Here is a 144,179-nt window from a genome sequence, read left to right on the forward strand (position 1 = left end):
CACCACCATCAGAACATATCTTCAAAGCTATCAGCACAAAGAAAAAAAGCGCCACACCATCATCGGGTGGGCTCGAACCTCCAACCTTTCGGTTAACAACCGATCGCGCAAGCCAATTGCGCCACGGAGACAGTCCTGCTCCACACTCACCACCGTCAAAACATTTCTTCAGAGCTATCACCCCAAAGAAAAAAAAGCGCCGCAACACCACCGGGTGGGCTCGAACCTCCAACCTTTCGGTTAACAGCCGATCGCGCTAGCCAATTGCCCCACGGAGACAGTCCTGCTTCACTCTCACCACCATCAGAACATATATTCAAAGCTATCAGCGCAAAGAAAAAAAAGCGCCGCACCACCACCGGGTGGGCTAGAACCTCCAACCTTTCGGTTAACAGCCGATTGCGCTAGCCCATTGCGCCACGGAGACAGTCTTGCTCCCTTCTCACCACCATCAGAACATATCTTCAAAGCTATCAGCCCAAAGAAAAAAAAGCGCCGCACCACCACAGGGTGGGCTCGAACCTCCAACCTTTCGGTTAACAGCCGATCGCACTAGCCAATTGCGCCACGGAGACAGTCGTGCTCCACTCTTACCACCATCAGAACATATCTTCAAAGCTATCAGCGCAAAGAAAAAAGCAACACACCACTCCCGGGAGGGCTCGAACCTCCAACTTTTGGGTTAACAGCCGATCGCGCTGGCCTATTGCGCCACGGAGACAGTCCTGCTGCACTCTCACCACCATTAGAACATATCTTTCAATCTATCAGCCCAAGGAATAAAAAGCGCCGACACCACCGGGTGGGCTCGAACCTCCAACCTTTTGGTTAACGGCCGATCGCGCTAGCCCATTGCGCCACGGAGACAGTCTTGCTCCACTCTCACCACCATCAGAACATATCTTCAAAGCTATCAGCGCAAAGAAAAAAAAGTGCCGCACCACCACCGGGTGGGCTCGAACCTCCAGCCTTTCGGTTAATGGCCGATCGCGCAAGCCAATGGCGCCACGGAGACAGACATGCTCCACTCTCACCACCATCAGAACATATCTTCAAACCTATCAGCCCCCAAAAAAAGCACCGCACCACCACCGGGTGGGCTGGAACCTCCAACCTTTCGGTTAACAGCCGATCGTGCTAGCCAATTGCGCCATGGAGACAGTCCTGCTCCACTCTCACCACCATCAGAACATATCTTCAAAGCTATTACCACAAAGAAAAAAGCAACACACCACTCCTGGGAGGGCTCGAAACTCCAACCTTTCGGTTAACAGCCGATCGCGCTAGCCCATTGCGCCACATAGACAGCCTTGCTCCACTCTCAACACCATCAGAACATATCTTCAAAGCTATTAGCGCAAAGAAAAAAAGCGCCGCACCACCACCGGGTGGGCTTGAACTTCCAACCTTTCGGTTAACAGCCGATCGCGCTAGCCAATTGCGCCACGGAAACAGTCCTGCTCCACTCTCACCACCATCAGAACATATCTTCAAAGCTATTAGTGCAAAGAAAAAAGCAGCACACCACTCCCGGGAGGACTCGAAACTCCAACCTTTCGGTTAACAACCGATCGCGCTAGCCCATTGCGCCACGGGGACAGTCTTGCTCCACTCTCGCCACCATCAGTACATATCTTCAAAGCTATCAGCACAAAGAAAAAAAACGCCGCACCACAACCGGGTGGGCTCGAACCTCCAACCGTTCAGTTAACAGCCGATCGCGCTAGCCCATTGCGCCACAGGGACAGTCTTGCTCCACTCTCACCACCATCAGAACATATCTTCAAAGCTATCAGCACAAAGAGAAAAAAGCGCCGCACCACCACCGGGTGGGCTCGAAACTCCAACCTTTCGGTTAACAGCCGATCGCGCTAGCCAATTGCGCCATGGAGACAGTCCTGCTCCACTCTCACCACCACCAGAACATATCTTCAAAGCTATTACCACAAAGAAAAAAGCAACACACCACTCCTGGGAGGGCTCGAAACTCCAACCTTTCGGTTAACAGCCGATCGCGCTAGCCCATTGCGCCACGGAGACAGCCTTGCTCCACTCTCACCACCATTAGAACATATCTTTCAAGAAATCAGCCCAAAGAATAGAAAGCGCCGCGCCACCACCGGGTGGGCTCGAACCTCCAACCTTTCGGTTAACAGCCGATCGCGCTAGCCAATTGCGCCACGGAGACAGTCCTGCTCCATTTTCACCACCATCAGAACATATCTTCAAAGCTAATAGTGCAAAGAAAAAAGCGCCACACCATCACCGGGTGGGCTCGAACCTCCAACATTTCGGTTAACAGCCGATCGCGCAAGCCAATTGCGCCACGGAGACAGTCCTGCTCCACTCTCACCACCGTCAAAACATTTATTCAGAGCTATCACCCCAAAGAAAAAAAAGCGCCGCACCACCACCGGGAGGGCTCGAAACTCCAACCCTTCGGTTTACAGCCGATCGCGCTAGCCCATTGCGCCTCGAGGACAGTCTTGCTCCACTCTCACCACCATCAGAACATATCTACAAAGCTATCAGCACAAAGAAAAAAAAAGCGCCGCACCACCACCGGGTGGGCTCGAACCTCCAACCTTTCGGTTAACAGCCGATTGCGCAAGCCAATTGCGCCACGGAGACAGTCCTGCTCCACTCTCACCACCATCAGAACATATCTTCAAAGCTATCAGCCCAAAGAAAAAAAGCACCGCACCACCACCGGGTGGGCTCGAACTTCCAACCTTTCGGTTAACAGCCAATCGCGCTAGCCAATTGCGCCACGGAGACAGTCCTGCTTCACTCTCACCACCATCAGAACATATCTTCAAAGCTATCAGCGCAAAGAAAAATAAAGCGCCGCACCACCACCGGGTGGGCTCGAACCTCCAACCTTTCGGTTAACAGCCGATCGCGCAAGCCAATTGCGCCACGGAGACAGTCCTGCTTCACTCTCACCACCATCAGAACATATATTCAAAGCTATCAGCCCAAAGAATAGAAAGTGCCGCGCCACCACCGGGTGGGCTCGAACCTCCAACCTTTCGGTTAACAGCCGATCGCGCTAGCCCATTGCGCCACGGAGACAGCCTTGCTCCACTCTCAACACCATCAGAACATATCTTCAAAGCTATTAGCGCAAAGAAAAAAAGCGCCGCGCCACCACCGGGTGGGCTGGAACCTCCAACCTTTCGGTTAACAGCCAATCGCGCTAGCCAATTGCGCCACGGAGACAGTCCTGCTCTATTTTCACCACCATCAGAACATATCTTCAAAGCTAATAGTGCAAAGAAAAAAGCGCCACACCATCACCGGGTGGGCTCGAACCTCCAACCTTTCGGTTAACAGCCGATCGCGCAAGCCAATTGCGCCACGGAGACAGTCCTGCTCCACTCTCACCACCGTCAAAACATTTATTCAGAGCTATCACCCCAAAGAAAAAAAAGCGCCGCACCACCACCGGGAGGGCTTGAAACTCCAACCTTTCGGTTAACAGCCGATCGCGCTAGTCCATTGCGCCACGGACACAGTCTTGCTCCACTCTCACCACCATCAGAACATATCTTCAAAGCTATCAGCGCAAAGAAAAAAAAGCGCGGCACCACCACCGGGTGGGCTCGAACCTCCAACCTTTCGGTTAACAGCCGATTGCGCTAGCCCATTGCGCCACGGAGACAGTCTTGCTCCCTTCTCACCACCATCAGAACATATCTTCAAAGCTATCAGCCCAAAGAAAAAAAAGCGCCGCACCACCACCGGGTGGGCTCGAACCTCCAACCTTTCGGTTAACAGCCGATCGCACTAGCCAATTGCGCCACGGAGACAGTCGTGCTCCACTCTTACCACCATCAGAAGATATCTTCAAAGCTATCAGTGCAAAGAAAAAAGCAACACACCACTCCCGGGAGGGCTCGAAACTCCAACCTTTCGGTTAACAGCCCATCGCGCTAGCCCATTGCGCCAAGGAGACAGTCTTACTCCACTCTCACCACCATCAGAACATATCTTCAAAGCTATCAGCGCAAAGAAAAAAAAGCGCCGCACCACCACCGGGTGGGCTCGAACCTCCAGCCTTTCGGTTAATGGCCGATCGCGCAAGCCAATTGCGCCACGGAGACAGTCATGCTCCACTCTCACCACCATCAGAACATATCTTCAAAGCTATCAGCCCCCCCCAAAAAAGCACCGCACCACCACCGGGTGGGCTGGAACCTCCAACCTTTCGGTTAACAGCCAATCGCGTTAGCCAATTGCGCCACGGAGACAGTCCTGCTCCACTCTCACCACCATCAGAACATATCTTCAAAGCTATCAGCACAAAGAGAAAAAAGCGCCGCACCACCACCGGGTGGGCTCGAAACTCCAACCTTTCGGTTAACAGCCGATCGTGCTAGCCAATTGCGCCATGGATACAGTCCTGCTCCACTCTCACCACCATCAGAACATATCTTCAAAGCTAATAGTGCAAAGAAAAAAGCGCCACACCATCACCGGGTGGGCTCGAACCTCCAACCTTTCGGTTAACAGCCGATCGCGCAAGCCAATTGCGCCACGAAGACAGTCCTGCTCCACTCTCACCACCGTCAAAACATTTATTCAGAGCTATCACCCCAAAGAAAAAAAAGCGCCGCACCACCACCGGGAGGGCTCGAAACTCCAACCCTTCGGTTTACAGCCGATCGCGCTAGCCCATTGCGCCACGAGGACAGTCTTGCTCCACTCTCACCACCATCAGAACATATCTACAAAGCTATCAGCACAAAGAAAAAAAAAGCGCCGCACCACCACCGGGTGGGCTCGAACCTCCAACCTTTCGGTTAACAGCCGATCGCGCAAGCCAATTGCGCCACGGAGACAGTCCTGCTCCACTCTCACCACCATCAGAACATATCTTCAAAGCTATCAGCCCAAAAAAAAAGCACCGCACCACCACCGGGTGGGCTCGAACTTCCAACCTTTCGGTTAACAGCCAATCGCGCTAGCCAATTGCGCCACGGAGACAGTCCTGCTTCACTCTCACCACCATCAGAACATATCTTCAAAGCTATCAGCGCAAAGAAAAAAAAAGCGCCGCACCACCACCGGGTGGGCTCGAACCTCCAACCTTTCGGTTAACAGCCGATCGCGCAAGCCAATTGCGCCACGGAGACAGTCCTGCTTCACTCTCACCACCATCAGAACATATATTCAAAGCTATCAGCCCAAAGAATAGAAAGCGCCGCGCCACCACCGGGTGGGCTCGAACCTCCAACCTTTCGGTTAACAGCCGATCGCGCTAGCCCATTGCGCCACGGAGACAGCCTTGCTCCACTCTCAACACCATCAGAACATATCTTCAAAGCTATTAGCGCAAAGAAAAAAAGCGCCGCGCCACCACTGGGTGGGCTGGAACCTCCAACTTTTCGGTTAACAGCCAATCGCGCTAGCCAATTGCGCCACGGAGACAGTCCTGCTCTATTTTCACCACCATCAGAACATATCTTCAAAGCTAATAGTGCAAAGAAAAAAGCGCCACACCATCACCGGGTGGGCTCGAACCTCCAACCTTTCGGTTAACAGCCGATCGCGCAAGCCAATTGCGCCACGGAGACAGTCCTGCTCCACTGTCACCACCGTCAAAACATTTATTCAGAGCTATCACCCCAAAGAAAAAAAAGCGCCGCACCACCACCGGGAGGGCTTGAAACTCCAACCTTTCGGTCAACAGCCGATCGCGCTAGTCCATTGCGCCACGGACACAGTCTTGCTCCACTCTCACCACCATCAGAACATCAGCGCAAAGAAAAAAAAGCGCGGCACCACCACCGGGTGGGCTCGAACCTCCAACCTTTCGGTTAACAGCCGATTGCGCTAGCCCATTGCGCCACGGAGACAGTCTTGCTCCCTTCTCACCACCATCAGAACATATCTTCAAAGCTATCAGCCCAAAGAAAAAAAAGCGCCGCACCACCACCGGGTGGGCTCGAACCTCCAACCTTTCGGTTAACAGCCGATCGCACTAGCCAATTGCGCCACGGAGACAGTCGTGCTCCACTCTTACCACCATCAGAACATATCTTCAAAGCTATCAGTGCAAAGAAAAAAGCAACACACCACTCCCGGGAGGGCTCGAAACTCCAACCTTTCGGTTAACAGCCCATCGCTGGCCCATTGCGCCACGGAGACAGTCTTACTCCACTCTCACCACCATCAGAACATATCTTCAAAGCTATCAGCGCAAAGAAAAAAAAGCGCCGCACCACCACCGGGTGGGCTCGAACCTCCAGCCTTTCGGTTAATGGCCGATCGCGCAAGCCAATTGCGCCACGGAGACAGTCATGCTCCACTCTCACCACCATCAGAACATATCTTCAAAGCTATCAGCCCCCCCAAAAAAGCACCGCACCACCACCGGGTGGGCTGGAACCTCCAACCTTTCGGTTAACAGCCAATCGCGTTAGCCAATTGCGCCACGGAGACAGTCCTGCTCCACTCTCACCACCATCAGAACATATCTTCAAAGCTATCAGCACAAAGAGAAAAAAGCGCCGCACCACCACCGGGTGGGCTCGAAACTCCAACCTTTCGGTTAACAGCCGATCGTGCTAGCCAATTGCGCCATGGATACAGTCCTGCTCCACTCTCACCACCATCAGAACCAATCTTCAAAGCTATTACCACAAAGAAAAAAGCAACACACCACTCCTGGGAGGGCTCGAAACTCCAACCTTTCGGTTAACAGCCGATCGCGCTAGCCCATTGCGCCACATAGACAGCCTTGCTCCACTCTCAACACCATCAGAACTTATCTTCAAAGCTATTAGCGCAAAGAAAAAAAGCGCCGCACCACCACCGGGTGGGCTCGAACCTCCAACCTTTCGGTTAACAGCCGATCGCGCTAGCCAATTGCGCCACGGAGACAGTCCTGCTCCACTCTCACCACCATCAGAACATATCTTCAAAGCTATTAGTGCAAAGAAAAAAGCAGCACACCACTCCCGGGAGGACTCGAAACTCCAACTTTTCGGTTAACAGCCGATAGCGCTAGCCCATTGCGCCACGGGGACAGTCTTGCTCCACTCTCACCACCATCAGTACATATCTTCAAAGCTATCAGCACAAAGAAAAAAAACGCCGCACCACCACCGGGTGGGCTCGAACCTCCAACCTTTCGGTTAACAGCCGATCGCGCAAGCCAATTGCGCCACGGAGACAGTCCTGCTCCACTCTCACCACCATCAGAACATATCTTCAAAGCTATCGGCCCAAAGAAAAAAAGCACCGCACCACCACCGGGTGGGCTCGAACCTCCAACCTTCTGGTTAACAGGTAATAGCGCTAGCCAATTGCGCCACGGAGACAGTCCTGCTCCACTCTCACCACCATCAGAACATATCTTCAAAGCTATCAGCACAAAGAGAAAAAAGCGCCGCACCACCACCGGGTGGGCTCGAAACTCCAACCTTTCGGTTAACAGCCGATCGCGCTAGCCAATTGCGCCATGGAGACAGTCCTGCTCCACTCTCACCACCATCAGAACATATCTTCAAAGCTATTACCACAAAGAAAAAAGCAACACACCACTCCTGGGAGGGCTCGAAACTCCAACCTTTCGGTTAACAGCCGATCGCGCTAGCCCATTGCGCCACGGAGACAGCCTTGCTCCACTCTCACCACCATTAGAAGATATCTTTCAAGCTATCAGCCCAAAGAATAGAAAGCGCCGCGCCACCACCGTGTGGGCTCGAACCTCCAACCTTTCGGTTAACAGCCGATCGCGCTAGCCAATTGCGCCACGGAGACAGTCCTGCTCCATTTTCACCACCATCAGAACATATCTTCAAAGCTAATAGTGCAAAGAAAAAAGCGCCACACCATCACCGGGTGGGCTCGAACCTCCAACCTTTCGGTTAACAGCCGATCGCGCAAGCCAATTGCGCCACGGAGACAGTCCTGCTCCATTCTCACCGCCGTCAAAACATTTATTCAGAGCTATCACCCCGAAGAAAAAAAAGCGCCGCACCACCACCGGGAGGGCTCGAAACTCCAACCTTTCGGTTAACAGCCGATCGCGCTAGTCCATTGCGCCACGGACACAGTCTTGCTCCACTCTCACCACCATCAGAACATATCTTCAAAGCTATCAGCGCAAAGAAAAAAAAGCGCCGCACCACCACCGAGTGGGCTCGAACCTCCAACCTTTCGTTTAACAGCCGATTGCGCTAGCCCATTGCGCCACGGAGACAGTCTTGCTCCCTTCTCACCACCATCAGAACATATCTTCAAAGCTATCAGCCCAAAGAAAAAAAAGCGCCGCACCACCACCGGGTGGGCTCGAACCTCCAACCTTTCGGTTAACAGCCGATCGCGCAAGCCAATTGCGCCACGGAGACAGTCCTGCTCCACTCTCACCACCATCAGAACATATCTTCAAAGCTATCGGCCCAAAGAAAAAAAGCACCGCACCACCACCGGGTGGGCTCTAACCTCCAACCTTCTGGTTAACAGGTAATAGCGCTAGCCAATTGCGCCACGGAGACAGTCCTGCTCCACTCTCACCACCATCAGAACATATCTTCAAAGCTATCAGCACAAAGAGAAAAAAGCGCCGCACCACCACCGGGTGGGCTCGAAACTCCAACCTTTCGGTTAACAGCCGATCGCGCTAGCCAATTGCGCCATGGAGACAGTCCTGCTCCACTCTCACCACCATCAGAACATATCTTCAAAGCTATTACCACAAAGAAAAAAGCAACACACCACTCCTGGGAGGGCTCGAAACTCCAACCTTTCGGTTAACAGCCGATCGCGCTAGCCCATTGCGCCACGGAGACAGCCTTGCTCCACTCTCACCACCATTAGAACATATCTTTCAAGCTATCAGCCCAAAGAATAGAAAGCGCCGCGCCACCACCGGGTGGGCTCGAACCTCCAAACTTTCGGTTAACAGCCGATCGCGCTAGCCAATTGCGCCACGGAGACAGTCCTGCTCCATTTTCACCACCATCAGAACATATCTTCAAAGCTAATAGTGCAAAGAAAAAAGCGCCACACCATCACCGGGTGGGCTCGAACCTCCAACCTTTCGGTTAACAGCCGATCGCGCAAGCCAATTGCGCCACGGAGACAGTCCTGCTCCACTCTCACCGCCGTCAAAACATTTATTCAGAGCTATCACCCCAAAGAAAAAAAAGCGCCGCACCACCACCGGGAGGGCTCGAAACTCCAACCTTTCGGTTAACAGCCGATCGCGCTAGTCCATTGCGCCACGGAGACAGTCTTGCTCCCTTCTCACCACCATCAGAACATATCTTCAAAGCTATCAGCCCAAAGAAAAAAAAGCGCCGCACCACCACCGGGTGGGCTCGAACCTCCAACCTTTCGGTTAACAGCCGATCGCACTAGCCAATTGCGCTACGGAGACAGTCGTGCTCCACTCTTACCACCATCAGAACATATCTTCAAAGCTATCAGCGCAAAGAAAAAAGCAACACACCACTCCCGGGAGGGCTCGAACCTCCAACTTTTGGGTTAACAGCCGATCGCGCTGGCCAATTGCGCCACGGAGACAGTCCTGCTGCACTCTCACCACCATTAGAACATATCTTTCAAGCTATCAGCCCAAGGATTAAAAAGCGCCGACACCACCGGGTGGGCTCGAACCTCCAACCTTTTGGTTAACGGCCGATCGCGCTAGCCAATTGCGCCACGGAGACAATCGTGCTCCACGCTCACCACCATCAGAACATATCTTCAAAGCTATCAGTGCAAAGAAAAAAGCAACACACCACTCCCGGGAGGGCTCGAAACTCCAACCTTTCGGTTAACAGCCCATCGCGCTAGCCCATTGCGCCACGGAGACAGTCTTGCTCCACTCTCACCACCATAAGAACATATCTTCAAAGCTATCAGCGCAAAGAAAAAAAAGCGCCGCACCACCACCGGGTGGGCTCGAACCTCCAGCCTTTCGGTTAATGGCTGATCGCGCAAGCCGATTGCGCCACGGAGACAGTCATGCTCCATTCTCACCACCATCAGAACATATCTTCAGAGCTATCAGCCCAAAAAAAAAGCACAGCACCACCACCGGGTGGGCTGGAACCTCCAACCTTTCGGTTAACAGCCAATCGCGTTAGCCAATTGCGCCACGGAGACAGTCCTGCTCCACTCTCACCACCATCAGAACATATCTTCAAAGCTATCAGCACAAAGAGAAAAAAGCGCCGCACCACCACCTGGTGGGCTCGAAACTCCAACCTTTCGATTAACAGCCGATCGTGCTAGCCAATTGCGCCATGGAGACAGTCCTGCTCCACTCTCACCACCATCAGAACATATCTTCAAAGCTATTACCACAAAGAAAAAAGCAACACACCACTCCTGGGAGGGCTCGAAACTCCAACCTTTCGGTTAACAGCCGATCGCGCTAGCCCATTGCGCCACATAGACAGCCTTGCTCCACTCTCAACACCATCAGAACATATCTTCAAAGCTATTAGCGCAAAGAAAAAAAGCGCCGCACCACCACCGGGTGGGCTCGAACCTCCAACCTTTCGGTTAACAGCCGATCGCGCTAGCCAATTGCGCCACGGAGACAGTCCTGCTCCACTCTCACCACCATCAGAACATATCTTCAAAGCTATTAGTGCAAAGAAAAAAGCAGCACACCACTCCCGGGAGGACTCGAAACTCCAACCTTTCGGTTAACAGCCGATCGCGCTAGCCCATTGCGCCACGGGGACAGTCTTGCTCCACTCTCACCACCATCAGTACATATCTTCAAAGCTATCAGCACAAAGAAAAAAAACGCCGCACCACCACCGGGTGGGCTCGAACCTCCAACCTTTCGGTTAACAGCCGATCGCGCAAGCCAATTGCGCCACGGAGACAGTCCTGCTCCACTCTCACCACCATCGGAACATATCTTCAAAGCTATCGGCCCAAAGAAAAAAAGCACCGCACCACCACCGGGTGGGCTCGAACCTCCAACCTTCTGGTTAACACGTAATCGCGCTAGCCAATTGCGCCACGGAGACAGTCCTGCTCCACTCTCACCACCATCAGAACATATCTTCAAAGCTATCAGCACAAAGAGAAAAAAGCGCCGCACCACCACCGGGTGGGCTCGAAACTCCAACCTTTCGGTTAACAGCCGATCGCGCTAGCCAATTGCGCCATGGAGACAGTCCTGCTCCACTCTCACCACCATCAGAACATATCTTCAAAGCTATCAGCACAAAGAAAAAAAGCGCCACACCAACACCGGGTGGGCTCGAACCTCCAACCTTTCGGATAACAGCCGATCGTGCTAGCCAACTGCGCCACGGAGACAGTCGTGCTCCACTCTCACCAGCATCAGAACATATCTTCAAAGCTATCAGCCCAAAGAAAAAAAAGCGCCGCACCACCACCGGGTGGGCTCGAACCTTCAACCTTTCGGTTAACAGCCGATCGCACTAGCCAATTGCGCCACGGAGGCAGTCGTGCTCCACTCTTACCACCATCAGAACATATCTTCAAAGCTATCAGCCCAAAGAAAAAAAGCGCCGCACCACCACCGGGTGGGCTCGAACCTCCAACCTTTCGGTTAACAGCCGATCGCACTAGCCAATTGCGCCACGGAGACAGTCGTGCTCCACTCTTACCACCATCAGAACATATCTTCAAAGCTATCAGCGCAAAGAAAAAAGCAACACACCACTCCCGGGAGGGCTCGAACCTCCATCTTTTGGGTTAACAGCCGATCGCGCTGGCCAATTGCGCCACGGAGACAGTCCTGCTGCACTCTCACCACCATTAGAACATATCTTTCAAGCTATCAGCCCAAGGAATAAAAAGCGCCGACACCACCGGGTGGGCTCGAACCTCCAACCATTTGGTTAACGGCCGTTCGCGCTAGCCAATTGCGCCACGGAGACAATCGTGCTCCATGCTCACCACCATCAGAACATATCTTCAAAGCTATCAGTGCAAAGAAAAAAGCAACACACCACTCCCGGGAGGGCTCGAAACTCCAACCTTTCGGTTAACAGCCCATCGCGCTAGCCCAATGCGCCACGGAGACAGTCTTGCTCCACTCTCACCACCATCAGAACATATCTTCAAAGCTATCAGCGCAAAGAAAAAAAAGCGCCGCACCACCACCGGGTGGGCTCGAACCTCCAGCCTTTCGGTTAATGGCCGATCGCGCAAGCCAATTGCGCCACGGAGACAGTCATGCTCCACTCTCACCACCATCAGAACATATCTTCAAAGCTATCAGCACAAAGAGAAAAAAGCGCCGCACCACCACCGGGTGAGCTCGAAACTCCAACCTTTCGGTTAACAGCCGATCGTGCTAGCCAATTGCGCCATGGAGACAGTCCTGCTCCACTCTCACCACCATCAGAACATATCTTCAAAGCTATTACCACAAAGAAAAAAGCAACACACCACTCCTGGGAGGGCTCGAAACTCCAACCTTTCGGTTAACAGCCGATCGCGCTAGCCCATTGCGCCACATAGACAGCCTTGCTCCACTCTCAACACCATCAGAACATATCTTCAAAGCTATTAGCGCAAAGAAAAAAACCGCCGCACCACCACCGGGTGGGCTCGAACCTCCAACCTTTCGGTTAACAGCCAATCGCGCTAGCCAATTGCGCCACGGAGACAGTCCTGCTCCACTCTCACCACCATCAGAACATATCTTCAAAGCTATTAGTGCAAAGAAAAAAGCAGCACACCACTCCCGGGAGGACTCGAAACTCCAACATCTCGGTTAACAGCCGATCGCGCTAGCCCATTGCGCCACGGGGACAGTCTTGCTCCACTCTCACCACCATCAGTACATAACTTCAAAGCTATCAGCACAAAGAAAAAAAACGCCGCACCACCACCGGGTGGGCTCGAACCTCCAACCTTTCGGTTAACAGCCGATCGCGCAAGCCAATTGCGCCACGGAGACAGTCCTGCTGCACTCTCACCACCATTAGAGCATATATTTCAAGCTATCAGCCCAAGGAATAAAAAGCGCCGACACCACCGGGTGGGCTCGAACCTCCAACCTTTTGGTTAACGGCCGCTCGCGCTAGCCAATTGCGCCACGGAGACAATCGTGCTCCACGCTCACCACCATCATAACATATCTTCAAAGCTATCAGTGCAAAGAAAAAAGCAACACACCACTCCCGGGAGGGCTCGAAACTCCAACCTTTCGGTTAACAGCCCATCGCGCTAGCCCATTGCGCCACGGAGACAGTCTTGCTCAACTCTCACCACCATCAGAACATATCTTCAGAGCTATCAGCACAAAGAGAAAAAAGCGCCGCACCACCACCGGGTGGGCTCGAAACTCCAACCTTTCGGTTAACAGCCGATCGCGCTAGCCAATTGCGCCATGGAGACAGTCCTGCTCCACTCTCACCACCATCAGAACATATCTTCGAAGCTATCAGCACAAAGAAAAAAAGCGCCACACCAACACCGGGTGGGCTCGAACCTCCAACCTTTCGGATAACAGCCGATCGTGCTAGCCAACTGCGCCACGGAGACAGTCGTGCTCCACTCTCACCAGCATCAGAACATATCTTCAAAGCTATCAGCCCAAAGAAAAAAAAGCGCCGCACCACCCCCGGGTGGGCTCGAACCTCCAACCTTTCGGTTAACAGCCGATCGCGCTAGCCTATTGCCCCACTGAGACAGTCGTGCTCCACTCTCACCACCGTCAGAACATTTCTTCAGAGCTATCACCCCAAAGAAAAAAAAGCGCCGCACCACCACCGGGTGGGCTCGAACCTCCAACCTTTCGGTTAACAGCCGATCACGCTAGCCAATTGCGCCACGAAGACAGTCCTGCTGCACTCTCACCACCATCAGAACATATCTTCAAAGCTATTACCGCAAAGAAAAAAGCAACACACCACTCCCGGGAGGGCTCGAATATCCAACCTTTCGGCTAACAGCCGATCGCGCTAGCCCATTGCGCCACGGAGACAGTCTTGCTCCACTCTCACCACCATCAGAACATATCTTCAGAGCTATCAGCCCAAAGAAAAAAAAGCGCCGCACCACCACCGGGTGGGCTCGAACCTTCAACCTTTCGGTTAACAGCCGATCGCACTAGCCAATTGCGCCACGGAGGCAGTCGTGCTCCACTCTTACCACCATCAGAACATATCTTCAAAGCTATCAGCCCAAAGAAAAAAAGCGCCGCACCACCACCGGGTGGGCTCGAACCTCCATCTTTTGGGTTAACAGCCGATCGCGCTGGCCAATTGCGCCACGGAGACAGTCCTGCTGCACTCTCACCACCATTAGAACATATCTTTCAAGCTATCAGCCCAAGGAATAAAAAGCGCCGACACCACCGGGTGGGCTCGAACCTCCAACCTTTTGGTTAACGGCCGTTCGCGCTAGCCAATTGCGCCACGGAGACAATCGTGCTCCATGCTCACCACCATCAGAACATATCTTCAAAGCTATCAGTGCAAAGAAAAAAGCAACACACCACTCCCGGGAGGGCTCGAAACTCCAACCTTTCGGTTAACAGCCCATCGCGCTAGCCCATTGCGCCACGGAGACAGTCTTGCTCCACTCTCACCACCATCAGAACATATCTTCAAAGCTATCAGCGCAAAGAAAAAAAAGCGCCGCACCACCACCGGGTGGGCTCGAACCTCCAGCCTTTCGGTTAATGGCCGATCGCGCAAGCCAATTGCGCCACGGAGACAGTCATGCTCCACTCTCACCACCATCAGAACATATCTTCAAAGCTATCAGCACAAAGAGAAAAAAGCGCCGCACCACCACCGGGTGGGCTCGAAACTCCAACCTTTCGGTTAACAGCCGATCGTGCTAGCCAATTGCGCCATGGAGACAGTCCTGCTCCACTCTCACCACCATCAGAACATATCTTCAAAGCTATTACCACAAAGAAAAAAGCAACACAACACTCCTGGGAGGGCTCGAAACTCCAACCTTTCGGTTAACAGCCGATCGCGCTAGCCCATTGCGCCACATAGACAGCCTTGCTCCACTCTCAACACCATCAGAACATATCTTCAAAGCTATTAGCGCAAAGAAAAAAAGCGCCGCACCACCACCGGGTGGGCTCGAACCTCCAACCTTTCGGTTAACAGTCAATCGCGCTAGCCAATTGCGCCACGGAGACAGTCCTGCTCCACTCTCACCACCATCAGAACATATCTTCAAAGCTATTAGTGCAAAGAAAAAAGCAGCACACCACTCCCGGGAGGACTCGAAACTCCAACCTTTCGGTTAACAGCCGATCGCGCTAGCCCATTGCGCCACGGGGACAGTCTTGCTCCACTCTCACCACCATCAGTACATAACTTCAAAGCTATCAGCACAAAGAAAAAAAACGCCGCACCACCACCGGGTGGGCTCGAACCTCCAACCTTTCGGTTAACAGCCGATCGCGCAAGCCAATTGCGCCACGGAGACAGTCCTGCTGCACTCTCACCACCATTAGAGCATATATTTCAAGCTATCAGCCCAAGGAATAAAAAGCGCCGACACCACCGGGTGGGCTCGAACCTCCAACCTTTTGGTTAACGGCCGATCGCGCTAGCCAATTGCGCCACGGAGACAATCGTGCTCCACGCTCACCACCATCATAACATATCTTCAAAGCTATCAGTGCAAAGAAAAAAGCAACACACCACTCCCGGGAGGGCTCGAAACTCCAACCTTTCGGTTAACAGCCCATCGCGCTAGCCCATTGCGCCACGGAGACAGTCTTGCTCCACTCTCACCACCATCAGAACATATCTTCAAAGCTATCAGCGCAAAGAAAAAAAGCGCCGCACCACCACCGGGTGGGCTCGAACCTCCAGCCTTTCGGTTAATGGCCGATCGCGCAAGCCAATTGCGCCACGGAGACAGTCATGCTCCACTCTCACCACCATCAGAACATATCTTCAAAGCTATCAGCCCCCAAAAAAAGCACCGCACCACCACCGGGTGGGCTGGAACCTCCAACCTTTCGGTTAACAGCCAATCGCGTTAGCCAATTGCGCCACGGAAACAGTCCTGCTCCACTCTCACCACCATCAGAACATATCTTCAAAGCTATCAGCACAAAGAGAAAAAAGCGCCGCACCACCACCGGTTGGGCTCGAAACTCCAACCTTTCGGTTAACAGCCGATCGTGCTAGCCAATTGCGCCATGGAAACAGTCCTGCTCCACTCTCACCACCATCAGAACATATCTTCAAAGCTATTACCACAAAGAAAAAAGCAACACACCACTCCTGGGAGGGCTCGAAACTCCAACCTTTCGGTTAACAGCCGATCGCGCTAGCCCATTGCGCCACATAGACAGCCTTGCTCCACTCTCAACACCATCAGAACATATCTTCAAAGCTATTAGCACAAAGAAAAAAAGCGCCGCACCACCACCGGGTGGGCTCGAACCTCCAACCTTTCGGTTAACAGCCGATCGCGCTAGCCAATTGCGCCACGGAGACAGTCCTGCTCCACTCTCACCACCATCAGAACATATCTTCAAAGCTATTAGTGCAAAGAAAAAAGCAGCACACCACTCCTGGGAGGACTCGAAATTCCAACCTTTCGGTTAACAGCCGATCGCGCTAGCCCATTGCGCCACGGGGACAGTCTTGCTCCACTCTCACCACCATCAGTACATATCTTCAAAGCTATCAGCACAAAGAAAAAAAACGCCGCACCACCACCGGGTGGGCTCGAACCTCCAACCTTTCGGTTAACAGCCGATCGCGCAAGCCAATTGCGCCACGGAGACAGTCCTGCTCCACTCTCACCACCATCAGAACATATCTTCAAAGCTATCGGCCCAAAGAAAAAAAGCACCGCACCACCACCGGGTTGGCTCGAACCTCCAACCTTCTGGTTAACAGGTAATCGCGCTAGCCAATTGCGCCACGGAGACAGTCCTGCTCCACTCTCACCACCATCAGAACATATCTTCAAAGCTATCAGCACAAAGAGAAAAAAGCGCCGCACCACCACCGGGTGGGCTCGAAACTCCAACCTTTCGGTTAACAGCCGATCGCGCTAGCCAATTGCGCCATGGAGACAGTCCTGCTCCACTCTCACCACCATCAGAACATATCTTCAAAGCTATTACCACAAAGAAAAAAGCAACACACCACTCCTGGGAGGGCTCGAAACTCCAACCTTTCGGTTAACAGCCGATCGCGCTAGCCCGTTGCGCCACGGAGATAGCCTTGGTCCACTCTCAACACCATCAGAACATATCTTCAAAGCTATTAGCGCAAAGAAAAAAAGCGCCGCACCACCACCGGGTTGGCTCGAACCTCCAACCTTTCGGTTAACAGCCGATCGCGCTAGCCAATTGCGCCACGGAGACAGTCCTGCTCCCCTCTCACCACCATCAGAACATATTTTCAAAGCTATCAGCACAAAGAAAAAAAGCGCCACACCAACACCGGGTGGGCTCGAACCTCCAACCTTTCGGATAACAGCCGATCGTGCTAGCCAACTGCGCCACGGAGACAGTCGTGCTCCACTCTCACCAGCATCAGAACATATCTTCAAAGCTATCAGCCCAAAGAAAAAAAAGCGCCGCACCACCCCCGGGTGGGCTCGAACCTCCAACCTTTCGGTTAACAGCCGATCGCGCTAGCCTATTGCCCCACGGAGACAGTCGTGCTCCACTCTCACCACCGTGAGAACATTTCTTCAGAGCTATCACCCCAAAGAAAAAAAAGCGCCGCACCACCACCGGGTGGGCTCGAACCTCCAACCTTTCGGTTAAGAGCCGATCACGCTAGCCAATTGCGCCACGAAGACAGTCCTGCTGCACTCTCACCACCATCAGAACATATCTTCAAAGCTATTACCGCAAAGAAAAAAGCAACACACCACTCCCGGGAGGGCTCGAAATTCCAACCTTTCGGCTAACAGCCGATCGCGCTAGCCCATTGCGCCACGGAGACAGTCTTGCTCCACTCTCACCACCATCAGAACATATCTTCAAAGCTATCAGCCCAAAGAAAAAAAAGCGCCGCACCACCACCGGGTGGGCTCGAACCTCCAACCTTTCGGTTAACAGCCGATCGCACTAGCCAATTGCGCCACGGAGACAGTCGTGCTCCACTCTTACCACCATCAGAACATATCTTCAAAGCTATCAGCGCAAAGAAAAAAGCAACACACCACTCCCGGGAGGGCTCGAACCTCCAACGTTTGGGTTAACAGCCGATCGCGCTGGCCAATTGCGCCACGGAGACAGTCCTGCTGCACTCTCACCACCATTAGAACATATCTTTCAAGCTATCAGCCCAAGGAATAAAAAGCGCCGACACCACCGGGTGGGCTCGAACCTCCAACCTTTTGGTTAACGGCCGATCGCGCTAGCCAATTGCGCCACGGAGACAATCGTGCTCCATGCTCACCACCATCAGAACATATCTTCAAAGCTATCAGTGCAAAGAAAAAAGCAACACACCACTCCCGGGAGGGCTCGAAACTCCAACCTTTCGGTTAACAGCCCATCGCGCTAGCCCATTGCGCCACGGAGACAGTCTTGCTCCACTCTCACCACCATCAGAACATATCTTCAAAGCTATCAGCGCAAAGAAAAAAAAGCGCCGCACCACCACCGGGTGGGCTCGAACCTCCAGCCTTTCGGTTAATGGCCGATCGCGCAAGCCAATTGCGCCACGGAGACAGTCATGCTCCACTCTCACCACCATCAGAACATATCTTCAAAGCTATCAGCCCCCAAAAAAAGCACCGCACCACCACCGGGTAGGCTGGAACCTCCAACCTTTCGGTTAACAGCCAATCGCGTTAGCCAATTGCGCCACGGAGACAGTCCTGCTCCACTCTCACCACCATCAGAACATATCTTCAAAGCTATCAGCACAAAGAGAAAAAAGCGCCGCACCACCACCGGGTGGGCTCGAAACTCCAACCTTTCGGTTAACAGCCGATCGTGCTAGCCAATTGCGCCATGGAAACAGTCCTGCTCCACTCTCACCACCATCAGAACATATCTTCAAAGCTATTACCACAAAGAAAAAAGCAACACACCACTCCTGGGAGGGCTCGAAACTCCAACCTTTCGGTTAACAGCCGATCGCGCTAGCCCATTGCGCCACATAGACAGCCTTGCTCCACTCTCAACACCATCAGAACATATCTTCAAAGCTATTAGCACAAAGAAAAAAAGCGCCGCACCACCACCGGGTGGGCTCGAACCTCCAACCTTTCGGTTAACAGCCGATCGCGCTAGCCAATTGCGCCACGGAGACAGTCCTGCTCCACTCTCACCACCATCAGAACATATCTTCAAAGCTATTAGTGCAAAGAAAAAAGCAGCACACCACTCCTGGGAGGACTCGAAACTCCAACCTTTCGGTTAACAGCCGATCGCGCTAGCCCATTGCGCCACGGGGACAGTCTTGCTCCACTCTCACCACCATCAGTACATATCTTCAAAGCTATCAGCACAAAGAAAAAAAACGCCGCACCACCACCGGGTGGGCTCGAACCTCCAACCTTTCGGTTAACAGCCGATCGCGCAAGCCAATTGCGCCACGGAGACAGTCCTGCTCCACTCTCACCACCATCAGAACATATCTTCAAAGCTATCGGCCCAAAGAAAAAAAGCACCGCACCACCACCGGGTGGGCTCGAACCTCCAACCTTCTGGTTAACAGGTAATCGCGCTAGCCAATTGCGCCACGGAGACAGTCCTGCTCCACTCTCACCACCATCAGAACATATCTTCAAAGCTATCAGCACAAAGAGAAAAAAGCGCCGCACCACCACCGGGTGGGCTCGAAACTCCAACCTTTCGGTTAACAGCTGATCGCGCTAGCCAATTGCGCCATGGAGACAGTCCTGCTCCACTCTCACCACCATCAGAACATATCTTCAAAGCTATTACCACAAAGAAAAAAGCAACACACCACTCCTGGGAGGGCTCGAAACTCCAACCTTTCGGTTAACAGCCGATCGCGCTAGCCCATTGCGCCACGGAGACAGCCTTGCTCCACTCTCAACACCATCAGAACATATCTTCAAAGCTATTAGCGCAAAGAAAAAAAGCGCCGCACCACCACCGGGTTGGCTCGAACCTCCAACCTTTCGGTTAACAGCCGATCGCGCTAGCCAATTGCGCCACGGAGACAGTCCTGCTCCCCTCTCACCACCATCAGAACATATTTTCAAAGCTATCAGCACAAAGAAAAAAAGCGCCACACCAACACCGGGTGGGCTCGAACCTCCAACCTTTCGGATAACAGCCGATCGTGCTAGCCAACTGCGCCACGGAGACAGTCGTGCTCCACTCTCACCAGCATCAGAACATATCTTCAAAGCTATCAGCCCAAAGAAAAAAAAGCGCCGCACCACCCCCGGGTGGGCTCGAAGCTCCAACCTTTCGGTTAAAAGCCGATCGCGCTAGCCTATTGCCCCACGGAGACAGTCGTGCTCCACTCTCACCACCGTGAGAACATTTCTTCAGAGCTATCACCCCAAAGAAAAAAAAGCGCCGCACCACCACCGGGTGGGCTCGAACCTCCAACCTTTCGGTTAAGAGCCGATCACGCTAGCCAATTGCGCCACGAAGACAGTCCTGCTGCACTCTCACCACCATCAGAACATATCTTCAAAGCTATTACCGCAAAGAAAAAAGCAACACACCACTCCCGGGTGGGCTCGAAATTCCAACCTTTAGGCTAACAGCCGATCGCGCTAGCCCATTGCGCCACGGAGACAGTCTTGCTCCACTCTCACCACCATCAGAACATATCTTCGGAGCTATCAGCCCAAAGAAAAAAAGCGCCGCACCACCACCGGGTGAGCTCGAACCTTCAACCTTTCGGTTAACAGCCAATCGCACTAGCCAATTGCGCCACGGAGGCAGTCGTGCTCCACTCTTACCACCATCAGAACATATCTTCAAAGCTATCAGCCCAAAGAAAAAAAAGCGCCGCACCACCACCGGGTGGGCTCGAACCTCCAACCTTTCGGTTAACAGCCGATCGCACTAGCCAATTGCGCCACGGAGACAGTCGTGCTCCACTCTTACCACCATCAGAACATATCTTCAAAGCTATCAGCGCAAAGAAAAAAGCAACACACCACTCCCGGGAGGGCTCGAACCTCCAACCTTTCGGTTAACAGCCGATCGCACTAGCCAATTGCGCCACGGAGACAGTCGTGCTCCACTCTTACCACCATCAGAACATATCTTCAAAGCTATCAGCGCAAAGAAAAAAGCAACACACCACTCCCGGGAGGGCTCGAACCTCCAACTTTTGGGTTAACAGCCGATCGCGCTGGCCAATTGCGCCACGGAGACAGTCCTGCTGCACTCTCACCACCATTAGAACATATCTTTCAAGCTATCAGCCCAAGGAATAAAAAGCGCCGACACCACCGGGTGGGCTCGAACCTCCAACCTTTCGGTTAACAGCCAATCGCGCTAGCCAATTGCGCCACGGAAACAGTCCTGCTCCACTCTCACCACCATCAGAACATATCTTCAAAGCTATTAGTGCAAAGAAAGACGCAGCACACCACTCCCGGGAGGACTCGAAACTCCAACCTTTCGGTTAACAGCCGATCGCGCTAGCCCATTGCGCCACGGGGACAGTCTTGCTCCACTCTCACCACCATCAGTACATAACTTCAAAGCTATCAGCACAAAGAAAAAAAACGCCGCACCACCACCGGGTGGGCTCGAACCTCCAACCTTTCGGTTAACAGCCGATCGCGCAAGCCAATTGCGCCACGGAGACAGTCCTGCTGCACTCTCACCACCATTAGAACATATCTTTCAAGCTATCAGCCCAAGGAATAAAAAGCGCCGACACCACCGGGTGGGCTCGAACCTCCAACCTTTTGGTTAACGGCCGATCGCGCTAGCCAATTGCGCCACGGAGACAATCGTGCTCCACGCTCACCACCATCAGAACATATCTTTAAAGCTATCAGTGCAAAGAAAAAAGCAACACACCACTCCCGGGAGGGCTCGAAACTCCAACCTTTCGGTTAACAGCCGATCGCACTAGCCAATTGCGCCACGGAGACAGTCGTGCTCCACTCTTACCACCATCAGAACATATCTTCAAAGCTATCAGCGCAAAGAAAAAAGCAACACACCACCACCGGGTGGGCTCGAAACTCCAACCTTTCGGTTAACAGCCGATCGTGCTAGCCAATTGCGCCATGGAGACAGTCCTGCTCCACTCTCACCACCATCAGAACATATCTTCAAAGCTATTACCACAAAGAAAAAAGCAACACACCACTCCTGGGAGGGCTCGAAACTCCAACCTTTCGGTTAACAGCCGATCGCGCTAGCCCATTGCGCCACATAGACAGCCTTGCTCCACTCTCAACACCATCAGAACATATCTTCAAAGCTATTAGCGCAAAGAAAAAAAGCGCCGCACCACCACCGGGTGGGCTCGAACCTCCAACCTTTCGGTTAACAGCCGATCGCGCTAGCCAATTGCGCCACGGAGACAGTCCTGCTCCACTCTCACCACCATCAGAACATATCTTCAAAGCTATTAGTGCAAAGAAAAAAGCAGCACACCACTCCCGGGAGGACTCGAAACTCCAACCTTTCGGTTAACAGCCGATCGCGCTAGCCCATTGCGCCACGGGGACAGTCTTGCTCCACTCTCACCACCATCGGTACATATCTTCAAAGCTATCAGCACAAAGAAACAAAAACGCCGCACCACCACCGGGTTGGCTCGAACCTCCAACCTTTCGGTTAACAGCCGATCGCGCATGCCAATTGCGCCACGGAGACAGTCCTGCTCCACTCTCACCACCATCAGAACATATCTTCAAAGCTATCGGCCCAAAGAAAAAAAGCACCGCACCACCACCGGGTGGGCTGGAACCTCCAACCTTCTGGTTAACAGGTAATCGCGCTAGCCAATTGCGCCACGGAGACAGTCCTGCTCCACTCTCACCACCATCAGAACATATCTTCAAAGCTATCAGCACAAAGAGAAAAGCAACACACCACTCCTGGGAGGGCTCGAAACTCCAACCTTTCGGTTAACAGCCGATCGCGCTAGCCCATTGCGCCACGGAGACAGCCTTGCTCCACTCTCAACACCATCAGAACATATCTTCAAAGCTATTAGCGCAAAGAAAAAAAGCGCCGCACCACCACCGGGTGGGCTCGAACCTCCAACCTTTCGGTTAACAGCCGATCGCGCTAGCCCATTGCGCCACGGAGACAGCCTTGCTCCACTCTCAACACCATCAGAACATATCTTCAAAGCTATTAGCGCAAAGAAAAAAAGCGCCGCACCACCACCGGGTTGGCTCGAACCTCCAACCTTTCGGTTAACAGCCGATCGCGCTAGCCAATTGCGCCACGGAGACAGTCCTGCTCCCCTCTCACCACCATCAGAACATATTTTCAAAGCTATCAGCACAAAGAAAAAAAGCGCAACACCAACACCGGGTGGGCTCGAACCTCCAACCTTTCGGATAACAGCCGATCGTGCTAGCCAACTGCGCCACGGAGACAGTCGTGCTCCACTCTCACCAGCATCAGAACATATCTTCAAAGCTATCAGCCCAAAGAAAAAAAAGCGCCGCACCACCCCCGGGTGGGCTCGAACCTCCAACCTTTCGGTTAACAGCCGATCGCGCTAGCCTATTGCCCCACGGAGACAGTCGTGCTCCACTCTCACCACCGTGAGAACATTTCTTCAGAGCTATCACCCCAAAGAAAAAAAAGCGCCGCACCACCACCGGGTGGGCTCGAACCTCCAACCTTTCGGTTAAGAGCCGATCACGCTAGCCAATTGCGCCACGAAGACAGTCCTGCTGCACTCTCACCACCATCAGAACATATCTTCAAAGCTATTACCGCAAAGAAAAAAGCAACACACCACTCCCGGGAGGGCTCGAAATTCCAACCTTTCGGCTAACAGCCGATCGCGCTAGCCCATTGCGCCACGGAGACAGTCTTGCTCCACTCTCACCACCATCAGAACATATCTTCGGAGCTATCAGCCCAAAGAAAAAAAGCGCCGCACCACCACCGGGTGAGCTCGAACCTTCAACCTTTCGGTTAACAGCCAATCGCACTAGCCAATTGCGCCACGAAGGCAGTCGTGCTCCACTCTTACCACCATCAGAAAATATCTTCAAAGCTATCAGCCCAAAGAAAAAAAAGCGCCGCACCACCACCGGGTGGGCTCGAACCTCCAACCTTTCGGTTAACAGCCGATCGCACTAGCCAATTGCGCCACGGAGACAGTCGTGCTCCACTCTTACCACCATCAGAACATATCTTCAAAGCTATCAGCGCAAAGAAAAAAGCAACACACCACTCCCGGGAGGGCTCGAACCTCCAACCTTTCGGTTAACAGCCGATCGCACTAGCCAATTGCGCCACGGAGACAGTCGTGCTCCACTCTTACCACCATCAGAACATATCTTCAAAGCTATCAGCGCAAAGAAAAAAGCAACACACCACTCCCGGGAGGGCTCGAACCTCCAACTTTTGGGTTAACAGCCGATCGCGCTGGCCAATTGCGCCACGGAGACAGTCCTGCTGCACTCTCACCACCATTAGAACATATCTTTCAAGCTATCAGCCCAAGGAATAAAAAGCGCCGACACCACCGGGTGGGCTCGAACCTCCAACCTTTCGGTTAACAGCCAATCGCGCTAGCCAATTGCGCCACGGAGACAGTCCTGCTCCACTCTCACCACCATCAGAACATATCTTCAAAGCTATTAGTGCAAAGAAAAACGCAGCACACCACTCCCGGGAGGACTCGAAACTCCAACCTTTCGGTTAACAGCCGATCGCGCTAGCCCATTGCGCCACGGGGACAGTCTTGCTCCACTCTCACCACCATCAGTACATAACTTCAAAGCTATCAGCACAAAGAAAAAAAACGCCGCACCACCACCGGGTGGGCTCGAACCTCCAACCTTTCGGTTAACAGCCGATCGCGCAAGCCAATTGCGCCACGGAGACAGTCCTGCTGCACTCTCACCACCATTAGAACATATCTTTCAAGCTATCAGCCCAAGGAATAAAAAGCGCCGACACCACCGGGTGGGCTCGAACCTCCAACCTTTTGGTTAACGGCCGATCGCGCTAGCCAATTGCGCCACGGAGACAATCGTGCTCCACGCTCACCACCATCAGAACATATCTTTAAAGCTATCAGTGCAAAGAAAAAAGCAACACACCACTCCCGGGAGGGCTCGAAACTCCAACCTTTCGGTTAACAGCCGATCGCACTAGCCAATTGCGCCACGGAGACAGTCGTGCTCCACTCTTACCACCATCAGAACATATCTTCAAAGCTATCAGCGCAAAGAAAAAAGCAACACACTACCACCGGGTGGGCTCGAAACTCCAACCTTTCGGTTAACAGCCGATCGTGCTAGCCAATTGCGCCATGGAGACAGTCCTGCTCCACTCTCACCACCATCAGAACATATCTTCAAAGCTATTACCACAAAGAAAAAAGCAACACACCACTCCTGGGAGGGCTCGAAACTCCAACCTTTCGGTTAACAGCCGATCGCGCTAGCCCATTGCGCCACATAGACAGCCTTGCTCCACTCTCAACACCATCAGAACATATCTTCAAAGCTATTAGCGCAAAGAAAAAAAGCGCCGCACCACCACCGGGTGGGCTCGAACCTCCAACCTTTCGGTTAACAGCCGATCGCGCTAGCCAATTGCGCCACGGAGACAGTCCTGCTCCACTCTCACCACCATCAGAACATATCTTCAAAGCTATTAGTGCAAAGAAAAAAGCAGCACACCACTCCCGGGAGGACTCGAAACTCCAACCTTTCGGTTAACAGCCGATCGCGCTAGCCCATTGCGCCACGGGGACAGTCTTGCTCCACTCTCACCACCATCGGTACATATCTTCAAAGCTATCAGCACAAAGAAACAAAAACGCCGCACCACCACCGGGTTGGCTCGAACCTCCAACCTTTCGGTTAACAGCCGATCGCGCATGCCAATTGCGCCACGGAGACAGTCCTGCTCCACTCTCACCACCATCAGAACATATCTTCAAAGCTATCGGCCCAAAGAAAAAAAGCACCGCACCACCACCGGGTGGGCTCGAACCTCCAACCTTCTGGTTAACAGGTAATCGCGCTAGCCAATTGCGCCACGGAGACAGTCCTGCTCCACTCTCACCACCATCAGAACATATCTTCAAAGCTATCAGCACAAAGAGAAAAGCAACACACCACTCCTGGGAGGGCTCGAAACTCCAACCTTTCGGTTAACAGCCGATCGCGCTAGCCCATTGCGCCACGGAGACAGCCTTGCTCCACTCTCAACACCATCAGAACATATCTTCAAAGCTATTAGCGCAAAGAAAAAAAGCGCCGCACCACCACCGGGTGGGCTCGAACCTCCAACCTTTCGGTTAACAGCCGATCGCGCTAGCCAATTGCGCCACGGAGACAGTCCTGCTCCACTGTCACCACCATCAGAACATATCTTCAAAGCTATCAGCACAAAGAAAAAAAGCGCCACACCAACACCGGGTGGGCTCGAACCTCCAACCTTTCGGATAACAGCCGATCGTGCTAGCCAACTGCGCCACGGAGACAGTCGTGCTCCACTCTCACCACCATCGGTACATATCTTCAAAGCTATCAGCACAAAGAAACAAAAACGCCGCACCACCACCGGGTGGGCTCGAACCTCCAACCTTTCGGTTAACAGCCGATCGCGCATGCCAATTGCGCCACGGAGACAGTCCTGCTCCACTCTCACCACCATCAGAACATATCTTCAAAGCTATCGGCCCAAAGAAAAAAAGCACCGCACCACCACCGGGTGGGCTCGAACCTCCAACCTTCTGGTTAACAGGTAATCGCGCTAGCCAATTGCGCCACGGAGACAGTCCTGCTCCACTCTCACCACCATCAGAACATATCTTCAAAGCTATCAGCACAAAGAGAAAAAAGCGCCGCACCACCACCGGGTGGGCTCGAAACTCCAACCTTTCGGTTAACAGCCGATCGCGCTAGCCAATTGCGCCATGGAGACAGTCCTGCTCCACTCTCGCCACCATCAGAACATATCTTCAAAGCTATTACCACAAAGAAAAAAGCAACACACCACTCCTGGGAGGGCTCGAAACTCCAACCTTTCGGTTAACAGCCGATCGCGCTAGCCCATTGTGCCACGGAGACAGCCTTGCTCCACTCTCAACACCATCAGAACATATCTTCAAAGCTATTAGCGCAAAGAAAAAAAGCGCCGCACCACCACCGGGTGGGCTCGAACCTCCAACCTTTCGGTTAACAGCCGATCGCGCTAGCCAATTGCGCCACGGAGACAGTCCTGCTCCACTGTCACCACCATCAGAACATATTTTCAAAGCTATTAGTGCAAAGAAAAAAGCAGCACACCACTCCCGGGAGGGCTCGAAGCTCCAACCTTTCGGTTAACAGCCGATCGCGCTAGCGCATTGCGCCACGGGGACAGTCTTGCTCCACTCTCACCACCATCAGTACATATCTTCAAAGCTATCAGCACAAAGAAAAAAAACGCTCCACCACCTTTGGGTGGCCTCGAACCTCCAACTTTTCGGTTAACAGCCGATCGCGCAAGCCAATTGCGCCACGGAGACAGTCCTGCTCCACTCTCACCACCATCAGAACATATCTTCAAAGCTATCAGCCCAAAGAAAAAAAAGCACCGCACCACCACCGGGTGGGCTCGAACCTCCAACCTCTCTGTTAACAGGTGATCGCGCTAGCCAATTCCGCCACGGAGACAGTCCTGCTCCACTCTGACCACCATCAGAACATATCTTCAAAGCTATCAGCACAAAGAGAAAAAAGCGCCGCACCACCACCGGGTGGGCTCGAAACTCCAACCTTTCGGTTAACAGCCGATCGCGCTAGCCAATTGCGCCATGGAGACAGTCCTGCTCCACTCTCACCACCATCAGAACATATCTTCAAAGCTATTACCACAAAGAAAAAAGCAACACACCACTCCTGGGAGGGCTCGAAACTCCAACCTTTCGGTTAACAGCCGATCGCGCTAGCCCATTGCGCCACGGAGACAGCCTTGCTCCACTCTCAACACCATCAGGACATATCTTCAAAGCTATTAGCGCAAAGAAATAAAGCGCCGCACCACCACCGGGTGGGCTCGAACCTCCAACCTTTCGGTTAACAGCCGATCGCGCTAGCCAATTGCGCCACGGAGACAGTCCTGTTCCACTCTCACCACCATCAGAACATATTTCCAAAGCTATTAGTGCAAAGAAAAAAGCAGCACACCACTCCCGGGAGGGCTCGAAACTCCAACCTTTCGGTTAACAGCCGATCGCGCTAGCCCATTGCGCCACGGGGACAGTCTTGCTCCACTCTCACCACCATCAGTACATATCTTCAAAGCTATCAGCACAAAGAAAAAAAACGCTGCACCACCACTGGGTGGCCTCGAACCTCCAACTTTTCGGTTAACAGCCGATCGCGCAAGCCAATTGCGCCACGGAGACAGTCCTGATCCACTCTCACCACCATCAGAACATATCTTCAAAGCTATCGGCCCAAAGAAAAAAAGCACCGCACCACCACCGGGTGGGCTCGAACCTCCAACCTTTCGGTTAACAGGTGATCACGCTAGCCAATTCCGCCACGGAGACAGTCCTGCTCCACTCTCACCACCATCAGAACATATCTTTCAAGCTATCAGCCCAAGGAATAAAAAGCGCCGACACCACCGGGTGGGCTCGAACCTCCAACCTTTTGGTTAACGGCCGATCGCGCTAGCCAATTGCGCCACGGAGACAATCGTGCTCCACGCTCACCACCATCAGAACATATCTTTAAAGCTATCAGTGCAAAGAAAAAAGCAACACACCACTCCCGGGAGGGCTCGAAACTCCAACCTTTCGGTTAACAGCCGATCGCACTAGCCAATTGCGCCACGGAGACAGTCGTGCTCCACTCTTACCACCATCAGAACATATCTTCAAAGCTATCAGCGCAAAGAAAAAAGCAACACACCACCACCGGGTGGGCTCGAAACTCCAACCTTTCAGTTAACAGCCGATCGTGCTAGCCAATTGCGCCATGGAGACAGTCCTGCTCCACTCTCACCACCATCAGAACATATCTTCAAAGCTATTACCACAAAGAAAAAAGCAACACACCACTCCTGGGAGGGCTCGAAACTCCAACCTTTCGGTTAACAGCCGATCGCGCTAGCCCATTGCGCCACATAGACAGCCTTGCTCCACTCTCAACACCATCAGAACATATCTTCAAAGCTATTAGCGCAAAGAAAAAAAGCGCCGCACCACCACCGGGTGGGCTCGAACCTCCAACCTTTCGGTTAACAGCCGATCGCGCTAGCCAATTGCGCCACGGAGACAGTCCTGCTCCACTCTCACCACCATCAGAACATATCTTCAAAGCTATTAGTGCAAAGAAAAAAGCAGCACACCACTCCCGGGAGGACTCGAAACTCCAACCTTTCGGTTAACAGCCGATCGCGCTAGCCCATTGCGCCACGGGGACAGTCTTGCTCCACTCTCACCACCATCGGTACATATCTTCAAAGCTATCAGCACAAAGAAACAAAAACGCCGCACCACCACCGGGTTGGCTCGAACCTCCAACCTTTCGGTTAACAGCCGATCGCGCATGCCAATTGCGCCACGGAGACAGTCCTGCTCCACTCTCACCACCATCAGAACATATCTTCAAAGCTATCGGCCCAAAGAAAAAAAAGCACCGCACCACCACCGGGTGGGCTCGAACCTCCAACCTTCTGGTTAACAGGTAATCGCGCTAGCCAATTGCGCCACGGAGACAGTCCTGCTCCACTCTCACCACCATCAGAACATATCTTCAAAGCTATCAGCACAAAGAGAAAAGCAACACACCACTCCTGGGAGGGCTCGAAACTCCAACCTTTCGGTTAACAGCCGATCGCGCTAGCCCATTGCGCCACGGAGACAGCCTTGCTCCACTCTCAACACCATCAGAACATATCTTCAAAGCTATTAGCGCAAAGAAAAAAAGCGCCGCACCACCACCGGGTGGGCTCGAACCTCCAACCTTTCGGTTAACAGCCGATCGCGCTAGCCAATTGCGCCACGGAGACAGTCCTGCTCCACTGTCACCACCATCAGAACATATCTTCAAAGCTATCAGCACAAAGAAAAAAAGCGCCACACCAACACCGTGTGGGCTCGAACCTCCAACCTTTCGGATAACAGCCGATCGTGCTAGCCAACTGCGCCACGGAGACAGTCGTGCTCCACTCTCACCACCATCGGTACATATCTTCAAAGCTATCAGCACAAAGAAACAAAAACGCCGCACCACCACCGGGTGGGCTCGAACCTCCAACCTTTCGGTTAACAGCCGATCGCGCATGCCAATTGCGCCACGGAGACAGTCCTGCTCCACTCTCACCACCATCAGAACATATCTTCAAAGCTATCGGCCCAAAGAAAAAAAGCACCGCACCACCACCGGGTGGGCTCGAACCTCCAACCTTCTGGTTAACAGGTAATCGCGCTAGCCAATTGCGCCACGGAGACAGTCCTGCTCCACTCTCACCACCATCAGAACATATCTTCAAAGCTATCAGCACAAAGAGAAAAAAGCGCCGCACCACCACCGGGTGGGCTCGAAACTCCAACCTTTCGGTTAACAGCCGATCGCGCTAGCCAATTGCGCCATGGAGACAGTCCTGCTCCACTCTCGCCACCATCAGAACATATCTTCAAAGCTATTACCACATAGAAAAAAGCAACACACCACTCCTGGGAGGGCTCGAAACTCCAACCTTTCGGTTAACAGCCGATCGCGCTAGCCCATTGCGCCACGGAGACAGCCTTGCTCCACTCTCAACACCATCAGAACATATCTTCAAAGCTATTAGCGCAAAGAAAAAAAGCGCCGCACCACCACCGGGTGGGCTCGAACCTCCAACCTTTCGGTTAACAGCCGATCGCGCTAGCCAATTGCGCCACGGAGACAGTCCTGCTCCACTGTCACCACCATCAGAACATATTTTCAAAGCTATTAGTGCAAAGAAAAAAGCAGCACACCACTCCCGGGAGGGCTCGAAGCTCCAACCTTTCGGTTAACAGCCGATCGCGCTAGCGCATTGCGCCACGGGGACAGTCTTGCTCCACTCTCACCACCATCAGTACATATCTTCAAAGCTATCAGCACAAAGAAAAAAAAACGCTCCACCACCTTTGGGTGGCCTCGAACCTCCAACTTTTCGGTTAACAGCCGATCGCGCAAGCCAATTGCGCCACGGAGACAGTCCTGCTCCACTCTCACCACCATCAGAACATATCTTCAAAGCTATCAGCCCAAAGAAAAAAAAGCACCGCACCACCACCGGGTGGGCTCGAACCTCCAACCTCTCTGTTAACAGGTGATCGCGCTAGCCAATTCCGCCACGGAGACAGTCCTGCTCCACTCTGACCACCATCAGAACATATCTTCAAAGCTATCAGCACAAAGAGAAAAAAGCGCCGCACCACCACCGGGTGGGCTCGAAACTCCAACCTTTCGGTTAACAGCCGATCGCGCTAGCCAATTTCGCCATGGAGACAGTCCTGCTCCACTCTCACCACCATCAGAACATATCTTCAAAGCTATTACCACAAAGAAAAAAGCAACACACCACTCCTGGGAGGGCGCGAAACTCCAACCTTTCGGTTAACAGCCGATCGCGCTAGCCCATTGCGCCACGGAGACAGCCTTGCTCCACTCTCAACACCATCAGGACATATCTTCAAAGCTATTAGCGCAAAGAAATAAAGCGCCGCACCACCACCGGGTGGGCTCGAACCTCCAACCTTTCGGTTAACAGCCGATCGCGCTAGCCAATTGCGCCACGGAGACAGTCCTGTTCCACTCTCACCACCATCAGAACATATTTCCAAAGCTATTAGTGCAAAGAAAAAAGCAGCACACCACTCCCGGGAGGGCTCGAAACTCCAACCTTTCGGTTAACAGCCGATCGTGCTAGCCCATTGCGCCACGGAGACAGTCCTGATCCACTCTCACCACCATCAGAACATATCTTCAAAGCTATCGGCCCAAAGAAAAAAAGCACCGCACCACCACCGGGTGGGCTCGAACCTCCAACCTTTCGGTTAACAGGTGATCGCGCTAGCCAATTCCGCCACGGAGACAGTCCTGCTCCACTCTCACCACCATCAGAACATATCTTCAAAGCTATCAGCCCAAAGAAAAAAAAGCGCCGCACCACCCCCGGGTGGGCTCGAACCTCCAACCTTTCGGTTAACAGCCGATCGCGCTAGCCTATTGCCCCACGGAGACAGTCGTGCTCCACTCTCACCACCATCAGAACATTTCTTCAGAGCTATCACCCCAAAGAAAAAAAAGCGCCGCACCACCACCGGGTGGGCTCGAACCTCCAACCTTTCGGTTAACAGCCGATCACGCTAGCCAATTGCGCCACTAAGACAGTCCTGCTGCACTCTCACCACCATCAGAACATATCTTCAAAGCTATTAGTGCAAAGAAAAAAGCAGCACACCACTCCCGGGAGGACTCGAAACTCCAACCTTTCGGTTAACAGCCGATCGCGCTAGCCCATTGCGCCACGGGGACAGTCTTGCTCCACTCTCACCACCATCAGTACATAACTTCAAAGCTATCAGCACAAAGAAAAAAAACGCCGCACCACCACCGGGTGGGCTCGAACCTCCAACTTTTCGGTTAACAGCCGATCGCGCAAGCCAATTGCGCCACGGAGACAGTCCTGCTGCACTCTCACCACCATTAGAACATATCTTTCAAGCTATCAGCCCAAGGAATAAAAAGCGCCGACACCACCGGGTGGGCTCGAACCTCCAACCTTTTGGTTAACGGCCGATCGCGCTAGCCAATTGCGCCACGGAGACAATCGTGCTGCACGCTCACCACCATCAGAACATATCTTCAAAGCTATCAGTGCAAAGAAAAAAGCAACACACCACTCCCGGGAGGGCTCGAAACTCCAACCTTTCGGTTAACAGCCCATCGCGCTAGCCCATTGCGCCACGGAGACAGTCTTGCTCCACTCTCACCACCATCAGAACATATCTTCAAAGCTATCAGCGCAAAGAAAAAAAAGCGCCGCACCACCACCGGGTGGGCTCGAACCTCCAGCCTTTCGGTTAATGGCCGATCGCGCAAGCCAATTGCGCCACGGAGACAGTCATGCTCCACTCTCACCACCATCAGAACATATCTTCAAAGCTATCAGCCCCAAAAAAAAGCACCGCACCACCACCGGGTGGGCTGGAACCTTCAACCTTTCGGTTAACAGCCAATCGCGTTAGCCAATTGCGCCACGGAGACAGTCCTGCTCCACTCTCACCACCATCAGAACATATCTTCAAAGCTATCAGCACAAAGAGAAAAAAGCGCCGCACCACCACCGGGTGGGCTCGAAACTCCAACCTTTCGGTTAACAGCCGATCGTGCTAACCAATTGCGCCATGGAGACAGTCCTGCTCCACTCTCACCACCATCAGAACATATCTTCAAAGCTATTACCACAAAAAAAAGCAACACACCACTCCTGGGAGGGCTCGAAACTCCAACCTTTCGGTTAACAGCCGATCGCGCTAGCCCATTGCGCCACATAGACAGCCTTGCTCCACTCTCAACACCATCAGAACATATCTTCAAAGCTATTAGCGCAAAGAAAAAAAGCGCCGCACCACCACCGGGTGGGCTCGAACCTCCAACCTTTCGGTTAACAGCCGATCGCGCTAGCCAATTGCGCCACGGAGACAGTCCTGCTCCACTCTCACCACCATCAGAACATATCTTCAAAGCTATTAGTGCAAAGAAAAAAGCAGCACACCACTCCCGGGAGGACTCGAAACTCCAACCTTTCGGTTAACAGCCGATCGCGCTAGCCCATTGCGCCACGGGGACAGTCTTGCTCCACTCTCACCACCATCGGTACATATCTTCAAAGCTATCAGCACAAAGAAACAAAAACGCCGCACCACCACCGGGTGGGCTCGAACCTCCAACCTTTCGGTTAACAGCCGATCGCGCATGCCAATTGCGCCACGGAGACAGTCCTGCTCCACTCTCACCACCATCAGAACATATCTTCAAAGCTATCGGCCCAAAGAAAAAAAGCACCGCACCACCACCGGGTGGGCTCGAACCTCCAACCTTCTGGTTAACAGGTAATCGCGCTAGCCAATTGCGCCACGGAGACAGTCCTGCTCCACTCTCACCACCATCAGAACATATCTTCAAAGCTATCAGCACATAGAGAAAAAAGCGCCGCACCACCACCGGGTGGGCTCGAAACTCCAACCTTTCGGTTAACAGCCGATCGCGCTAGCCAATTGCGCCACGGAGACAGTCCTGCTCCACTGTCACCACCATCAGAACATATTTTCAAAGCTATTAGTGCAAAGAAAAAAGCAGCACACCACTCCCGGGAGGGCTCGAAACTCCAACCTTTCGGTTAACAGCCGCTCGCGCTAGCGCATTGCGCCACGGGGACAGTCTTGCTCCACTCTCACCACCATCAGTACATATCTTCAAAGCTATCAGCACAAAGAAAAAAAAACGCTCCACCACCTTTGGGTGGCCTCGAACCTCCAACTTTTCGGTTAACAGCCGATCGCGCAAGCCAATTGCGCCACGGAGACAGTCCTGCTCCACTCTCACCACCATCAGAACATATCTTCAAAGCTATCAGCCCAAAGAAAAAAAAGCACCGCACCACCACCGGGTGGGCTCGAACCTCCAACCTCTCTGTTAACAGGTGATCGCGCTAGCCAATTCCGCCACGGAGACAGTCCTGCTCCACTCTGACCACCATCAGAACATATCTTCAAAGCTATCAGCACAAAGAGAAAAAAGCGCCGCACCACCACCGGGTGGGCTCGAAACTCCAACCTTTCGGTTAACAGCCGATCGCGCTAGCCAATTGCGCCATGGAGACAGTCCTGCTCCACTCTCACCACCATCAGAACATATCTTCAAAGCTATTACCACAAAGAAAAAAGCAACACACCACTCCTGGGAGGGCTCGAAACTCCAACCTTTCGGTTAACAGCCGATCGCGCTAGCCCATTGCGCCACGGAGACAGCCTTGCTCCACTCTCAACACCATCAGGACATATCTTCAAAGCTATTAGCGCAAAGAAATAAAGCGCCGCACCACCACCGGGTGGGCTCGAACCTCCAACCTTTCGGTTAACAGCCGATCGCGCTAGCCAATTGCGCCACGGAGACAGTCCTGTTCCACTCTCACCACCATCAGAACATATTTCCAAAGCTATTAGTGCAAAGAAAAAAGCAGCACACCACTCCCGGGAGGGCTCGAAACTCCAACCTTTCGGTTAACAGCCGATCGCGCTAGCCCATTGCGCCACGGGGACAGTCTTGCTCCACTCTCACCACCATCAGTACATATCTTCAAAGCTATCAGCACAAAGAAAAAAAAAACGCTGCACCACCACTGGGTGGCCTCGAACCTCCAACTTTTCGGTTAACAGCCGATCGCGCAAGCCAATTGCGCCACGGAGACAGTCCTGATCCACTCTCACCACCATCAGAACATATCTTCAAAGCTATCGGCCCAAAGAAAAAAAGCACCGCACCACCACCGGGTGGGCTCGAACCTCCAACCTTTCGGTTAACAGGTGATCGCGCTAGCCAATTCCGCCACGGAGACAGTCCTGCTCCACTCTCACCACCATCAGAACATATCTTCAAAGCTATCAGCACAAAGAAAAAAAGCGCCACACCAACACCGGGTGGGCTCGAACCTCCAACCTTTCGGATAACAGCCGATCGTGCTAGCCAACTGCGCCACGGAGACAGTCGTGCTCCACTCTCACCAGCATCAGAACATATCTTCAAAGCTATCAGCCCAAAGAAAAAGAAGCGCCGCACCACCCCCGGGTGGGCTCGAACCTCCAACCTTTCGGTTAACAGCCGATCGCGCTAGCCTATTGCCCCACGGAGACAGTCGTGCTCCACTCTCACCACCGTCAGAACATTTCTTCAGAGCTATCACCCCAAAGAAAAAAAAGCGCCGCACCACCACCGGGTGGGCTCGAACCTCCAACCTTTCGGTTAACAGCCGATCACGCTAGCCAATTGCGCCACTAAGACAGTCCTGATCCACTCTCACCACCATCAGAACATATCTTCAAAGCTATCGGCCCAAAGAAAAAAAGCACCGCACCACCACCGGGTGGGCTCGAACCTCCAACCTTTCGGTTAACAGGTGATCGCGCTAGCCAATTCCGCCACGGAGACAGTCCTGCTCCACTCTCACCACCATCAGAACATATCTTCAAAGCTATCAGCCCAAAGAAAAAAAAGCGCCGCACCACCCCCGGGTGGGCTCGAACCTCCAACCTTTCGGTTAACAGCCGATCGCGCTAGCCTATTGCCCCACGGAGACAGTCGTGCTCCACTCTCACCACCGTCAGAACATTTCTTCAGAGCTATCACCCCAAAGAAAAAAAAGCGCCGCACCACCACCGGGTGGGCTCGAACCTCCAACCTTTCGGTTAACAGCCGATCACGCTAGCCAATTGCGCCACTAAGACAGTCCTGCTGCACTCTCACCACCATCAGAACATATCTTCAAAGCTATTAGTGCAAAGAAAAAAGCAGCACACCACTCCCGGGAGGACTCGAAACTCCAACCTTTCGGTTAACAGCCGATCGCGCTAGCCCATTGCGCCACGGGGACAGTCTTGCTCCACTCTCACCACCATCAGTACATAACTTCAAAGCTATCAGCACAAAGAAAAAAAACGCCGCACCACCACCGGGTGGGCTCGAACCTCCAACTTTTCGGTTAACAGCCGATCGCGCAAGCCAATTGCGCCACGGAGACAGTCCTGCTGCACTCTCACCACCATTAGAACATATCTTTCAAGCTATCAGCCCAAGGAATAAAAAGCGCCGACACCACCGGGTGGGCTCGAACCTCCAACCTTTTGGTTAACGGCCGATCGCGCTAGCCAATTGCGCCACGGAGACAATCGTGCTGCACGCTCACCACCATCAGAACATATCTTCAAAGCTATCAGTGCAAAGAAAAAAGCAACACACCACTCCCGGGAGGGCTCGAAACTCCAACCTTTCGGTTAACAGCCCATCGCGCTAGCCCATTGCGCCACGGAGACAGTCTTGCTCCACTCTCACCACCAACAGAACATATCTTCAAAGCTATCAGCGCAAAGAAAAAAAAGCGCCGCACCACCACCGGGTGGGCTCGAACCTCCAGCCTTTCGGTTAATGGCCGATCGCGCAAGCCAATTGCGCCACGGAGACAGTCATGCTCCACTCTCACCACCATCAGAACATATCTTCAAAGCTATCAGCCCCAAAAAAAAGCACCGCACCACCACCGGGTGGGCTGGAACCTTCAACCTTTCGGTTAACAGCCAATCGCGTTAGCCAATTGCGCCACGGAGACAGTCCTGCTCCACTCTCACCACCATCAGAACATATCTTCAAAGCTATCAGCACAAAGAGAAAAAAGCGCCGCACCACCACCGGGTGGGCTCGAAACTCCAACCTTTCGGTTAACAGCCGATCGTGCTAACCAATTGCGCCATGGAGACAGTCCTGCTCCACTCTCACCACCATCAGAACATATCTTCAAAGCTATTACCACAAAAAAAAAGCAACACACCACTCCTGGGAGGGCTCGAAACTCCAACCTTTCGGTTAACAGCCGATCGCGCTAGCCCATTGCGCCACATAGACAGCCTTGCTCCACTCTCAACACCATCAGAACATATCTTCAAAGCTATTAGCGCAAAGAAAAAAAGCGCCGCACCACCACCGGGTGGGCTCGAACCTCCAACCTTTCGGTTAACAGCCGATCGCGCTAGCCAATTGCGCCACGGAGACAGTCCTGCTCCACTCTCACCACCATCAGAACATATCTTCAAAGCTATTAGTGCAAAGAAAAAAGCAGCACACCACTCCCGGGAGGACTCGAAACTCCAACCTTTCGGTTAACAGCCGATCGCGCTAGCCCATTGCGCCACGGGGACAGTCTTGCTCCACTCTCACCACCATCGGTACATATCTTCAAAGCTATCAGCACAAAGAAACAAAAACGCCGCACCACCACCGGGTGGGCTCGAACCTCCAACCTTTCGGTTAACAGCCGATCGCGCATGCCAATTGCGCCACGGAGACAGTCCTGCTCCACTCTCACCACCATCAGAACATATCTTCAAAGCTATCGGCCCAAAGAAAAAAAGCACCGCACCACCACCGGGTGGGCTCGAACCTCCAACCTTCTGGTTAACAGGTAATCGCGCTAGCCAATTGCGCCACGGAGACAGTCCTGCTCCACTCTCACCACCATCAGAACATATCTTCAAAGCTATCAGCACATAGAGAAAAAAGCGCCGCACCACCACCGGGTGGGCTCGAAACTCCAACCTTTCGGTTAACAGCCGATCGCGCTAGCCAATTGCGCCACGGAGACAGTCCTGCTCCACTGTCACCACCATCAGAACATATTTTCAAAGCTATTAGTGCAAAGAAAAAAGCAGCACACCACTCCCGGGAGGGCTCGAAACTCCAACCTTTCGGTTAACAGCCGATCGCGCTAGCGCATTGCGCCACGGGGACAGTCTTGCTCCACTCTCACCACCATCAGTACATATCTTCAAAGCTATCAGCACAAAGAAAAATAAACGCTCCACCACCTTTGGGTGGCCTCGAACCTCCAACTTTTCGGTTAACAGCCGATCGCGCAAGCCAATTGCGCCACGGAGACAGTCCTGCTCCACTCTCACCACCATCAGAACATATCTTCAAAGCTATCAGCCCAAAGAAAAAAAAGCACCGCACCACCACCGGGTGGGCTCGAACCTTCAACCTCTCTGTTAACAGGTGATCGCGCTAGCCAATTCCGCCACGGAGACAGTCCTGCTCCACTCTGACCACCATCAGAACATATCTTCAAAGCTATCAGCACAAAGAGAAAAAAGCGCCGCACCACCACCGGGTGGGCTCGAAACTCCAACCTTTCGGTTAACAGCCGATCGCGCTAGCCAATTGCGCCATGGAGACAGTCCTGCTCCACTCTCACAACCATCAGAACATATCTTCAAAGCTATTACCACACAGAAAAAAGCAACACACCACTCCTGGGAGGGCTCGAAACTCCAACCTTTCGGTTAACAGCCGATCGCGCTAGCCCATTGCGCCACGGAGACAGCCTTGCTCCACTCTCAACACCATCAGGACATATCTTCAAAGCTATTAGCGCAAAGAAATAAAGCGCCGCACCACCACCGGGTGGGCTCGAACCTCCAACCTTTCGGTTAACAGCCGATCGCGCTAGCCAATTGCGCCACGGAGACAGTCCTGTTCCACTCTCACCACCATCAGAACATATTTCCAAAGCTATTAGTGCAAAGAAAAAAGCAGCACACCACTCCCGGGAGGGCTCGAAACTCCAACCTTTCGGTTAACAGCCGATCGCGCTAGCCCATTGCGCCACGGGGACAGTCTTGCTCCACTCTCACCACCATCAGTACATATCTTCAAAGCTATCAGCACAAAGAAAAAAAAACGCTGCACCACCACTGGGTGGCCTCGAACCTCCAACTTTTCGGTTAACAGCCGATCGCGCAAGCCAATTGCGCCACGGAGACAGTCCTGATCCACTCTCACCACCATCAGAACATATCTTCAAAGCTATCGGCCCAAAGAAAAAAAGCACCGCACCACCACCGGGTGGGCTCGAACCTCCAACCTTTCGGTTAACAGGTGATCGCGCTAGCCAATTCCGCCACGGAGACAGTCCTGCTCCACTCTCACCACCATCAGAACATATCTTCAAAGCTATCAGCACAAAGAAAAAAAGCGTAACACCAACACCGGGTGGGCTCGAACCTCCAACCTTTCGGATAACAGCCGATCGTGCTAGCCAACTGCGCCACGGAGACAGTCGTGCTCCACTCTCACCAGCATCAGAACATATCTTCAAAGCTATCAGCCCAAAGAAAAAGAAGCGCCGCACCACCCCCGGGTGGGCTCGAACCTCCAACCTTTCGGTTAACAGCCGATCGCGCTAGCCTATTGCCCCACGGAGACAGTCGTGCTCCACTCTCACCACCGTCAGAACATTTCTTCAGAGCTATCACCCCAAAGAAAAAAAAGCGCCGCACCACCACCGGGTGGGCTCGAACCTCCAACCTTTCGGTTAACAGCCGATCACGCTAGCCAATTGCGCCACTAAGACAGTCCTGCTGCACTCTCACCACCATCAGAACATATCTTCAAAGCTATTAGTGCAAAGAAAAAAGCAGCACACCACTCCCGGGAGGACTCGAAACTCCAACCTTTCGGTTAACAGCCGATCGCGCTAGCCCATTGCGCCACGGGGACAGTCTTGCTCCACTCTCACCACCATCAGTACATAACTTCAAAGCTATCAGCACAAAGAAAAAAAACGCCGCACCACCACCGGGTGGGCTCGAACCTCCAACTTTTCGGTTAACAGCCGATCGCGCAAGCCAATTGCGCCACGGAGACAGTCCTGCTGCACTCTCACCACCATTAGAACATATCTTTCAAGCTATCAGCCCAAGGAATAAAAAGCGCCGACACCACCGGGTGGGCTCGAACCTCCAACCTTTTGGTTAACGGCCGATCGCGCTAGCCAATTGCGCCACGGAGACAATCGTGCTCCACGCTCACCACCATCAGAACATATCTTCAAAGCTATCAGTGCAAAGAAAAAAGCAACACACCACTCCCGGGAGGGCTCGAAACTCCAACCTTTCGGTTAACAGCCCATCGCGCTAGCCCATTGCGCCACGGAGACAGTCTTGCTCCACTCTCACCACCATCAGAACATATCTTCAAAGCTATCAGCGCAAAGAAAAAAAAGCGCCGCACCACCACCGGGTGGGCTCGAACCTCCAGCCTTTCGGTTAATGGCCGATCGCGCAAGCCAATTGCGCCACGGAGACAGTCATGCTCCACTCTCACCACCATCAGAACATATCTTCAAAGCTATCAGCCCCAAAAAAAAGCACCGCACCACCACCGGGTGGGCTGGAACCTTCAACCTTTCGGTTAACAGCCAATCGCGTTAGCCAATTGCGCCACGGAGACAGTCCTGCTCCACTCTCACCACCATCAGAACATATCTTCAAAGCTATCAGCACAAAGAGAAAAAAGCGCCGCACCACCACCGGGTGGGCTCGAAACTCCAACCTTTCGGTTAACAGCCGATCGTGCTAACCAATTGCGCCATGGAGACAGTCCTGCTCCACTCTCACCACCATCAGAACATATCTTCAAAGCTATTACCACAAAAAAAAGCAACACACCACTCCTGGGAGGGCTCGAAACTCCAACCTTTCGGTTAACAGCCGATCGCGCTAGCCCATTGCGCCACATAGACAGCCTTGCTCCACTCTCAACACCATCAGAACATATCTTCAAAGCTATTAGCGCAAAGAAAAAAAGCGCCGCACCACCACCGGGTGGGCTCGAACCTCCAACCTTTCGGTTAACAGCCGATCGCGCTAGCCAATTGCGCCACGGAGACAGTCCTGCTCCACTCTCACCACCATCAGAACATATCTTCAAAGCTATTAGTGCAAAGAAAAAAGCAGCACACCACTCCCGGGAGGACTCGAAACTCCAACCTTTCGGTTAACAGCTGATCGCGCTAGCCCATTGCGCCACGGGGACAGTCTTGCTCCACTCTCACCACCATCGGTACATATCTTCAAAGCTATCAGCACAAAGAAACAAAAACGCCGCACCACCACCGGGTGGGCTCGAACCTCCAACCTTTCGGTTAACAGCCGATCGCGCATGCCAATTGCGCCACGGAGACAGTCCTGCTCCACTCTCACCACCATCAGAACATATCTTCAAAGCTATCGGCCCAAAGAAAAAAAGCACCGCACCACCACCGGGTGGGCTCGAACCTCCATTCTTCTGGTTAACAGGTAATCGCGCTAGTCAATTGCGCCACGGAGACAGTCCTGCTCCACTCTCACCACCATCAGAACATATCTTCAAAGCTATCAGCACATAGAGAAAAAAGCGCCGCACCACCACCGGGTGGGCTCGAAACTCCAACCTTTCGGTTAACAGCCGATCGCGCTAGCCAATTGCGCCATGGAGACAGTCCTGCTCCACTCTCGCCACCATCAGAACATATCTTCAAAGCTATTACCACAAAGAAAAAAGCAACACACCACTCCTGGGAGGGCTCGAAACTCCAACCTTTCGGTTAACAGCCGATCGCGCTAGCCCATTGCGCCACGGAGACAGCCTTGCTCCACTCTCAACACCATGAGAACATATCTTCAAAGCTATTAGCGCAAAGAAAAAAAGCGCCGCACCACCACCGGGTGGGCTCGAACCTCCAACCTTTCGGTTAACAGCCGATCGCGCTAGCCGATTGCGCCACGGAGACAGTCCTGCTCCACTGTCACCACCATCAGAACATATCTTCAAAGCTATCAGCACAAAGAAAAAAAGCGCCACACCAACACCGGGTGGGCTCGAACCTCCAACCTTTCGGATAACAGCCGATCGTGCTAGCCAACTGCGCCACGGAGACAGTCGTGCTCCACTCTCACCACCATCGGTACATATCTTCAAAGCTATCAGCACAAAGAAACAAAAACGCCGCACCACCACCGGGTGGGCTCGAAACTCCAACCTTTCGGTTAACAGCCGATCGCGCTAGCCAATTGCGCCATGGAGACAGTCCTGCTCCACTCTCACCACCATCAGAACATATCTTCAAAGCTATTACCACAAAGAAAAAAGCAACACACCACTCCTGGGAGGGCTCGAAACTCCAACCTTTCGGTTAACAGCCGATCGCGCTAGCCCATTGCGCCACGGAGACAGCCTTGCTCCACTCTCAACACCATCAGGACATATCTTCAAAGCTATTAGCGCAAAGAAATAAAGCGCCGCACCACCACCGGGTGGGCTCGAACCTCCAACCTTTCGGTTAACAGCCGATCGCGCTAGCCAATTGCGCCACGGAGACAGTCCTGTTCCACTCTCACCACCATCAGAACATATTTCCAAAGCTATTAGTGCAAAGAAAAAAGCAGCACACCACTCCCGGGAGGGCTCGAAACTCCAACCTTTCGGTTAACAGCCGATCGCGCTAGCCCATTGCGCCACGGGGACAGTCTTGCTCCACTCTCACCACCATCAGTACATATCTTCAAAGCTATCAGCACAAAGAAAAAAAAACGCTGCACCACCACTGGGTGGCCTCGAACCTCCAACTTTTCGGTTAACAGCCGATCGCGCAAGCCAATTGCGCCACGGAGACAGTCCTGATCCACTCTCACCACCATCAGAACATATCTTCAAAGCTATCGGCCCAAAGAAAAAAAGCACCGCACCACCACCGGGTGGGCTCGAACCTCCAACCTTTCGGTTAACAGGTGATCGCGCTAGCCAATTCCGCCACGGAGACAGTCCTGCTCCACTCTCACCACCATCAGAACATATCTTCAAAGCTATCAGCACAAAGAAAAAAAGCGCCACACCAACACCGGGTGGGCTCGAACCTCCAACCTTTCGGATAACAGCCGATCGTGCTAGCCAACTGCGCCACGGAGACAGTCGTGCTCCACTCTCACCAGCATCAGAACATATCTTCAAAGCTATCAGCCCAAAGAAAAAAAAGCGCCGCACCACCCCCGGGTGGGCTCGAACCTCCAACCTTTCGGTTAACAGCCGATCGCGCTAGCCTATTGCCCCACGGAGACAGTCGTGCTCCACTCTCACCACCGTCAGAACATTTCTTCAGAGCTATCACCCCAAAGAAAAAAAAGCGCCGCACCACCACCGGGTGGGCTCGAACCTCCAACCTTTCGGTTAACAGCCGATCACGCTAGCCAATTGCGCCACGAAGACAGTCCTGCTGCACTCTCACCACCATCAGAACATATCTTCAAAGCTATTACCGCAAAGAAAAAAGCAACACACCACTCCCGGGAGGGCTCGAAATTCCAACCTTTCGGCTAACAGCCGATCGCACTATCCCATTGCGCCACGGAGACAGTCTTGCTCCACTCTCACCACCATCAGAACATATCTTCAGAGCTATCAGCCCAAAGAAAAAAAAGCGCCGCACCACCACCGGGTGGGCTCGAACCTTCAACATTTCGGTTAACAGCCGATCGCACTAGCCAATTGCGCCACGGAGGCAGTCGTGCTCCACTCTTACCACCATCAGAACATATCTTCAAAGCTATGACCGCAAAGAAAAAAGCAACACACCACTCCTGGGAGGTCTCGAAATTCCAACCTTTTGGTTAACGGCCGATCGCGCTAGCCAATTGCGCCACGGAGACAATCGTGCTCCACGCTCACCACCATCAGAACATATCTTCAAAGCTATTACCGCAAAGAAAAAAGCAACACACCACTCCCGGGAGGGCTCGAAATTCCAACCTTTTGGTTAACGGCCGATCGCGCTAGCCAATTGCGCCACGGAGACAATCGTGCTCCACGCTCACCACCATCAGAACATATCTTCAAAGCTATCAGCGCAAAGAAAAAAGCAACACACACCCACCCGGGAAGGCTCGAACCTCCAACCTTTCGGTTAACAGCCAATCGCGCTAGCCAATTGCGCCACGGAGACAGTCCTGCTTCATTCTCACCACCATCAGAACATACCTTCAAAGCTATCAGCACAAAGAAAAAAAGCGCCACACCATCATCGGGTGGGCTCGAACCTCCAACTTTTCGGTTAACAGCCGATCGCGCAAGCCAATTGCGCTACGGAGACAGTCCTGCTCCACACTCACCACCGTCAAAACATTTATTCAGAGCTATCACCCCAAAGAAAAAAAAGCGCCGCAACACCACCGGGTGGGCTCGAACCTCCAACCTTTCAGTTAACAGCCGATCGCGCTAGCCGATTGCGCCACGGAGACAGTTCGCTCCACTCTCACCACCATCAGAATATATCTTTAAAGCTATCAGCGCAAAGAAAAAAGAGCGCCGCACCACCACCGGGTGGGCTCGAACCTCCAACCTTTCGGTTAACAGCCGATCGCGCAAGCCAATTGCGCCACGGAGACAGTCCTGCTTCACTCCCACCACCATCAGAATATATATTCAAATCTATCAGCCCAAAGAAAAAAAAGCGCCGCACCACCACCGGGTGGGCTCGAACCTCCAACCTTTCGGTTAACAGCCGATCGCGCTAGCCTATTGCGCCACGGAGATAGCCTTGCTCCACTCGCAACACCAACAGAACATATCTTCAAAGCTATTAGTGCAAAGAAAAAAAGCGCCGCACCATCACCGGGTGGGCTCGAACCTCCAACCTTTCGGTTAAAAGCCGATCGCGCTAGCCAATCGCGCCATGGAGACAGTCCTGCTCCATTTTCACCACCATCAGAACATATCTTCAAAGCTAATAGTGCAAAGAAAAAAGCAACACACCACTCCCGGGAGGGCTCGAAACTCCAAACTTTCGGTTAACAGCCGATCGCGCAAGCCTATTGCGCCACGGAGACAGTCCTGCTCCACTCTCACCACCGTCAAAACATTTATTCAGAGCTATCACCCCAAAGAAAAAAAAGCGCCGCACCACCACCGGGAGGGCTCGAAACTCCAACCTTTCGGTTAACAGGCGATCGCGCTAGTCCATTGCGCCACGGAAACAGTCTTGCTCCACTCTCACCACCATCAGAACATATCTTCAAAGCTATTAGTGCAAAGAAAAAAGCAACACACCATTCCCGGGAGGGCTCGAAACTCCAACCCTTTGGTTTACAGCCGATTGCGCTAGCCCATTGCGCCACGAGGACAGTCTTGCTCCACTCTCACCACCATCAGAACATATCTTCAAAGCTATAGCACAAAGAAAAAAAAGCGCCGCACCACCACCGGGTGGGCTCGAACCTCCAACCTTTCGGTTAACAGCCGATTGCGCAAGCCAATTGCGCCAGGGAGACAGTCCTGCTCCATTCTCACCACCATCAGAACATATCTTCAAAGCTATCAGCCCAAAGAAAAAAAGCACCGCACCACCACCGGGTGGGCTCGAACTTCCAACCTTTCGGTTAACAGCCAATCGCGCTAGCAAATTGCGCCACGGAGACAGTCCTGCTTCACTCTCACCACCATCAGAACATATCTTCAAATCTATCAGCACAAAGAAAAAAAAGCGCCACACCATCACCGGGTGGGCTCGAACCTCCAACCTTTCGGTTAACAGCCGATCGCGCAAGACAATTGCGCCACGGAGACAGTCCTGCTCCACACTCACCACCGTCAAAACATTTATTCAGAGCTATCACCCCAAAGAAAAAAAAGCGCCGCACCACTACCGGGTGGGCTCGAACCTCCAACCTATCAGTTAACAGCCGATCGCGCTAGCCGATTGCGCCACGGAGACACTTCGCTCCACTCTCACCACCATCAGAATATATTTTTAAAGCTATCAGCGCAAAGAAAAAAAAGCGCCGCACCACCACCGGGTGGGCTCGAACCTCCAACCTTTCGGTTAACAGCTGATCGCACTCGCCAATTGCGCCACGGAGGCAGTCGTGCTCCACTCTTACCACCATCAGAACATATCTTCAAAGCTATCAGCACAAAGAACAAAAAGCGCCGCACCACCACCGGGTGGGCTCGAACCTCCCACCTTTCGGTTAACAGCCGATCGCGCTAGCCCATTGCGCCACGGAGATAGCCTTGCTCCACTCTCAACACCATCAGAGCATATCTTCAAAGCTATTAGCGCAAAGAAAAAAAGCGCCGCACCATCACCGGGTGGGCACGAACCTCCAACCTTTCGGTTAAAAGCCGATCGCGCTAGCCAATCGCGCCACGGAGACAGTCCTGCTCCACTTTCACCACCATCAGAACATATCTTCAAAGCTATTAGTGCAAAGAAAAAAGCAACACACCATGCCCGGGAGGGCTCGAAACTCCAACCCTTCGGTTTACAGCCGATCGCGCTAGCCCATTGCGCCACGAGGACAGTCTTGCTACACTCTCACCACCATCAGAACATATCTTCAAAGCTATCAGCACAAGGAAAAAAAAAGCGCCGCACCACCACCGGGTGGGCTGGAACCTCCAACCTTTCGGTTAACAGCCGATTGCGCAAGCCAATTGCGCCATGGAGACAGTCCTGCTCCACTCTCACCACCATCAGAACATATCTTCAAAGCTATAAGCCCAAAGAAAAAAAGCACCGCACCACCACCGGGTGGGCTCGAACTTCCAACCTTTCGGTTAACAGCCAATCTCGCTAGCCAATTGCGCCACGGAGACAGTCCTGCTTCATTCTCACCACCATCAGAACATATCTTCAAAGCTATCAGCACAAAGAAAAAAAGCGCCACACCATCATCGGGTGGGCTCGAACCTCCAACCTTTCGGTTAACAGCCGATCGCGCAAGCCAATTGCGCCACGGAGACAGTCCTGCTCCACACTCACTACCGTCAAAACATTTATTCAGAGCTATCACCCCAAAGAAAAAAAAGCGCCGCACCACCACCGGGTGGGCTCGAACCTCCAACCTTTCAGTTAACAGCCGATCGCGCTAGCCGATTGCGCCACGGAGACAGTTCGCTCCACTCTCACCACCATCAGAACATATCTTCAAAGCTATCAGCGCAAAGAAAAAAAGCGCCGCACCACCACCGGGTGGGCTCGAACCTCCAACCTTTCGGTTAACAGCCGATCGCGCAAGCCAATTGCGCCACGGAGACAGTCCTGCTTCACTCCCACCACCATCAGAACATATATTCAAAGCTATCAGCCCAAAGAAAAAAAAAAAAAGAACCGCACCACCACCGGGTGGGCTCGAACCTCCAACCTTTTGGTTAACAGCCAATCGCGCTAGCCAATTGCGCCACGGAGACAGTCCTGCTCCACTCTCGACCATCAGAACATATCTTCAAAGCTATCAGCACAAAGAAAAAAAAGCGCCGCACCCCCACCGGGTGGGCTCGAAACTCCAACCTTTCGGTTAACAGCCGATCGCGCTAGCCGCCAATTGCGCCACGGAGACAGTCCTGCTTCATTTTCACCACCATCAGAACATATCTTCAAAGCTAATAGTGCAAAGAAAAAAGCCACAGACCACTCCCGGGAGGGCTCGAAACTCCAAACTTTCGGTTAACAGCCGATCGCGCTAGCCCAATGCGCCACGGGGACAGTCTTGCTCCACTCTCACCACCATCAGAACATATCTTCAAAGCTATCAGCACAAAAAAAAAGCGCCGCACCACCACCGGGTGGGCTCGAACCTCCAAGCTTTCGGTTAACAGCTGATCGCGCAAGCCAATTGCGCCACGGAGAGAGTCCTGCTTCACTGTCACCACCATCAGAACATATCTTCAAAGCTATCAGCCCAAAGAAAAAAAGCACAGCACCACAACCGGGTGGGCTCGAAACTCCAACCTCTCGGTTAACAGCCAATCGCGCTAGCCAATTGCGCCACGGAGACAGTCCTGCTCCACTCTCACCACCCTCATAACATATCTTCAAATCTATCAGCACAAAGAAAAAAAAACGCCACACCATCACCGGGTGGGCTCGAACCTCCAACCTTTCGGTTAACAGCCGATCGCGCGAGCCAATTGCGCCACGGAGACAGTCCTGCTCCACTCTCACCACCGTCAAATCATTTATTCAGAGCTATCACCCCAAAGAAAAAAAAGCGCCGCACCACCACCGGGAGGGCTCGAAACTCCAACCTTTCGGTTAACAGCCGATCGCGCTAGTCCATTGCGCCACGGACACAGTCTTGCTCCACTCTCACCACCATCAGAACATATCTTCAAAGCTATCAGCGCAAAGAAAAAAAAGCGCCGCACCACCACCGGGTGGGCTCGAACCTCCAACCTTTCGGTTAACAGCCGATCGCGCTAGCCGATTGCGCCACGGGGACAGTCTTGCTCCACTCTCACCACCATCAGAACATATCTTCAAAGCTATCAGCGCAAAGAAAAAAAAGCGCCGCACCACCACCGGGTGGGCTCGAACCTCCAACCTTTCGGTTAACAGCCGATCGCGCTAGCAAATTGCGCCACGGAGACAGTCTTGCTCCACTCTCAACACCATCAGAACATATCTTCAAAGCTACAAGCGCAAAGAAAAAAAAGCGCCACACCATCACTGGGTGGGCTCGAACCTCCAACCTTTCGGTTAACAGCCGATCGCGCAAGCCAATTGCGCCACGGAGACAGTCCTGCTCCACTCTCACCACCGTCAAAACATTTATTCAGAGCTATCACCCCAAAGAAAAAAAAAGCGCCGCACCACCACCGGGTGGGCTCGAAACTCCAACCTTTTGGTTAACAGCCGATCGCGCTTGCCCATTGCGCCACGGGGACGGTCTTGCTCCACTCTCACCACCATCAGAACATATCTTCAAAGCTATCAGCCCAAAGAAAAAAAAGCGCCGCACCACCACCGGGTGGGCTCGAACTTTCAACCTTTCGGTTAACAGCTGATCGCACTCGCCAATTGCGCCACGGAGGCAGTCGTGCTCCACTCTTACCACCATCAGAACATATCTTCAAAGCTATCAGCACAAAGAAAAAAAGCGCCACACCATCATCGGGGGGGCTCGAACCTCCAACCTTTCGGTTAACAGCCGATCGCGCAAGCCAATTGCGCTACGGAGACAGTCCTGCTCCACACTCACCACCGTCAAAACATTTATTCAGAGCTATCACCACAAAGAAAAAAAAGGGCCGCACCACCACCGGGTGGGCTCGAACCTCCAACCTTTCAGTTAACAGCCGATCGCGCTAGCCGATTGCGCCACGGAGACAGTTCGCTCCACTCTCACCACCATCAGAACATATCTTCAAAGCTATCAGCGCAAAGAAAAAAAGCGCCGCACCACCACCGGGTGGGCTCGAACCTCCAACCTTTCGGTTAACAGCCGATCACGCAAGCCAATTGCGCCACGGAGACAGTCCTTCTTCACTCCCACCACCATCAGAACATATATTCAAAGCTATCAGCCCAAAGAAAAAAAAGAGCCGCACCACCACCGGGTGGGCTCGAACCTTCAACCTTTCGGTTAACAGCCAATCGCGCTAGCCAATTGCGCCACGGAGACAGACCTGCTCCACTCTCGACCATCAGAACATATCTTCAAAGCTATCAGCACAAAGAAAAAAAAGCGCCGCACCCCCACCGGGTGGGCTCGAAACTCCAACCTTTCGGTTAACAGCCGATCGCGCTAGCCAATTGAGCCATGGAGATAGTCCTGCTCCACTCTCACCACCATCAGAACATATCCTCAAAGCTATTACCACAAAAAAAGCAACACACCACTCCTGGGAGGGCTCGAAACTCCAACCTTTCGGTTAACAGCCGATCGCGCTAGCCCATTGCGCCACGGAGACAGCCTTGCTCCACTCTCAACACCATCAGAACATATCTTCAAAGCTATTAGCGCAAAGAAAAAAAGCGCCGCGCCACCACCGGGTGGGCTCGAACCTCCAACCTTTCGGTTAACAGCCGATCGCGCTAGCCGCCAATTGCGCCACGGAGACAGTCCTGCTTCATTTTCACCACCATCAGAACATATCCTCAAAGCTATTACCACAAAAAAAAGCAACACACCACTCCTGGGAGGGCTCGAAACTCCAACCTTTCGGTTAACAGCCGATCGCGCTAGCCCAATGCGCCACGGGGACAGTCTTGCTGCACTCTCACCATCATCAGAACATATCTTCAAAGCTATCAGCACAAAAAAAAAGCGCCGCACCACCACCGGGTGGGCTCGAACCTCCAACCTTTCGGTTAACAGCCGATCGCACTAGCAAATTGCGCCACGGAGACAGTCTTGCTCCACTCTCAACACCATCAGAACATATCTTCAAAGCTACAAGCGCAAAGAAAAAAAAGCGCCACACCATCACCGGGTGTGCTCGAACCTCCAACCTTTCGGTTAACAGCCGATCGCGCAAGCCAATTGCGCCACGGAGACAGTCCTGCTCCACTCTCACCACCGTCAAAACATTTATTCAGAGCTATCACCCCAAAGAAAAAAAAAGCGCCGCACCACCACCGGGAGGGCTCGAAACTCCAACCTTTCGGTTAACAGCTGATCGCACTCGCCAATTGCGGCACGGAGGCAGTCATGCTCCACTTTCACCACCATCAGAACATATCTTCAAAGCTATTAGTGCAAAGAAAAAAGCAACACACCATTCCCGGGAGGGCTCGAAACTCCAAACCTTCGGTTTACAGCCGATCGCGCTAGCCCATTGCGCCACGAGGACAGTCTTGCTCCACTCTCACCACCATCAGAACATATCCTCAAAGCTATTACCACAAAAAAAGCAAAACACCACTCCTGGAAGGGCTCGAAACTCCAACCGTTCGGTTAACAGCCGATCGCGCTAGCCCATTGCGCCACGGAGACAGCCTTGCTCCACTCTCAACACCATCAGAACATATCTTCAAAGCTATTAGCGCAAAGAAAAAAAGCGCCGCGCCACCAGCGGGTGGGCTCGAACCTCCAACCTTTCGGTTAACAGCCGATCGCGCTAGCCGCCAATTGCGCCACGGAGACAGTCCTGCTTCATTTTCACCACCATCAGAACATATCTTCAAAGCTAATAGTGCAAAGAAAAAAGCAACAGACCACTCCCGGGAGGGCTCGAAACTCCAAACTTTCGGTTAACAGCCGATCGCGCTAGCCCAATGCGCCACGGGGACAGTCTTGCTCCACTCTCACCACCATCAGAACATATCTTCAAAGCTATCAGCACAAAAAAAAGCGCCGCACCACCACCGGGTGGGCTCGAACCTCCAAGCTTTCGGTTAACAGCTGATCGCGCAAGCCAATTGCGCCACGGAGAGAGTCCTGCTCCACTGTCACCACCATCAGAACATATCTTCAAAGCTATCAGCCCAAAGAAAAAAAGCACCGCACCACAACCGGGTGGGCTCGAAACTCCAACCTCTCGGTTAACAGCCAATCGCGCTAGCCAATTGCGCCACGGAGACAGTCCTGCTCCACTCTCACCACCCTCATAACATATCTTCAAATCTATCAGCACAAAGAAAAAAAACGCCACACCATCACCGGGTGGGCTCGAACCTCCAACCTTTCGGTTAACAGCCGATCGCGCGAGCCAATTGCGCCACGGAGACAGTCCTGCTCCACTCTCACCACCGTCAAATCATTTATTCAGAGCTATCACCCCAAAGAAAAAAAAGCGCCGCACCACCACCGGGAGGGCTCGAAACTCCAACCTTTCGGTTAACAGCCGATCGCGCTAGTCCATTGCGCCACGGACACAGTCTTGCTCCACTCTCACCACCATCAGAACATATCTTCAAAGCTATCAGCGCAAAGAAAAAAAAGCGCCGCACCACCACCGGGTGGGCTCGAACCTCCAACCTTTCGGTTAACAGCCGATCGCGCTAGCCTATTGCGCCACGGGGACAGTCTTGCTCCACTCTCACCACCATCAGAACATATCTTCAAAGCTATCAGCGCAAAGAAAAAAAAGCGCCGCACCACCACCGGGTGGGCTCGAACCTCCAACCTTTCGGTTAACAGCCGATCGCGCTAGCAAATTGCGCCACGGAGACAGTCTTGCTCCACTCTCAACACCATCAGAACATATCTTCAAAGCTACAAGCGCAAAGAAAAAAAAGCGCCACACCATCACTGGGTGGGCTCGAACCTCCAACCTTTCGGTTAACAGCCGATCGCGCAAGCCAATTGCGCCACGGAGACAGTCCTGCTCCACTCTCACCACCGTCAAAACATTTATTCAGAGCTATCACCCCAAAGAAAAAAAAAAGCGCCGCACCACCACCGGGTGGGCTCGAAACTCCAACCTTTTGGTTAACAGCCGATCGCGCTTGCCCATTGCGCCACGGGGACGGTCTTGCTCCACTCTCACCACCATCAGAACATATCTTCAAAGCTATCAGCCCAAAGAAAAAAAAGCGCCGCACCACCACCGGGTGGGCTCGAACTTTCAACCTTTCGGTTAACAGCTGATCGCACTCGCCAATTGCGCCACGGAGGCAGTCGTGCTCCACTCTTACCACCATCAGAACATATCTTCAAAGCTATCAGCACAAAGAAAAAAAGCGCCACACCATCATCGGGGGGGCTCGAACCTCCAACCTTTCGGTTATCAGCCGATCGCGCAAGCCAATTGCGCTACGGAGACAGTCCTGCTCCACACTCACCACCGTCAAAACATTTATTCAGAGCTATCACCACAAAGAAAAAAAAGGGCCGCACCACCACCGGGTGGGCTCGAACCTCCAACCTTTCAGTTAACAGCCGATCGCGCTAGCCGATTGCGCCACGGAGACAGTTCGCTCCACTCGCACCACCATCAGAACATATCTTCAAAGCTATCAGCGCAAAGAAAAAAAGCGCCGCACCACCACCGGGTGGGCTCGAACCTCCAACCTTTCGGTTAACAGCCGAACACGCAAGCCAATTGCGCCACGGAGACAGTCCTTCTTCACTCCCACCACCATCAGAACATATATTCAAAGCTATCAGCCCAAAGAAAAAAAAGAGCCGCACCACCACCGGGTGGGCTCGAACCTTCAACCTTTCGGTTAACAGCCAATCGCGCTAGCCAATTGCGCCACGGAGACAGTCCTGCTCCACTCTCGACCATCAGAACATATCTTCAAAGCTATCAGCACAAAGAAAAAAAAGCGCCGCACCCCCACCGGGTGGGCTCGAAACTCCAACCTTTCGGTTAACAGCCGATCGCGCTAGCCAATTGAGCCATGGAGACAGTCCTGCTCCACTCTCACCACCATCAGAACATATCCTCAAAGCTATTACCACAAAAAAAGCAACACACCACTCCTGGGAGGGCTCGAAACTCCAACCTTTCGGTTAACAGCCGATCGCGCTAGCCCATTGCGCCACGGAGACAGCCTTGCTCCACTCTCAACACCATCAGAACATATCTTCAAAGCTATTAGCGCAAAGAAAAAAAGCGCCGCGCCACCACCGGGTGGGCTCGAACCTCCAACCTTTCGGTTAACAGCCGATCGCGCTAGCCGCCAATTGCGCCACGGAGACAGTCCTGCTTCATTTTCACCACCATCAGAACATATCCTCAAAGCTATTACCACAAAAAAAAGCAACACACCACTCCTGGGAGGGCTCGAAACTCCAACCTTTCGGTTAACAGCCGATCGCGCTAGCCCAATGCGCCACGGGGACAGTCTTGCTGCACTCTCACCATCATCAGAACATATCTTCAAAGCTATCAGCACAAAAAAAAGCGCCGCACCACCACCGGGTGGGCTCGAACCTCCAACCTTTCGGTTAACAGCCGATCGCACTAGCAAATTGCGCCACGGAGACAGTCTTGCTCCACTCTCAACACCATCAGAACATATCTTCAAAGCTACAAGCGCAAAGAAAAAAAAGCGCCACACCATCACCGGGTGTGCTCGAACCTCCAACCTTTCGGTTAACAGCCGATCGCGCAAGCCAATTGCGCCACGGAGACAGTCCTGCTCCACTCTCACCACCGTCAAAACATTTATTCAGAGCTATCACCCCAAAGAAAAAAAAAGCGCCGCACCACCACCGGGAGGGCTCGAAACTCCAACCTTTCGGTTAACAGCTGATCGCACTCGCCAATTGCGCCACGGAGGCAGTCATGCTCCACTTTCACCACCATCAGAACATATCTTCAAAGCTATTAGTGCAAAGAAAAAAGCAACACACCATTCCCGGGAGGGCTCGAAACTCCAAACCTTCGGTTTACAGCCGATCGCGCTAGCCCATTGCGCCACGAGGACAGTCTTGCTCCACTCTCACCACCATCAGAACATATCTTCAAAGCTATCAGCACAAAGAAAAAAAAAGCGCCGCACCACCACCGGGTGGGCTCGAACCTCCAACCTTTCGGTTAACAGCCGATTGCGCAAGCCAATTGCGCCACGGAGACAGTCCTGCTCCACTCTCACCACAATCAGAACATATCTTCAAAGCTATCAGCCCAAAGAAAAAAAGCACCGCACCACCACCGGGTGGGCTCGAACTTCCAACCTTTCGGTTAACAGCCAATCGCGCTAGCCAATTGCGCCACGGAAACAGTCCTGCTTCACTCTCACCACCATCAGAACATATCTTCAAAGCTATCAGCACAAAGAAAAAAAGCGCCACACCATCATCGGGTGGGCTCGAACCTCCAACCTTTCGGTTAACAGCCGATCGCTCATGCCGATTGCGCCACGGAGACAGTCCTGCTCCACACTCACCACCGTCAAAACATTTATTCAGAGCTATCACCCCAAAGAAAAAAAAGCGCCGCATCACCACCGGGTGGGCTCGAACCTCCAACCTTTCAGTTAACAGCCGATCGCGCTGGCCAATTGCGCCACGGAGACAGTTCGCTCCACTCTCACCACCATCAGAACATATCTTCAAAGCTATCAGCGCAAAGAAAAAAAAGCGCCGCACCACCACCGGGTGGGCTCGAACCTCCAACCTTTCGGTTAACAGCCGATCGCGCAAGCCAATTGCGCCACGGAGACAGTCCTGCTTCACTCCCACCACCATCAGAACATATATTCAAAGCTATCAGCCCAAAGAAAAAAAAGAACCGCACCACCACCGGGTGGGCTCGAACCTCCAACTTTTCGGTTAACAGCCATACGTGCTAGCCAATTGCGCCACGGAGACAGTCCTGCTCCACTCTCGACCATCAGAACATATCTTCAAAGCTATCAGCACAAAGAAAAAAAAGCGCCGCACCACCACCGGGTGGGCTCGAAACTCCAACCTTTCGGTTAACAGCCGATCGCGCTAGCCAATTGCGCCATGGAGACAGTCCTGCTCCACTCTCACCACCATCAGAACATATCCTCAAAGCTATTACCACAAAAAAAAGCAACACACCACTCCTGGGAGGGCTCGAAACTCCAACCTTTCGGTTAACAGCCGATCGCGCTAGCCCATTGCGCCACAGAGACAGCCTTGCTCCACTCTCAACACCATCAGAACATATCTTCAAAGCTATTAGCGCAAAGAAAAAAAGCGCCGCGCCAACACCGGGTGGGCTCGAACCTCCAACCTTTCGGTTGACAGCCGATCGCGCTAGCCAATTGCGCCACGGAGACAGTCCTGCTTCATTTTCACCACCATCAGAACATATCTTCAAAGCTAATAGTGCAAAGAAAAAAGGAACACACCACTCCCGGGAGGGCTCGAAACTCCAAACTTTCGGTTGACAGCCGATCGCGCTAGCTCAATGCGCCACGGGGACAGTCTTGCTCCACTCTCACCACCATCAGAACATATCTTCAAAGCTATCAGCGCAAAAAAAAGCGCCGCACCACCACCGGGTGGGCTCGAACCTCCAAACTTTCGGTTAACAGCCGATCGCGCAAGCCAATTGCGCCACGGAGACAGTCCTGCTCCACTGTCACCACCATCAGAACATATCTTCAAAGCTATCAACCCAAAGAAAAAAAGCACCGCACCACCACCGGGTGGGCTCGAACCTCCAACCTCTCGGTTAACAGTCAATCGCGCTAGCCAATTGCGCCACGGAGACAGCCCTGCTCCACTCTCACCACCCTCATAACATATCTTCAAATCTATCAGCACAAAGAAAAAAAAGCGCCACACCATCACCGGGTGGGCTCGAACCTCCAACCTTTCGGTTAACAGCCGATCGCGCAAGCCAATTGCGCCACGGAGACAGTCCTCCTCCACTCTCACCACCGTCAAAACATTTATTCAGAGCTATCACCCCAAAGAAAAAAAAGCGCCGCACCACCACCGGGAGGGCTCGAAACTCCAACCTTTCGGTTAACAGCCGATCGCGCTAGTCCATTGCGCCACGGACACAGTCTTGCTCCACTCTCACCACCATCAGAACATATCTTCAAAGCTATCAGCGCAAAGAAAAAAAAGCGCCGCACCACCACCGGGTGGGCTCGAACCTCCAACCTTTTGGTTAACAGCCGATCGCGCTAGCCCATTGCGCCACGGAGACAGTCTTGCTCCCTTCTCACCACCATCAGAACATATCTTCAAAGCTATCAGCCCAAAGAAAAAAAGCGCCGCACCACCACCGGGTGGGCTCGAACCTCCAACCTTTCGGTTAACAGCCGATCGCACTAGCCAATTGCGCCACGGAGACGGTCATGCTCCACTCTTACCACCATCAGAACATATCTTCAAAGCTATCAGCGCAAAGAAAAAAGCAACACACCACTCCCGGGAGGGCTCGAACCTCCAACTTTTGGGTTAACAGCCGATCGCGCTGGCCAATTGCGCCACGGAGGCAGTCCTGCTGCACTCTCACCACCAATAGAACATACCTTTCAAGCTATCAGCCCAAAGAATAAAAAGCGCCGACACCACCAGGTGGGCTCGAACCTCCAACCTTTTGGTTAACGGCCGATCGCGCTAGCCAATTGCGCCACGGAGACAATCGTGTTCCACGCTCACCACCATCAGAACATATCTTCAAAGCTATCAGCGCAAAGAAAAAAGCAACACACACCCACCCGGGAAGGCTCGAACCTCCAACTTTTTGGTTAACAGCCGATCGCGCTAACCAATGGCGCCACGGGGACAGTCCTGCTCCACTCTCACCACCGTCAGAACATTTCTTCAGAGCTATCAGCCCAAAGAAAAAAAAGCGCCGCACCACCACCGGGTGGGCTCGAACCTCCAACCTTTCGGTTAACAGCCGATCGCGCTAGCCCACTGCGCCACAGAGACAGTCGTGCTCCACTCTAACCACCGTCAGACCATTTCTTCAGAGCTATCGCCCCAAAGAAAAAAAAAGCGCCGCACCACCACCGGGTGGGCTCGAACCTCCAACCTTTCGGTTAACAGCCGATCGCACTAGCCAATTGCGCCACGGAGACAGTCCCGCTCAACTCTCACCGCCGTCAGAACATTTCTTCAGAGCTATCAGCCCAAAAAAAAAGCGCCACACCACCACCGGGTGGGCTCGAAACTCCAACCTTTCGGTTAACAGCCGATCGCGCTAGCCAATCGCGCCACGGAGACAGTTCTGCTCCACTCTCACTACCACAAGAACATATCTTCAAAGCTATCAGTGCAAAGAAACAAGCAATACACCACTCCCGGGAGGGCTCGAAACTCCAACCTTTCGGTTAACAGCCCATCGCGCTAGCCCTATGCGCCACGGGGACAGTCTTGCTCCACACTCACCACTATCAGAACATATCTTCAAAGCTATCAGCGCAAAGAAAAAAAAAGCGCCGCACCACCACCGGGTGGGCTCGAACCTCCAGCCTTTCGGTTAATAGCCGATCGCGCAAGCCAATTTCGCCACGGAGACAGTCCTGCTCCACTCTCACCACCGTCAAAACATTTATTCAGAGCTATCACCCCAAAGAAAAAAAAAAGCGCCGCACCCACACCGGGAGGGCTCGAAACTCCAACCTTTCGGTTAACAGCTGATCGCACTCGCCAATTGCGCCACGGAGGCAGTCGTGCTCCACTTTCACCACCATCAGAACATATCTTCAAAGCTATTAGTGCAAAGAAAAAAGCAACACACCATTCCCGGGAGGGCTCGAAACTCCAACCCTTCGGTTTACAGCCGATCGCGCTAGCCCATTGCGCCTCAAGGACAGTCTTGCTCCACTCTCACCACCATCAGAACATATCTTCAAAGCTATCAGCACAAAGAAAAAAAAAGCGCCGCACCACCTCCGGGTGGGCTCGAACTTCCAACCTTTCGGTTAACAGCCAATCGCGCCAGCCAATTGCGCCACGGAAACAGTCCTGCTTCACTCTCACCACCATCAGAACATATCTTCAAAGCTATCAGCACAAAGAAAAAAAGCGCCGCACCATCATCGGGTGGGCTCGAACCTCCAACCTTTCGGTTAACAGCCGATCGCGCATGCCGATTGCGCCACGGAGACAGTCCTGCTCCACACTCACCACCGTCAAAACATTTATTCAGAGCTATCACCCCAAAGAAAAAAAAGCGCCGCACCACCACCGGGTGGGCTCGAACCTCCAACCTTTCAGTTAACAGCCGATTGCGCTAGCCAATTGCGCCACGGAGACAGTTCGCTCCACTCTCACCACCATCAGAACATATCTTCAAAGCTATCAGCGCAAACAAAAAAAAGCGCCGCACCACCACCGGGTGGGCTCGAACCTCCAACCTTTCGGTTAACAGCCGATCGCGCAAGCCAATTGCGCCACGGAGACAGTCCTGCTTCACTCCCACCACCATCAGAACATATATTCAAAGCTATCACCCCAAAGAAAAAAAAAACCGCACCACCACCGGGTGGGCTCGAACCTCCAACTTTTCGGTTAACAGCCAATCGCGCTAGCCAATTGCGCCACGGAGACAGTCCTGCTCCACTCTCACCACCATCAGAACATATCTTCAAAGCTATCAGCACAAAGAAAAAAAAGCGCCACACCACCACCGGGTGGGCTCTAATTTCCAACCTTTCGGTTAACAGCCGATAGCGCTAGCCAATTGCGCCATGGAGACAGTCCTGCTCCACTCTCACCACCATCAGAACATATCTTCAAAGCTATTACCACAAAGAAAAAAGCAACACACCACTCCTGGGAGGGCTCGAACCTCCAACCTTTTGGTTAACAGCCGATCGCGCAAGCCAATTGCGCCACGGAGACAGTCCTGCTCCACTCTTACCACCATCAGAACATATCTTCAAAGCTATCAGCCCAAAGAAAAAAAAGCACCGCACCACCACCGGGTGGGCTCGAACCTCCAACCTTTCGGTTAACAGCCAATCGCGCTAGCCAATTGCGCCACGGAGACAGTCCTGCTCCACTCTCACCACCATCATAACATATCTTCAAAGCTATCAGCACAAAGAAAAAAAAGCGCCGCACCACCACCGGGTGGGCTCGAAACTCCAACCTTTCGGTTAACAGCCGATCGCGCTAGCCAATTGCGCCATGGAGACAGTCCTGCTCCACTCTCACCACCATCAGAACATAATTCAAAGCTATTACCACAAAGAAAAAAGCAACACACCACTCCTGGGAGGGCTCGACACTCCAACGTTTCCGTTAACAGCTGATCGCGCTAGCCCATTGCGCCACGGAGATAGCCGTGCTCCACTCTCAACACCATCAGAACATATCTTCAAAGCTATTAGCGCAAAGAAAAAAAGCGCCGCACCACCACCGGGTGGGCTCGAACCTCCAACCTTTCGGTTAAAAGCCGATCGCGCTAGCCAATCGCGCCACGGAGACAGTCCTGCTCCACTTTCACCACCATCAGAACATATCTTCAAAGCTATTAGTGCAAAGAAAAAAGCAGCACACCATTCCCGGGAGGGCTCAAAACTCCAACCCTTCGGTTTACAGCCGATCGCGCTAGCCCATTGCGCCACGAGGACAGTCTTGCTCCACTCTCACCACCATCAGAACATATCTTCAAAGCTATCAGCACAAAGAAAAAAAATGCGCCGCACCACCACCAGGTGGGCTCGAACCTTTCGGTTAGCAGCCGATTGCGCAAGCCAATCGCGCCACGGAGGCAGTCCTGCTCCACTCTCATCACCATCAGAACATATCTTCAAAGCTATCAGCCCAAAGAAAAAAAGCACCGCACCACCACCGGGTGGGCTCGAACCTCCAACCTTTCGCTTAACAGCCAATCGCGCTAGCCAATTGCGCCACGGAGACAGTCCTGCTTCACTCTCACCACCATCAGAACATATCTTCAAAGCTATCAGCACAAAGAAAAAAAAGCGCCACACCATCACCGGGTGGGCTCGAACCTCCAACCTTTCGGTTAACAGCCGATCACGCAAGCCAATTGCGCCACGGAGACAGTCCTGCTCCACTCTCACCACCGTCAAAACATTTATTCAGAGCTATCACCCCAAAGAAAAAAAAGCGCCGCACCACCACCGGGTGGGCTCAAACCTCCAACCTTTCGGTTAACAGCCGATCGCGCTAGCCGATTGCGCCCAGGAGACAGTCCTGCTCGACTCTCACCACCATGAGAACATATCTTCAAAGCTATCAGCGCAAAGAAAAAAAAGCGCCGCACCACCACCGGGTGGGCTCGAACCTCCAACCTTTCGGTTAACAGCCGATCGCACAAGCCCATTGCGCCACGGAGACAGTCCTGCTTCACTCTCACCACCATCAGAACATATCTTCAAAGCTATCAGCCCAAAGAAAAAAAAGAACCGCACCACCACCGGGTGGGCTCGAACCTCCAACCTTTCGGTTAACAGCCGATCGCGCTAGCCAATGGCGCCACGGAGACAGTCCTGCTCCACTCTCACCACCGTCAAAACATTTATTCAGAGCTATCACCCCAAAGAAAAAAAGCGCTGCACCACCACCGGGTGGGCTCAAACCTCCAACCTTTCGGTTAACAGCCGATCGCGCTAGCCAATTGCGCCATGGAGACAGTCCTGCTCCACTTTCACCACCATCAGAACATATCTTCAAAGCTATTACCACAAAAAAAAGCAACATACCACTCCTGGGAGGGCTCGAAACTCCAACCTTTCGGTTAACAGCCGATCGCGCTAGCCCATTGCCCCACGGAGACAGTCCTGCTCCACTCTCACCACCATTAGAACATATCTTTCAAGCTATCAGCCCAAAGAAAAAAAAAGCGCCGCACCACCACCGGGTGGGCTCGAACCTCCAACCTTTTGGTTAACGGCGGATCGCGCTAGCCAATTGCGCCACGGAGACAAACGTGCTCCACGCTCACCACCACCAGAAAATATCTTCAGAGGTATCATCGCAAAGAAAAAAGCAACACACGCCACCCGGGAGGGCTCGAAACTCCAACTTTTTGGTTAACAGCCGTTCACGCTAGCCAATGGCGCCACGGGGACAGTCCTGCTCCACTCTCACCACCGTCAGAACATTTCTTCAGAGCTATCAGCCTAAAGAAAAAAAAGCGCCGCACCACCACCGGGTGGGCTCGGACCTCCAACCTTTCGGTTAACAGCCGATCGCGCTAGCCAATTGCGCCACAGAGACAGTCGTGCTTCACTCTCACCACCGTCAGACCATTTCTTCAGTGCTATCGCCCCAAAGAAAAAAAAAGCGCCGCACCACCACCGGGTGGGCTCGAACCTCCAACCTTTCGGTTAACAGTTGATGGCGCTAGCCAATTGCGCCACGGAGACAGTCCTGCTCCACTCTCACCACCGTCAGAACATTTCTTCAGAGCTATCAGCCCAAAGAAGAAAAAGCGCCGCACCACCACCGGGTGGGCTCGAAACTCCAACCTTTCGGTTATCAGCCGATCGCGCTAGCCAATTGCGCCATGGAGACAGTCCTGCTCCACTCTCACCACCATCAGAACATATCTTCAAAGCTATTAGCGCAAAGAAAAAAAGCGCCGCGCCACCACCGGGTGGGCTCGAACCTCCAACCTTTCGGTTAACAGCCGATCGCGCTAACCCATTGCGCCACGGGGACAGTCTTGCTCCACTCTCACCACCATCAGAACATATCTTCAAAGCTATCAGCGCAAACAAAAAAAAAGCGCCGCACCACCACCGGGTGGGCTCGAACCTCCAACCTTTCGGTTAACAGCCGATCGCGCTAGCCAATTGCGCCACGGAGACAGTCTCGCTCCACTCTCAACACCATCAGAACATATCTTCAAAGCTACAAGCGCAAAGAAAAAAAAGCGCCGCACCACCACCGGGTGGGCTTGAACCTCCAACCTTTCGGTTAACAGCCGATCGCGCTAGCCAATTGCGCCACGGGGACAGTCTTGCTCCACTCTCACCACCATCAGAACATATCTTCAAAGCTATCAGCGCAAAGAAAAAAGAGCGCCGCACCACCACCGGGTTGGCTCGAACCTCCAACTTTTCGGTTAACAGCCGATCGCGCTAGCCAATGGCGCCAGGGAAACAGTTCTGCTCCACTCTCACCACCATCAGAACATATCTTCAAAGCTATCAGCCCAAAGAAAAAAAAGCACCGCACCACCACCGGGTGGGTTCGAACCTCCAACCTTTCGTTTAACAGCCAATCGCGCTAGCCAATTGCGCCACGGAGACAGTCCTGCTCCACTCTCCACCATCAGAACATATCTTCAAAGCTATCAGCACAAAGAAAAAAAAGCGCCGCACCACTACTCGATGGGCTCGAAACTCCAAACTTTCGGTTAACAGCCGATCGCGCTAGCCAATTGCGCCATGGAGACAGTCCTGCTCCACTCTCACCACCATCAGAACATATCTTCAAAGCTATTACCACAAAGAAAAAAGCAACACACCACTCCTGGGAGGGCTCGAACCTCCAACGTTTTGGTTAACAACCGATCGCGCAAGCCAATTGCGCCACGGAGACAGTCCTGTTCCACTCTCACCACCATCAGAACATATCTTCAAAGCTATCAGCCCAAAGAAAAAAAGCACCGCACCACCACCGGGTGGGCTCGAACCTCCAACCTTTCGGTTAACAGCCAATCGCGCTAGCCAATTGCGCCACGGAGACAGTCCTGCTCCACACTCACCACCATCAGAACATATCTTCAAAGCTATCAGCACAAAGAAAAAAAAGTGCCGCACCACCTCCGGGTGGGCTCAAAACTCCAACCTTTCGGTTAAAAGTCGATCGCGCTAGCCAATCGCGCCACGGAGACAGTCCTGCTCCACTTTCATCACCATCAGAACATATCTTCAAAGCTATTAGTGCAAAGAAAAAAGCAACACACCATTCCCGGGAGGGCTCAAAACTCCAACCCTTCGGTTTACAGCCGATCGCGCTAGCCCATTGTGCCAAGAGGACAGTCTTGCTCCACTCTCACCACCATCAGAACATATCTTCAAAGCTATCAGCACAAAGAAAAAAATTGCGCCGCACCACCACCAGGTGGGCTCGAACCTTCAACCTTTCGGTTAACAGCCGATTGCGCAAGCCAATTGCGCCACGGAGGCAGTCCTGCTCCACTCTCACCACCATCAGAACATATCTTCAAAGCTATCTGCCCAAAGAAAAAAAGCACCGCACCACCACCGGGTGGGCTCGAACCTCCAACCTTTCGGTTAACAGCCAATCGCGCTAGCCAATTGCGCCACGGAGACAGTCCTGCTTCACTCTCACCACCATCAGAACATATCTTCAAAGCTATCAGCGCAAAGAAAAAAAGCGCCGCACCACCACCGGGTGGGCTCGAACCTCCAACCTTTCGGTTAACAGCCGATCGCACAAGCCAATTGCGCCACGGAGACAGTCCTGCTTCACTCTCACCACCATCAGAACATATCTTCAAAACTATCAGCCCAAAGAAAAAAAAGCGCCGCACCACCACTGGGTGGGCTCGAAACTCCAACCTTTCGGTTAACAGCCGATCGCGCTAGCCCATTGCGCCATGGAGACAGTCCTGCTCCACTTTCACCACCATCAGAACATATCTTCAAAGCTATTACCACAAAAAAAAACAACACACCACTCCTGGGAGGGCTCGAAACTCCAACCTTTCGGTTAACAGCCGATCGCGCTAGCCCATTGCGCCACGGAGACATTCCTGCTCCACTCTCACCACCATTACAACATATCTTTCAAGCTATCAGCCCAAAGAAAAAAAAAGCGCCGCACCACCACCGGGTGGGCTCGAACCTCCAACCTTTTGGTTAACGGCCGATGGCGCTAGCCAATTGCGCCACGGAGACAATCGTGCTCCACACTCACCACCATCAGAAATTATCTTCAAAGCTATCATCGAGAAGAAAAAAGCAACACACCCCACCCGGGAGCGCTCGAACCTCCACCTTTTTGTTAACAGCCGATCGCGCTAGCCAATGGCGCCACGGGGACAGTCCTGCTCCACTCTCACCACCGTCAGAACATTTCTTCAGAGCTATCGCCCCAAAGAAAAAAAAAGCGCCGCACCACCACCGGGTGGGCTCGAACCTCCAACCTTTCGGTTAACAGTTGATCGCGCTAGCCAATTGCGCCACGGAGACAGTCCTGCTCCACTCTCACCACCGTCAGAACATTTCTTCAGAGCTATCAGCCCAAAGAAGAAAAAGCGCCGCACCACCACCGGGTGGGCTCGAAACTCCAACCTTTCGGTTATCAGCCGATCGCGCTAGCCAATTGCGCCATGGAGACAGTCCTGTTCCACTCTCACCACCATCAGAACTTATCTTCAAAGCTATTAGCGCAAAGAAAAAAAGCGCCGCGCCACCACCGGGTGGGCTCGAACCTCAACCTTTCGGTTAACAGCCGATCGCGCTAACCCATTGCGCCACGGGGACAGTCTTGCTCCACTCTCACCACCATCAGAACATATCTTCAAAGCTATCAGCGCAAACAAAAAAAAAGCGCCGCACCACCACCGGGTGGGCTCGAACCTCCAACCTTTCGGTTAACAGCCGATCGCGCTAGCCAATTGCGCCACGGAGACAGTCTTGCTCCACTCTCAACACCATCAGAACATATCTTCAAAGCTACAAGCGCAAAGAAAAAAAAGCGCCGCACCACCACCGGGTGGGCTCGAACCTCCAACCTTTCGGTTAACAGCCGATTGCGCTATCCAATTGCCCCACGGGGACAGTCTTGCTCCACTCTCACCACCATCAGAACATATCTTCAAAGCTATCAGCGCAAAGAAAAAAAGCGCCGCACCACCACCGGGTGGGCTCGAACCTCCAACCTTTCGGTTAACAGCCGATCGCGCTAGCCAATGGCGCCAGGGAGACAGTCCTGCTCCACTCTCACCACCATCAGAACATATCTTCAAAGCTATCAGCCCAAAGAAAAAAAAGCACCGCACCACCACCGGGTGGGCTCGAACCTCCAACCTTTCGTTTACCAGCCAATCGCGCTAGCCAATTGCGCCACGGAGACAGTCCTGCTCCACTCTCCACCATCAGAACATATCTTCAAAGCTATCAGCACAAAGAAAAAAAAGCGCCGCACCACTACTGGGTGGGCTCGAAACTCCAACCTTTCGGTTAACAGCCGATCGCGCTAGCCAATTGCGCCATGGAGACAGTCCTGCTCCACTCTCACCACCATCAGAACATATCTTCAAAGCTATTACCACAAAGAAAAAAGCAACACACCACTCCTGGGAGGGCTCGACACTCCAACCTTTCGGTTAACAGCCGATCGCGCTAGCCCATTGCGCCACGGAGATAGCCTTGCTCCACTCTCAACACCATCAGATCATATCTTCAAAGCTATTAGCGCAAAGAAAAAAAGCGCCGCACCACCACCGGGTGGGCTCGAACCTCCAACCTTTCGGTTAAAAGCCGATCGCGCTAGCCAATCGTGCCACGGAGACAGTCCTGCTCCACTTTCACCACCATCAGAAAATATCTTCAAAGCTATCAGCCCAAAGAAAAAAAAGAACCGCACCACCACCGGGTGGGCTCGAACCTCCAATCTTTCGGTTAACAGCCAATCGCGCTAGCCAATTGCGCCACGGAGACAGTCTTGCTCCACTCTCATCACCATCAAAACATATCTTCAAAGCTATCAGCCCAAAGGAAAAAAGCACCGCACCACCACCGGGTGGGCTCGAACCTCCAACCTTTCGGTTAACAGCCAATCGCGCTAGCCAATTGCGCCACGGAGACAGTCCTGCTTTACTCTCACCACCATCAGAACATATCTTCAAAGCTATCAGCACAAAGAAAAAAAAAGCGCCACACCATCACCGGGTGGGCTCGAACCTCCAACCTTTCGGTTAACAGCCGATCGCGCAAGCAAATTGCGCCACGGAGACAGTCCTGCTCCACTCTCACCACCGTCAAAACATTTATTCAGAGCTATCACCCCAAAGAATAAAAAGCGCCGCACCACCACCGGGTGGGCTCAAACCTCCAACCTTTTAGTTAACAGCCGATCGCGCTAGCCGATTGCGCCCCGGAGACAGTCCTGCTTCACTCTCACCACCATCAGAACATATCTTCAAAGCTATCAGCGCAAAGAAAAACAAGCGCCGCACCACCACCGGGTGGGCTCGAACCTCCAACCTTTCGGTTAACAGCATATCGCACAAGCCAATTGCGCCACGGAGACAGTCCTGCTCCACTCTCACCACCATCACAACATATCTTCAAAGCTATCAGCCCAAAGAAAAAAAAGAACCGCACCACCACCGGGTGGGCTCGAACCTCCAATCTTTCGGTTAACAGCCAATCGCGCTAGCCAATTGCGCCACGGAGACAGTCTTGCTCCACTCTCACCACCATCAGAACATATCTTCAAAGCTATCAGCGCAAAGAAAAAAAAGCGCCGCACCACCACCGGGTGGGCTCGAGCCTCCAACCTTTCGGTTAACAGCCGATCGCGCTAGCCAATGGCGCCAGGGAGACAGTCCTGCTCCACTCTCACCACCATCAGAACATATCTTCACAGCTATCAGCCCAAAGAATAGAAAGCGCCGCAACACCACCGGGTGGGCCCGAACCTCCAACCTTTTGGTTAACGGCCGATCGCGCTAGCCAATTGCGCCACGGAGACAATCGTGCTGCACGCTCACCACCATCAGAACATACCTTCAAAGCTATCAGCGCAAAGAAAAAAGCAAGACACCCCACCCGGGAGAGCTCGAACCTCCAACTTTTCGGTTAACAGCCGATCGCGCTAACCAATGGCGCCACGGGGACAGTCCTGCTCCACTCTCACCACCGTCAGAACATTTCTTCAGAGCTATCAACCCAAAGAAAAAAAGCGCCGCACCACCACCGGGTGGGCGCGAACCTCCAACCTTTCGGTTAACAGCCGATCGCGCTAGCCCATTGCGCCACAGAGACAGTCGTGCTGCACTCTCACCACCGTCAGACCATTTCTTCAGAGCTATCGCCCCAAAGAAAAAAAAGCACCGCACCACCACCGGGTGGGCTCGAACCTCCAACCTTTCGGTTAACAGCCGATCGCGCTAGCCAATTGCGCCACGGAGACAGTCCTGCTCCACTCTCACCGCCGTCAGAACATTTCTTCAGAGCTATCACCCCAAAGAAAAAAAAGCGCCGCACCACCACCGGGTGGGCTCGAAACTCCAACATTTCGGTTAACAGCCGATCGCGCTAGCCAATCGAGCCATGGAGACAGTCCTGCTCCACTCTCACCACCATCAGAACATATCTTCAAAGCTATTACCACAAAGAAAAAAGCAACACACCACTCCCGGGAGGGCTCGAAACTCCAACCTTTCGGTGAACAGCCGATCGCACTAGCACAATGCGCCACGGACACAGTCTTGCTCCACTCTCAACACCATCAGAACATATATTCAAAGCTATCAGCGCAAAGAAGAAATAGCGCCGCACCACCACCGGGTGGGCTCGAACCTCCAACCTTTCGGTTAACAGCCGATCGCGCTAGCCAATTGCGCCACGGAGACAGTCCTTCTCCACTCTCACCACCACCAGAACATATCTTCAAAGCTATCAGTGCAAAGAAAAAAAAGCGCCGCACCACCACCGGGTGGGCTCGAACCTCCAGCCTTTCGGTTAATGGCCGATCGCGCAAGCCAATTGCGCCACGGAGACAGTCATGCTCCACTCTCACCACCATCACAACATATCTTCAAAGCTATCAGCCCCCAAAAAAAAGCACCGCACCACCACCGGGTGGGCTGGAACCTCCAACCTTTCGGTTAACAGCCAATCGCGTTAGCCAATTGCGCCACGGAGACAGTCCTGCTCGACACTCACCACCATCAGAACATATCTTCAAAGCTATCAGCACAAAGAGAAAAAAGCGCCGCACCACCACCGGGTGGGCTCGAAACTCCAACCTTTCGGTTAACAGCCGATCGTGCTAGCCAATCGCGCCATGGAGGCAGTCCTGCTCCACTCTCACCACCATCAGAACATATCTTCAAAGCTATTACCACAAAGAAAAAAGCAACACACCACTCCTGGGAGGGCTCGAAACTCCAACCTTTCGGTTAACAGCCGATCGCGCTAGCCCATTGCGCCACATAGACAGCCTTGTTCCACTCTCAACACCATCAGAACATATCTTCAAAGCTATTAGCGCAAAGAAAAAAAGCGCCGCACCACCACCGGGTGGGCTCGAACCTCCAACCTTTCGGTTAACAGCCGATCGCGCTAGCCAATTGCGCCACGGAGACAGTCCTGCTCCACTCTCACATCCTTCAGAACATATCTTCAAAGCTATTAGTACAAAGAAAAAAGCAGCACACCACTCCCGGGAGGACTCGAAACTCCAACCTTTCGGTTAACAGCCGATCGCGCTAGCCCATTGCGCCACGGGGACAGTCTTGCTCCACTCTCACCACCATCAGTACATATCTTCAAAGCTATCAGCACAAAGAAAAAAAACGCCGCACCACCACCGGGTGGGCTCGAACCTCCAACCTTTCGGTTAACAGCCGATCGCGCAAGCCAATTGCGCCACGGAGACAGTCCTGCTCCACTCTCACCACCATCAGAACATATCTTCAAAGCTATCGGCCCAAAGAAAAAAAGCACCGCACCACCATCGGGTGGGCTCGAACCTCCAACCTTTCGGTTAACAGGTAATCGCACTAGCCAATCGCGCCACGGAGACAGTCCTGCTCCACTCTCACCACCATCAGAACATATCTTCAAAGCTATCAGCACAAAGAAAAAAAAGCGCCGCACCACCACCGGGTGGGCTCGAAACTCCAACATTTCTGTTAACAGCCGATCGCGCTAGCCAATTGCGCCATGGAGACAGTCCTGCTCCACTCTCACCACCATCAGAACATATCTTCAAAGCTATTACCACAAAGAAAAAAGCAACACACCAATCCTGGGAGGGCTCGAAACTCCAACCTTTCGGTTAACAGCCGATCGCGCTAGCCCATTGCGCCACGGAGACAGCCTTGCTCCACTCTCAACACCATCAGAACATATCTTCAAAGCTATTAGCGCAAAGAAAAAAAGCGCCGCACCACCACCGGGTGGGCTCGAACCTCCAACCTTTCGGTTAACAGCCGATCGCGCAAGCCAATTCCGCCACGGAGACAGTCCTGCTCCACTCTCACCACCATCAGAACATATTTTCAAAGCTATTAGTGCAAAGAAAAAAGCAGCACACCACTCCCGGGAGGGCTCGAAACTCCAACCTTTCGGTTAACAGCCGACCGCGCTAGCCCATTGCGCCACGGAGACAGTCGTGCTTCACTCTCACCAGCATCAGAACATATCTTCAAAGCTATCAGCCCAAAGAAAAAAAAGCGCCGCACCACCCCCGGGTGGGCTCGAAACTCCAACCTTTCGGTTAACAGCCGATCGCGCTAGCCCATGGCGCCATGGAGACAGTCCTGTTCCACTCTCACCACCATCAGAACTTATCTTCAAAGCTATTAGCGCAAAGAAAAAAAGCGCCGCGCCACCACCGGGTGGGCTCGAACCTCAACCTTTCGGTTAACAGCCGATCGCGCTAACCCATTGCGCCACGGGGACAGTCTTCCTCCACTCTCACCACCATCAGAACATATCTTCAAAGCTATCAGCGCAAACAAAAAAAAAGCGCCGCACCACCACCGGGTGGGCTCGAACCTCCAACCTTTCGGTTAACAGCCGATCGCGCTAGCCAATTGCGCCACGGAGACAGTCTTGCTCCACTCTCAACACCATCAGAACATATCTTCAAAGCTACAAGCGCAAAGAAAAAAAAGCGCCGCACCACCACCGGGTGGGCTCGAACCTCCAACCTTTCGGTTAACAGCCGATTGCGCTATCCAATTGCCCCACGGGGACAGTCTTGCTCCACTCTCACCACCATCAGAACATATCTTCAAAGCTATCAGCGCAAAGAAAAAAAGCGCCGCACCACCACCGGGTGGGCTCGAACCTCCAACCTTTCGGTTAACAGCCGATCGCGCTAGCCAATGGCGCCAGGGAGACAGTCCTGCTCCACTCTCACCACCATCAGAACATATCTTCAAAGCTATCAGCCCAAAGAAAAAAAAGCACCGCACCACCACCGGGTGGGCTCGAACCTCCAACCTTTCGTTTACCAGCCAATCGCGCTAGCCAATTGCGCCACGGAGACAGTCCTGCTCCACTCTCCACCATCAGAACATATCTTCAAAGCTATCAGCACAAAGAAAAAAAAGCGCCGCACCACTACTGGGTGGGCTCGAAACTCCAACCTTTCGGTTAACAGCCGATCGCGCTAGCCAATTGCGCCATGGAGACAGTCCTGCTCCACTCTCACCACCATCAGAACATATCTTCAAAGCTATTACCACAAAGAAAAAAGCAACACACCACTCCTGGGAGGGCTCGACACTCCAACCTTTCGGTTAACAGCCGATCGCGCTAGCCCATTGCGCCACGGAGATAGCCTTGCTCCACTCTCAACACCATCAGATCATATCTTCAAAGCTATTAGCGCAAAGAAAAAAAGCGCCGCACCACCACCGGGTGGGCTCGAACCTCCAACCTTTCGGTTAAAAGCCGATCGCGCTAGCCAATCGTGCCACGGAGACAGTCCTGCTCCACTTTCACCACCATCAGAAAATATCTTCAAAGCTATCAGCCCAAAGAAAAAAAAGAACCGCACCACCACCGGGTGGGCTCGAACCTCCAATCTTTCGGTTAACAGCCAATCGCGCTAGCCAATTGCGCCACGGAGACAGTCTTGCTCCACTCTCATCACCATCAAAACATATCTTCAAAGCTATCAGCCCAAAGGAAAAAAGCACCGCACCACCACCGGGTGGGCTCGAACCTCCAACCTTTCGGTTAACAGCCAATCGCGCTAGCCAATTGCGCCACGGAGACAGTCCTGCTTTACTCTCACCACCATCAGAACATATCTTCAAAGCTATCAGCACAAAGAAAAAAAAAGCGCCACACCATCACCGGGTGGGCTCGAACCTCCAACCTTTCGGTTAACAGCCGATCGCGCAAGCAAATTGCGCCACGGAGACAGTCCTGCTCCACTCTCACCACCGTCAAAACATTTATTCAGAGCTATCACCCCAAAGAATAAAAAGCGCCGCACCACCACAGGGTGGGCTCAAACCTCCAACCTTTTAGTTAACAGCCGATCGCGCTAGCCGATTGCGCCCCGGAGACAGTCCTGCTTCACTCTCACCACCATCAGAACATATCTTCAAAGCTATCAGCGCAAAGAAAAACAAGCGCCGCACCACCACCGGGTGGGCTCGAACCTCCAACCTTTCGGTTAACAGCATATCGCACAAGCCAATTGCGCCACGGAGACAGTCCTGCTCCACTCTCACCACCATCACAACATATCTTCAAAGCTATCAGCCCAAAGAAAAAAAAGAACCGCACCACCACCGGGTGGGCTCGAACCTCCAATCTTTCGGTTAACAGCCAATCGCGCTAGCCAATTGCGCCACGGAGACAGTCTTGCTCCACTCTCACCACCATCAGAACATATCTTCAAAGCTATCAGCGCAAAGAAAAAAAAGCGCCGCACCACCACCGGGTGGGCTCGAGCCTCCAACCTTTCGGTTAACAGCCGATCGCGCTAGCCAATGGCGCCAGGGAGACAGTCCTGCTCCACTCTCACCACCATCAGAACATATCTTCACAGCTATCAGCCCAAAGAATAGAAAGCGCCGCAACACCACCGGGTGGGCCCGAACCTCCAACCTTTTGGTTAACGGCCGATCGCGCTAGCCAATTGCGCCACGGAGACAATCGTGCTGCACGCTCACCACCATCAGAACATACCTTCAAAGCTATCAGCGCAAAGAAAAAAGCAAGACACCCCACCCGGGAGAGCTCGAACCTCCAACTTTTCGGTTAACAGCCGATCGCGCTAACCAATGGCGCCACGGGGACAGTCCTGCTCCACTCTCACCACCGTCAGAACATTTCTTCAGAGCTATCAACCCAAAGAAAAAAAGCGCCGCACCACCACCGGGTGGGCGCGAACCTCCAACCTTTCGGTTAACAGCCGATCGCGCTAGCCCATTGCGCCACAGAGACAGTCGTGCTGCACTCTCACCACCGTCAGACCATTTCTTCAGAGCTATCGCCCCAAAGAAAAAAAAGCACCGCACCACCACCGGGTGGGCTCGAACCTCCAACCTTTCGGTTAACAGCCGATCGCGCTAGCCAATTGCGCCACGGAGACAGTCCTGCTCCACTCTCACCGCCGTCAGAACATTTCTTCAGAGCTATCACCCCAAAGAAAAAAAAGCGCCGCACCACCACCGGGTGGGCTCGAAACTCCAACATTTCGGTTAACAGCCGATCGCGCTAGCCAATCGAGCCATGGAGACAGTCCTGCTCCACTCTCACCACCATCAGAACATATCTTCAAAGCTATTACCACAAAGAAAAAAGCAACACACCACTCCCGGGAGGGCTCGAAACTCCAACCTTTCGGTGAACAGCCGATCGCACTAGCACAATGCGCCACGGACACAGTCTTGCTCCACTCTCAACACCATCAGAACATATATTCAAAGCTATCAGCGCAAAGAAGAAATAGCGCCGCACCACCACCGGGTGGGCTCGAACCTCCAACCTTTCGGTTAACAGCCGATCGCGCTAGCCAATTGCGCCACGGAGACAGTCCTTCTCCACTCTCACCACCACCAGAACATATCTTCAAAGCTATCAGTGCAAAGAAAAAAAAGCGCCGCACCACCACCGGGTGGGCTCGAACCTCCAGCCTTTCGGTTAATGGCCGATCGCGCAAGCCAATTGCGCCACGGAGACAGTCATGCTCCACTCTCACCACCATCACAACATATCTTCAAAGCTATCAGCCCCCAAAAAAAAGCACCGCACCACCACCGGGTGGGCTGGAACCTCCAACCTTTCGGTTAACAGCCAATCGCGTTAGCCAATTGCGCCACGGAGACAGTCCTGCTCGACACTCACCACCATCAGAACATATCTTCAAAGCTATCAGCACAAAGAGAAAAAAGCGCCGCACCACCACCGGGTGGGCTCGAAACTCCAACCTTTCGGTTAACAGCCGATCGTGCTAGCCAATCGCGCCATGGAGGCAGTCCTGCTCCACTCTCACCACCATCAGAACATATCTTCAAAGCTATTACCACAAAGAAAAAAGCAACACACCACTCCTGGGAGGGCTCGAAACTCCAACCTTTCGGTTAACAGCCGATCGCGCTAGCCCATTGCGCCACATAGACAGCCTTGTTCCACTCTCAACACCATCAGAACATATCTTCAAAGCTATTAGCGCAAAGAAAAAAAGCGCCGCACCACCACCGGGTGGGCTCGAACCTCCAACCTTTCGGTTAACAGCCGATCGCGCTAGCCAATTGCGCCACGGAGACAGTCCTGCTCCACTCTCACATCCTTCAGAACATATCTTCAAAGCTATTAGTACAAAGAAAAAAGCAGCACACCACTCCCGGGAGGACTCGAAACTCCAACCTTTCGGTTAACAGCCGATCGCGCTAGCCCATTGCGCCACGGGGACAGTCTTGCTCCACTCTCACCACCATCAGTACATATCTTCAAAGCTATCAGCACAAAGAAAAAAAACGCCGCACCACCACCGGGTGGGCTCGAACCTCCAACCTTTCGGTTAACAGCCGATCGCGCAAGCCAATTGCGCCACGGAGACAGTCCTGCTCCACTCTCACCACCATCAGAACATATCTTCAAAGCTATCGGCCCAAAGAAAAAAAGCACCGCACCACCATCGGGTGGGCTCGAACCTCCAACCTTTCGGTTAACAGGTAATCGCGCTAGCCAATCGCGCCACGGAGACAGTCCTGCTCCACTCTCACCACCATCAGAACATATCTTCAAAGCTATCAGCACAAAGAAAAAAAAGCGCCGCACCACCACCGGGTGGGCTCGAAACTCCAACATTTCTGTTAACAGCCGATCGCGCTAGCCAATTGCGCCATGGAGACAGTCCTGCTCCACTCTCACCACCATCAGAACATATCTTCAAAGCTATTACCACAAAGAAAAAAGCAACACACCAATCCTGGGAGGGCTCGAAACTCCAACCTTTCGGTTAACAGCCGATCGCGCTAGCCCATTGCGCCACGGAGACAGCCTTGCTCCACTCTCAACACCATCAGAACATATCTTCAAAGCTATTAGCGCAAAGAAAAAAAGCGCCGCACCACCACCGGGTGGGCTCGAACCTCCAACCTTTCGGTTAACAGCCGATCGCGCAAGCCAATTCCGCCACGGAGACAGTCCTGCTCCACTCTCACCACCATCAGAACATATTTTCAAAGCTATTAGTGCAAAGAAAAAAGCAGCACACCACTCCCGGGAGGGCTCGAAACTCCAACCTTTCGGTTAACAGCCGACCGCGCTAGCCCATTGCGCCACGGAGACAGTCGTGCTTCACTCTCACCAGCATCAGAACATATCTTCAAAGCTATCAGCCCAAAGAAAAAAAAGCGCCGCACCACCCCCGGGTGGGCTCGAAACTCCAACCTTTCGGTTAACAGCCGATCGCGCTAGCCCATGGCGCCACGGAGACAGCCTTGCTCCACTCTCAACACCGTCAGAACATATCTTCAAAGCTATTAGCGCAAAGAAAAAAAGCGCCGCACCACCACCGGGTGGGCTCGAACCTCCAACCTTTCGGTTAACAGCCGATCGCGCAAGCCAATTGCGCCACGGAGACAGTCCTGCTCCACTCTCACCACCATCAGAACATATTTTCAAAGCTATTAGTGCAAAGAAAAAAGCAGCACACCACTCCCGGGAGGGCTCGAAACTCCAACCTTTCGGTTAACAGCCGATCGCGCTAGCCCATTGCGCCACGGAGACAGTCGTGCTTCACTCTCACCAGCATCAGAACATATCTTCAAAGCTATCAGCCCAAAGAAAAAAAAGCGCCGCACCACCCCCGGGTGGGCTCGAAACTCCAACCTTTCGGTTAACAGCCGATCGCGCTAGCCCATTGTGCCACGGGGACTGTCTTGCTCCACTCTCACTACCATCAGTACATATCTTCAAAGCTATCAGCACAAAGAAAAAAAACGCCGCACCACCACCGGGTGGGCTCGAACCTCCAACCTTTCGGTTAACAGCCGATCGCGCAAGCCAATTGCGCCACGGAGACAGCCCTGCTCCATTCTCACCACCATCAGAACATATCTTCAAAGCTATCGGCCCAAAGAAAAAAAGCACCGCACCACCACCGGGTGGGCTCGAACCTCCAACCTTTCGGTTAGCAGGTAATCGCGCTAGCCAATTGCGCCACGGAGACAGTCCTGCTCTACTCTCACCACCATCAGAACATATCTTCAAAGCTATCAGCACGAAGAGAAAAAAGCGCCGCACCACCACCGGGTGGGCTCGAAACTCCAACATTTCGGTTAACAGCCGATCGCGCCAGCCAATTGCGCCACGGAGACAGCCCTGCTCCACTCTCACCACACTCAGAACATATCTTCAAAGCTATTACCACAAAGAAAAAAGCAACACACCACTCCCGGGAGGGCTCCAAACTCCAACCTTTCGGTGAACAGCCGATCGCGCTAGCACAATGCGCCACGGAGACAGTCTTGCTCCACTCTCAACACCATCAGAACATATATTCAAAGCTATCAGCGCAAAGAAGAAATAGCGCCGCACCACCACCGGGTGGGCTCGAACCTCCAACCTTTCGGTTAACAGCCGATCGCGCTAGCCAATTGCGCCACGGAGACAGTCCTTCTCCACTCTCACCACCACCAGAACATATCTTCAAAGCTATCAGTGCAAAGAAAAAAAAGCGCCGCACCACCACCGGGTGGGCTCGAACCTCCAGCCTTTCGGTTAATGGCCGATCGCGCAAGCCAATTGCGCCACGGAGACAGTCATGCTCCACTCTCACCACCATCACAACATATCTTCAAAGCTATCAGCCCCAAAAAAAAAGCACCGCACCACCACCGGGTGGGCTGGAACCTCCAACCTTTCGGTTAACAGCCAATCGCGTTAGCCAATTGCGCCACGGAGACAGTCCTGCTCGACACTCACCACCATCAGAACATATCTTCAAAGCTATCAGCACAAAGAGAAAAAAGCGCCGCACCACCACCGGGTGGGCTCGAAACTCCAACCTTTCGGTTAACAGCCGATCGTGCTAGCCAATCGCGCCATGGAGACAGTCCTGCTCCACTCTCACCACCATCAGAACATATCTTCAAAGCTATTACCACAAAGAAAAAAGCAACACACCACTCCTGGGAGGGCTCGAAACTCCAACCTTTCGGTTAACAGCCGATCGCGCTAGCCCATTGCGCCACATAGACAGCCTTGTTCCACTCTCAACACCATCAGAACATATCTTCAAAGCTATTAGCGCAAAGAAAAAAAGCGCCGCACCACCACCGGGTGGGCTCGAACCTCCAACCTTTCGGTTAACAGCCGATCGCGCTAGCCAATTGCGCCACGGAGACAGTCCTGCTCCACTCTCACATCCTTCAGAACATATCTTCAAAGCTATTAGTACAAAGAAAAAAGCAGCACACCACTCCCGGGAGGACTCGAAACTCCAACCTTTCGGTTAACAGCCGATCGCGCTAGCCCATTGCGCCACGGGGACAGTCTTGCTCCACTCTCACCACCATCAGTACATATCTTCAAAGCTATCAGCACAAAGAAAAAAAACGCCGCACCACCACCGGGTGGGCTCGAACCTCCAACCTTTCGGTTAACAGCCGATCGCGCAAGCCAATTGCGCCACGGAGACAGTCCTGCTCCACTCTCACCACCATCAGAACATATCTTCAAAGCTATCGGCCCAAAGAAAAAAAGCACCGCACCACCATCGGGTGGGCTCGAACCTCCAACCTTTCGGTTAACAGGTAATCGCGCTAGCCAATTGCGCCACGGAGACAGTCCTGCTCCACTCTCACCACCATCAGAACATATCTTCAAAGCTATCAGCACAAAGAAAAAAAAGCGCCGCACCACCACCGGGTGGGCTCGAAACTCCAACATTTCTGTTAACAGCCGATCGCGCTAGCCAATTGCGCCATGGAGACAGTCCTGCTCCACTCTCACCACCATCAGAACATATCTTCAAAGCTATTACCACAAAGAAAAAAGCAACACACCAATCCTGGGAGGGCTCGAAACTCCAACCTTTCGGTTAACAGCCGATCGCGCTAGCCCATTGCGCCACGGAGACAGCCTTGCTCCACTCTCAACACCATCAGAACATATCTTCAAAGCTATTAGCGCAAAGAAAAAAAGCGCCGCACCACCACCGGGTGGGCTCGAACCTCCAACCTTTCGGTTAACAGCCGATCGCGCAAGCCAATTGCGCCACGGAGACAGTCCTGCTCCACTCTCACCACCATCAGAACATATTTTCAAAGCTATTAGTGCAAAGAAAAAAGCAGCACACCACTCTCGGGAGGGCTCGAAACTCCAACCTTTCGGTTAACAGCCGACCGCGCTAGCCCATTGCGCCACGGAGACAGTCGTGCTTCACTCTCACCAGCATCAGAACATATCTTCAAAGCTATCAGCCCAAAGAAAAAAAGCGCCGCACCACCCCCGGGTGGGCTCGAAACTCCAACCTTTCGGTTAACAGCCGATCGCGCTAGCCCATGGCGCCACGGAGACAGCCTTGCTCCACTCTCAACACCGTCAGAACATATCTTCAAAGCTATTAGCGCAAAGAAAAAAAGCGCCGCACCACCACCGGGTGGGCTCGAACCTCCAACCTTTCGGTTAACAGCCGATCGCGCAAGCCAATTGCGCCACGGAGACAGTCCTGCTCCACTCTCACCACCATCAGAACATATTTTCAAAGCTATTAGTGCAAAGAAAAAAGCAGCACACCACTCCCGGGAGGGCTCGAAACTCCAACCTTTCGGTTAACAGCCGATCGCGCTAGCCCATTGCGCCACGGAGACAGTCGTGCTTCACTCTCACCAGCATCAGAACATATCTTCAAAGCTATCAGCCCAAAGAAAAAAAAGCGCCGCACCACCCCCGGGTGGGCTCGAAACTCCAACCTTTCGGTTAACAGCCGATCGCGCTAGCCCATTGTGCCACGGGGACTGTCTTGCTCCACTCTCACTACCATCAGTACATATCTTCAAAGCTATCAGCACAAAGAAAAAAAACGCCGCACCACCACCGGGTGGGCTCGAACCTCCAACCTTTCGGTTAACAGCCGATCGCGCAAGCCAATTGCGCCACGGAGACAGCCCTGCTCCATTCTCACCACCATCAGAACATATCTTCAAAGCTATCGGCCCAAAGAAAAAAAGCACCGCACCACCACCGGGTGGGCTCGAACCTCCAACCTTTCGGTTAGCAGGTAATCGCGCTACCCAATTGCGCCACGGAGACAGTCCTGCTCTACTCTCACCACCATCAGAACATATCTTCAAAGCTATCAGCACAAAGAGAAAAAAGCGCCGCACCACCACCGGGTGGGCTCGAAACTCCAACATTTCGGTTAACAGCCGATCGCGCTAGCCAATTGCGCCACGGAGACAGCCCTGCTCCACTCTCACCACACTCAGAACATATCTTCAAAGCTATCAGCCCAAAGAAAAAAAAGCGCCGCACCACACCCCGGGTGGGCTCGAACCTCCAACCTTTCGGTTAACAGCCGATCGCACTAGCCTATTGCCCCACGGAGACAGTCGTGCTCCACTCTCACCACCGTCAGAACATTTCTTCAGAGCTATCACCCCAAAGAAAAAAAGCGCCGCACCACCACCGGGTGGGCTCGAACCTCCAACCTTTCGGTTAACAGGTAATCGCGCTAGCCAATTCCGCCACGGATACAGTCCTGCTCCACTCTCACCACCATCAGAACACATCTTCAAAGCTATCAGCCCAAAGAAAAAAAAGCGCCGCACCACCCCCGGGTGGGCTCGAACCTCCAACCTTTCGGTTAACAGCCGATCGCGCTAGCCAATTGCCCCACGGAGACAGTCGTGCTCCACTCTCACCACCGTCAGAACATTTCTTCAAAGATATCAGCCCAAAGAAAAAAAAGCGCCGCACCACCACCGGGTGGACTCGAACCTTCAACCTTTCGGTTAACAGCCGATCGCACTAGCCAATTGCGCCACGGAGGCAGTCGTGCTCCACTCTTACCACCATCAGAACATATCTTCAAAGCTATCAGCACAAAGAAAAAAGCAACACACCACTTCTGGGAGGGCTCGAACCTCCAACTTTTCGGTCAACAGCCGATCGCGCTGGCCAATTGCGCCACGGAGACAGTCCTGCTTCACTCTCACCACCATTTGAACATATCTTTCAAGCTATCAGCCCAAAGAAAAAAAAAGCGCCGCACCACCACCGGGTGGGCTCGAACCTCCAACCTTTCGGTTAACGGCCGATCGCGCTAGCCAATTGCGCCACGGAGACAGTCTTGCTCCACTCTCACCACCGTCAGTACATAACTTCAAAGCTATCAGCACGAAGAAAAAAAACGCCGCACCACCACCGGGTGGGCTCGAACCTCCAACCTTTCGGTCAACAGCCGATCGCGCAAGCCAATTGCGCCACGGAGACAGTCCTGCTCCACTCTCACCACCATCAGAACATATCTTCAAAGCTATCGGCCCAAAGAAAAAAAGCACCGCACCACCACCGGGTGGGCTCGAACCTCCAACCTTTCGGTTAACAGGTAATCGCGCTAGCCAATTGCGCCATGAAGACAGTCCTGCTCCACTCTCACCACCATCAGAACATATCTTCAAAGCTAATACCACAAAGAAAAAAGCAACACAACACTCCTGGGAGGGCTCGAAACTCCAAATTTTCGGTTAACAGCCGATCGCGCTAGCCCATTGCGCCACGGAGACAGCCTTGCTCCACTCTCAACACCATCAGAACATATCTTCAAAGCTATTAGCGCAAAGAAAAAAAGCGCCGCACCACTCCCGGGAGGGCTCGAAACTCCAACCTTTCGGTTAACAGCCGATCGCGCTAGCCAATTGCGCCACGGAGACAGTCTCGCTCCACTCTCACCACCATCAGTACATATCTTCAAAGCTATCAGCACAAAGAAAAAAAAAACGCTGCACCACCACTGGGGGGCTCGAACCTCCAACCGTTCGGTTAACAGCCGATCGCGCAAGCCGATTGCGCCACGGACACAGTCCTGCTCCACTCTCACCACCATCAGAACATATCTTCAAAGCTATCGGCCATGTGAAAAAAAGCACCGCACCACCACTGGGTGGGCTCGAACCTCCAACCTTTCGGTTAACAGGTAATTGCGCTAGCCAATTGCGCCACGGAGACAGTCCTGCTCCACCCTCACCACCATCAGAACATATCTTCAAAGCTATCAGCACAAAATAAAAAAGCGCCACACCACCACCGGGTGGGCTCGAACCTCCAACCTTTCGGTTAACAGCCGATCGCGCAAGCCAATTGCGCCACGGAGACAGCCCTGCTCCATTCTCACCACCATCAGAACATATCTTCAAAGCTATCGGCCCAAAGAAAAAAAGCACCGCACCACCACCGGGTGGGCTCGAACCTCCAACCTTTCGGTTAGCAGGTAATCGCGCTAGCCAATTGCGCCACGGAGACAGTCCTGCTCTACTCTCACCACCATCAGAACATTTCTTCAGAGCTATCAGCCCAAAGAAAAAAAAGCGCCGCACCACCACTCGGGTGGGCTCGAACCTCCAACCTTTCGGTTAACAGCCGATCGCGCTAGCCAATTGCCCCACGGAGACAGTCGTGCTCCACTCTCACCACCGTCAGAACATTTCTTCAGAGCTCTCACCCCAAAGAAAAAAAAGCGCTGCACCACCACTGGTTGGGCTCGAACCTCCAACCTTTCGGTTAACAGCCGATCGCGCTAGCCAATTGCGCCACGAAGACAGTCCTGCTCCACTCTCACCACCATCAGAACATATCTTCAAAGCTATTACCGCAAAGAAAAAAGCAACACACCACTCCCGGGAGGGCTCGAAACTCCAAGCTTTCGGTTAACAGCCGATGGCGCTAGCCCATTGCGCCACGGAGGCAGTCTTGCTCCACTCTAAGCATCATCAGAACATATCTTCAAAGCTATCAGCGCAAAGAAAAAAAAGCGCCGCACCACCACCGGGTGGGCTCGAACCTCCAACCTTTCGGTAGACAGCCGATCGCGCTAGCCAATTGCGCCACGGAGACAGTCCTGCTCCACTCTCACAACCAGCAGAACATATCTTCAAAGCTATCAGCGTAAAGAAAAAAGCAACACATCACTCCCGGGAGGGCTCGAAACTCCAACCTTTCAGTTAACAGCCAATCGCGCCAGCCAATTGCGCCACGGAGACAGTCCTGCCCCACTCTCACCACCATCAGAACATATCTTCAAAGCTATCAGCACAAAGAAAAAAAAGCGCCCCACCATCACCGGGTGGGCTCGAACTTCCTACCTTTCGGTTAACAGCCGATTGCGCTAGCTAACTGCGCCACGGAAACAGTCGTGCTCCACTCTCACCACCATCAAAACATATCTTCAAAGCTATCAGCGCAAAGAAAAAAGCAAGACACCACTCCAGGGAGGGCTCGAAACTCCAACCTTTCTGTTAACAGCCGATCGCGCTAGCCCATTGCGCCACGGAGACAGTCCTGCTCTACTCTCACAACCATCAGAACATATCTTCAAAGCTATCAGCCCAAAGAAAAAAAAGCGCCATACCACCACCGGGTGGGATCTAACCTCCGACCTTTTGGTTAACAGCCGATCGCGCTAGCCGATTGCGCCATGAAGACAGTCCTGCTCCACTCTCACCACCATCAGAACATATCTTAAAAGCTATCAGCCCAAAGAAAAAAAAGCGCCGCACCACCGGGTGGGCTCAAACTACCAACTTTTCGGTTAACAGCCGATCACGCTAGCCAATTGCGCCACGGAGACAGTCCTGCTCCACTCTCACCACCATCAGAACATATCTTCAAAGCTATCAGCCCAAAGAAAAAAAGCGCCGCACCACCACCGGGTGGGCTTGAACTACCAACTTTTCGGTTAACAGCCGATCACGCTAGCCAATTGCGCCACGGAGACAGTCCTGCTCCACTCTCACCACCATCAGAACATATCTTCAAAGCTATCAGCCCAAAGAAAAAAAAGCGCCGCACAACCACCGGGTGGGCTCGAACCTCCAACTTTTCGGTTAACAGCCGATCACGCTAGCCAATTGCGCCACGGAGACAGTCCTGCTTCACTCTCACCACTATCAGAACATATCTTCAAAGCTATCAGCACAAAGAAAAAAAAGCGCCCCACCATCACCGGGTGGGCTCGAACTTCCTACCTTTCGGTTAACAGCCGATTGCGCTAGCTAACTGCGCCACGGAAACAGTCGTGCTCCACTCTCACCACCATCAGAACATATCTTCAAAGCTATCAGCGCAAAGAAAAAAGCAAGACACCACTCCAGGGAGGGCTCGAAACTCCAACCTTTCTGTTAACAGCCGATCGCGCTAGCCCATTGCGCCACGGAGACAGTCCTGCTCTACTCTCACAACCATCAGAACATATCTTCAAAGCTATCAGCCCAAAGAAAAAAAAGCGCCATACCACCACCGGGTGGGATCTAACCTCCGACCTTTTGGTTAACAGCCGATCGCGCTAGCCGATTGCGCCATGAAGACAGTCCTGCTCCACTCTCACCACCATCAGAACATATCTTCAAAGCTATCAGCCCAAAGAAAAAAAAGCGCCGCACCACCGGGTGGGCTCAAACTACCAACGTTTCGGTTAACAGCCGATCACGCTAGCCAATTGCGCCACGGAGACAGTCCTGCTCCACTCTCACCACCATCAGAACATATCTTCAAAGCTATCAGCCCAAAGAAAAAAAGCGCCGCACCACCACCGGGTGGGCTTGAACTACCAACTTTTCGGTTAACAGCCGATCACGCTAGCCAATTGCGCCACGGAGACAGTCCTGCTCCACTCTCACCACCATCAGAACATATCTTCAAAGCTATCAGCCCAAAGAAAAAAAAGCGCCGCACAACCACCGGGTGGGCTCGAACCTCCAACTTTTCGGTTAACAGCCGATCACGCTAGCCAATTGCGCCACGGAGACAGTCCTGCTTCACTCTCACCACTATCAGAACATATCTTCAAAGCTATCAGTGCAAAGAAAAAAAGCGCCGCACCACCACCGGGTGGGCTCGAACCTCCAACTTTTCGGTTAACAGCCGATCACGCTAGCCAATTGCGCCACGGAGACAGTCCTGCTTCACTCACACCACCATCATAACATATCTTCAAAGCTATTAGCCCAAAGAAAAAAAAGCGCCGCACCACCACCGGGTGGGCTCGAAACTCCAACCTTTCGGTTAACAGCCGATCGCGCTAGCCAATTGCGCCACGGAGACAGTCCTGCTCCACTCTCACCACCATCAGAACATATCTTCAAAGCTATTAGTGCAAAGAAAAAAGCAGCACACCACTCCCGGGAGGGCTCGAAACTCCAACCTTTCGGTTAACAGCCGATCGCTCTAGCCCATTGCGCCACGGGGACAGTCTTGCTCCACTCTCACCACCATCAGTACATATCTTCAAAGCTATCAGCACAAAGAAAAAAAAACGCTGCACCACCACTGGGGGGCTCGAACCTCCAACCGTTCGGTTAACAGCCGATCGCGCAAGCCGATTGCGCCACGGACCCAGTCCTGCTCCACTCTCACCACCATCAGAACATATCTTCAAAGCTATCGGCCATGTGAAAAAAAGCACCGCACCACCACTGGGTGGGCTCGAACCTCCAACCTTTCGGTTAACAGGTAATTGCGCTAGCCAATTGCGCCACGGAGACAGTCCTGCTCCACCCTCACCACCATCAGAACATATCTTCAAAGCTATCAGCACAAAATAAAAAAGCGCCACACCACCACCGGGTGGGCTCGAACCTCCGAACTTTCGGTTAACAGGTAATTGCGCTAGCCAATTGCGCCACGGAGACAGTCCTGCTCCACTCTCACCACCATCAAAACATATCTTCAAAGCTATCAGCACAAAGAAAAAAACGCCACACCAACACCGGGTGGGCTCGAACCTCCAACCTTTCGGATAACAGCCGATCGCGCTAGCCAACTGCGCCACGGAGACAGTCCTGCTCCACTCTCACCACCGTCAGAACATTTCTTCAGAGCTATCAGCCCAAAGAAAAAAAAGCGCCGCACCACCACTCGGGTGGGCTCGAACCTCCAACCTTTCGGTTAACAGCCGATCGCGCTAGCCAATTGCCCCACGGAGACAGTCGTGCTCCACTCTCACCACCGTCAGAACATTTCTTCAGAGCTCTCACCCCAAAGAAAAAAAAGCGCTGCACCACCACTGGTTGGGCTCGAACCTCCAACCTTTTGGTTAACAGCCGATCGCGCTAGCCAATTGCGCCACGAAGACAGTCCTGCTCCACTCTCACCACCATCAGAACATATCTTCAAAGCTATTACCGCAAAGAAAAAAGCAACACACCACGCCCGGGAGGGCTCGAAACTCCAAGCTTTCGGTTAACAGCCGATGGCGCTAGCCCATTGCGCCACGGAGGCAGTCTTGCTCCACTCTCAGCATCATCAGAACATATCTTCAAAGCTATCAGCGCAAAGAAAAAAAAGCGCCGCACCACCACCGGGTGGGCTCGAACCTCCAACCTTTCGGTAGACAGCCGATCGCGCTAGCCAATTGCGCCACGGAGACAGTCCTGCTCCACTCTCACCACCATCAGAACATATCTTCAAAGCTATCAGCGTAAAGAAAAAAGCAACACATCACTCCCGGGAGGGCTCGAAACTCCAACCTTTCAGTTAACAGCCAATCGCGCCAGCCAATTGCGCCACGGAGACAGTCCTGCCCCACTCTCACCACCATCAGAACATATCTTCAAAGCTATCAGAACAAAGAAAAAAAAGCGCCCCACCATCACCGGGTGGGCTCGAACTTCCTACCTTTCGGTTAACAGCCGATTGCGCTAGCTAACTGCGCCACGGAAACAGTCGTGCTCCACTCTCACCACCATCAGAACATATCTTCAAAGCTATCAGCGCAAAGAAAAAAGCAAGACACCACTCCAGGGAGGGCTCGAAACTCCAAGCTTTCTGTTAACAGCCGATCGCGCTAGCCCATTGCGCCACGGAGACAGTCCTGCTCTACTCTCACAACCATCAGAACATATCTTCAAAGCTATCAGCCCAAAGAAAAAAAAGCGCCATACCACCACCGGGTGGGATCTAACCTCCGACCTTTTGGTTAACAGCCGATCGCGCTAGCCGATTGCGCCATGAAGACAGTCCTGCTCCACTCTCACCACCATCAGAACATATCTTCAAAGCTATCAGCCCAAAGAAAAAAAAGCGCCGCACCACCGGGTGGGCTCAAACTACCAACTTTTCGGTTAACAGCCGATCACGCTAGCCAATTGCGCCACGGAGACAGTCCTGCTCCACTCTCACCACCATCAGAACATATCTTCAAAGCTATCAGCCCAAAGAAAAAAAGCGCCGCACCACCACCGGGTGGGCTTGAACTACCAACTTTTCGGTTAACAGCCGATCACGCTAGCCAATTGCGCCACGGAGACAGTCCTGCTCCACTCTCACCACCATCAGAACATATCTTCAAAGCTATCAGCCCAAAGAAAAAAAAGCGCCGCACAACCACCGGGTGGGCTCGAACCTCCAACTTTTCGGTTAACAGCCGATCACGCTAGCCAATTGCGCCACGGAGACAGTCCTGCTTCACTCTCACCACTATCAGAACATATCTTCAAAGCTATCAGTGCAAAGAAAAAAAGCGCCGCACCACCACCGGGTGGGCTCGAACCTCCAACTTTTCGGTTAACAGCCGTTCACGCTAGCCAATTGCGCCACGGAGACAGTCCTGCTTCACTCTCACCACCATCATAACATATCTTCAAAGCTATCAGCCCAAAGAAAAAAAAGCGCCGCACCACCACCGGGTGGGCTCGAAACTCCAACCTTTCGGTTAACTGCCGATCGCGCTTGCCAATGGCGCCACGGAGACAGTCCTGCTCCACTCTTACCACCATTAGAACATATCTTGAAAGCTATCAGCCCAAAGAAAAAAAAGCGCCGCACCACCAACGCGTGGGCTCCAGCCTCCAACTTTCCGGTTAACAGCCGATCACGCTAGCCAATTGCGCCACGGAGACAGTCCTGCTCCTCTCTCACCACCGTCAGAACATTTCTTCAGAGCTATCAGCCCAAAGAAAAAGAAGCGCCGCACCACCACTCGGGTGGGCTCGAACCTCCAACCTTTCGCTTAACAGCCAATCGCGCTAGCCAATTGCCCCACGGAGACAGTCGTGCTCCACTCTCACCAACGTCAGAACATTTCTTCAGAGCTATCACCCCAAAGAAAAAAAAGCGCTGCACCACCATCGGATGGGCTCGAACCTCCAACCTTTCGGTTAACAGCCAATCGCGCTAGCCAATTGCGCCACGAAGACAGTCCTGCTCCACTCTCACCACATCAGAACATATCTTCAAAGCTGTTACCGCAAAGAAAAAAGCAACATACCACTTCGGGAGGGCTCGAAACTCCAAGCTTTCGGTTAATAGCCGATCGCGCTAGCCCATTGCGCCACGGAGGCAGTCTTGCTCCACTCTCAGCATCATCAGAACATATCTTCGAAGCTATCAGCGCAAAGAAAAAAAAGCGCTGCACCACAACGGGTGGGCTGGAACCTCTATCCTTTCGGTTAACAGCCGATCGCACTAGCCCATTGCGCCACGGAGACAGTCTTGCTCCACTCTCACCACTATCAGAACATATCTTCAAAGCTATCAGCGCAAAGAAAAAAGCAACACACCACTCCCGGGAGGGCTCGAAACTCCAACTTTTCGGTTAACAGCCGATCGCGCTGGCCAGTTGCGCCATGGAGACAGTCCTGCGCCACTCTCACCACAATTAGAACATATCTTTAAAGCTATCAGCCCAAAGAAAAAAAAGCGCCGCACCACCACCGGGTGGGCTCGAACCTCCAACCTTTCGGTTAACAGCAGATCGCGCTAGCCAATTGCGCCACGGAGAATATCGTGCTCCACTCTCACCACCATCAGAACATATCTTCAAAGCTATCAGCGCAAAGAAAAAAGCAACACACCCCACCCGGGAGGGCTCGAACCTCCAACTTTTCGGTTAACAGCCGATCGCGCTAGCCAATTGCGCCACGGGGACAGTCCTGCTCCACTCTCACCACCATCAGACCATTTCTTCAGAGCTATCACCCCAAAGAAAAAAAAAAGCGCCGCACCACCACCGGTTTGGCTCGAACCTCCAACCTTTCGGTTAACAGCCGATCGCGCTAGCCAATTGCCCCACGGAGACAGTCCTGCCCCACTCTCACCACCATCAGAACATATCTTCAAAGCTATCAGCACAAAGAAAAAAAAGCGCCCCACCATCACCGCGTGGGCTCGAACTTCCAACCTTTCGGTTAACAGCCGATCGCGCTAGCTAACTGCGCCACGGAAACAGTCGTGCTCCACTCTCACCACCATCAGAACATATCTTCAAAGCTATCAGCGCAAAGAAAAAAGCAAGACACCACTCCAGGGAGGGCTCGAAACTCCAACTTTTCGGTTAACAGCCGATCGCGCTGGCCAGTTGCGCCATGGAGACAGTCCTGCGCCACTCTCACCACAATTAGAACATATCTTCAAAGCTATCAGCCCAAAGAAAAAAAAGCGCCGCACCACCACCGGGTGGGCTCGAACCTCCAACCTTTCGGTTAACAGCAGATCGCGCTAGCCAATTGCGCCACGGAGAATATCGTGCTCCACTCTCACCACCATCAGAACATATCTTCAAAGCTATCAGCGCAAAGAAAAAAGCAACACACCCCACCCGGGAGGGCTCGAACCTCCAACTTTTCGGTTAAAAGCCGATCGCGCTAGCCCATTGCGCCACGGTGACAGTCCTGCTCTACTCTCACAACCATCGGAACATATCTTCAAAGCTATCAGCCCAAAGAAAAAAAAGCGCCGCACCACCACCGGGTGGGCTCGAACTACCAACTTTTCAGTTAACAGCCGATCACGCTAGCCAATTGCGCCACGGAGACAGTCCTGCTCCACTCTCACCACCATCAGAACATATCTTCAAAGCTATCAGCCCAAAGAAAAAAAAGCGCCGCACCACCACCGGGTGGGCTTGAACTACAAACTTTTCGGTTAACAGCCGATCACGCTAGCCAAGTGCGCCACGGAGACAGTCCTGCTCCACTCTCACCACCATCAGAACATATCTTCAAAGCTATCAGCCCAAAGAAAAAAAAGCGCCGCACCACCACCGGGTGGGCTCGAAACTCCAACCTTTCGGTTAACTGCCGATCGAACTAGCCAATGGCGCCACGGAGACAGTCCTGCTCCACTCTTACCACCATTAGAACATATCTTGAAAGCTATCAGCCCAAAGAAAAAAAAGCGCCGCACCACCAACGCGTGGGCTCCAACCTCCAACTTTCCGGTTAACAGCCGATCACGCTAGCCAATTGCGCCACGGAGACAGTCCTGCTCCATTCTCACCACCATCAGAACATATCTTAAAGCTATCAGTCCACAGAAAAAAAGCGCCGCACCACCACCGGGTGGGCTCGAACCTCCAACCTTTCGGTTAACAGCCGATCGCGCTAGCCAATTGCGCCACGGAGACAGTCGTGCTCCACTCTCACCACCATCAGAACATATCTTCAAAGCTATCAGCGCAAAGAAAAAAGCAAAACACCACTCCCGGGAGGGCTCGAACCTCCAACTTTTCGGTTAACAGCCGATCGGGCTGGCCAATTGCGCCACGGAGACAGTCCTGCGCCACTCTCACCACAATTAGAACATATCTTCAAAGCTATCAGCCCAAAGAAAAAAAAGCGCCGCACCACCACCGGGTGGGCTCGAACCTCCAACCTTTCGGTTAAAAGCAGATCGCGCTAGCCAATTGCGCCACGGAGAATATCGTGCTCCACTCTCACCACCATCAGAACATATCTTCAAAGCTATCAGCGCAAAAAAAAAAGCAACACACCACTCCCGGAAGGGCTCGAAACTCCAAGCTTTCGGTTAACAGCCGATCGCGCTAGCCCATTGCGCCACGGAGGCAGTCTTGCTCCACTCTCAGCATCATCAGAACATATCTTCAAAGCTATCAGCGCAAAGAAAAAAAAGCGCTGCACCACAACGGGTGGGCTCGAACCTCCAACCTTTCGGTTAACAGCCGATCGCATTAGCCCATTGCGCCACGGAGACAGGCTTGCTCCACTCTCACCACCATCAGAACATATCTTCAAAGCTATCAGCGCAAAGAAAAAAGCAACACACCACTCCCGGGAGGGCTCGAAACTCCAACCTTTCGGTCAACAGCCGATCGCGCTAGCGCATTGCGCCACGGAGACAGTCTTGCTCCCCTATCACCACCATCACAACATATCTTCAAAGCTATCAGCCCAAAGAAAAAAAAGCACCGCACCACCACCGGGTGGGCTCGAACCTCCAACCTTTCGGTAAACAGCCGATCGCGCTAGCCAATTGCGCCACGGAGACAGTCGTGCTCCCCTCTCACCATCATCAGAACATATCTTCAAAGCTATCAGTGCAAAGCAAAAAGCAAAACACCATTCCCGGGAAGGCTCGAACCTCCAACTTTTAGGTTAACAGCCGATCGCGCTGGCCAATTGCGCCACGGAGACAGTCCTGCGCCACTCTAACCACAATTAGAACATATCATCAAAGCTATAAGCCCAAAGAAAAGAAGCGCCGCACCACCACCGGGTGGGCTCGAACCTCCAACCTTTCGGTTAACAGCAGATCGCGCTAGCCAATTGCGCCACGCAGAATATCGTGCTCCACTCTCACCACCATCAGAACATATCTTCAAAGCTATCAGCGCAAAGAAAAAAGCAACACACCCCACCCGGGAGGGCTCGAACCTCCAACTTTTCGGTTAACAGCCGATCGCGCTAGCCAATTGCGCCACGGGGACAGTCCTGCTCCACTCTCACCACCGTCAGACCATTTCTTCAGAGCTATCACCCCAAAGAAAAAAAAGCGCCGCACCACCACCGGGTGGGCTCGAACCTCCAACCTTTCGGTTAACAGCCGATCGCGCTAGCCAATTGCCCCACGGAGACAGTCGTGCTCCACTCTCACCACCGTAAGAACATTTCTTCAGAGCTATCACCCGAAAGAAAAAAAGCACCGCACCACCACCGGTTGGGCTCGAACTTCCAGCCTTTCGGTTAACAGCCGATCGCGCTAGCCAATTGCGCCACGAAGACAGTCCTGCTCCACTCTCACCACCATCAGAACATATCTTCAAAGCTATCAGCGTAAAGAAAAAAGCAACACACCCCACCCGGGAAGGCTCGAACCTTCAACTTTTCGGTTAACAGCCGATCGCGCTAGCCAATGGAGCCACGGGGACAGTCCTGCTCCACTCTGACCACCGTCAGAACATTTCTTCAGAGCTATCAGCCCAAAGAAAAAAAGCGCCGCACCACCACCGGGTGGGCTCGAACCTCCAACCTTTCGGTTAACAGCCGATCGCGCAAGCGCATTGCGCCACGGAGACAGTCTTGCTCCCCTCTCACCACCATCAGAACATATCTTCAAAGCTATCAGCCAAAAGAAAAAAAAGCACCGCACCACCACCGGGTGGGCTCGAAACTCCAAACTTTCGGTTAACAGCCGATCGCGCTAGCCAATTGCACCACGGAGACAGTCGTGCTCCACTCTCACCACCGTCAGAACATTTCTTCTGAGCTATCACCCGAAAGAAAAAAAGCGCCGCACCACCACCGGTTTGGCTCGAACTTCTAGCCTTTCGGTTAACAGCCGATCGCGCTAGCCAATTGCGCCACGGAGACAGTCCTGCTCCACTCTCACCACAATTAGAACATATCTTCAAAGCTATCAGCCAAAGAAAAAAAAAGCACCGCACCACCACCGGGTGGGCTCGAACCTCCAACCTTTCGGTTAACAGCAGATCGCGCTAGCCAATTGCGCCACGGAGACAATCGTGCTCCACTCTCACCACCATCAGAACATATCTTCAAAGCTATCAGCGCAAAGAAAAAAGCAACACACCCCACCCGGGAGGGCTCGAACCTCCAACTTTTCGGTTAACAGCCGATCGCGCTAGCCAATTGCGCCACGAGGACAGTCCTGCTCCACTCTCACCATCGTCAGAACATTTCTTCAGAGCTATCACCCCAAAGAAAAAAAAAAGCGCCACACCACCACCGGTTGGGCTCGAACCTCCAACCTTTCGGTTAACAGCCGATCGCGCTAGCTCCTTGCGCCACGGAGACAGTCTTGCTCCACTCTCACCACCATCAGAACATATCTTGAAAGCTATCAGCGCAAAGAAAAAAGCAACACACCACTCCCGGGAGGGCTCGAAACTCCAACCTGTCGGTCAACAGCTGATCGCGCTAGCCCATTGCGCCACGAAGACAGTCCTGCTCCACTCTCACCACCATAAGAACATATCTTCAAAGCTATCAGCCCAAAGAAAAAAAGCGCCCTACCACCACCGGGTGGGCTCGAACCTCCGACCTTTTGGTTAACAGCAGATCGCGCTAGCCGATTGCGCCATGAAGACAGTCCTGCTCCACTCTCACCACCATCAGAACATATCTTCAAAGCTATCAGCCCAAAGAAAAAAAAGCGCCGCACCACCACCGGGTGGGCTCGAACTACCAACTTTTCAGTTAACAGCCGATCACGCTAGCCAATTGCGCCACGGAGACAGTCCTGCTCCACTCTCACCACCATCAGAACATATCTTCAAAGCTATCAGCCCAAAGGAAAAAAAGCGCCGCACCAGCACCGGGTGGGCTTGAACTACCAACTTTTCGGTTAACAGCCGATCACGCTAGCCAAGTGCGCCACGGAGACACTCCTGCTCCACTCTCACCACCATCAGAACATATCTTCAAAGCTATCAGCCCAAAGAAAAAAAAGCGCCGCACCACCACCGGGTGGGCTCGAACCTCCAACTTTTCGGTTAACAGCCGATCACGCTAGCCAATTGCGCCACGGAGACAGTCCTGCTTCACTCTCACCACCATCATAACATATCTTCAAAGCTATTAGCCCAAAAAAAAGCGCCGCACCACCACCGGGTGGGCTCGAAACTCCAACCTTTCGGTTAACTGCCGATCGGGCTAGCCAATGGCGCCACAGAGACAGTCCTGCTCCACTCTTACCACCATTAGAACATATCTTGAAAGCTATCAGCCCAAAGAAAAAAAAGCGCCGCACCACCAACGCGTGGGCTCCAACCTCCAACTTTCCGGTTAACAGCCGATCACGCTAGCCAATTGCGCCACGGAGACAGTCCTGCTCCACTCTCACCACCATCAGAACATATCTTAAAGCTATCAGTCCACAGAAAAAAAGCGCCACACCACCACCGGGAGAGCTCGAAGCTCCAACTTTTCGGTTAACAACCGATCGCGCTAGCTAATTGCGCCACGGAGGCAGTCCTGCTCCACTCTCACCACCGTCATAACATTTCTTCAGAGCTATCAGCCCAAAGAAAAAAAAGCGCCGCACCACCACTGGGGTGGGCTCGAACCTCCAACCTTTCGGTTAACAGCCGATCGCGCTAGCCAATTGCCCCACGGAGACAGTCGTGCTCCACTCTCACCACCGTCAGAACATTTCTTCAGAGCTATCACCCCAAAGAAAAAAAAGCGCTGCACCACCACCGGTTGGCCTCGAACCTCCAACCTTTCGGTTAACAGCCGATCACGCTAGCCAATTGCGCCACGAAGACAGTCCTGCTCCACTCTCACCACCATCAGAACATATCTTCAAAGCTATTACCGCAAAGAAAAAAGCAACACACCACTCCCGGGAGGGCTCGAAACTCCAAGCTTTCGGTTAACAGCCGATCGCGCTAGCCCATTGCGCCACGGAGGCAGTCTTGCTCCACTCTCAGCATCATCAGAACATATCTTCAAAGCTATCAGCGCAAAGAAAAAAAAAGCGCTGCACCACAACGGGTGGGCTCGAACCTCCAACCTTTCGGTTAACAGCCGATCGCACTAGCCCATTGCTCCATGGAGACAGTCCTGCTCCACTCTCACCACCATCAGAACATATCTTCAAAGCTATCAGCGCAAAGAAAAAAGCAACACACCACTCCCGGGAGGGCTCGAAACTCCAACCTTTCGGTAAACAGCCGATCGTGCTAGCGCATTGCGCCACGGAGACAGTCTTGCTCCCCTCTCACCACCATCACAACATATCTTCAAAGCTATCAGCCCAAAGAAAAAAAAGCACCGCACCACCACCGGGTGGGCTCGAACCTCCAACCTTTCGGTAAACAGCCGATCGCGCTAGCCAATTGCGCCACGGAGACAGTCGTGCTCCACTCTCACCACCATCAGAACATATCTTCAAAGCTATCAGCGCAAAGAAAAAAGCAAAACACCACTTCCGAAAGGGCTCGAACCTCCAACTTTTCGGTTAACAGCCGATCGCGCTGGCCAATTGCGCCACGGAGACAGTCCTGCGCCACTCTCACCACAATTAGAACATATCTTCAAAGCTATCAGCCCAAAGAAAAAAAAGCGCCGCACCACCACCGGGTGGGCTCGAACCTCCAACCTTTCGGTTAACAGCAGATCGCGCTAGCCAATTGCGCCACGGAGAATATCGTGCTCCACTCTCACCACCATCAGAACATATCTTCAAAGCTATCAGCGCAAAGAAAAAAGCAACACACCCCACCCGGGAGGGCTCGAACCTCCAACTTTTCGGTTAACAGCCGATCGCGCTAGCCAATTGCGCCACGGGGACAGTCCTGCTCCACTCTCACCACCGTCAGACCATTTCTTCAGAGCTATCACCCAAAAAAAAAGCGCCGCACCACCACCTGGTGGGCTCGAACCTCCAACCTTTCGGTTAACAGCCGATCGCGCTAGCCAATTGCCCCACGGAGACAGTCGTGCTCCACTCTCACCACCGTCAGAACATTTCTTCAGAGCTATCACCCAAAAGAAAAAAAAGCGCCGCACCACCACCGGTTGGGCTCGAACCTCCAGCCTTTCGGTTAACAGCCGATCGCGCTAGCCAATTGCGCCACGAAGACAGTCCTGCTCCACTCTCACCACCATCAGAACATATCTTCAAAGCTATTACCGCAAAGAAAAAAGCAACACACCACTCCCGGGAGGGCTCAAAACTTTAACCTTTCGGTTAACAGCCGATCGCACTAGCCAATTGCGCCACGGAGGCAGTCTTGCTCCACTCTCAGCATGATCAGAACATATCTTCAAAGCTATCAGCGCAAAGAAGAAAAAGCGCTGCACCACAACGGGTGGGCTCGAACCTCCAACCTTTCGGTTAACAGCCGATCGCACTAGCCCATTGCGCCACGGAGACAGTCTTGCTTCACTCTCACCACCATCAGAACATATCTTCAAAGCTATCAGCGCAAAGAAAAAAGCAACACACCACTCCCGGGAGGGCTCGAAACTCCAACCTTTCGGTCAACAGCCGATCGCGCTAGCGCATTGCGCCACGGAGACAGTCTTGCTCCCCTCTAACTACCATCACAACATATCTTCAAAGCTATCAGCCCAAAGAAAAAAAAGCACCGCAACACCACCGGGTGGGTTCGAACCTCCAACCTTTCGGTAAACAGCCGATCGCGCTAGCCAATTGCGCCACGGAGACAGTCGTGCTCCACTCTCACCACCATCAGAACATATCTTCAAAGCTATTAGCGCAAAGAAAAAAGCAAAACACCACTCTCGGGAGGGCTCGAACCTCCAACTTTTCGGTTAACAGCCGATCGCGCTGGCCAATTGCGCCACGGAGACAGTCCTGCGCCACTCTCACCGAAATTAGAACATATCTTCAAAGCTATCAGCCCAAAGAAAAAAAAGCGCCGCACCACCACCGGGTGGGCTCGAACCTCCAACCTTTCGGTTAACAGCAGATCGCGCTAGCCAATTGCGCCACGGAGAATATCGTGCTCCACTCTCACCACCATCAGAACATATCTTCAAAGCTATCAGCGCAAAGAAAAAAGCAACACACCCCACCCGGGAGGGCTCGAACCTCCAACTTTTCGGTTAACAGCCGATCGCGCTAGCCAATTGCGCCACGGGGACAGTCCTGCTCCACTCTCACCACCGTCAGACCATTTCTTCAGAGCTATCACCCCAAAGAAAAAAAAAGCGCCGCACCACCACCGGGTGGGCTCGAACCTCCAACCTTTCGGTTAACAGCCGATCGCGCTAGCCAATTGCCCCACGGAGACAGTCGTGCTCCACTTTCACCACCGTCAGAACATTTCCTCAGAGCTATCACCCGAAAGAAAAAAAGCGCCGCACCACCACCGGTTGGGCTCGAACTTCCAGCCTTTCGGTTAACAGCCGATTGCGCTAGCCAATTGCGCCAGGAAGACAGTCCTGCTCCACTCTCACCACCATCAGAACATATCTTCAAAGCTATTACCGCAAAGAAAAAGCAACACACCACTCCCGGGAGGGCTCAAAACTTTAACCTTTCGGTTAACAGCCGATCGCACTATCCTATTGCGCCACGGAGGCAGTCTTGCTCCACTCTCACCATCATCAGAACATATCTTCAAAGCTATGAGCGCACAGAAAAAGAAGCGCTGCACCACCACCGGGTGGGCTCGAACCTCCAACCGTTCGGTTAACAGCCGATCGCGCTAGCTCCTTGCGCGACGGAGACAGTCTTGCTCCACTCTCACCACCATCAGAACATATCTTGAAAGCTATCAGCGCAAAGAAAAAAGCAACACACCACTCCCGGGAGGGCTCGAAACTCCAACCTTCCGGTCAACAGCTGATCGCGCTAGCCCATTGCGCCACGGAGACAGTCCTGCTCCACTCTCACCACCATTAGAACATATCTTCAAAGCTATCAGCCCAGAGAAAAAAAAGGCGCCGCACCACCACCGGGTGGGCTCGAACGTCCAACCTTTCGGTTAACGGCCGATCGCGCTAGCCAATTGCGCCACAGAGACAATAGTGCTTCACGCTCACCACCATCAGAACATATCTTCAAAGCTATCAGCGTAAAGAAAAAAGCAACACACCCAACCCGGGAAGGCTCGAACCTTCAACTTTTCGGTTAACAGCCGATCGCGCTAGCCAATGGCGCCACGGGGACAGTCCTGCTCCACTCTGACCACCGTCAGAACATTTCTTCAGAGCTATCAGCCCGAAGAAAAAAAAGCGCCGCACCACCACCGGGTGGGCTCGACCCTCCAACCTTTCGGTTAACAGCCGATCGCGCTAGCGCATTGCGCCACTTAGACAGTCTTGCTCACCTCTCACCACCATCAGAACATATCTTCAAAGCTATCAGCCCAAAGAAAAAAAAGCACCGCACCACCCCGGGTGGGCTCGAACCTCCAACCTTTCGGTTAACAGCCGATCGCGCTAGCCAATTGCGCCATGGAGACAGTCGTGCTCCACTCTCACCACCATCAGAACATATCTTCAAAGCTATCAGCGCAAAGAAAAAAGCAAAACACCACTCCCGGGAGGGCTCGAACCTCCAACTTTTCGGTCAACAGCCGATCGCGCTGGCCAATTGCGCCACGGAGACAGTCCTGCTCCACTCTCACCACAATTAGAACATATCTTCAAAGCTATCAGCCCAAAGAAAAAAAAGCGCCGCACCACCACCGGGTGGGCTCGAACCTCCAACCTTTCGGTTAACAGCAGATCGCGCTAGCCAATTGCGCCACGGAGACAATCGTGCTCCACTCTCACCACCATCAGAACATATCTTCAAAGCTATCAGCGCAAAGAAAAAAGCTACACACCCCACCCGGGAGGGCTCGAACCTCCAACTTTTCGGTTAACAGCCAATCGCGCTAGCCAATTGCGCCACGGAGACGGTCCTGCTCCACTCTCACCACCGTTAGAACATTTCTTCAGAGCTATCAGCCCAAAGAAAAAAAAGCGTCGCACCACCACTCGGGTGGGCTCGAACCTCCAACCTTTCGGTTAACAGCCGATCGCGCTCGCCAATTGCCCCACGGAGACAGTCGTGCTCCACTCTCACCACCGTCAGAACATTTCTTATGAGCTATCACCCCAAAGAAAAAAAAGCGCTGCACCACCACCGGTTGGGCTCGAACCTCCAACCTTTCGGTTAACAGCCGATCGCGCTAGCCAATTGCGCCACGAAGACAGTCCTGCTCCACTCTCACCACCATCAGAACATATCTTCAAAGCTATTACCGTAAAGAAAAAAGCAACACACCACTCCCGGGAGGGCTCGAAACTCCAAGCTTTCGGTTAACAGCCGATCGCGCTAGCCCATTGCGCCACGGCGGCAGTCTTGCTCCACTCTCAGCATCATCAGAACATATCTTCAAAGCTATCAGCGCAAAGAAAAAAAAGCGCTGCACCACAACGGGTGGGCTCGAACCTCCAACCTTTCGGTTAACAGCCGATCGCACTAGCCCATTTCGCCACGGAGACAGTCTTGCTCCACTCTCACCACCATCAGAACATATCTTCAAAGCTATCAGCGCATAGAAAAAAGCAACAGACCACTCCCGGGAGGGCTCGAAACTCCAACCTTTCGGTCAAAAGCCGATCGCGCTAGCGCATTGCGCCACGGAGACAGTCTTGCTCCCCTCTCACCACCATCAGAACATATCTTCAAAGCTATCAGCCCAAAGAAAAAAAAGCACCGCACCACCACCGGGTGGGCTCGAACCTCCAACTTTCGGTTAACAGCCGATCGCGCTAGCCAATTGCGCCACGGAGACAGTCGTGCTCCACTCTCACCACCATCGGAACATATCTTCAAAGCTATCAGCGCAAAAAAAGCAAAACACCACTCCCGGGAGGGCTCGAACCTCACACTTTTCGGTTAACAGCCGATCGCGCTGGCCAATTGCGCCACGGAGACAGTCCTGCGCCACTCTCACCACAATTAGAACATATCTTCAAAGCTATCAGCCCAAAGAAAAAAAAGCGCTGCACCACCACCGGGTGGGCTCGAACCTCCAACCTTTCGGTTAACAGCAGATCGCGCTAGCCAATTACGCCACGGAGACAATCGTGCTCCACTCTCACTACCATCAGAACATATCTTCAAAGCTATCAGCGCAAAGAAAAAAGCAACACACCCCACCCTGGAAGGCTTGAACCTCCAACTTTTCGGTTAACAGCCGATCGCGCTAGCCAATTGCGCCACGGGGACAGTCCCGCTCCACTCTCACCACCGTCAGACCATTTCTTCAGAGCTATCACCCCAAAGAAAAAAAAAGCGCTGCACCACCACCGGGTGGACTCGAACCTCCAACCTTTCGGTTAACAGCCGATCGCGCTAGCCAATTGCCCCACGGAGACAGTCGTGCTCCACTCTCACCACCGTCAGAACATTTCTTTAGAGCTATCACCCCAAAGAAAAAAAAGCGCCGCACCACCACCGGTTGGGCTCGAACTTCCAGCCTTTCGGTTAACAGCCGATCGCGCTAGCCAATTGCGCCACGAAGACAGTCTTGCTCCACTCTCACCACCATCAGAACATATCTTGAAAGCTATCAGCGCAAAGAAAAAAGCAACACACCACTCCCGGGAGGGCTCGAAACTCCAACCTTTCGGTCAACAGCTGATCGCGCTAGCCCATTGCGCCACGGAGACAGTCCTGCTCCACTCTCACCACCATTAGAACATATCTTCAAAGCTATCAGCCCAGAGAAAAAAAAAAGCGCCGCACCACCACCGGGTGGGCTCGAACCTCCAACCTTTCGGTTAACGGCCGATCGCGCTAGCCAATTGCGCCACGGAGACAATAGTGCTCCACGCTCACCACCATCAGAACATATCTTCAAAGCTATCAGCGTAAAGAAAAAAGCAACACACCCCACCCGGGAAGGCTCGAACCTTCAACTTTTCGGTTAACAGCCGATCGCGCTAGCCAATGGCGCCACGGGGACAGCCCTGCTCCACTCTGACCACCGTCAGAACATTTCTTCAGAGCTATCAGCCCGAAGAAAAAAAAAGCGCCGCACCACCACCGGGTGGGCTCGAACCTCCAACCTTTCGGTTAACAGCCGATCGCGCTAGCGCATTGCGCCACGGAGACAGTCTTGCTCCCCTCTCACCACCATCAGAACATATCTTCAAAGCTATCAGCCCAAAGAAAAAAAAAGCACCGCACCACCACCGGATGGGCTCGAACCTCCAACCTTTCGGTTAACAGCCGATCGCGCTAGCCAATTGGGCCACGGAGACAGTCGTGCTCCACTCTCACCACCATCAGAACATATCTTCAAAGCTATCAGCGCAAAGAAAAAAGCAAAACACCACTCCCGGGAGGGCTCGAACCTCCAACTTTTCGGTGAACAGCCGATCGCGCTGGCCAATTGCGCCACGGAGACAGTCCTGCTCCACTCTCACCACCGTCAGACCATTTCTTCAGAGCTATCACCCCAAAGAAAAAAAAAGCGCCGCACCACCACCGGGTGGGCTCGAACCTCCAACCTTTCGGTTAACAGCCGATCGCGCTAGCCAATTGCCCCACGGAGACAGTCGTGCTCCACTCTCACCACCGTCAGAACATTTCCTCAGAGCTATCACCCGAAAGAAAAAAAGCGCCGCACCACCACCGGTTGGGCTCGAACTTCCAGCCTTTCGGTTAACAGCCGATTGCGCTAGCCAATTGCGCCAGGAAGACAGTCCTGCTCCACTCTCACCACCATCAGAACATATCTTCAAAGCTATTACCGCAAAGAAAAAGCAACACACCACTCCCGGGAGGGCTCAAAACTTTAACCTTTCGGTTAACAGCCGATCGCACTATCCTATTGCGCCACGGAGGCAGTCTTGCTCCACTCTCACCATCATCAGAACATATCTTCAAAGCTATGAGCGCAAAGAAAAAGAAGCGCTGCACCACCACCGGGTGGGCTCGAACCTCCAACCGTTCGGTTAACAGCCGATCGCGCTAGCTCCTTGCGCGACGGAGACAGTCTTGCTCCACTCTCACCACCATCAGAACATATCTTGAAAGCTATCAGCGCAAAGAAAAAAGCAACACACCACTCCCGGGAGGGCTCGAAACTCCAACCTTCCGGTCAACAGCTGATCGCGCTAGCCCATTGCGCCACGGAGACAGTCCTGCTCCACTCTCACCACCATTAGAACATATCTTCAAAGCTATCAGCCCAGAGAAAAAAAAGGCGCCGCACCACCACCGGGTGGGCTCGAACGTCCAACCTTTCGGTTAACGGCCGATCGCGCTAGCCAATTGCGCCACAGAGACAATAGTGCTTCACGCTCACCACCATCAGAACATATCTTCAAAGCTATCAGCGTAAAGAAAAAAGCAACACACCCCACCCGGGAAGGCTCGAACCTTCAACTTTTCGGTTAACAGCCGATCGCGCTAGCCAATGGCGCCACGGGGACAGTCCTGCTCCACTCTGACCACCGTCAGAACATTTCTTCAGAGCTATCAGCCCGAAGAAAAAAAAGCGCCGCACCACCACCGGGTGGGCTCGAACCTCCAACCTTTCGGCTAACAGCCGATCGCGCTAGCGCATTGCGCCACGGAGACAGTCTTGCTCCCCTCTCACCACCATCAGAACATATCTTCAAAGCTATCAGCCCAAAGAAAAAAAAGCACCGCACCACCCCCGGGTGGGCTCGAACCTCCAACCTTTCGGTTAACAGCCGATCGCGCTAGCCAATTGCGCCACGGAGACAGTCGTGCTCCACTCTCACCACCATCAGAACATATCTTCAAAGCTATCAGCGCAAAGAAAAAAGCAAAACACCACTCCCGGGAGGGCTCGAACCTCCAACTTTTCGGTCAACAGCCGATCGCGCTGGCCAATTGCGCCACGGAGACAGTCCTGCTCCACTCTCACCACAATTAGAACATATCTTCAAAGCTATCAGCCCAAAGAAAAAAGCGCCGCACCACCACCGGGTTGGCTCGAACCTCCAACCTTTCGGTTAACAGCAGATCGCGCTAGCCAATTGCGCCACGGAGACAATCGTGCTCCACTCTCACCACCATCAGAACATATCTTCAAAGCTATCAGCGCAAAGAAAAAAGCTACACACCCCACCCGGGAGGGCTCGAACCTCCAACTTTTCGGTTAACAGCCAATCGCGCTAGCCAATTGCGCCACGGGGACAGTCCTGCTCCACTCTCACCAGCGTCAGACCATTTCTTCAGAGCTATCACCCCAAAGAAAAAAAAAAGCGCCGCACATCCACCGGGTGGGCTCGAACCTCCAACCTTTTGGTTAACAGCTGATCGCGCAAGCCAATTGCCCCACGGAGACATTCGTGCTCCACTCTCACCACCATCAGAACATATCTTCAAAGCTATTACCGCAAAGAAAAAAGCAACACACCACTCCCGGGAGGGCTCAAAACTTTAACCTTTCGGTTAACAGCCGATCGCGCTGGCCAATTGCGCCACGGAGACAGTCCTGCTCTACTCTCACCACCATCAGAACATATCTTCAAAGCTATCAGCCCAAAATAAAAAAAGCGCCGCACCACCACCGGGTGGGCTCGAACTACCAACTTTTTGGTTAACAGCCGATCACGCTAGCCAATTGCGCCACGGAGACAGTCCTGCTCCACTCTCACCACCATCAGAACATATCTTCAAAGCTATCAGCCCAAAAAAAAGCGCCGCACCACCACCGGGTGGGCTCGAACCTCCAACTTTTCTATTAACAGCCGACCACGCTAGCCAATTGCGCCACGCAGACAGTCCTGCTTCACTCTCACCACCATCATAACATATCTTCAAAGCTACCAGCCCAAAGAAAAAAAAGCGCCGCACCACCACCGGGTGGGCTCGAAACTCCAACCTTTCGGTTAACTGCCGATCGCGCTAGCCAATGGCGCCACGGAGACAGTCCTGCTCCACTCTTACCACCATTAGATCATATCTTGAAAGCTATCAGCCCAAAGAAAAAAAAGCGCCGCACCACCAACGCGTGGGCTCGAACCTCCAACATTCCGGTTAACAGCCGATCACGCTAGCCAATTGCGCCACGGAGACAGTCCTGCTCCACTCTCACCACCATCAGAACATATCTTAAAGCTATCAGCCCACAGAAAAAAAGCGCCACACCACCACCGGGAGAGCTCGAACCTCCAACTTTTCGGTTAACAGCCAATCGCGCTAGCCAATTGCGCCACGGAGACGGTCCTGCTCCAATCTCACCACCGTTAGAACATTTCTTCAGAGCTATCAGCCCAAAGAAAAAAAAGCGTCGCACCACCACTCGGGTGGGCTCGAACCTCCAACCTTTCGGTTAACAGCCGATCGCGCTCGCCAATTGCCCCACGGAGACAGTCGTGCTCCACTCTCACCACCGTCAGAACATTTCTTATGAGCTATCACCCCAAAGAAAAAAAAGCGCTGCACCACCACCGGTTGGGCTCGAACCTCCAACCTTTCGGTTAACAACCGATCGCGCTAGCCAATTGCGCCACGAAGACAGTCCTGCTCCACTCTCACCACCATCAGAACATATCTTCAAAGCTATTACCGCAAAGAAAAAAGCAACACACCACTCCCGGGAGGGCTCGAAACTCCAAGCTTTCGGTTAACAGCCGATCGCGCTAGCCCATTGCGCCACGGCGGCAGTCTTGCTCCACTCTCAGCATCATCAGAACATATCTTCAAAGCTATCAGCGCAAAGAAAAAAAAGCGCTGCACCACAACGGGTGGGCTCGAACCTCCAACCTTTCGGTTAACAGCCGATCGCACTAGCCCATTTCGCCACGGAGACAGTCTTGCTCCACTCTCACCACCATCAGAACATATCTTCAAAGCTATCAGCGCAAAGAAAAAAGCAACACACCACTCCCGGGAGGGCTCGAAACTCCAACCTTTCGGTCAAAAGCCGATCGCGCTAGCGCATTGCGCCACGGAGACAGTCTTGCTCCCCTCTCACCACCATCAGAACATATCTTCAAAGCTATCAGCCCAAAGAAAAAAAAGCACCGCACCACCACCGGGTGGGCTCGAACCTCCAACCTTTCGGTTAACAGCAGATCGCGCTAGCCAATTGCGCCACGGAGACAATCGTGCTCCACTCTCACTACCATCAGAACATATCTTCAAAGCTATCAGCGCAAAGAAAAAAGCAACACACCCCACCCTGGAAGGCTTGAACCTCCAACTTTTCGGTTAACAGCCGATCGCGCTAGCCAATTGCGCCACGGGGACAGTCCCGCTCCACTCTCACCACCGTCAGACCATTTCTTCAGAGCTATCACCCCAAAGAAAAAAAAAGCGCTGCACCACCACCGGGTGGACTCGAACCTCCAACCTTTCGGTTAACAGCCGATCGCGCTAGCCAATTGCCCCACGGAGACAGTCGTGCTCCACTCTCACCACCGTCAGAACATTTCTTTAGAGCTATCACCCCAAAGAAAAAAAAGCGCCGCACCACCACCGGTTGGGCTCGAACTTCCAGCCTTTCGGTTAACAGCCGATCGCGCTAGCCAATTGCGCCACGAAGACAGTCTTGCTCCACTCTCACCACCATCAGAACATATCTTGAAAGCTATCAGCGCAAAGAAAAAAGCAACACACCACTCCCGGGAGGGCTCGAAACTCCAACCTTTCGGTCAACAGCTGATCGCGCTAGCCCATTGCGCCACGGAGACAGTCCTGCTCCACTCTCACCACCATTAGAACATATCTTCAAAGCTATCAGCCCAGAGAAAAAAAAAAAGCGCCGCACCACCACCGGGTGGGCTCGAACCTCCAACCTTTCGGTTAACAGCCGATCGCGCTAGCCAATTGGGCCACGGAGACAGTCGTGCTCCACTCTCACCACAATCAGAACATATCTTCAAAGCTGTCAGCGCAAAGAAAAAAGCAAAACACCACTACCGGGAGGGCTCGAACCTCCACCTTTTAAGTTAACAGCCGATTACGCTGGCCAATTGCGCCACGGAGACAGTCGTGCTCCACTCTCACCACCATCAGAACATATCTTCAAAGCTATCAGCGCAAAGAAAAAAGCAAAACACCACTCCCGGGAAGGCTCGAACCTTCAACTTTTCGGTTAACAGCCGATCGCGCTAGCCAATGGCGCCACGGGGACAGCCCTGCTCCACTCTGACCACCGTCAGAACATTTCTTCAGAGCTATCAGCCCGAAGAAAAAAAAAGCGCCGCACCACCACCGGGTGGGCTCGAACCTCCAACCTTTCGGTTAACAGCCGATCGCGCTAGCGCATTGCGCCACGGAGACAGTCTTGCTCCCCTCTCACCACCATCAGAACATATCTTCAAAGCTATCAGCCCAAAGAAAAAAAAGCACCGCACCACCACCGGGTGGGCTCGAACTTCCAACCTTTCGGTTAACAGCCGATCGCGCTAGCCAATTGGGCCACGGAGACAGTCGTGCTCCACTCTCACCACCATCAGAACATATCTTCAAAGCTATCAGCGCAAAGAAAAAAGCAAAACACCACTCCCGGGAGGGCTCGAACCTCCAACTTTTCGGTCAACAGCCGATCGCGCTGGCCAATTGCGCCACGGAGACAGTCCTGCTCCACTCTCACCACAATTAGAACATATCTTCAAAGCTATCAGCCCAAAGAAAAAAAAGCGCCGCACCACCACCGGGTGGGCTCGAACCTCCAACCTTTCGGTTAACAGCAGATCGCGCTAGCCAATTGCACCACGGAGACAATCGTGCTGCACTCTCACCACCATCAGAACATATCTTCAAAGCTATCAGCGCAAAGAAAAAAGCAACACACCCCACCCGGGAGGGCTCGAACCTCCAACTTTTCGGTTAACAGCCGATCGCGCTAGCCAATTGCGCCACGGGGACAGTCCTGCTCCACTCTCACCACCGTCAGACCATTTCTTCAGAGCTATCACCCCAAAGAAAAAAAAAGCGCCGCACCTCCACCGGGTGGGCTCGAACCTCCAACCTTTTGGTTAACAGCCGATCGCGCTAGCCAATTGCCCCACGGAGACAGCCGTGCTCCACTCTCACCACCGTCAGAACATTTCTTCAGAGCTATCACCCGAAAGAAAAAAAAAGCGCCGCACCACCACCGGTTGGACTCGAACCTCCAACCTTTCGGTTAACAGCCGATCGCGCTAGCCAATTGCGCCACGAAGACAGTCCTGCTCCGCTCTCACCACCACGAGAACATATCTTCAAAGCTATTACCGCAAAGAAAAAAGCAACACACCACTCCCGGGAGGGCTCAAAACTTTAACCTTTCGGTTAACAGCCGATCGCGCTAGCCCATTGCGCCACAGAGACAGGCTTGCTCCCCTCTCACTACCATCAGAACATATCTTCAAAGCTATCAGCCCAAAAAAAAAGCACCGCACCACCAGCGGGTGGGCTCGAACCTCCAACCTTTCGGTTAATAGGCGATCGCGCTAGCCAATTGCGCCACGGAGACAGTCGTGCTCCACTCTCACCACAATCAGAACATATCTTCAAAGCTGTCAGCGCAAAGAAAAAAGCAAAACACCACTACCGGGAGGGCTCGAACGTCCACCTTTTAAGTTAACAGCCGATTACGCTGGCCAATTGCGCCACGGAGACAGTCGTGCTCCACTCTCACCACCATCAGAACATATCTTCAAAGCTATCAGCGCAAAGAAAAAAGCAAAACACCACTCCCGGGAGGGCTCGAACCTCCAACTTTTCGGTTAACAGCCGATCGCGCTGGGCAATTGCGCCACGGAGACAGTCGTGCGCCACTCTCACCACAATTAGAACATATCTTCAAAGCTATCAGCCCAAAGAAAAAAAAGCGCCGCACCACCACCGGGTGGGCTCGAACCTCCAACCTTTCGGTTAACAGCCGATCGCGCTAGCGCATTGCGCCACGGAGACAGTCTTGCTCCCCTCTCACCACCATCAGAACATATCTTCAAAGCTATCAGCCCAAAGAAAAAAAAGCACCGCACCACCACCGGGTGGGCTCGAACCTCCCACCTTTCGGTTAACAGCCGATTGCGCTAGCCAATTGCGCCACGGAGACAGTCGTGCTTCACTCTCACCACCATCAGAACATATCTTCAAAGCTATCAGCGCAAAGAAAAAAGCAAAACACCACTCCCGGGAGGGCTCGAACCTCCAACTTTTCGGTTAACAGCCGATCGCGCTGGCCAATTGCGCCACGGAGACAGGCCTGCCCCACTCTCACCACAATTAGAACATATCTTCAAAGCTATCAGCCCAAAGAAAAAAAGCGCCGCACCACCACCGGGTGGGCTCGAACCTCCAACCTTTCGGTTAACAGCAGATCGCGCTAGCCCATTGCGCCACGGAGACAATCGTGCTCCACTCTCACCATCATCAGAACTTATCTTGAAAGCTATCAGCCCAAAGAAAAAAAAGTGCCGCACCACCACCGGGTGGGCTTGAACTACCAACTTTTTGGTTAACAGCCGATCACGCTAGCCAATTGCGCCACGGAGACAGTCCTGCTCCACTCTCACCACCATCAGAACATATCTTCAAAGCTATCAGCCCAAAAAAAAAAGCGCCGCACCACCACCGGGTGGGCTCGAACCTCCAACTTTTCTATTAACAGCCGATCACGCTAGCCAATTGCGCCACGGAGACAGTCCTGCTTCACTCTCACCACCATCATAACATATCTTCAAAGCTATCAGCCCAAAGAAAAAAAAGCGCCGCACTACCACCGGGTGGGCTCGAAACTCCAACCTTTCGGTTAACTGCCGATCGCGCTAGCCAATGGCGCCACGGAGACAGTCCTGCTCCACTCTTACTACCATTAGAACATATCTTGAAAGCTATCAGCCCAAAGAAAAAAAAGCGCCGCACCACCAACGCGTGGGCTCGAACCTCCAACATTCCGGTTAACAGCCGTTCACGCTAGCCAATTGCGCCACGGAGACAGTCCCGCTCCACTCTCACCACCATCAGAACATATCTTAAAGCTATCAGCCCACAGAAAAAAAGCGCCACACCACCTCCGGGAGAGCTCGAACCTCCAACTTTTCGGTTAACAGCCAATCGCGCTAGCCAATTGCGCCACGGAGACAGTCCTGCTCCACTCTCACCACCGTTAGAACATTTCTTATGAGCTATCACCCCAAAGAAAAAAAAGCGCTGCACCACCACCGGTTGGGCTCGAACCTCCAACCTTCAGGTTAACAGCCGATCGCGCTAGCCAATTGCGCCACGAAGACAGTCCTGCTCCACTCTCACCACCATCAGAACATATCTTCAAAGCTATTACCGCAAAGAAAAAAGCAACACACCACTCCCGGGAGGGCTCGAAACTCCAAGCTTTCGGTTAACAGCCGATCGCGCTAGCCCATTGCGCCACGGCGGCACTCTTGCTCCACTCTCAGCATCATCAGAACATATCTTCAAAGCTATCAGCGCAAAGATAAAAAAGCGCTGCACCACAACGGGTGGGCTCGAACCTCCAATCTTTCGGTTAACAGCCGATCGCACGAGCCCATTTCGCCACGGAGACAGTCTTGCTCCACTCTCACCACCATCAGAACATATCTTCAAAGCTATCAGCGCAAAGAAAAAAGCAACACACCACTCCCGGGAGGGCTCGAAACTCCAACCTTTCGGTCAAAAGCCGATCGCGCTAGCGCATTGCGCCACGGAGACAGTCCTGCTTCACTCTCACCAGCATCATAACATATCTTCAAACTACCAGCCCAAAGAAAAAAAAGCGCCGCACCACCACCGGGTGGGCTCGAAACTCCAACCTTTCGGTTAACTGCCGATCGCGCTAGCCAATGGCGCCACGGAGACAGTCCTGCTCCACTCTTACCACCATTAGATCATATCTTGAAAGCTATCAGCCCAAAGAAAAAAAAGGGCCGCACCACCAACGCGTGGGCTCGAACCTCCAACATTCCGGTTAACAGCCGATCACGCTAGCCAATTGCGCCACGGAGACAGTCCTGCTCCACTCTCACCACCATCAGAACATATCTTAAAGCTATCAGCCCACAGAAAAAAAGCGCCACACCACCACCGGGAGAGCTCGAACCTCCAACTTTTCGGTTAACAGCCATTCGCGCTAGCCAATTGCGCCACGGAGAAAGTCCTGCTCCACTCTCACCACCGTTAGAACATTTCTTCAGAGCTATCAGCCCAAAGAAAAAAAAGCGTCGCACCACCACTCGGGTGGGCTCGAACCTCCAACCTTTCGGTTAACAGCCGATCGCGCTAGCCAATTGCCCCACGGAGACAGTCGTGCTCCACTCTCACCACCGTCAGAACATTTCTTATGAGCTATCACCCCAAAGAAAAAAAAGCGCTGCACCACCACCGGTTGGGCTCGAACCTCCAAACTTTCGGTTAACAGCTGATCGCGCTAGCCAATTGCGCCACGAAGACAGTCATGCTCCACTCTCACCACCATCAGAACATATCTTCAAAGCTATTACCGCAAAGAAAAAAGCAACACACCACTCCCGGGAGGGCTCGAAACTCCAAGCTTTCGGATAACAGCCGATCGCGCTAGCCCATTGCGCCACGGCGGCAGTCTTGCTCCACTCTCAGCATCATCAGAACATATCTTCAAAGCTATCAGCGCAAAGAAAAAAAAGCGCTGCACCACAACGGGTGGGCTCGAACCTCCAACCTTTCGGTTAACAGCCGATCGCACTAGCCCATTTTGCCACGGAGACAGTCTTGCTCCACTCTCACCACCATCAGAACATATCTTCAAAGCTATCAGCGCAAAGAAAAAAGCAACACACCACTCCCGGGAGGGCTCGAAACTCCAACCTTTCGGTCAAAAGCCGATCGCGCTAGCGCATTGCGCCACGGAGACAGTCTCGCTCCCCTCTCACCACCATCAGAACATATCTTCAAAGCTATCAGCCCAAAGAAAAAAAAGCACCGCACCACCACCGGGTGGGCTCGAACCTCCAACCTTTCGGTTCACAGCCGATCGCGCTAGCCAATTGCGCCACGGAGACAGTGGTGCTCCACTCTCACCACCATCGGAACATATCTTCAAAGCTATCAGCGCAAAAAAAAGCAAAACACCACTCCCGGGAGAGCTCGAACCTCAAACTTTTCGGTTAACAGCCGATCGCGCTGGCCAATTGCGCCACGGAGACAGTCCTGCGCCACTCTCACCACAATTAGAAGATATCTTCAAAGCTATCAGCCCAAAGAAAAAAAAGCGCTGCACCACCACCGGGTGGGCTCGAACCTCCAAACTTTCGGTTAACAGCAGATCGCGCTAGCCAATTGCGCCACGGAGACAATCGTGCTCCACTCTCACTACCATCAGAACATATCTTCAAAGCTATCAGCGCAAAGAAAAAAGCAACACACCCCACCGGGGAGGGCTCGAACCTCCAACTTTTCGGTTAACAGCCGATCGCGCTAGCCAATTGCGCCACGGGGACAGTCCCGCTCCACTCTCACCACCGTCAGACCATTTCTTCAGAGCTATCACCCCAAAGAAAAAAAAAGCGCCGCAGCACCACCGGGTGGGCTCGAACCTCCAACCTTTCGGTTAACAGCCGATCGCGCTAGCCAATTGCCCCACGGAGACAGTCGTGCTCCACTCTCACCACCGTCAGAACATTTCTTTAGAGCTATCACCCCAAAGAAAAAAAAGCACCGCACCACCACCGGTTGGGCTCGAACTTCCAGCCTTTCGGTTAACAGCCGATCGCGCTAGCCAATTGCGCCACGAAGACAGTCCTGCTCCACTCTCACCACCATCAGAACATATCTTCAAAGCTATTACCGCAAAGAAAAAAGCAACACACCACTCCCGGGAGGGCTTAAAACTTTAACCTTTCGGTTAACAGCCGATCGCACTAGCCCATTTCGCCACGGAGACAGTCTTGCTCCACTCTCACCACCATCAGAACATATCTTCAAAGCTATCAGCGCAAAGAAAAAACAACACACCACTCCCGGGAGGGCTCGAAACTCCAACCTTTCGGTCAAAAGCCGATCGCGCTAGCGCATTGCGCCACGGAGACAGTCCTGCTTCACTCTCACCACCATCATAACATATCTTCAAAGCTACCAGCCCAAAGAAAAAAAAGCGCCGCACCACCACCAGGTGGGCTCGAAACTCCAACCTTTCGGTTAACTGCCGATCGCGCTAGCCAATGGCGCCACGGAGACAGTCCTGCTTCACTCTTACCACCATTAGATCATATCTTGAAAGCTATCAGCCCAAAGAAAAAAAAGCGCCGCACCACCAACGCGTGGGCTCGAACCTCCAACATTCCGGTTAACAGCCGATCACGCTAGCCAATTGCGCCACGGAGACAGTCCTGCTCCACTCTCACCACCATCACAAGATATCTTAAAGCTATCAGCCCACAGAAAAAAAGCGCCACACCATCACCGGGAGAGCTCGAACCTCCAACTTTTCGGTTAACAGCCAATCGCGCTAGCCAATTGCGCCACGGAGACAGTCCTGCTCCACTCTCACCACCGTTAGAACATTTCTTCAGAGCTATCAGCCCAAAGAAAAAAAAGCGTCGCACCACCACTCGGGTGGGTTCGAACCTCCAACCTTTCGGTTAACAGCCGATCGCGCTAGCCAATTGCCCCACGGAGACAGTCGTGCTCCACTCTCACCACCGTCAGAACATTTCTTATGAGCTATCACCCCAAAGAAAAAAAAGCGCTGCACCACCACCGGTTGGGCTCGAACCTCCAAACTTTCGGTTAACAGCCGATCGCGCTAGCCAATTGCGCCACGAAGACAGTCCTGCTCCACTCTCACCACCATCAGAACATATCTTCAAAGCCATTACCGCAAAGAAAAAAGCAACACACCACTCCCGGGAGGGCTCGAAACTCCAAGCTTTCGGTTAACAGCCGATCGCGCTAGCCTATTGCGCCACGGCGGCAGTCTTGCTCCACTCTCAGCATCATCAGAACATATCTTCAAAGCTATCAGCGCAAAGAAAAAAAAGCGCTGCACCACAACGGGTGGGCTCGAACCTCCAACCTTTCGGTTAACAGCCGATCGCACTAGCCCATTTCGCCACGGAGACAGTCTTGCTCCACTCTCACCACCATCAGAACATATCTTCAAAGCTATCAGCGCAAAGAAAAAAGCAACACACCACTCCCGGGAGGGCTCGAAACTCCAACCTTTCGGTGAAAAGCCGATCGCGCTAGCGCATTGCGCCACGGAGACAGTCTTGCTCCCCTCTCACCACCATCATAACATATCTTCAAAGCTACCAGCCCAAAGAAAAAAAAGCGCCGCACCACCACCGGGTGAGCTCGAAACTCCAACCTTTCGGTTAACTGCCGATCGCGCTAGCCAATGGCGCCACGGAGACAGTCCTGCTCCACTCTTACCACCATTAGATCATATCTTGAAAGCTATCAGCCCAAAGAAAAAAAAAGCGCCGCACCACCAACGCGTGGGCTCGAACCTCCAACATTCCGGTTAACAGCCGATCACGCTAGCCAATTGCGCCACGGAGACAGTCCTGCTCCACTCTCACCACCATCAGAACATATCTTAAAGCTATCAGCCCACAGAAAAAAAGCGCCACACCACCACCGGGAGAGCTCGAACCTCCAACTTTTCGGTTAACAGCCAATCGCGCTAGCCAATTGCGCCACGGAGACAGTCCTGCTCCACTCTCACCACCGTTAGAACATTTCTTCAGAGCTATCAGCCCAAAGAAAAAAAAGCGTCGCACCACCACTCGGGTGGGCTCGAACCTCCAACCTTTCGGTTAACAGCCGATCGCGCTAGCCAATTGCCCCACGGAGACAGTCGTGCTCCACTCTCACCACCGTCAGAACATTTCTTATGAGCTATCACCCCAAAGAAAAAAAAGCGCTGCACCACCACCGGTTGGGCTCGAACCTCCAAACTTTCGGTTAACAGCCGATCGCGCTAGCCAATTGCGCCACGAAGACAGTCCTGCTCCACTCTCACCACCATCAGAACATATCTTCAAAGCTATTACCGCAAAGAAAAAAGCAACACACCACTCCCGGGAGGGCTCGCAACTCCAAGCTTTCGGTTAACAGCCGATCGCGCAAGCCCATTGCGCCACGGCGGCAGTCTTGCTCCACTCTCAGCATCATCAGAACATATCTTCAAAGCTATCAGCGCAAAGAAAAAAAAGCGCTGCACCACAACGGGTGGGCTCGAACCTCCAACCTTTCGGTTAACAGCCGATCGCACTAGCCCATTTCGCCACGGAGACAGTCTTGCTCCACTCTCACCACCATCAGAACATATCTTCAAAGCTATCAGCGCAAAGAAAAAAGCAACACACCACTCCCGGGAGGGCTCGAAACTCCAACCTTTCGGTCAAAAGCCGATCGCGCTAGCGCATTGCGCCACGGAGACAGTCTTGCTCCCCTCTCACCACCATCAGAACATATCTTCAAAGCTATCAGCCCAAAGAAAAAAAAGCACCGCACCACCACCGGGTGGGCTCGAACCTCCAACCTTTCGGTTAACAGCCGATCGCGCTAGCCAATTGCGCCACGGAGACAGTCGTGCTCCACTCTCACCACCATCGGAACATATCTTCAAAGCTATCAGCGCAAAAAAAAGCAAAACACCACTCCCGGGAGGGCTCGAACCTCAAACTTTTCGGTTAACAGCCGATCGCGCTGGCCACTTGCGCCACGGAGACAGTCCTGCGCCACTCTCACCACAATTAGAACATATCTTCAATGCTATCAGCCCAAAGAAAAAAAGCGCTGCACCACCACCGGGTGGGCTCGAACCTCCAACCTTTCGGTTAACAGCTGATCGCGCTAGCCAATTGCGCCACGGAGACAATCGTGCTCCACTCTCACTGCCATCAGAACATATCTTCAAAGCTATCAGCGCAAAGAAAAAAGCAACACACCCCACCCGGGAGGGCTCGAACCTCCAACTTTTCGGTTAACAGCCGATCGCGCTAGCCAATCGCGCCACGGGGAGAGTCCCGCTCCACTCTCACCACCGTCAGACCATTTCTTCAGAGCTATCACCCCAAAGAAAAAAAAAGCGCCGCACCACCACCGGGTGGGCTCGAACCTCCAACCTTTCGGTTAACAGCCGATCGCGCTAGCCAATTGCCCCACGGAGACAGTCGTGCTCCACTCTCACCACCGTCAGAACATTTCTTTAGAGCTATCACCCCAAAGAAAAAAAAGCGCCGCACCACCACCGGTTGGGCTCGAACTTCCAGCCTTTCGGTTAACAGCCGATCGCACTAGCCAATTGCGCCACGAAGACAGTCCTGCTCCACTCTCACCACCATCAGAACATATCTTCAAAGCTATTACCGCAAAGAAAAAAGCAACACACCACTCCCGGGAGGGCTCAAAACTTTAACCTTTCGGTTAACAGCCGATCGCACTTGCCCATTGCGCCACGGAGGCAGTCTTGCTCCACTCTCACCATCATCAGAACATATCTTCAAAGCTATGAGCGCAAAGAAAAAGAAGCGCTGCACCACCACCGGGTGGGCTCGAACCTCCAACCGTTCGGTTAACAGCCGATCGCGCTAGCTCCTTGCGCCACGGAGACAGTCTTGCTCCACTCTCACCACCATCAGAACATATCTTGAAAGCTATCAGCGCAAAGAAAAAAGCAACACACCACTCCCGGGAGGGCTCGAAACTCCAATCTTTCGGTCAACAGCTGATTGCGCTAGCCCATTGCGCCACGGAGACAGTCCTGCTCCACTCTCAACACCATTAGAACATATCTTCAAAGCTATCAGCCCAGAGAAAAAAAAGCGCCGCACCACCACCGGGTGGGCTCGAACCTCCAACCTTTCGGTTAGCGGCCGATCGCGCTAGCCAATTGCGCCACGGAGACAATAGTGCTCCACGCTCACCACCATCAGAACATATCTTCAAAGCTATCAGCGTAAAGAAAAAAGCAACACACCCCACCCGGGAAGGCTCGAACCTTCAACTTTTCGGTTAACAGCCGATCGCGCTAGCCAATGGCGCCACGGGGACAGTCCTGCTCCACTCTGACCACCGTCAGAACATTTCTTCAGAGCTATCAGCCCGAAGAAAAAAAAAGCGCCGCACCACCACCGGGTGGGCTCGAACCTCCAACCTTTCGGTTAACAGCCGATCGCGATAGCGCATTGCGCCATGGAGACAGTCTTGCTCCCCTCTCACCACCATCAGAACATATCTTCAAAGCTATCAGCCCAAAGAAAAAAAAGCACCGCACCACCACCGGGTGGGCTCGAACCTCCAACCTTTCGGTTAACAGCCGATCGCGCTAACCAATTGCGCCACGGAGACAGTCGTGCTCCACTCTCACCACCATCAGAACATATCTTCAAAGCTATAAGCGCAAAGAAAAAAGCAAAACACCACTCCCGGGAGGGCTCTAACCTCCAACTTTTCGGTCAACAGCCGATCGCGCTGGCCAATTGCGCCTCGGAGACAGTCCTGCTCCACTCTCACCACAATTAGAACATATCTTCAAAGCTGTCAGCCCAAAGAAAAAAAGCGCCGCACCACCACCGGGTGGGCTCGAACCTCCAACCTTTCGGTTAACAGCAGATCGCGCTAGCCAATTGCGCCACGGAGACAATCGTGCTCCACTCTCACCACCATCACAACATATCTTCAAAGCTATCAGCGCAAAGAAAAAAGCAACACACCCCACCCGGGAGGGCTCGAACCTCCAACTTTTCGGTTAACAGCCGATCGCGCTAGCCAATTGCGCCACGGGGACAGTCTTGCTCCACTCTCACCACCGTCAGACCATTTCTTCAGAGCTATCACCCCAAAGAAAAAAAAAGCGCTGCACCACCACCGGTTGGGCTCGAACCTCCAACCTTTCGGTTAACAGCCGATCGTGCTAGCCAATTGCGCCACGAAGACAGTCCTGCTCCACTCTCACCACCATCAGAACATATCTTCAAAGCTATTACCGCAAAGAAAAAAGCAACACACCACTCCCGGGAGGGCTCGAAACTCCCAGCTTTCGGTTAACAGCCGATCGCGCTAGCCCATTGCGCCACGGCGGCACTCTTGCTCCACTCTCAGCATCATCAGAACATATCTTCAAAGCTATCAGCGCAAAGATAAAAAAGCGCTGCACCACAACGGGTGGGCTCGAACCTCCAATCTTTCGGTTAACAGCCGATCGCACTAGCCCATTTCGCCACGGAGACAGTCTTGCTCCACTCTCACCACCATCAGAACATATCTTCAAAGCTATCACCCCAAAGAAAAAAAAGCGCTGCACCACACGCGTGGGCTCGAACCTCCAACCTTTCGGTTAACAGCCGATCGCACTAGCCCATTTCGCCACGGAGACAGTCTTGCTCCACTCTCACCACCATCAGAACATATCTTCAAAGCTATCAGCGCAAAGAAAAAAGCAACACACCACTCACGGGAGGGCTCGAAACTCCAACCTTTCGGTCAAAAGCCGATCGCGCTAGCGCATTGCGCAACGGAGACAGTCTTGCTCCCCTCTCACCACCATCAGAACATATCTTCAAAGCTATCAGCCCAAAGAAAAAAAAGCACCGCACCAGAACCGGGTGGGCTCGAACCTCCAACCGTTCGGTTAACAGCCGATCGCGCTAGCTCCTTGCGCCACGGAGACAGTCTTGCTCCACTCTCACCACCATCAGAACATATCTTGAAAGCTATCAGCGCAAAGAAAAAAGCAACACACCACTCCCGGGAGGGCTCGAAACTCCAACCTTTCGGTCAACAGCTGATTGCGCTAGCCCATTGCGCCACGGAGACAGTCCTGCTCCACTCTCAACACCATTAGAACATATCTTCAAAGCTATCAGCCCAGAGAAAAAAAAAGCGCCGCACCACCACCGGGTGGGCTCGAACCTCCAACCTTTCGGTTAACGGCCGATCGCGCTAGCCAATTGCGCCACGGAGACAATAGTGCTCCACGCTCACCACCATCAGAACATATCTTCAAAGCTATCAGCGTAAAGAAAAAAGCAACACACCCCACTCGGGAAGGCTCGAACCTTCAACTTTTCGGTTAACAGCCGATCGCGCGAGCCAATGGCGCCACGGGGACAGTCCTGCTCCACTCTGACCACCGTCAGAACATTTCTTCAGAGCTATCAGCCCGAAGAAAAAAAAGCGCCGCACCACCACCGGGTGGGCTCGAACCTCCAACCTTTCGGTTAACAGCCGATCGCGATAGCGCATTGCGCCACGGAGACAGTCTTGCTCCCCTCTCACCACCATCAGAACATATCTTCAAAGCTATCAGCCCAAAGAAAAAAAAGCACCGCACCACCACCGGGTGGGCTCGAACCTCCAACCTTTCGGTTAACAGCCGATCGCGCTAACCAATTGCGCCACGGAGACAGTCGTGCTCCACTCTCACCACCATCAGAACATATCTTCAAAGCTATCAGCGCAAAGAAAAAAGCAAAACACCACTCCCGGGAGGGCTTGAACCTCCAACTTTTCGGTCAACAGCCGATCGCGCTGGCCAATTGCGCCACGGAGACAGTCCTGCTCCACTCTCACCACAATTAGAACATATCTTCAAAGCTATCAGCCCAAAGAAAAAAAGCGCCGCACCACCACCGGGTGGGCTCGAACCTCCAACCTTTCGGTTAACAGCAGATCGCGCTAGCCAATTGCGCCACGGAGACAGTCTTGCTCCACTCTCACCACCATCAGAACATATCTTGAAAGCTATCAGCGCAAAGAAAAAAGCAACACACCACCACCGGGTGGGCTCGAAACTCCAACCTTTCGGTTAACTGCCGATCGCGCTAGCCAATGGCGCCACGGAGACAGGCCTGCTCCACTCTTACCACCGTTAGATCATATCTTGAAAGCTATCAGCCCAAAGAAAAAAAAGCGCCGCACCACCAACGCGTGGGCTCGAACCTCCAACATTCCGGTTAACAGCCGATCACGCTAGCCAATTGCGCCACGGAGACAGTCCTGCTCCACTCTCACCACCATCAGAACATATCTTAAAGCTATCAGCCCACAGAAAAAAAGCGCCACACCACCACCGGGAGAGCTCGAACCTCCAACTTTTCGGTTAACAGCCAATCGCGCTAGCCAATTGCGCCACGGAGACAGTCCTGCTCCACTCTCACCACCGTTAGAACATTTCTTCAGAGCTATCAGCCCAAAGAAAAAAAAGCGTCGCACCACCACTCGGGTGGGCTCGAACCTCCAACCTTTCGGTTAACAGCCGATCGCGCTAGCCAATTGCCCCACGGAGACAGTCGTGCTCCACTCTCACCACCGTCAGAACATTTCTTATGAGCTATCACCCCAAAGAAAAAAAGCGCTGCACCACCACCGGTTGGGCTCGAACCTCCAAACTTTCGGTTAACAGCCGATCGCGCTAGCCAATTGCGCCACGAAGACAGTCCTGCTCCACTCTCACCACCATCAGAACATATCTTCAAAGCTATTACCGCAAAGAAAAAAGCAACACACCACTCCCGGGAGGGCTCGAAACTCGAAGCTTTCGGTTAACAGCCGATCGCGCTTGCCCAATGCGCCACGGCGGCAGTCTTGCTCCATTCTCAGCATCATCAGAACATATCTTCAAAGCTATCAGCGCAAAGAAAAAAAAGCGCTGCACCACAACGGGTGGGCTCGAACCTCCAACCTTTCGGTTAACAGCCGATCGCACTAGCCCATTTCGCCACGGAGACAGTCTTGCTCCACTCTCACCACCATCAGAACACATCTTCAAAGCTATCAGCGCAAAGAAAAAAGCAACACACCACTCGCGGGAGGGCTCGAAACTCCAACCTTTCGGTCAAAAGCCGATCGCGCTAGCGCATTGCACCACGGAGACAGTCTTGCTCCCCTCTCACCACCATCAGAACATATCTTCAAAGCTATCAGCCCAAAGAAAAAAAAGCACCGCACCACCACCGGGTGGGCTCGAACTTCCAGCCTTTCGGTTAACAGCCGATCGCGCTAGCCAATTGCGCCACGAAGACAGTCCTGCTCCACTCTCACCACCATCAGAACATATCTTCAAAGCTATTACCGCAAAGAAAAAAGCAACACACCACTCCTGGGAGGGCTCAAAACTTTAACCTTTCGGTTAACAGCCGATCGCACTAGCCCATTGAGCCACGGAGGCAGTCTTGCTCCACTCTCACCATCATCAGAACATATCTTCAAAGCTATGAGCGCAAAGAAAAAGAAGCGCTGCACCACCACCGGGTGGGCTCGAACCTCCAACCGTTCGGTTAACAGCCGATCGCGCTAGCTCCTTGCGCCACGGAGACAGTCTTTCTCCACTCTCGCCACCATCAGAACATATCTTGAAAGCTATCAGCGCAAAGAAAAAAGCAACACACCACTCCCGGGAGGGCTCGAAACTCCAACCTTTCGGTCAACAGCTGATTGCGCTAGCTCATTGCGCCACGGAGACAGTCCTGCTCCACTCTCAACACCATTAGAACATATCTTCAAAGCTATCAGCCCAGAGAAAAAAAAAGCGCCGCACCACCACCGGGTGGGCTCGAACCTCCAACCTTTCGGTTAACAGCAGATCGCGCTAGCCAATTGCGCCACGGAGACAATCGTGCTCCACTCTCACTGCCATCAGAACATATCTTCAAAGCTATCAGCGCAAAGAAAAAAGCAACACACCCCACCCGGGAGGGCTCGAACCTCCAACTTTTCGGTTAACAGCCGATCGCGCTAGCCAATTGCGCCAAGGGGAGAGTCCCGCTCCACTCTCACCACCGTCAGACCATTTCTTCAGAGCTATCACCCCAAAGAAAAAAAAAAGCGCCGCACCACCACCGGGTGGGCTCGAACATCCAACCTTTCGGTTAACAGCCGATCGCGCTAGCCAATTGCCCCACGGAGACAGTCGTGCTCCACTCTCGCCACCGTCAGAACATTTCTTTAGAGCTATCACCCCAAAGAAAAAAAAGCGCCGCACCACCACCGGTTGGGCTCGAACTTCCAGCCTTTCGGTTAACAGCCGATCGCACTAGCCAATTGCGCCACGAAGACAGTCCTGCTCCACTCTCACCACCATCAGAACATATCTTCAAAGCTATTACCGCAAAGAAAAAAGCAACACACCACTCCCGGGAGGGCTCAAAACTTTAACCTTTCGGTTAACAGCCGATCGCACTAGCCCATTGCGCCACGGAGGCAGTCTTGCTCCACTCTCACCATCATCAGAACATATCTTCAAAGCTATGAGCGCAAAGAAAAAGAAGCACTGCACCACCACCGGGTGGGCTCGAACCTCCAACCGTTCGGTTAACAGCCGATCGCGCTAGCTCCTTGCGCCACGGAGACAGTCTTGCTCCACTCTCACCACCATCAGAACATATCTTGAAAGCTATCAGCGCAAAGAAAAAAGCAACACACCACTCCCGGGAGGGCTCGAAACTCCAATCTTTCGGTCAACAGCTGATTGCGCTAGCCCATTGCGCCACGGAGACAGTCCTGCTCCACTCTCAACACCATTAGAACATATCTTCAAAGCTATCAGCCCAGAGAAAAAAAAGCGCCGCACCACCACCGGGTGGGCTCGAACCTCCAACCTTTCGGTTAACGGCCGATCGCGCTAGCCAATTGCGCCACGGAGACAATAGTGCTCCACGCTCACCACCATCAGAACATATCTTCAAAGCTATCAGCGTAAAGAAAAAAGCAACACACCCCACCCGGGAAGGCTCGAACCTTCAACTTTTCGGTTAACGGCCGATCGCGCTAGCCAATGGCGCCACGGGGACAGTCCTGCTCCACTCTGACCACCGTCAGAACATTTCTTCAGAGCTATCAGCCCGAAGAAAAAAAAGCGCCGCACCACCACCGGGTGGGCTCGAACCTCCAACCTTTCGGTTAACAGCCGATCGCGATAGCGCATTGCGCCATGGAGACAGTCTTGCTCCCCTCTCACCACCATCAGAACATATCTTCAAAGCTATCAGCCCAAAGAAAAAAAAGCACCGCACCACCAGCGGGTGGGCTCGAACCTCCAACCTTTCGGTTAACAGCCGATCGCGCTAACCAATTGCGCCACGGAGACAGTCGTGCTCCACTCTCACCACCATCAGAACATATCTTCAAAGCTATCAGCGCAAAGAAAAAAGCAAAACACCACTCCCGGGAGGGCTCTAACCTCCAACTTTTCGGTCAACAGCCGATCGCGCTGGCCAATTGCGCCACGGAGACAGTCCTGCTCCACTCTCACCACAATTAGAACATATCTTCAAAGCTATCAGCCCAAAGAAAAAAAGCGCCGCACCACCACCGGGTGGGCTCGAACCTCCAACCTTTCGGTTAACAGCAGATCGCGCTAGCCAATTGCGCCACGGAGACAATCGTGCTCCACTCTCACCACCATCACAACATATCTTCAAAGCTATCAGCGCAAAGAAAAAAGCAACACACCCCACCCGGGAGGGCTCGAACCTCCAACTTTTCGGTTAACAGCCGATCGCGCTAGCCAATTGCGCCACGGGGACAGTCTTGCTCCACTCTCACCACCGTCAGACCATTTCTTCAGAGCTATCACCCCAAAGAAAAAAAAAGCGCTGCACCACCACCGGTTGGGCTCGAACCTCAACCTTTCGGTTAACAGCCGATCGTGCTAGCCAATTGCGCCACGAAGACAGTCCTGCTCCACTCTCACCACCATCAGAACCTATCTTCAAAGCTATTACCGCAAAGAAAAAAGCAACACACCACTCCCGGGAGGGCTCGAAACTCCAAGCTTTCGGTTAACAGCCGATCGCGCTAGCCCATTGCGCCACGGCGGCACTCTTGCTCCACTCTCAGCATCATCAGAACATATCTTCAAAGCTATCAGCGCAAAGATAAAAAAGCGCTGCACCACAACGGGTGGGCTCGAACCTCCAATCTTTCGGTTAACAGCCGATCGCACTAGCCCATTTCGCCACGGAGACAGTCTTGCTCCACTCTCACCACCATCAGAACATATCTTCAAAGCTATCACCCCAAAGAAAAAAAAGCGCTGCACCACAACGGGTGGGCTCGAACCTCCAACCTTTCGGTTAACAGCCGATCGCACTAGCCCATTTCGCCACGGAGACAGTCTTGCTCCACTCTCACCACCATCAGAACATATCTTCAAAGCTATCAGCGCAAAGAAAAAAGCAAAACACCACTCCCGGGAGGGCTTGAACCTCCAACTTTTCGGTCAACAGCCGATCGCGCTGGCCAATTGCGCCACGGAGACAGTCCTGCTCCACTCTCACCACAATTAGAACATATCTTCAAAGCTATCAGCCCAAAGAAAAAAAGCGCCGCACCACCACCGGGTGGGCTCGAACCTCCAACCTTTCGGTTAACAGCAGATCGCGCTAGCCAATTGCGCCACGGAGACAGTCTTGCTCCACTCTCACCACCATCAGAACATATCTTGAAAGCTATCAGCGCAAAGAAAAAAGCAACACACCACCACCGGGTGGGCTCGAAACTCCAACCTTTCGGTTAACTGCCGATCGCGCTAGCCAATGGCGCCACGGAGACAGGCCTGCTCCACTCTTACCACCGTTAGATCATATCTTGAAAGCTATCAGCCCAAAGAAAAAAAAGCGCCGCACCACCAACGCGTGGGCTCGAACCTCCAACATTCCGGTTAACAGCCGATCACGCTAGCCAATTGCGCCACGGAGACAGTCCTGCTCCACTCTCACCACCATCAGAACATATCTTAAAGCTATCAGCCCACAGAAAAAAAGCGCCACACCACCACCGGGAGAGCTCGAACCTCCAACTTTTCGGTTAACAGCCAATCGCGCTAGCCAATTGCGCCACGGAGACAGTCCTGCTCCACTCTCACCACCGTTAGAACATTTCTTCAGAGCTATCAGCCCAAAGAAAAAAAAGCGTCGCACCACCACTCGGGTGGGCTCGAACCTCCAACCTTTCGGTTAACAGCCGATCGCGCTAGCCAATTGCCCCACGGAGACAGTCGTGCTCCACTCTCACCACCGTCAGAACATTTCTTATGAGCTATCACCCCAAAGAAAAAAAGCGCTGCACCACCACCGGTTGGGCTCGAACCTCCAAACTTTCGGTTAACAGCCGATCGCGCTAGCCAATTGCGCCACGAAGACAGTCCTGCTCCACTCTCACCACCATCAGAACATATCTTCAAAGCTATTACCGCAAAGAAAAAAGCAACACACCACTCCCGGGAGGGCTCGAAACTCGAAGCTTTCGGTTAACAGCCGATGGCGCTTGCCCAATGCGCCACGGCGGCAGTCTTGCTCCATTCTCAGCATCATCAGAACATATCTTCAAAGCTATCAGCGCAAAGAAAAAAAAGCGCTGCACCACAACGGGTGGGCTCGAACCTCCAACCTTTCGGTTAACAGCCGATCGCACTAGCCCATTTCGCCACGGAGACAGTCTTGCTCCACTCTCACCACCATCAGAACACATCTTCAAAGCTATCAGCGCAAAGAAAAAAGCAACACACCACTCGCGGGAGGGCTCGAAACTCCAACCTTTCGGTCAAAAGCCGATCGCGCTAGCGCATTGCACCACGGAGACAGTCTTGCTCCCCTCTCACCACCATCAGAACATATCTTCAAAGCTATCAGCCCAAAGAAAAAAAAGCACCGCACCACCACCGGGTGGGCTCGAACTTCCAGCCTTTCGGTTAACAGCCGATCGCGCTAGCCAATTGCGCCACGAAGACAGTCCTGCTCCACTCTCACCACCATCAGAACATATCTTCAAAGCTATTACCGCAAAGAAAAAAGCAACACACCACTCCTGGGAGGGCTCAAAACTTTAACCTTTCGGTTAACAGCCGATCGCACTAGCCCATTGAGCCACGGAGGCAGTCTTGCTCCACTCTCACCATCATCAGAACATATCTTCAAAGCTATGAGCGCAAAGAAAAAGAAGCGCTGCACCACCACCGGGTGGGCTCGAACCTCCAACCGTTCGGTTAACAGCCGATCGCGCTAGCTCCTTGCGCCACGGAGACAGTCTTTCTCCACTCTCGCCACCATCAGAACATATCTTGAAAGCTATCAGCGCAAAGAAAAAAGCAACACACCACTCCCGGGAGGGCTCGAAACTCCAACCTTTCGGTCAACAGCTGATTGCGCTAGCTCATTGCGCCACGGAGACAGTCCTGCTCCACTCTCAACACCATTAGAACATATCTTCAAAGCTATCAGCCCAGAGAAAAAAAAAGCGCCGCACCACCACCGGGTGGGCTCGAACCTCCAACCTTTCGGTTAACAGCAGATCGCGCTAGCCAATTGCGCCACGGAGACAATCGTGCTCCACTCTCACTGCCATCAGAACATATCTTCAAAGCTATCAGCGCAAAGAAAAAAGCAACACACCCCACCCGGGAGGGCTCGAACCTCCAACTTTTCGGTTAACAGCCGATCGCGCTAGCCAATTGCGCCAAGGGGAGAGTCCCGCTCCACTCTCACCACCGTCAGACCATTTCTTCAGAGCTATCACCCCAAAGAAAAAAAAAAGCGCCGCACCACCACCGGGTGGGCTCGAACATCCAACCTTTCGGTTAACAGCCGATCGCGCTAGCCAATTGCCCCACGGAGACAGTCGTGCTCCACTCTCGCCACCGTCAGAACATTTCTTTAGAGCTATCACCCCAAAGAAAAAAAAGCGCCGCACCACCACCGGTTGGGCTCGAACTTCCAGCCTTTCGGTTAACAGCCGATCGCACTAGCCAATTGCGCCACGAAGACAGTCCTGCTCCACTCTCACCACCATCAGAACATATCTTCAAAGCTATTACCGCAAAGAAAAAAGCAACACACCACTCCCGGGAGGGCTCAAAACTTTAACCTTTCGGTTAACAGCCGATCGCACTAGCCCATTGCGCCACGGAGGCAGTCTTGCTCCACTCTCACCATCATCAGAACATATCTTCAAAGCTATGAGCGCAAAGAAAAAGAAGCACTGCACCACCACCGGGTGGGCTCGAACCTCCAACCGTTCGGTTAACAGCCGATCGCGCTAGCTCCTTGCGCCACGGAGACAGTCTTGCTCCACTCTCACCACCATCAGAACATATCTTGAAAGCTATCAGCGCAAAGAAAAAAGCAACACACCACTCCCGGGAGGGCTCGAAACTCCAATCTTTCGGTCAACAGCTGATTGCGCTAGCCCATTGCGCCACGGAGACAGTCCTGCTCCACTCTCAACACCATTAGAACATATCTTCAAAGCTATCAGCCCAGAGAAAAAAAAGCGCCGCACCACCACCGGGTGGGCTCGAACCTCCAACCTTTCGGTTAACGGCCGATCGCGCTAGCCAATTGCGCCACGGAGACAATAGTGCTCCACGCTCACCACCATCAGAACATATCTTCAAAGCTATCAGCGTAAAGAAAAAAGCAACACACCCCACCCGGGAAGGCTCGAACCTTCAACTTTTCGGTTAACGGCCGATCGCGCTAGCCAATGGCGCCACGGGGACAGTCCTGCTCCACTCTGACCACCGTCAGAACATTTCTTCAGAGCTATCAGCCCGAAGAAAAAAAAGCGCCGCACCACCACCGGGTGGGCTCGAACCTCCAACCTTTCGGTTAACAGCCGATCGCGATAGCGCATTGCGCCATGGAGACAGTCTTGCTCCCCTCTCACCACCATCAGAACATATCTTCAAAGCTATCAGCCCAAAGAAAAAAAAGCACCGCACCACCAGCGGGTGGGCTCGAACCTCCAACCTTTCGGTTAACAGCCGATCGCGCTAACCAATTGCGCCACGGAGACAGTCGTGCTCCACTCTCACCACCATCAGAACATATCTTCAAAGCTATCAGCGCAAAGAAAAAAGCAAAACACCACTCCCGGGAGGGCTCTAACCTCCAACTTTTCGGTCAACAGCCGATCGCGCTGGCCAATTGCGCCACGGAGACAGTCCTGCTCCACTCTCACCACAATTAGAACATATCTTCAAAGCTATCAGCCCAAAGAAAAAAAGCGCCGCACCACCACCGGGTGGGCTCGAACCTCCAACCTTTCGGTTAACAGCAGATCGCGCTAGCCAATTGCGCCACGGAGACAATCGTGCTCCACTCTCACCACCATCACAACATATCTTCAAAGCTATCAGCGCAAAGAAAAAAGCAACACACCCCACCCGGGAGGGCTCGAACCTCCAACTTTTCGGTTAACAGCCGATCGCGCTAGCCAATTGCGCCACGGGGACAGTCTTGCTCCACTCTCACCACCGTCAGACCATTTCTTCAGAGCTATCACCCCAAAGAAAAAAAAAGCGCTGCACCACCACCGGTTGGGCTCGAACCTCAACCTTTCGGTTAACAGCCGATCGTGCTAGCCAATTGCGCCACGAAGACAGTCCTGCTCCACTCTCACCACCATCAGAACCTATCTTCAAAGCTATTACCGCAAAGAAAAAAGCAACACACCACTCCCGGGAGGGCTCGAAACTCCAAGCTTTCGGTTAACAGCCGATCGCGCTAGCCCATTGCGCCACGGCGGCACTCTTGCTCCACTCTCAGCATCATCAGAACATATCTTCAAAGCTATCAGCGCAAAGATAAAAAAGCGCTGCACCACAACGGGTGGGCTCGAACCTCCAATCTTTCGGTTAACAGCCGATCGCACTAGCCCATTTCGCCACGGAGACAGTCTTGCTCCACTCTCACCACCATCAGAACATATCTTCAAAGCTATCACCCCAAAGAAAAAAAAGCGCTGCACCACAACGGGTGGGCTCGAACCTCCAACCTTTCGGTTAACAGCCGATCGCACTAGCCCATTTCGCCACGGAGACAGTCTTGCTCCACTCTCACCACCATCAGAACATATCTTCAAAGCTATCAGCGCAAACAAAAAAGCAACACACCACTCCCGGGAGGGCTCGAAACTCCAACCTTTCGGTCAAAAGCCGATCGCGCTAGCGCATCGCGCCACGGAGACAGTCTTGCTCCCCTCTCACCACCATCAGAACATATCTTCAAAGCTATCAGCCCAAAGAAAAAAAAGCACCGCACCACCACCGGGTGGGCTCGAACCTCAAACCGTTCGGTTAACAGCCGATCGCGCTAGCTCCTTGCGCCACGGAGACAGTCTTGCTCCACTCTCACCACCATCAGAACATATCTTGAAAGCTATCAGCGCAAAGAAAAAAGCAACACACCACTCCCGGGAGGGCTCGAAACTCCAACCTTTCGGTCAACAGCTGATTGCGCTAGCCCACTGCGCCACGGAGACAGTCCTGCTCCACTCTCAACACCATTAGAACATATCTTCAAAGCTATCAGCCCAGAGAAAAAAAAAGCGCCGCACCACCACCGGGTGGGCTCGAACCTCCAACCTTTCGTTTAACGGCCGATCGCGCTAGCCAATTGCGCCACGGAGACAATAGTGCTCCACGCTCACCACCATCAGAACATATCTTCAAAGCTATCAGCGTAAAGAAAAAAGCAACACACCCCACTCGGGAAGGCTCGAACCTTCAACTTTTCGGTTAACAGCCGATCGCGCGAGCCAACGGCGCTACGGGGACAGTCCTGCTCCACTCTGACCACCGTCAGAACATTTCTTCAGAGCTATCAGCCCGAAGAAAAAAAAAGCGCCGCACCACCACCGGGTGGGCTCGAACCTCCAACCTTTCGGTTAACAGCCGATCGCGATCGCGCATTGCGCCACGGAGACAGTCTTGCTCCCCTCTCACCACCATCAGAACATATCTTCAAAGCTATCAGCCCAAAGAAAAAAAAGCACCGCACCACCACCGGGTGGGCTCGAACCTCCAACCTTTCGGTTAACAGCCGATCGCGTTAACCAATTGCGCCACTGAGACAGTCGTGCTCCACTCTCACCACCATCAGAACATATCTTCAAAGCTATCAGCGCCAAGAAAAAAGCAAAACACCACTCCCGGGAGGGCTCGAAACTCCAAGCTTTCGGTTAAAAGCCGATCGCGCTAGCCCATTGCGCCACGGCGGCACTCTTGCTCCACTCTCAGCATCATCAGAACATATCTTCAAAGCTATCAGCGCAAAGAAAAAAAAGCGCTGCACCACAACGGGTGGGCTCGAACCTCCAACCTTTCGGTTAACAGCCGATCGCACTAGCCCATTTCGCCACGGAGACAGTCTTGCTCCACTCTCACCACCATCAGAACATATCTTCAAAGCTATCAGCGCAAAGAAAAAAGCAACACACCACTCCCGGGAGGGCTCGAAACTCCAACCTTTCGGTCAAAAGCCGATCGCGCTAGCGCATTGCGCCACGGAAACACTCCTGCTTCACTCTCACCACCATCATAACATATCTTCAAAGCTACCAGCCCAAAGAAAAAAAAGCGCCGCACCACCACCGGGTGGGCTCGAAACTTCAACCTTTCGGTTAACTGCCGATCGCGCTAGCCAATGGCGCCACGGAGACAGTCCTGCTCCACTCTTACCACCGTTAGATCATATCTTGAAAGCTCTCAGCCCAAAGAAAAAAAAGCGCCGCACCACCAACGCGTGGGCTCGAACCTCCAACATTCCGGTTAACAGCCGATCACGCTAGCCAATTGCGCCACGGAGACAGTCCTGCTCCACTCTCACCACCATCAGAACATATCTTAAAGCTATCAGCCCACAGAAAAAAAGCGCCACATCACCACCGGGAGAGCTCGAACCTCCAACTTTTCGGTTAACAGCCAATCGCGCTAGCCAATTGCGCCACGGAGACAGTCCTGCTCCACTCTCACCACCGTTAGAACATTTCTTCAGAGCTATCAGCCCAAAGAAAAAAAAGCGTCGCACCACCACTCGGGTGGGCTCGAACCTCCAACCTTTCGGTTAACAGCCGATCGCGCTAGCCAATTGCCCCACGGAGACAGTCGTGCTCCACTCTCACCACCGTCAGAACATTTCTTATGAGCTATCACCCCAAAGAAAAAAAGCGCTGCACCACCACCGGTTGGGCTCGAACCTCCAAACTTTCGGTTAACAGCCGATCGCGCTAGCCAATTGCGCCACGAAGACAGTCCTGCTCCACTCTCACCACCATCAGAACATATCTTCAAAGCTATTACAGCAAAGAAAAAAGCAACACACCACTCCCGGGAGGGCTCGAAACTCCAAGCTTTCGGTTAACAGCCGATCGCGCTAGCCCATTGCGCCACGGCGGCAGTCTTGCTCCACTCTCAGCATCATCAGAACATATCTTCAAAGCTATCAGCGCAAAGAAAAAAAAGCGCTGCACCACAACGGGTGGGCTCGAACCTCCAACCTTTCGGTTAACAGCCGATCGCACTAGCCCATTTCGCCACGGAGACAGTCTTGCTCCACTCTCACCACCATCAGAACACATCTTCAAAGCTATCAGCGCAAAGAAAAAAGCAACACACCACTCCCGGGAGGGCTCGAAACTCCAACCTTTCGGTCAAAAGCCGATCGCGCTAGCGCATTGCACCACGGAGACAGTCTTGCTCCCCTCTCACCACCATCAGAACATATCTTAAAAGCTATCAGCCCAAAGAAAAAAAAGCACCGCACCACCACCGGGTGGGCTCGAACTTCCAGCCTTTCGGTTAACAGCCGATCGCGCTAGCCAATTGCGCCACGAAGACAGTCCTGCTCCACACTCACCACCATCAGAACATATCTTCAAAGCTATTACCGCAAAGAAAAAAGCAACACACCACTCCCGGGAGGGCTCAAAACTTTAACCTTTCGGTTAACAGCCGATCGCACTAGCCCATTGCGCCACGGAGGCAGTCTTGCTCCACTCTCACCATCATCAGAACATATCTTCAAAGCTATGAGCGCAAAGAAAAAGAAGCGCTGCACCACCACCGGGTGGGCTCGAACCTCCAACCGTTCGGTTAACAGCCGATCACGCTAGCCAATTGCGCCACGAAGACAGTCCTGCTCCACTCTCACCACCATCAGAACATAACTTCAAAGCTATCAGCGCAAAGAAAAAAGCAACACACCACTCCCGGGAGGGCTCGAAACTCCAACCTTTCGGTCAAAAGCCGATCGCGCTAGCGCATTGCGCCACGGAGACAGTCCTGCTTCACTCTCACCACCATCATAACATATCTTCAAAGCTACCAGCCCAAAGAAAAAAAAGCGCCGCACCACCACCGGGTGGGCTCGAAACTCCAACCTTTCGGTTAACTGCCGATCGCGCTAGCCAATGGCGCCACGGAGACAGTCCTGCTCCACTCTTACCACCATTAGATCATATCTTGAAAGCTATCAGCCCAAAGAAAAAAAAGCGCCGCACTGCCAACGCGTGGGCTCGAACCTCCAACATTCCGGTTAACAGCCGATCACGCTAGCCAATTGCGCCACGGAGACAGTCCTGCTCCACTCTCACCACCATCAGAACATATCTTTAAGCTATCAGCCCACAGAAAAAAAGCGCCACACCACCACCGGGAGAGCTCGAACCTCCAACTTTTCGGTTAACAGCCGATCGCGCTAGCCAATTGCGCCACGAAGACAGTCCTGCTCCACTCTCACCACCATCAGAACATATCTTCAAAGCTATTACCGCAAAGAAAAAAGCAACACACCACTCCCGGGAGGGCTCGAAACTCCAAGCTTTCGGTTAACAGCCGATCGCGCTAGCCCATTGCGCCACGGCGACACTCTTGCTCCACTCTCAGCATCATCAGAACATATCTTCAAAGCTATCAGCGCAAAGATAAAAAAGCGCTGCACCACAACGGGTGGGCTCGAACCTCCAATCTTTCGGTTAACAGCCGATCGCACTAGCCCATTTCGCCACGGAGACAGTCTTGCTCCACTCTCACCACCATCAGAACATATCTTCAAAGCTATCAGCGCAAAGAAAAAAGCAACACACCACTCCCGGGAGGGCTCGAAACTCCAACCTTTCGGTCAAAAGCCGATCGCGCTAGCGCATTGCGCCACGGAGACAGTCCTGCTTCACTCTCACCACCATCATAACATATCTTCAAAGCTACCAGCCCAAAGAAAAAAAAAGCACCGCACCACCACCGGGTGGGCTCGAAACTCCAACCTTTCGGTTAACTGCCGATCGCGCTAGCCAATGGCGCCACGGAGACAGTCCTGCTCCTCTCTTACCACCGTTAGATCATATCTTGAAAGCTATCAGCCCAAAGAAAAAAAAGCGCCGCACCACCAACGCGTGGGCTCGAACCTCCAACATTCCGGTTAACAGCCGATCACGCTAGCCAATTGCGCCACGGAGACAGTCCTGCTCCACTCTCACCACCATCAGAACATATCTTAAAGCTATCAGCCCACAGAAAAAAAGCGCCACACCACCACCGGGAGAGCTCGAACCTCCAACTTTTCGGTTAACAGCCAATCGCGCTAGCCAATTGCGCCACGGAGACAGTCCTGCTCCACTCTCACCACCGTTAGAACATTTCTTCAGAGCTATCAGCCCAAAGAAAAAAAAGCGTCGCACCACCACTCGGGTGGGCTCGAACCTCCAACCTTTCGGTTAACAGCCGATCGCGCTAGCCAATTGCCCCACGGAGACAGTCGTGCTCCACTCTCACCACCGTCAGAACATTTCTTATGAGCTATCACCCCAAAGAAAAAGAAGCGCTGCACCACCACCGGTTGGGCTCGAACCTCCAAACTTTCGGTTAACAGCCGATCGCGCTAGCCAATTGCGCCACGAAGACAGTCCTGCTCCACTCTCACTACCATCAGAACATATCTTAAAGCTATCAGCCCACAGAAAAAAGCGCCACACCACCACCGGGAGAGCTCGAACCTCCAACTTTTCGGTTAACAGCCAATCGCGCTAGCCAATTGCGCCACGGAGACAGTCCTGCTCCACTCTCACCACCGTTAGAACATTTCTTCAGAGCTATCAGCCCAAAGAAAAAAAAGCGTCGCACCACCACTCGGGTGGGCTCGAACCTCCAACCTTTCGGTTAACAGCCGATCACGCTAGCCAATTGCCCCACGGAGACAGTCGTGCTCCACTCTCACCACCGTCAGAACATTTCTTATGAGCTATCACCCCAAAGAAAAAAAGCGCTGCACCACCACCGGTTGGGCTCGAACCTCCAAACTTTCGGTTAACAGCCGATCGCGCTAGCCAATTGCGCCACGAAGACAGTCCTGCTCCACTCTCACCACCATCAGAACATATCTTCAAAGCTATTACCGCAAAGAAAAAAGCAACACACCACTCCCGGGAGGGCTCGAAACTCCAAGCTTTCGGTTAACAGCCGATCGCGCTAGCCCATTGCGCCACGGCGGCAGTCTTGCTCCACTCTCAGCACCATCAGAACATATCTTCAAAGCTATCAGCGCAAAGAAAAAAAAGCGCTGCACCACAACGGGTGGGCTCGAACCTCCAACCTTTCGGTTAACAGCCGATCGCACTAGCCCATTTCGCCACGGAGACAGTCTTGCTCCACTCTCACCACCATCAGAACACATCTTCAAAGCTATCAGCGCAAAGAAAAAAGCAACACACCACTCCCGGGAGGGCTCGAAACTCCAACCTTTCGGTCAAAAGCCGATCGCGCTAGCGCATTGCACCACGGAGACAGTCTTGCTCCCCTCTCACCACCATCAGAACATATCTTAAAAGCTATCAGCCCAAAGAAAAAAAAGCACCGCACCACCACCGGGTGGGCTCGAACTTCCAGCCTTTCGGTTAACAGCCGATCGCGCTAGCCAATTGCGCCACGAAGACAGTCCTGCTCCACTCTCACCACCATCAGAACATATCTTCAAAGCTATTACCGCAAAGAAAAAAGCAACACACCACTCCCGGGAGGGCTCAAAACTTTAACCTTTCGGTTAACAGCCGATCGCACTAGCCCATTGCGCCACGGAGGCAGTCTTGCTCCACTCTCACCATCATCAGAACATATCTTCAAAGCTATGAGCGCAAAGAAAAAGAAGCGCTGCACCACCACCGGGTGGGCTCGAACCTCCAACCGTTCGGTTAACAGCCGATCACGCTAGCCAATTGCGCCACGAAGACAGTCCTGCTCCACTCTCACCACCATCAGAACATATCTTCAAAGCTATCAGCGCAAAGAAAAAAGCAACACACCACTCCCGGGAGGGCTCGAAACTCCAACCTTTCGGTCAAAAGCCGATCGCGCTAGCGCATTGCGCCACGGAGACAGTCCTGCTTCACTCTCACCACCATCATAACATATCTTCAAAGCTACCAGCCCAAAGAAAAAAAAGCGCCGCACCACCACCGGGTGGGCTCGAAACTCCAACCTTTCGGTTAACTGCCGATCGCGCTAGCCAATGGCGCCACGGAGACAGTCCTGCTCCACTCTTACCACCATTAGATCATATCTTGAAAGCTATCAGCCCAAAGAAAAAAAAGCGCCGCACTGCCAACGCGTGGGCTCGAACCTCCAACATTCCGGTTAACAGCCGATCACGCTAGCCAATTGCGCCACGGAGACAGTCCTGCTCCACTCTCACCACCATCAGAACATATCTTTAAGCTATCAGCCCACAGAAAAAAAGCGCCACACCACCACCGGGAGAGCTCGAACCTCCAACTTTTCGGTTAACAGCCGATCGCGCTAGCCAATGGCGCCACGAAGACAGTCCTGCTCCACTCTCACCACCATCAGAACATATCTTCAAAGCTATTACCGCAAAGAAAAAAGCAACACACCACTCCCGGGAGGGCTCGAAACTCCAAGCTTTCGGTTAACAGCCGATCGCGCTAGCCCATTGCGCCACGGCGACACTCTTGCTCCACTCTCAGCATCATCAGAACATATCTTCAAAGCTATCAGCGCAAAGATAAAAAAGTGCTGCACCACAACGGGTGGGCTCGAACCTCCAATCTTTCGGTTAACAGCCGATCGCACTAGCCCATTTCGCCAAGGAGACAGTCTTGCTCCACTCTCACCACCATCAGAACATATCTTCAAAGCTATCAGCGCAAAGAAAAAAGCAACACACCACTCCCGGGAGGGCTCGAACCTCCAACTTTTCGGTTAACAGCCGATCGCGCTAGCCAATTGCGCCACGGGGACAGTCTTGCTCCACTCTCACCACCGTCAGACCATTTCTTCAGAGCTATCACCCCAAAGAAAAAAAAAGCGCTGCACCACCACCGGTTGGGCTCGAACCTCAACCTTTCGGTTAACAGCCGATCGTGCTAGCCAATTGCGCCACGAAGACAGTCCTGCTCCACTCTCACCACCATCAGAACCTATCTTCAAAGCTATTACCGCAAAGAAAAAAGCAACACACCACTCCCGGGAGGGCTCGAAACTCCAAGCTTTCGGTTAACAGCCGATCGCGCTAGCCCATTGCGCCACGGCGGCACTCTTGCTCCACTCTCAGCATCATCAGAACATATCTTCAAAGCTATCAGCGCAAAGATAAAAAAGCGCTGCACCACAACGGGTGGGCTCGAACCTCCAATCTTTCGGTTAACAGCCGATCGCACTAGCCCATTTCGCCACGGAGACAGTCCTGCTCCACTCTCACCACAATTAGAACATATCTTCAAAGCTATCAGCCCAAAGAAAAAAAGCGCCGCACCACCACCGGGTGGGCTCGAACCTCCAACCTTTCGGTTAACAGCAGATCGCGCTAGCCAATTGCGCCACGGAGACAGTCTTGCTCCACTCTCACCACCATCAGAACATATCTTGAAAGCTATCAGCGCAAAGAAAAAAGCAACACACCACCACCGGGTGGGCTCGAAACTCCAACCTTTCGGTTAACTGCCGATCGCGCTAGCCAATGGCGCCACGGAGACAGGCCTGCTCCACTCTTACCACCGTTAGATCATATCTTGAAAGCTATCAGCCCAAAGAAAAAAAAGCGCCGCACCACCAACGCGTGGGCTCGAACCTCCAACATTCCGGTTAACAGCCGATCACGCTAGCCAATTGCGCCACGGAGACAGTCCTGCTCCACTCTCACCACCATCAGAACATATCTTAAAGCTATCAGCCCACAGAAAAAAAGCGCCACACCACCACCGGGAGAGCTCGAACCTCCAACTTTTCGGTTAACAGCCAATCGCGCTAGCCAATTGCGCCACGGAGACAGTCCTGCTCCACTCTCACCACCGTTAGAACATTTCTTCAGAGCTATCAGCCCAAAGAAAAAAAAGCGTCGCACCACCACTCGGGTGGGCTCGAACCTCCAACCTTTCGGTTAACAGCCGATCGCGCTAGCCAATTGCCCCACGGAGACAGTCGTGCTCCACTCTCACCACCGTCAGAACATTTCTTATGAGCTATCACCCCAAAGAAAAAAAGCGCTGCACCACCACCGGTTGGGCTCGAACCTCCAAACTTTCGGTTAACAGCCGATCGCGCTAGCCAATTGCGCCACGAAGACAGTCCTGCTCCACTCTCACCACCATCAGAACATATCTTCAAAGCTATTACCGCAAAGAAAAAAGCAACACACCACTCCCGGGAGGGCTCGAAACTCGAAGCTTTCGGTTAACAGCCGATCGCGCTTGCCCAATGCGCCACGGCGGCAGTCTTGCTCCATTCTCAGCATCATCAGAACATATCTTCAAAGCTATCAGCGCAAAGAAAAAAAAGCGCTGCACCACAACGGGTGGGCTCGAACCTCCAACCTTTCGGTTAACAGCCGATCGCACTAGCCCATTTCGCCACGGAGACAGTCTTGCTCCACTCTCACCACCATCAGAACACATCTTCAAAGCTATCAGCGCAAAGAAAAAAGCAACACACCACTCGCGGGAGGGCTCGAAACTCCAACCTTTCGGTCAAAAGCCGATCGCGCTAGCGCATTGCACCACGGAGACAGTCTTGCTCCCCTCTCACCACCATCAGAACATATCTTCAAAGCTATCAGCCCAAAGAAAAAAAAGCACCGCACCACCACCGGGTGGGCTCGAACTTCCAGCCTTTCGGTTAACAGCCGATCGCGCTAGCCAATTGCGCCACGAAGACAGTCCTGCTCCACTCTCACCACCATCAGAACATATCTTCAAAGCTATTACCGCAAAGAAAAAAGCAACACACCACTCCTGGGAGGGCTCAAAACTTTAACCTTTCGGTTAACAGCCGATCGCACTAGCCCATTGAGCCACGGAGGCAGTCTTGCTCCACTCTCACCATCATCAGAACATATCTTCAAAGCTATGAGCGCAAAGAAAAAGAAGCGCTGCACCACCACCGGGTGGGCTCGAACCTCCAACCGTTCGGTTAACAGCCGATCGCGCTAGCTCCTTGCGCCACGGAGACAGTCTTTCTCCACTCTCGCCACCATCAGAACATATCTTGAAAGCTATCAGCGCAAAGAAAAAAGCAACACACCACTCCCGGGAGGGCTCGAAACTCCAACCTTTCGGTCAACAGCTGATTGCGCTAGCTCATTGCGCCACGGAGACAGTCCTGCTCCACTCTCAACACCATTAGAACATATCTTCAAAGCTATCAGCCCAGAGAAAAAAAAAGCGCCGCACCACCACCGGGTGGGCTCGAACCTCCAACCTTTCGGTTAACAGCAGATCGCGCTAGCCAATTGCGCCACGGAGACAATCGTGCTCCACTCTCACTGCCATCAGAACATATCTTCAAAGCTATCAGCGCAAAGAAAAAAGCAACACACCCCACCCGGGAGGGCTCGAACCTCCAACTTTTCGGTTAACAGCCGATCGCGCTAGCCAATTGCGCCAAGGGGAGAGTCCCGCTCCACTCTCACCACCGTCAGACCATTTCTTCAGAGCTATCACCCCAAAGAAAAAAAAAAGCGCCGCACCACCACCGGGTGGGCTCGAACATCCAACCTTTCGGTTAACAGCCGATCGCGCTAGCCAATTGCCCCACGGAGACAGTCGTGCTCCACTCTCGCCACCGTCAGAACATTTCTTTAGAGCTATCACCCCAAAGAAAAAAAAGCGCCGCACCACCACCGGTTGGGCTCGAACTTCCAGCCTTTCGGTTAACAGCCGATCGCACTAGCCAATTGCGCCACGAAGACAGTCCTGCTCCACTCTCACCACCATCAGAACATATCTTCAAAGCTATTACCGCAAAGAAAAAAGCAACACACCACTCCCGGGAGGGCTCAAAACTTTAACCTTTCGGTTAACAGCCGATCGCACTAGCCCATTGCGCCACGGAGGCAGTCTTGCTCCACTCTCACCATCATCAGAACATATCTTCAAAGCTATGAGCGCAAAGAAAAAGAAGCACTGCACCACCACCGGGTGGGCTCGAACCTCCAACCGTTCGGTTAACAGCCGATCGCGCTAGCTCCTTGCGCCACGGAGACAGTCTTGCTCCACTCTCACCACCATCAGAACATATCTTGAAAGCTATCAGCGCAAAGAAAAAAGCAACACACCACTCCCGGGAGGGCTCGAAACTCCAATCTTTCGGTCAACAGCTGATTGCGCTAGCCCATTGCGCCACGGAGACAGTCCTGCTCCACTCTCAACACCACTAGAACATATCTTCAAAGCTATCAGCCCAGAGAAAAAAAAGCGCCGCACCACCACCGGGTGGGCTCGAACCTCCAACCTTTCGGTTAACGGCCGATCGCGCTAGCCAATTGCGCCACGGAGACAATAGTGCTCCACGCTCACCACCATCAGAACATATCTTCAAAGCTATCAGCGTAAAGAAAAAAGCAACACACCCCACCCGGGAAGGCTCGAACCTTCAACTTTTCGGTTAACGGCCGATCGCGCTAGCCAATGGCGCCACGGGGACAGTCCTGCTCCACTCTGACCACCGTCAGAACATTTCTTCAGAGCTATCAGCCCGAAGAAAAAAAAGCGCCGCACCACCACCGGGTGGGCTCGAACCTCCAACCTTTCGGTTAACAGCCGATCGCGATAGCGCATTGCGCCATGGAGACAGTCTTGCTCCCCTCTCACCACCATCAGAACATATCTTCAAAGCTATCAGCCCAAAGAAAAAAAAGCACCGCACCACCAGCGGGTGGGCTCGAACCTCCAACCTTTCGGTTAACAGCCGATCGCGCTAACCAATTGCGCCACGGAGACAGTCGTGCTCCACTCTCACCACCATCAGAACATATCTTCAAAGCTATCAGCGCAAAGAAAAAAGCAAAACACCACTCCCGGGAGGGCTCTAACCTCCAACTTTTCGGTCAACAGCCGATCGCGCTGGCCAATTGCGCCACGGAGACAGTCCTGCTCCACTCTCACCACAATTAGAACATATCTTCAAAGCTATCAGCCCAAAGAAAAAAAGCGCCGCACCACCACCGGGTGGGCTCGAACCTCCAACCTTTCGGTTAACAGCAGATCGCGCTAGCCAATTGCGCCACGGAGACAATCGTGCTCCACTCTCACCACCATCACAACATATCTTCAAAGCTATCAGCGCAAAGAAAAAAGCAACACACCCCACCCGGGAGGGCTCGAACCTCCAACTTTTCGGTTAACAGCCGATCGCGCTAGCCAATTGCGCCACGGGGACAGTCTTGCTCCACTCTCACCACCGTCAGACCATTTCTTCAGAGCTATCACCCCAAAGAAAAAAAAAGCGCTGCACCACCACCGGTTGGGCTCGAACCTCAACCTTTCGGTTAACAGCCGATCGTGCTAGCCAATTGCGCCACGAAGACAGTCCTGCTCCACTCTCACCACCATCAGAACCTATCTTCAAAGCTATTACCGCAAAGAAAAAAGCAACACACCACTCCCGGGAGGGCTCGAAACTCCAAGCTTTCGGTTAACAGCCGATCGCGCTAGCCCATTGCGCCACGGCGGCACTCTTGCTCCACTCTCAGCATCATCAGAACATATCTTCAAAGCTATCAGCGCAAAGATAAAAAAGCGCTGCACCACAACGGGTGGGCTCGAACCTCCAATCTTTCGGTTAACAGCCGATCGCACTAGCCCATTTCGCCACGGAGACAGTCTTGCTCCACTCTCACCACCATCAGAACATATCTTCAAAGCTATCACCCCAAAGAAAAAAAAGCGCTGCACCACAACGGGTGGGCTCGAACCTCCAACCTTTCGGTTAACAGCCGATCGCACTAGCCCATTTCGCCACGGAGACAGTCTTGCTCCACTCTCACCACCATCAGAACATATCTTCAAAGCTATCAGCGCAAACAAAAAAGCAACACACCACTCCCGGGAGGGCTCGAAACTCCAACCTTTCGGTCAAAAGCCGATCGCGCTAGCGCATCGCGCCACGGAGACAGTCTTGCTCCCCTCTCACCACCATCAGAACATATCTTCAAAGCTATCAGCCCAAAGAAAAAAAAGCACCGCACCACCACCGGGTGGGCTCGAACCTCAAACCGTTCGGTTAACAGCCGATCGCGCTAGCTCCTTGCGCCACGGAGACAGTCTTGCTCCACTCTCACCACCATCAGAACATATCTTGAAAGCTATCAGCGCAAAGAAAAAAGCAACACACCACTCCCGGGAGGGCTCGAAACTCCAACCTTTCGGTCAACAGCTGATTGCGCTAGCCCACTGCGCCACGGAGACAGTCCTGCTCCACTCTCAACACCATTAGAACATATCTTCAAAGCTATCAGCCCAGAGAAAAAAAAAGCGCCGCACCACCACCGGGTGGGCTCGAACCTCCAACCTTTCGTTTAACGGCCGATCGCGCTAGCCAATTGCGCCACGGAGACAATAGTGCTCCACGCTCACCACCATCAGAACATATCTTCAAAGCTATCAGCGTAAAGAAAAAAGCAACACACCCCACTCGGGAAGGCTCGAACCTTCAACTTTTCGGTTAACAGCCGATCGCGCGAGCCAACGGCGCTACGGGGACAGTCCTGCTCCACTCTGACCACCGTCAGAACATTTCTTCAGAGCTATCAGCCCGAAGAAAAAAAAAGCGCCGCACCACCACCGGGTGGGCTCGAACCTCCAACCTTTCGGTTAACAGCCGATCGCGATCGCGCATTGCGCCACGGAGACAGTCTTGCTCCCCTCTCACCACCATCAGAACATATCTTCAAAGCTATCAGCCCAAAGAAAAAAAAGCACCGCACCACCACCGGGTGGGCTCGAACCTCCAACCTTTCGGTTAACAGCCGATCGCGTTAACCAATTGCGCCACTGAGACAGTCGTGCTCCACTCTCACCACCATCAGAACATATCTTCAAAGCTATCAGCGCCAAGAAAAAAGCAAAACACCACTCCCGGGAGGGCTCGAAACTCCAAGCTTTCGGTTAAAAGCCGATCGCGCTAGCCCATTGCGCCACGGCGGCACTCTTGCTCCACTCTCAGCATCATCAGAACATATCTTCAAAGCTATCAGCGCAAAGAAAAAAAAGCGCTGCACCACAACGGGTGGGCTCGAACCTCCAACCTTTCGGTTAACAGCCGATCGCACTAGCCCATTTCGCCACGGAGACAGTCTTGCTCCACTCTCACCACCATCAGAACATATCTTCAAAGCTATCAGCGCAAAGAAAAAAGCAACACACCACTCCCGGGAGGGCTCGAAACTCCAACCTTTCGGTCAAAAGCCGATCGCGCTAGCGCATTGCGCCACGGAAACACTCCTGCTTCACTCTCACCACCATCATAACATATCTTCAAAGCTACCAGCCCAAAGAAAAAAAAGCGCCGCACCACCACCGGGTGGGCTCGAAACTTCAACCTTTCGGTTAACTGCCGATCGCGCTAGCCAATGGCGCCACGGAGACAGTCCTGCTCCACTCTTACCACCGTTAGATCATATCTTGAAAGCTCTCAGCCCAAAGAAAAAAAAGCGCCGCACCACCAACGCGTGGGCTCGAACCTCCAACATTCCGGTTAACAGCCGATCACGCTAGCCAATTGCGCCACGGAGACAGTCCTGCTCCACTCTCACCACCATCAGAACATATCTTAAAGCTATCAGCCCACAGAAAAAAAGCGCCACATCACCACCGGGAGAGCTCGAACCTCCAACTTTTCGGTTAACAGCCAATCGCGCTAGCCAATTGCGCCACGGAGACAGTCCTGCTCCACTCTCACCACCGTTAGAACATTTCTTCAGAGCTATCAGCCCAAAGAAAAAAAAGCGTCGCACCACCACTCGGGTGGGCTCGAACCTCCAACCTTTCGGTTAACAGCCGATCGCGCTAGCCAATTGCCCCACGGAGACAGTCGTGCTCCACTCTCACCACCGTCAGAACATTTCTTATGAGCTATCACCCCAAAGAAAAAAAGCGCTGCACCACCACCGGTTGGGCTCGAACCTCCAAACTTTCGGTTAACAGCCGATCGCGCTAGCCAATTGCGCCACGAAGACAGTCCTGCTCCACTCTCACCACCATCAGAACATATCTTCAAAGCTATTACAGCAAAGAAAAAAGCAACACACCACTCCCGGGAGGGCTCGAAACTCCAAGCTTTCGGTTAACAGCCGATCGCGCTAGCCCATTGCGCCACGGCGGCAGTCTTGCTCCACTCTCAGCATCATCAGAACATATCTTCAAAGCTATCAGCGCAAAGAAAAAAAAGCGCTGCACCACAACGGGTGGGCTCGAACCTCCAACCTTTCGGTTAACAGCCGATCGCACTAGCCCATTTCGCCACGGAGACAGTCTTGCTCCACTCTCACCACCATCAGAACACATCTTCAAAGCTATCAGCGCAAAGAAAAAAGCAACACACCACTCCCGGGAGGGCTCGAAACTCCAACCTTTCGGTCAAAAGCCGATCGCGCTAGCGCATTGCACCACGGAGACAGTCTTGCTCCCCTCTCACCACCATCAGAACATATCTTAAAAGCTATCAGCCCAAAGAAAAAAAAGCACCGCACCACCACCGGGTGGGCTCGAACTTCCAGCCTTTCGGTTAACAGCCGATCGCGCTAGCCAATTGCGCCACGAAGACAGTCCTGCTCCACACTCACCACCATCAGAACATATCTTCAAAGCTATTACCGCAAAGAAAAAAGCAACACACCACTCCCGGGAGGGCTCAAAACTTTAACCTTTCGGTTAACAGCCGATCGCACTAGCCCATTGCGCCACGGAGGCAGTCTTGCTCCACTCTCACCATCATCAGAACATATCTTCAAAGCTATGAGCGCAAAGAAAAAGAAGCGCTGCACCACCACCGGGTGGGCTCGAACCTCCAACCGTTCGGTTAACAGCCGATCACGCTAGCCAATTGCGCCACGAAGACAGTCCTGCTCCACTCTCACCACCATCAGAACATAACTTCAAAGCTATCAGCGCAAAGAAAAAAGCAACACACCACTCCCGGGAGGGCTCGAAACTCCAACCTTTCGGTCAAAAGCCGATCGCGCTAGCGCATTGCGCCACGGAGACAGTCCTGCTTCACTCTCACCACCATCATAACATATCTTCAAAGCTACCAGCCCAAAGAAAAAAAAGCGCCGCACCACCACCGGGTGGGCTCGAAACTCCAACCTTTCGGTTAACTGCCGATCGCGCTAGCCAATGGCGCCACGGAGACAGTCCTGCTCCACTCTTACCACCATTAGATCATATCTTGAAAGCTATCAGCCCAAAGAAAAAAAAGCGCCGCACTGCCAACGCGTGGGCTCGAACCTCCAACATTCCGGTTAACAGCCGATCACGCTAGCCAATTGCGCCACGGAGACAGTCCTGCTCCACTCTCACCACCATCAGAACATATCTTTAAGCTATCAGCCCACAGAAAAAAAGCGCCACACCACCACCGGGAGAGCTCGAACCTCCAACTTTTCGGTTAACAGCCGATCGCGCTAGCCAATTGCGCCACGAAGACAGTCCTGCTCCACTCTCACCACCATCAGAACATATCTTCAAAGCTATTACCGCAAAGAAAAAAGCAACACACCACTCCCGGGAGGGCTCGAAACTCCAAGCTTTCGGTTAACAGCCGATCGCGCTAGCCCATTGCGCCACGGCGACACTCTTGCTCCACTCTCAGCATCATCAGAACATATCTTCAAAGCTATCAGCGCAAAGATAAAAAAGCGCTGCACCACAACGGGTGGGCTCGAACCTCCAATCTTTCGGTTAACAGCCGATCGCACTAGCCCATTTCGCCACGGAGACAGTCTTGCTCCACTCTCACCACCATCAGAACATATCTTCAAAGCTATCAGCGCAAAGAAAAAAGCAACACACCACTCCCGGGAGGGCTCGAAACTCCAACCTTTCGGTCAAAAGCCGATCGCGCTAGCGCATTGCGCCACGGAGACAGTCCTGCTTCACTCTCACCACCATCATAACATATCTTCAAAGCTACCAGCCCAAAGAAAAAAAAAGCACCGCACCACCACCGGGTGGGCTCGAAACTCCAACCTTTCGGTTAACTGCCGATCGCGCTAGCCAATGGCGCCACGGAGACAGTCCTGCTCCTCTCTTACCACCGTTAGATCATATCTTGAAAGCTATCAGCCCAAAGAAAAAAAAGCGCCGCACCACCAACGCGTGGGCTCGAACCTCCAACATTCCGGTTAACAGCCGATCACGCTAGCCAATTGCGCCACGGAGACAGTCCTGCTCCACTCTCACCACCATCAGAACATATCTTAAAGCTATCAGCCCACAGAAAAAAAGCGCCACACCACCACCGGGAGAGCTCGAACCTCCAACTTTTCGGTTAACAGCCAATCGCGCTAGCCAATTGCGCCACGGAGACAGTCCTGCTCCACTCTCACCACCGTTAGAACATTTCTTCAGAGCTATCAGCCCAAAGAAAAAAAAGCGTCGCACCACCACTCGGGTGGGCTCGAACCTCCAACCTTTCGGTTAACAGCCGATCGCGCTAGCCAATTGCCCCACGGAGACAGTCGTGCTCCACTCTCACCACCGTCAGAACATTTCTTATGAGCTATCACCCCAAAGAAAAAGAAGCGCTGCACCACCACCGGTTGGGCTCGAACCTCCAAACTTTCGGTTAACAGCCGATCGCGCTAGCCAATTGCGCCACGAAGACAGTCCTGCTCCACTCTCACTACCATCAGAACATATCTTAAAGCTATCAGCCCACAGAAAAAAGCGCCACACCACCACCGGGAGAGCTCGAACCTCCAACTTTTCGGTTAACAGCCAATCGCGCTAGCCAATTGCGCCACGGAGACAGTCCTGCTCCACTCTCACCACCGTTAGAACATTTCTTCAGAGCTATCAGCCCAAAGAAAAAAAAGCGTCGCACCACCACTCGGGTGGGCTCGAACCTCCAACCTTTCGGTTAACAGCCGATCACGCTAGCCAATTGCCCCACGGAGACAGTCGTGCTCCACTCTCACCACCGTCAGAACATTTCTTATGAGCTATCACCCCAAAGAAAAAAAGCGCTGCACCACCACCGGTTGGGCTCGAACCTCCAAACTTTCGGTTAACAGCCGATCGCGCTAGCCAATTGCGCCACGAAGACAGTCCTGCTCCACTCTCACCACCATCAGAACATATCTTCAAAGCTATTACCGCAAAGAAAAAAGCAACACACCACTCCCGGGAG

Source organism: Rhipicephalus microplus, unplaced genomic scaffold, assembly GCF_043290135.1.
Source record: "Rhipicephalus microplus isolate Deutch F79 unplaced genomic scaffold, USDA_Rmic scaffold_13, whole genome shotgun sequence".
In the NCBI taxonomy this organism is placed as follows: Eukaryota; Metazoa; Arthropoda; class Arachnida; order Ixodida; family Ixodidae; genus Rhipicephalus; species Rhipicephalus microplus.